This window comes from Hoplias malabaricus, chromosome 4, assembly GCF_029633855.1.
Source record: "Hoplias malabaricus isolate fHopMal1 chromosome 4, fHopMal1.hap1, whole genome shotgun sequence".
Classification (NCBI taxonomy): Eukaryota; Metazoa; Chordata; class Actinopteri; order Characiformes; family Erythrinidae; genus Hoplias; species Hoplias malabaricus.
Genome location: NC_089803.1, coordinates 52,338,684 through 52,472,676, shown reverse-complemented (window position 1 = coordinate 52,472,676; position 133,993 = coordinate 52,338,684). Strand labels below are relative to the sequence as shown.

Here is a 133,993-nt window from a genome sequence, read left to right as displayed (position 1 = left end):
ACATATTTAAGCATCATCATCATCATCATCATTTTCTTCTCCGCTTCTCCATTTCAGGGTTGCGGTGGCAACAGGGCGAGCAAAGAAGCCCAGACGTCTCTGTCCCTTGCAACATCCACCAATTCCTCCTGGGGGATCCCAAGGCGTTCCCAGGACAGCCGGGAGATATAATCTCTCCAGCGTGTCCTGGGTCTACCCCGGGGCCTCCTTCCAGTTGGACGTGCCTGGTATACCTCCAGTGGGAGGCGTCCAGGAGGCATCCTGATCAAATGCCCAAACCACCTCAACTGACTTCTCTCAATGCGAAGGAGCAGCGACTCTACTCCGAGCTCCTCCCTAGTCACTGAGCTCCTCACCCGATCACGGAGAGTACGCCCAGCGACCCGTCGGAGAAAGCTCATTTCGGCCGATTGTATCCGCGATCTTGTTCTTTTGGTCATTACCCAGAGCTCATGACCATAGGTGAGAGTGGGAACGTAGACTGACCGGTAAATTGAGAGCTTTGCTTTATGGCTCAGCTCTCTCTTCACCACAACGGTGTGGTACAGTGACCGCATTACTGCAGACGCTGCACCTATCCTACGGTCAATCTCACCATCCCTCTTCCCATCACTCGTGAACAAGAACCCGAGATACTTGAACTCCTTCACTTGGGGCAGGTTCTCACCCCTTACCTGAAGGGAGCATGCCATCTGTTTCCGGGAGATAACCATGGCCTCAGACTTGGAGGTGCTGATCCGCATACCGACCGCTTCACACTCGGCTGCAAACTGCTCAAGTGAACGCTGGAGGCCTCCGTGCGAAGAAGCCAGAAGAACAACATCGTCCGCAAAAAGCAGAGATGCCACCTCCCGAGATCCTCGACGGAAGCCCTCCTGCCCCAGGCTACGCCGCGCCACCCTGTTCTTGAATATCAGGAACAAAAGTGGAGATAAGGCACAGCCCGGAGTCCAATGCCCACACTGAACAAGCCTGACTTACTACCAAGGATGCGAACACAACTCAAACTCTGAGAGTACAAGGACCGTACGGCTCGCCGGAGCGACCCTGGCACCCCATACTCCTGGAGCACCTCCCACAGAATCTCTCGGGGAACACGGTCATATGCCTTCTCCAAATCGACAAAGCATGTGTAGAGTGGAGTAGCAAATTCCCACGCCCCCTCAATCATCTGTGCAAAAGTAAAGAGTTGGTCCATAGTTCCACGGCCAGGACGAAATCCGCATTGTTCCTCCAATATCCTAGGTTCGACTACCGGACGGATTCTCCTTTCCAGCACCTTGGCATAGACTTTCCCCGGGAGGCTGAGAAGTGTAATGCCACGATAATTGGCACACTTTCTCCGGTCCCCTTTTTTGAAAATAGGAACCACCACCCCGGTTTGCCAATCCAAAGGCACCGTTCCCGAGGTCCATGCAATATTGTATAGGCATGTCATCCAAGACAGCCCCACAGTATCGAGTGCCTTCAGTAACTCTGGGCGAATCTCATCCACTCCTGGAGCTTTGCCACTGCGAAGCTTTTTCACCACCTCATTGACTTCAGTCAAGGAAATGGAATCTGACCCCCCAGACACTTATGGCCCTACCTCCTGCACAGGAGGCATGTCTCTCGGGTTAAGGAGTTCCTCAAAGTGCTCCTTCCAACGCCCAACAATACGCTCAGTCGAGTTCAGAGTTTCCCCTCTCATGGAATCCCCTCTAGAACTCCAGTCACTGCCTCCAAGAAGGCGAAATACTCTGAGCTGCTGTCGGTGCATACGCACACACAACAGTCAAAGTTTTCCTCTCTGCAAGCCGGAGCCGCATTGAGGCGACCCTCTCGTTTACTGGGACAAACTCCAGCTGTACAGGCGCCAGCCGGGGACTTGTGAGTATCCCCACACCCGCCCGGCGACTCTCACCCTGTGCAACTCCTGAGTAAGAGAGAGACCAACCCCTATCGAAGAGTTTGGTTCCAGAGCCTACACTGTGTGTAGAGGTGAGCCCAACTATATCTAGCTGGTATCTCTCAACCTCACGCACCAGCTCTGGCTCTTTCCCCCCCAGTGAGGTTATGTTCCACGTACCAAGAACAAGTTCCACGACGCCAGGGGCCCCCTTGCCCCTGCTCTGTGCCCGATGGGCATTGCACCGCACCCCTACTCTGGATCTTGCGGGTGGTGAGCCTACATGATCCTCCCACGTTGCCATTTCGGGCTGAGCCCGGCCGGGTTACGTGGGCTGCCCAGCCACCAGGCGCTCGCCGTCGGACACTACCCCCAGGCCTGGCTCCAGGGGTAGGTCCCGGTAACCCTTTCCCGGGCAGGGTACACTGAATTTTAATGTGTGTACTCATAGGAATGCTTTTGGATCATGTTTGTCTGGATCTTCACTCCAGACCTGTTCGCCATGGGAGACCCTACTGGGAGCTAACAGCTCCCGACGACATAGCCCTGGAGGTCATGAGACCAAACAAGCCCTTCCGCCACGACAAGGCCCTGATCCAGGAAGGGAACATATTTAATGTAAGTGTCGATTCGTTTATTTATCAAAGTGAAAATACCAATATATATATATATATATATCAGTGGCGGATGCTGGTCTTTCAAGGAGGGGAAGCTCAATTTCGGCCTACATCATAAAATGTGTCGTAATTTATACGTAAATTCTACCCTCCGTTCTTTTTTAAGAAAATGATCTGTGACCCTGTCGTACCAACAAGGCGTCATTTCCAGGGACTTGACTAGTGTCCTCTCAATGGTCAGCAGAGCTAGGCTGCTTAAACGGCCTTGGCCCATGTGAAGTGTGTCCGCCTGTGCTCCCACGGATCTTTACACCAAAGGATCGCTGATTCGCTCATTTCCCTGTCAATCAAAAAGGGATTCAGCCTCAGACAGATCATCCAATCATCATGCAGAAGCTGAGCGTCCGGGCCAGCTGAAGCCAGCCCACTGCCCCATAGACCCCCAGAGACGCTGAGTGTCCGATGGGCGGGACAAAGCCCAGCGTTTATCCAATGAGTCGTCTCGTTTCACTGCACTTCGCTGCTTCGGTATTGAACTCTGTGGACGCTCACTGTGAAGCTGCGGGAATGATTGAGAGGAAAGCCGCATCTTTACCAGTGATAAGAAGCTGATTCTGAGCAAAAGTTGAGCGCGTTGTAGTGCATATTTATTCAATGACACACACAACAGTATATATTTGATCACTTATTTTTTTACATTTTAGGGGAAGCTGAGCTTCCCTTGCAGTCTTATAGCAATCGCCACTGCGCTTGGCCCGGACGCTCAGCTTCTGCATGATGATTAGGTTAAATGCAGAAGACACATTACATTGTATGTTGTATAATGATAAGTAATTGCATATTATATTATTATTTTGAATTAAGAGTGATATTATATAAGAGTGGGCGGCAAGGTGGCGCAGCAGGTAGTGTCGCAGTCACACAGCTTCTGGGGCCTGGAGGTTGTGGGTTCGATTCCTGCTCCGGGTGACTGTCTGTGAGGAGTTGGTGTGTTCTCCCCTGTGTCCGCGTGGGTTTCCTCCGGGTGCTCCGGTTTCCTCCCACAGTCCGAAAACACACGTTGGTAGGTGAATTGGCGACTTAAAAGTGTCCGTAGGTGTGAGTGTGTGAGTGAATGTGTCTGTGTTGCCTTGTGAAGGACTGTCGCCCCCTCCAGGATGTATTCCTGCCTTGCGCCCAATGATTCCAGGTAGGCTCTGGACCTGAATTGGATAAGCGGTTACAGATAATGAATGAAACCTGTCTCATTCAAGAAAAGCTGTACTTTCATGTTAGCTTTCACTCTAGGAACTATTTCAAATGAGTCATTTGATTCAGAATTAGCTGTCACTCAACAAGCCACACTCATACCTGCTGATAGATTTTGCCAATCAGTTTAGCTACTAATATTTGTTAGTCAGTTCACCTAATATACAAGTGTTTTTGGACTGTGGGAGGTAAGCACAGGAGGACACTTAATTGTACCACAATTGTACCGCATTTTATGATTCTCTTTCATCTGAAGTTGTTCTCTTATAAAGGTCATGCTCAATACAGGGTGAGTCAAGTTGCAGGACACACTTTTATGTGAATACCCCAGTATGTAATGGGTGAGGGGGGTTTCTCTTTTAAGCTATGCCTAGAACATGGCCACCATCTTGAAATCCACCATATTGTGTCAAGGCAACCCGGTCTCACACCTATTCGTGATATAGTCACATACAAACCGGATTCCAAAAAAGTTGGGACACTAAACAAATTGTGAATAAAAACTGAATGCAATGATGTGGAGATGGCAAATGTCAACATTTTATTCGTAATAGAACATATATGACAGATCAAAAGTTTAATCTGAGTAAATGTAACATTTTAAAGGAAAAATATGTTGATTCAAAATTTCACAGTGTCAGCAAATCCCAAAAACGTTGGGACAAGTAGCAATAAGTGGCTGGAAATAGGAAATTGAGCATATAACAAACAGCAGGAAGACCAATTAACACTAATTAGGTCAATTGACAACATGATTGGGTATAAAAAGAGCTTCTCAGAGTGTCAGTGTCTCTCTGAAGCCAAGATGGTAAGAGGATCACCAATTCCACCATTGTTGCGCAGAAAGATAGTGCAGCGATACCAGAATGGTGTTACCCAGCATAAAATAGCAAAGACTTTTAAGTTATCATCATCAACCGTGCATAACATCATCAAAAGATTCAGAGAATCTGGAACAATTGCTGTACGTAAGGATCAAGGCCGTAAAACTCTACTAGATGCTCGTGATCTCTGGGCCCTTAAACGTCACTGCACCTCAAACAGGAATGCCACTGTCAGGAAATAACAGAATGGGCTCAGGAATACTTCCAGAAAGCATTGTCAAGGAACACAATCCACCATGCCATCCGCCGTTGCCAGCTTAAACTCTACAGTGCAAAGAGGAAGCCATTTCTAAGCAAGCTCCACAAGCTCAGACATTTGCACTGGGCCAGGGGTCTTTTAAAATGGAGTGTGGCAAAATGGAAGACTGTTCTGTGGTCAGATGAGTCACGATTTGAAGTTCTTTATGGAACACTGGGACGCCATGTCATCCGGACCAGAGAGGACAAGGATAACCCAAGTTTTTATCAACGCTTCGTTCAGAAGCCTGCAACACTGATGGTATGGGGTTGCATGAGTGCTTGTGGCATGGGCAGCTTGCATGTCTGGAGAGGCACCATTAATGCAGAGAACTATGTTCAGTTTCTAGAAAAACATATGCTCCCATCTAGACATCATCTCTTTCAGGGAAGACACTGCATTTTTCAACAAGATAATGTCAGACCACATTCTGCAGCAATCACAACATCATGGCTACGTAGGAGGGATCCGGGGACTGAAATGGCAGCCTGCAGTCCAGATCTTTCACCTATAGAGAACATTTGGCGTATCATAAAGAGGAAGGTGCGACAAAGAAGGCCCAAGACGATTGAACAGTTAGAGGCCTGTATTAGACATGAATGGGAGAGCATTCCTATTTCTAAACTTGAGAAACTGGTCTCCTCTGTCCCCAGACATCTGTTGAGTGTTGTAAGAAGAAGGGGGGATGCCACACAGTGGTAAAAAATGGCCTTGTCCCAACTTTTTTGGGATTTGTTGATGCCGTGAAATTTTGAAACAACATATTTTTCCCTTAAAATGATACATTCTCTCAGTTTAAACTTTTGATCTGTGATTTGTGTTCTATTCTGAATAAAATATTAGATGTTGGCTCCTCCTCCACATCATTGCATTCAGTTTTTATTTACAATTTGTTTAGTGTCGCAACTTTTTTGGAATCCGGTTTGTACATAGGGGACTGCAATTCGTGACAGTCACATATTTTCGACATTGTATGCGACAATATGACGATCATAAGTGAATGGGTAATTACCATACAAACACTATGCGACAGTAACATGAAAACTCCTCCTCATTGCAGGCGTCATTACTCATATAACATAGAAAAGGGCATAATACGAATTACATAACATATGTTCTTATTCCAACAAAGGCATAAAGTATTTTATTATAATACTTATAATACACCTAAGCAATGAGTATTAATGGTGTCCTACTTTAGCTTTAACTCTAACGAGAACATTTATTTCACTTAATGTTATTTTGACTAATTTTCAAAAGATTAATACTGAAAGGGACATTTCTCTAGCCATTGTTTGCTTCGATGTTTTAGCAAATAATGAATTAGTAAAGTTATATTTTACGTAAATAAAAATAAGACTGTGTATTAACAGATGGTAATGAAGCCTTAATGAGGAGTTTTCGTGTTAATGTTGCATAACACGGCGCACAGATATGACGGTTTGTGTGGTAATTGCCCATTCATTTATGATCGTGATATTGTCGCATAAAATGTGGAAAATATGCGACTGTGTAACGAATTACAGTCCCCTATATATGTGACTATATCACGAATAGGTGTGAGACCCGGTTATTAGACAAGACAGATTTACTAAGGACATGTCTTATGCTTTGAATGCACATTTATTTATTTATTTTAAATTTTAACTGTTGCATGACATTCAATCATCTACACCCAGACATATAATCTGAGTAGGGTTGCAAAATGCAAAGATGGGAAATTTGCCATGGGAATTAACAGGTAATTATAGGAATTAACAGGAATTAATGGTAATAAAATGGAAAAGTTTGAACCTAATGGTGAGAAACTTAAAAATAGTTGGTAAAAATATACTGAAGCATAATCTTGGCTAAAATAATTAGATATGATACCAAAATAGCAGAATATCAAAGCTGCTCCTCAGTCCCAGGCACATGGCACATTACACACAGGAGGGCTAGTGACACTAGCCACCACTGAAAGCACACATTTAGGTTAATATTTTTATTGACAGTAACAGTACTGAATCATTTAAGCAACTATTAAATCAAGGTGTAATCTCACAGTTGGCTGCTATCTGGTAAATCAGAAAAGCTTAATGAGTAATTTTATTTAAGAGACTAATTTTCCAAGGCTAACAAGAGGTTAGCTTAGGCAGGCATAGGCTAGCTACCTATATTTTTTGCCTCAATGGGTTTCTGTAACCAAGAATTAATTAATTAAATTAATACTTATTGATCATTTATTTGAACATGGAGGAGGTTCAGGAAGAAGCTTTAAACTATATAAGCGAAAATGCAGAGCATGCAGAGGCCAGGCTTGAGACGATTGTGGGAAGATACCTTTATTTGGTTTGATGTTAAATTTGAACTTTAAAGTTCCTTTGGAAAGTTACTGGTAATTTACTGGAAATTAATTGGAAATTTTCCACCCCTTTGCAACCCTAAATCTTAGTAAAATGTACTCAAATTTTATATCTGAATGTAGATTATATTATTTCCTGCAACCCTTTAACATCATATAGCTGTCTCTCTCCCTCTGAACTGCAGTCTATACAGGTTTCACCTGAGAGAAAGAGAGAGAGAGAGAGAGAGAGAGAGAGAGAGAGACTGGTCTGCACTGGAACATTATATAAATGTCACTTGTCTCACTTTGGACTGAAGGCTTTATTAGTTTATTTTGAACATTATTTTTAATAGTCATTAGCAAATACATTTACATTTACATTTACATTTATGCATTTGGCAGACGCTTTTATCCAAAGCGACTTACAAAAGAGGATCTAACATTCAAACTACAGCACAATTTATACACAAATACCTTACATTGAGTGCAATATGCAGGAAGTAATAAGTGCATTAAAGAAAGACATTCAGTGCAAGAGGTACTCTCGGAAGAGATGGGTCTTCAAGGATTTCTTGAATGCGGAGAGGGTTCCTGTTGCTCTGATGGTGCTTGGAAGCTCGTTCCACCAGCGTGGTAAGTTCATATTTTGTTGATCTCTGTGTTTGTATGTGTGTATGTGTGTTTATCTGAGTTTATCAGTAGTGCACAGATGCAGCAGTAAAGCTCTTCTCCACTGGAGTGTTTCTTCTTTCTGAAATCAGTCTCTTGTTTGTTGATGACTTCACACCAGATAGCGCTGAGCATTTCCCCTCACACACACACACACAGACACACACACACACACACACACACACAGACACACACACACACACACAGACACACACCTCTAGAGATGAAGGTGGTGGTCTGTGTCACACAGTGTTTTTTGATAAATATGGAGAAAGAAAGAAAGTCTTCTCTGATTTGTCACTGAGAATGTTTGATAATTTCCTCTTCTTTTCTAATATGGTAATAGTGAGTGTGATTGGTGGCTGTTGGGAGCATTTTCACTCTCTCTGTCCCTTTCTCTCTCTCAGTTTCTTCAGTCTCTGGAGAAGCAGAGGTGTTCTTCTGCTGCTGAGTTGAATAAACTTTGTGTCAGAGGGAGATGGACAGCTGTGTGACACTCATTCTCTTGTTCTCCACAGTCACACTGGCCACAGCTGGTAAGTCAGTGCAATGTTAAATTTAAAAATTTTGGGCACATTCCATATGATGTTAAATTCAGGTTTTGTGATTACTTGTTACTGAAGTCCTTCTTTTAAAGTCGTGTTTTCATTTTTATCACAGAATATTTTATTTAGATACTATTATTTCTATGAAATATTTAATATTGAGACAAAATGTTTTGCTTTATATTTTTCTTGTCTCTCTCTTGCACCCCCCCTCTCTCTATTGTATAGACAGGGTGAGGTTGGTGGATGGTGGCAGTCCCTGTGCTGGAAGAGTGGAGGTTTATCGTGGTGGAGAATGGGGAACAGTCTGTGATTTTGGTGGCAAATACTGGGATATGACAGATGCTGCTGTGGTGTGTAGAGAGCTGAACTGTGGAGAGGCTCAGGGAGTTCCACAGTTTGGTCCAGGATCAGGACCAGTTTTGATGGGATTAGTGTGGTGTCGAGTATCAGAGACTTCACTGAATGATTGTTATTTTTATTTATTTTATGGTGAGGTATGTAATCAAGATGTTGGAGTCACCTGCTCAGGTAGGCTGCCATTATTTTTCAAATACAAATATCACTTATTGTAAAAAAACAGCAATCTTTCCAGCAATTGTAACTAATAATGAAACATATTTTCACTTCATAAATAAAACAGAACTTGAAATATCCAATTGATATTAATCAAATGGATAAATTCTAAAATATGTTGGATTTTAGTGTAGTTCAGGTTACTGATTCCATGCTTCTTTCCAATTGATTTAATTTTATACTACTGTCTGTCTTGGCCAAGGCAAAACAAACTTAAGTTATAAAATATTACAAATCCCATTTGCAGAAAAGTTGGAACATTTTATAAAATGCAATAAAAACATAAGAATTTTTACTGCTCCTAAAAAAGCAAACTATAAAACTGACAAATCTAAAAAATCTTTGATGTCTTCACTGACCAATTAATTATTTTAATGTATTATGAATTTTAATTAATTAATACCTCCCGCACATCCCCAATAATTTAGACAGGGGCAAAACATCAGTGGAAGTTTATAAAAATTAATGTCATACAGTTCTGAAGCATTACGCTATAAGAAGGTCAATACAAAAGGTATTCATCAAGGCATTCGTCAAAGGCTCCATCTTTCCAAGTATAAACTGACCATTGAATCAGAATCAAAATCATTTTACTTTGCCAAGTATGTTGCACATACAAGGAATTTGACAATATATATTAATGTGCTTGTTAAAGACAGTTAAAGACATTATTGCTTCTACAATCAAATCCCTGCTCAAATCTTTCATTTTTTTTCTTCTTTGGATTCATGGTAACCCACAAATTTCCATTGTATTCTAATGTAAAGCATCCTTGGGTTTGTGAAAGGCTCTATATATGTTGTTATTATTACAGTAGCAGCTCATTCACTGGAACCTTTTCAACAGAAGCTCCACTAATAGCAAACAGTTAATCAGTTTTTCTGTATCAAGCTTTATGACTTTTGAATTAAACTTGGACCTTGGGCTCCTCACAGACACAAGCATCAATATCTCTTTTTAAAAAATCAGGTCATAGTTAGCAGTGCAGTCTAAAATATCAGTCATGTTTACAGTATTTCTCTGACTAACAGTTGGTTACATCATCCCACTCCTCCTTTGAGTTATTTAACAATCATTGTAAGTAGAAGATATGGTTCTAAGTACGCAATGTCCAATAAACCTATTAATAAAAATTAAAATTACAGACAACTAATGATAGGACAAATATTATTAGTTAATTCATGTTATTATTATTAAATTGAACAGCCCATTTATATAATTTAATAAATAAAATAATGTATACCTCCAAAATAGTACTAAAATAGTAATTAAAAATTGAACTAAAATCAAATAAAACATTTGCAGGCTGGAGTGTAGGTGATTACAGAAGTTTAAAATCCTTAAGTAACACCATCAAGTGGAGAAATAGAACCCAGGGTTACATTCACATGTACACGTCGCCACTGTCCACAGAAAAACAGTTCTCAGTTTTTGTGGTTGTTTGATTTTTAGCTACACTGTGTGAACAACAAAAGTCAGTCCTTGCTAGTCACTATTGAGTAGTTATATCAGAGGTGAGCAATGAACAAGAAATCCATTTGATTTTTTTTTTTTTTTTTTATAAAGTGCACACTTTTACTGAAATTTAAATACACAGGTCACAGAAAATCCAGACTCTCTGATGGTCCTCATCTGTGCTCTGGGAGAGTGGAGGTGCTTCATGGAGAGACCTGGTCCACAGTGTGTGATGCTGGATTTGATCAGCAGGATGCAGAGGTTGTGTGTAGAGAGCTGGGCTGTGGGCTTCCTTTGGAGGTGCTGGGAGCAGTTTCTTTTGACAGAGGGGAGGTCCAGATATGGTCAGAGGAGCTTCAGTGTAGAGGAAATGAATCTGACATTACTCTCTGTCCAATATCATCTTCAGTCGATCATAACTGCACTCATGATAATGATGTGGGACTTATTTGTTCTGGTCAGTATACATAAGGTCAAGTATTTAACCATCATATTAAAATGGTTGCATTATATTATGCTGCTGTGACCCAGGTTCAGGGTTCTGGGTTTGTGGATTCAAATCACAACATGGGTCACTGTCTAATAGAAGATCGGTGTGTTCTTCATGTGTTTGCATGGGTTTCCTCCCCAGTCTAAAAAAAACGTGTTAATAGTGAATTGGCTGTTCAGAAGTTCTCATAGCTGTGTGTGTGTGTGAGTGAATGTGTGAGTGACTGATGCCCTGTCATGGACTGGGGCCCCGACCAGGCTTTGTTCTTGACTGGCTCTTAATTCCACACAGGCTCAGGACACAATGCCACCCTGAACAGGAAGCATTAAAGAAAATTATTGACTGAATGTTTTATCTTTATTAGTGGCAGTCTTTAACAGGGATATATTTTATATTTGACTGTTCTCTAATCTGTAATTGTTTGTTCAGTTTAACTAAAATGTCTGTTGTTGTTGTACAGGAGCTCATTTGGTGAACGGTTGGGACTTGTGTTCTGGTCGAGTGGAGATCCAGTACCTCAGTGAGTGGGGCACAGTGTGTGATGGAAGCTGGGATATGAGAGCTGCCATTGTCCTCTGTGGTCAGCTGAAGTGTGGGACTGCTGTGGCTGTGTTGGGGTCAGACTGGTTTGGGGAGGGGAGTGGTCGGATCTGGGCTGACGTGTTTGATTGTCAGGGGAATGAAACACACCTGTCACAATGTCCCATTTCATCATGGAGTCGAACTGAATGCTTCCACAAAGAGGACACTGGAGTCATATGCAATGGTGAGAGGTTAAAATGATGTTATTTATTTCAGCTCACACAGCAAATTCACCAGTGTTAAATCAACACTACTACTGTTAAATTACCACTGTTAGTTTACACACTGGCGTATCATGAGGGGCAGGTCCGTTTGTCTGGAGGGAGGGAATGTGAGGGGAATGTGGAGGTGTACTTCATGCAGGACTGGAAGAGAGTTCTGTTAGACTCCTGCAGTGTGTCTGAGGCCTCTGTGGTCTGCAGACAGCTGGGCTGTGGCTCCGTGCTCAACTTCTCCAGCTCCACTTCATCCAGTCCTGAACACACACACACATGTGTGACAGGTTTCAATTGCTTGGGAAATGAAACACATCTTGGGAACTGCAGCAGTGCAGAAGCAGTAAACTGCAGCTCCGGAGAACAACTCTCCATCACCTGCTCTGGTAAGTGTTAAATCACTGTGCTGATTAATAAAATGCAAATTCTTATGTTATCTAATCTATAGGAAAAAACTATGGGGATATACCTTTAAAAAATCCATTACATAAACATTAACCAAAATTCTCTGATTATGTTCATCATATGTTGTGCTTGCTTACTCTTCACTGTATGTTTTCATTCATGGGTTTGTGTTTTTGTTTGTAATCTAACCATCAGACTGGTTGGTTCTGGAGGAGACTGTGCAGGAAGGCTGGAGGTTTTTCACAGTGGATCATGGGGGGCAGTGTGTGGTGACTTGTGGGATATTGAGGATGCGCAGGTGGTGTGCAGACAGCTGCAGTGTGGAGTGGCCCTCAGTGCCCTGGTACCAGCCCGGTTTGGACCAGGAACTGGACCCATATGGCTGAATGAGGTGCAGTGTGAGGGGAATGAGACGTCCCTGTGGAACTGCAGATATCAGCTGTGTGAAGAGGATGAATGTGGACACAAGGAGGACGTAGGAGTTGTATGTTCAGGTAAAAGGATAAAGAAGCTGAAGTTGACACAGAAAACATATTTTAAGTAATTTCTTCAGACAACATGTTAAATGATACATGTTAATTAAATGATTGAATAATAAAAAAAAAGTTAAACATTTATTTATGGAGTGATATATTAGACTCAAGACAAGTTCTTCTCCCACCAGAGTTTAAAGAGATCAGACTCACTGAGGGCTGTGAGGGGAATCTGGAAGTGTACTACAATGGAACCTGGGGGAGTGTGTGTGAAAATGGGATGGCCAAAGAAACAGTAAGCTTGATCTGTCAGGACCTTAACTGTGGAAAATCTGGAAGTGGGAAATGCACAAACGCAAGAGTGCAATCAGCTCCTAACTGGTTGGATGATGTAAAATGTAGGGAACATGACTCCACTCTGTGGCACTGTCCATCTTCTCCCTTGGGTTTGAATACATGTGATAACCGTAATGAAGTGGCTCACATTACCTGTTCAGGTAGGCAGTTCTACAGTTTATAGTGTCACACACAATAATTCTAAAAGTGTTTAGGGTTAAAGGGTTAGAAATGCATGCTTCACATTTCTACTCCATTACCAGTATATATAATTGGTTATATATACGCATTAAACTAAAAGCTAATGCAAATCATTTAAATATATTTTCTTAAGCAGCCATTGTACTTTACCTGTAACAACTGATTCTGAGTACATTTGAGTATGAAAAGATAATTGTGGGAAATTTAGGTGCAATATTTTCCTAAAGGGATGTAAAATTATCGTTCCAGTAGTCTATGGTTGCGAGATTCTCATGTGTTCTGTGTGTGATGTAGAGCACCTGCCTCTCAGACTGAGGGGAGGAGAGGGAAGCTGCTCTGGGAGACTGGAGGTGTATCATGACTCTCAGTGGGGGACAGTCTGTGATGATCTGTGGGACATCAGGGACGCTCAGGTGGACTGCAGACAGCTGGGCTGTGGTCCGGCGCTGAGGGCTGAGGGGAGTGCTGTCTTTGGCGCTGGTAATGGGATTATCTGGCTGAACAGAGTGAAGTGTAGAGGGAATGAGATTCACCTGTGGGACTGTCCTCATTCCCTGAAGAACCACACTGACTGCTCCCACAGACAGGACGCTGGAGTCACCTGTGCAGGTCAGAGTAGGCAGTCAGATGAGTTTCTGACCAATCAAAATGCTTTTATTTATTCTCAGTGTTAATAATCACCAGAGATGAACTTTTAATATTCTTTCATTTTTGTGCGTTATATAATGACATCTGATATAAATTTGCCGTACTGAGTTTTAAAATTGAGTCAAAACCTTTATTGGCAGTTAGGAATTAACATTTCCAAATTCATGTTTTATTCTTAATTTTATTTATATGTTGTGCTTTATTTCTGTTTTTATAGAGTTATCTAAGTCTACTATTACTGGATTCACCCCAACAATCACCATATCCCCCTCGTCCACCACCACAGGTACTGTTTTATCTTTGTTTGTTTTTTTATTTGTTTTATACCTTGTATTCTAATATGAGTTCAAGTGTCCTGCATGATTCTTGTTTTCTTTTTTTAAATTCCAGTGGGTCGATTAATCAAGAGGACAGTCACTTCTCCACCAAATGTTCCATCCATCCATCCAGTGTCTCTACTGGTGATGGGAATGGTGCTCTTCCTGGCCTTAGTGCTTCTGTTTGTGCTGTTTTATCAGAACAGGGGGCTCAGAAAAGGTAGATATATTCACATAAATCATCTACCGTCTCATTTCTGTACATTCTCTAAACTTCATCAGTCCTTCAATCTGTCACCAGTTTTCTCTTCTGCTGAACTGCCTCCATTTGTCTCTCTGTCTGTCTCACAGTGCTCTCTAAGAGGAGAAATTATACTCAGACTAAGGCAGTCTATGAGGAGATTGACTGCAGATACACCACTAAAAGAACGGACTCCTCTCAAATAGGTCAGTGATTCAAGGTGTGGTCTACTTTAGGTTTATTGTAACAGCTTTACTCATGAATATACTTCTCTTCTCCAATAGGAAGTGTCTTTTCTGAAGCACAACATTCAGGATATGAAAATGTGGACAAGGAGCTTCCCTCATGTAAGAAAACCAATTTCAAACTCTATACCATTAAAAAAACATTAAAATCATGATTTAAAGATTAGATAAATCATTATACATCAATATTATGGAATATTGATATATAATGATTAGAGAAATTATTATAAATCAATAGTTCATCAAATATTTATAGTAAATAAAAAATTATTAAAACCAGAACATGACGTATTTATTATTGGCATTTTCTATCTGGGTTTTGTTTTATATATGTGTATGTGTGTTTTACTTTTTGTGACAACACCCTGATTACACTTAACTAACACATACAGAGTACATATGTGTTGCAGAATATAGAGATATGCCTAACATACTGTATTTACTGCATGTGTAAATGTTTTAATGATAAAATCTTAAATTTAAATATTTAATATTTATTGCAAATCATGCTACAACACAAAAAAGTGGAAAATACAAGTGCCTCTACTATAGCTGTTTCTGTACACCATGGCAGATTTTATAGGAATTAAAAAGAAATCTAAAAATATAAACTATACTGGAAGAGATTGGAATGTGAGGAAGACTTACTTTATATTTTATGGCACAGACGTCAGATAATTTTTTTACTATAATATGAGAAAACCCATTTTGTTTCTGGGTGATTCTGATTGCAAATATGTTTTTTGATTGTACTTGTCTATGACTTGTCTACTTGTCTGTACTTTATCACTTGTCTAACAGGCCTATCTGAAGTTCAGAATTCAAGATATGAGAATGCTGATCTCTCAGGTAAGAGAACCAGAGCATGTGTGTGTCAAAATTCAACTGACATTTACACAGCAAATTCTTCAGTGTTAAATCAACACTATTAGTGTTAAATTAACACTTTTAGTGTAATAATTTTACACTCTCAGTGTTAACACTAATAGTGTTGATTTAACACTAGAGAATTTGCTGTATATAAATGAATAGTAAAAATAAATCCGTGTATGTGGTTAATACGTAGTGTCTCTGATTATTGGTAATTGATAAACATACAAACAAACAAACAAAAAAACCCCACAAAAATAACTTCCAGTACTGACCATTTTTTTACATTTCTATCAACTGTGTTTTGATATTGGAATATTTTATATTTTTCTATCATTTCATATGCTACTAAATAATTGACAAGTTTTTGAGTCTGAATTTTAAAGATTTGAATCATATGTATTATGTACATTTTGTATATTTTTCTTAAAAAAATCTTTTCCTTAAAATGTGTACTTTGAATAACATTGTGCAAGTGTGAGCCCAAGGGGTGCAAATCTTGAAAAGTTCAAGGGATTGGAGTAGTATTGGATCACATTTTGCCTCAATTTAAAAAAAAATAAAAATTGCTTGCATTTGTTAATATTAAAACGTCACTGTTAAAATGTAACTTTGTGAGCTTCTATCAAATGAGTTTTCAAATTTAAACGATTGATGCTTAAATGTCATTTGAGTACAGGGTAGTCTTCAGTTAAATAAACAGAAAATAACATGCTTGATCATACACAGTGCTGAACAGCCAGATGTTTATACAAATACGGCAAGTTAACCAGGACTTTTCCTCTTAATTCAGCATATATAAAAAAGACACAAGTGATATTATATTTAAACGACTCATTTACATTAACTCTATGATCATTACATGAAATGACAACATTACATTTTAACGGTGATATTTTTAATGTTACAATATGTTACCTTTACCAGAAAAATACATACTTGTTAAAGGGACTGCTTTTTGCTGGGAACCATTCATTTATGTAGAAATACTTTACATTTCTATTAACACATCTGAGTGATAAAACAAGCTGTATGTAATGGAAATCCTGTGGCCTTGTTTAAAGTAAAGTGCAAATCACTTGTACTCTGGTGTTGTACTGTTTTGTGTTAGAGAGAAGCTGTGCAGATAAATTAATCTGAAGGTAGTAACAGTCATATTTCTAAGCTACGTTTCATCATTCTATGGAAATGTATTTTTTCTGTGAAGCCTGATGATTGACCTCAGGGTTAGGTCTGAGTTTTGTTGATCTAAATTTCAGAGATTTAAATTTTTTAAATCTGAAGAAGAGCACCCTTTCACAAGTCAGAAACACATAAATATTAAGTGTAGTTTATCTATGAGGAGTTGGTGTGTTCTCCCTGTGTCCACGTGGGTTTCCTCCGGGTGCTCCGGTTTCCTCCCACAGTCCAAAAACACATGGTAGGTGGATTGGCGACTCAAAAGTGTCCATAGGTGTGAGTGTGTGAGTGAATGTGTGAGTGTGTGAGTGTGTGAGTGTGTGAGTGTTGTCCTGTGAAGGACTGGCGCCCCCTCCAGGGTGTATTCCCGCCTTGTGCCCAATGATGCCAGGTAGGCTCTGGACCCACCGCGACCCTGAACTGGATAAGGGTTACAGATAATGAATGAAAGAATATATATTGCTCTTTTTGCAGCAGAATCTCTGACTGGAGTTAAGACAGAATATTATGAGGATGTCATCATCTCCAGTGGACTGATAAGTTAGTTCTGTATTAAAGAATCATCTAATTTTATCTTTTCATTATAACTATGATTGTACTGATGGTAAAATAAGTTTTATTTGATTGTGGTGAAACAGCAAACAAGGACCCAGCAGCGAACTATGATGATGTCTTCACTACTGGACATATTTCTAATTGTGCAGCAGGTGAGTTTATGGTTTTTGTTTAGTTGTTTCTTAATGTATAAACTTAAACAGAAATGATAGGTTAAAGGTTTATAATAACTATAATTAAATGATTATATTTCTGTAGCATCATCCAATTATTGATGTTTTTATATGTAAATAAATGAAGAAACAAACAAAAATTAAATAAATGGATACATTATTCCAGTGGTAGATTGAAAATGTAAAAAAAGTTAAAGGTTCACAATGAGTTTTTATACTCTTTAAATATGTTTGTGTTTTTGTTTAGAGGATTTATCTGAGATTTATGATGTCATCATTGCTGATATGAATTCTGGAGGAGCAGGTAGGACTTGATGACACAGAGACTGATTTAATGACATTTATCTCTACATTTTGATAGAAGACATGGCAGAGAACTATGATGACGCTGTTCCCACTGAACCAAGTAATTTTTCCTTCATGTTCATAAATAATGTTAAAGTGAAGATTCAACACAGCAAAACCTTGTCTCTTAATGTTATCATTGATCTCCATGTTCATGCAGTGGACCCAACTGAGAGCTACGATGATGTGATCACCACTGCACAGAATGTTGGAGGAGTAAAAGGTGTGTGCCTTAAATAAACCCTTCAAACACTGGTTTAACTGCTTAGTTTATAATTAGATTTGAATCCAGAAAAAAAAAACATAATACACATTTCTCATATTTTACAGATAAAAGACATCAAAAATCTGGCCACTGTGGTTGGAGTTTAATATATTTAAATTATTAAATGCCTTGTGATGGACTAGCTGCTTTTCCAGGTTGTGTTCTTGCCTTGTGCCCAATTATTACAAGTAGTTTCTAGACCCACTGATTAGAATAAACAGTTACAAAAGATGAATTAATTAATTAATTCTGATGCACTGGAGTTGCATGCAATTCAGTCTAATAGAGCAAACAATGACTGTTAAAATTAATGGCACATGACACATGAGATTCATGCTAAATTCAATTAAACACGTCAGAATTAAAGTTCTCTAACATCCCAGTGAGTGATGTCTTAACTTGAACTCACATTCCTTTGATTCCTGACTGAATTTAGATTTGTGTCCCAATTAATTTTGACTCAATAGCAGCCCTTTCTATTCATCTGCTTATTTAAGTATGAAAAATAATAGATCTGGTGCCACAACAACACAGACACTTGACTGTGATTGCTATTCACTGCCATGTTTCATTTACAAGCATCTTACACACAACGCATAATGATTGTGTTCAAATAAATATTTTAAACATCTTCAAATAAAAGCATTTTGATCCAGTTTATTTATTTATTCATTTATGAATTTAGTTAGTTAGTTAGTTAACCTGAATTGTCATATATTGCAGTCTGTGCAAACTGAAACCTGTAGCACAAACAGGAGCTTATTTTCATGCTTTATAAGCTTTCAGAACACACTGATAAAGTTACATTTATTCATTGACAGGCTAAGATGAAGACGAAGGAGGAGCCTGAGACAGAGAGGAATCATGGGATTGAGGGACCGCACACATTGGAGGGTTGAAATTGCAATTTATTTTACATTACCTCCTAGGGTACCTGGGATAAATGTCACCACATTTTTTATCATGTCCCTTTTTTAAATGTAATTTATCTTTATTAACTTTTCAGGTGAATAAAAAAAAACAATCTAAATTTTGATGAGTTAATTTAACAATGCACAGGATAAAGGGGGTGGGTGTCTGTGTGTGTGTGTGGGTAGGGGGGGGTATTGTCAACTGTGACAGATAATTAATGCATCTCTTTTCATTATTATATATCAATAGAAAGTTAAAAACATGACTTACTCAAAATCTTTTGTTGTCTTTTCTATATACCAAAACTTTGTCAATGGTTTATGTAAGATTAGTCTTAGAAGACCCCTTATGTAAATTTCCATAAAATGTTTTCATAAGCAGTAAACTGTCAACTTTTATCAGTGAGAAATGTGCTGTAGTGTCATAAAGGTATTTTGTTAAGCCACTGATTGATTTACAGATATATATATTTATATAGCATTGTCATTTAAACCTAAGCAGTACCTTATAAATGTTTCTAAGTTGTATATTACGCCTTTTTCTACTTATGAACTCAGTATATTTTGTTTTTGTACATTATTATACTTCTTTATATACTTTATATACTAATTTTATTTGTGTATGAATCGTTATAAAAACCTTTTTTCCTTCAATATATATGGCAATTAGCATTGTGGATATTAATCACAAAAGATGATTCTACTTAATACTAAGTGTCTCAATTTAATAAAACAATATATAGTGCAACTTTGACACAACATCAGTGATGAACCCAAGGTCGAAGGGTGTCTTGGGTTTTGGATAAACATGCTCACCTGGGTGAGCCAGCCAGGGTTGATCAGCTCGTGAAATGTGTCCAAGTAGCATCCTAGACAAGGCAACTTTATTTATATAGCACATTTAAAAGGCAACATATCTTAACTAAAGCGCTGCACAGTAAAATAACCACATTAAGATATATTTAAAACATGTTAAGACATGACACATTTCCTTTAAAATAGCTTAGAAAATATAACAGAAAAAAGCATCAATAATATGAGCAAAGCCAGTAAAACAAACAAAACCACATAGTGTCTTTAAGAAGTTTCAAATAAGTAAGTTTTTAAGTTTGTCTTAAAAATTTCTAATGTGACAGAGCACTTAATGAAAAATGGAAGGCTATTCCAGACAATGCCAGATCACACTTAAATTTCAGCAGGGAACTTGGAAAACCTAAAAGCAACTGATTTAAGGAACAGAGTGACTGAGAGGACGAGTGAAAACAGAACATGTCAGATACATAGATACTGTGTGTGCCATGTCATGTAAGACCTTCATTCAATTCAATTTTAATCTCACATGTAACCAGTGCAGAGAAGCATGTACAGGAGTGATGCTCTCCATTTTCTTTGTGCCTGTCTGAAGACTGGCAGCAGCATTGGGATTTAGCTGCAGGTGTGCCAAGCAGGACTTACGGAGCTCAAAGTACAGTGAGTTTCAATAATCAGTGAGAGGAAATAAATGCATGACATTTTCCAGATCCAGAACAGTTTTACAAGATTTCTAAGGTGATTAAAAACTGCCACCTAAAGTGCTATTGATCTGCATTTCAAAAATAATATGGGAATCAAAATCAATGATGAGATTTTTTTGCATGCATTTGTATATTTACATACATATAGAGCACTGGTTATAGTATTGGTAAAAGCAAGGTTTCCAAAGTTTTTTTGGTAATTTTGTCTTGATTGAAAATGTTGTTTGACATCAGTCCAGTGACATTACTTAATACCCCAAGTGAAAGATTTATTTGTGTAACATTTGCCTAGCAATCATAGGGATATTATAATTTTGACATATGGAGCCAAGTAAGAGCAGGTACAAGGGAAACAGACTGAGGGGACTCCATATGAAATATTTGCTGTGGGGGATGAAAATTTTCCCTTCTTGATACAGAAGCTTCTGTTTTCCAGAAACGAGGCAAACCATTTCAATGCGATATACTGGAAACCAACACAATACTTTAAACAGTGCCGCAGAACAGTATGACTGGCTGCATTGAGATCTACAAGAGTTAAGGGTACACTTACAAGAATCAATAGCTAAAAATAGATCATTAGACACTTTAAGGAGAGCTGTTTCAGTGCTATAGTGCGTTTGAAAACCTGATTGTTAAACTTTCTCCAGAGTTTAAAACAGGTGCCATTTAAGAAGCTACTGTTTAAGGATAAAATACTAGGACCAACAAACTGCAGCATGCCTCTGAGAAATTTTATGGGAAGTATATTCAAAGGACATATAGTGGCAAAATTAAATCAGTCAAGTTGGTCAGGAACAAAGCTTCAACTGAAAAGCAGCAATGTAAACAGGCATTTCAGATGGACCATGACTAGAGTGCACAGTATATTACTTGTTATATTTTATCCATAAAAACTTCCATGGTAAAAAAAAAGCTCTCCATGGTAGGCACAGGATTGGCCTTGGCAGCAGGGTGCAGTAGAGTATTGTTTGAAAAAAAAAAACATTTGGAGAGTGAGAATTTTTGTGATAGCATCAGCAAAGAAATGACCTAATTTAACATTTTCAAACAATATGGTAAAAGACTGTTGGATTTTTTCTTATTTCCATTTTTTTGCAACCTAGTTCTGCCTAGATTGTTACTGCATGTGTAAATAAAAAGGCTGATCAAGTCATGCATGGTAGTATTTTCATGAGAATTTTCAATAGAAGTAGCACAGTTGCCTGAAAACTGGTGAGTTATAGTATAATTTATGGATGAAGCGAGCTTTGGAAGAGAATGTGTGCTGTTGATATTAAACAAAACAGGCCTGTGGTCAGACAAGCATATACTTTCATCAAAAACACACAATAGTCCATGCTGATTACATTCAGTTTGTTTAATATTATCAGTTTGTAACAGTTAAGAGTAAGTCAATTTGCCCGGAAACTATTTCCCCAAACACTAAGTGATACAGACAAACCACCCCCTACCTGTACACAATTACTTTGTTGGGTACCCTTCCCAACTCACAGGGGTGTGTATGAATGTGTATGGTTTTTGAGGATTGTTCATCAGACCAGAGAGAGTCAACACAAAAATGTGTCAAGAACTGAATATTTTGTTGAAAGTATGCAATTAAAAGCAGTTATGCTGTCTTTTATAAACTGATATTAAGAGTATGCTTCTGTTTATTATTTGTTGTCTACAGACTACTTTGGGCATGGGAAACGGAAACCTTTGCCATTCTACACGCAGTTCTGCAGCCCATTCTTCAAAGTTTATGAAAATGTGTTTGTGTTAATAAGTTAATGAGTGCGTGCATATACATTAGTAAGACTTGAAAATAAAAAAAATGAAACTACTTTATCTGTGTTTTCTTGTCTTCAATTGTACAAACTGTACAAGTGTGACTAAACCACATAAAGGAGCGCCTAGGAGTGCAGGAGTGATTACAACTGAAGGAGCGCTCTGGAGACAATTTAAAACTTACTTTTAAGATTTTTATACATTTTACATTTTTACATTCACTTGTTTTAGTCACAGGAAAAAAAAAAATATATATATATATATATTTTTTTTTATTGTAGTTAAATTTCCTGGGCACTTTTGGGTGCACAAATCCCTCAGAAAAATTGCAACTCCAAAACACTTTAGTGGATTTACTTAAAATCAGATCTTAAAGTCTTATAAGATCTGAAAAAAAAAATGGGGGGGTATCAGGATCTTAGAAGTGAACTTATTGAAGATTCACAGTGAATTTATTAAAAAACATAAATAAAAATGATAAAAAGACAGTAAACATTATGAACTGTAATACTGTCTAATTCTGTTATGACAGAAACAGTAAACTTTGACACACAGAGAGACAGATTAATAGTTATCAGTTGTTCACAGCTGGTCAACACAGAGAAGAGGGAAGCACAGAATTACCTCAAAATGATTATAAATTAAAATCATTTGTTGCAAAAGGTTTGATTGTAATTTCCTGAGGAAACACACTGGGTGTGGTCTCTCAGTCACATGATTCATCTCTGTCTGAGGCTCCTCCTCCACACCTTCATAGTCTGTAAAATGAATAAATTCACATTTCAAGTGTGAGTGTGTTGCACTGTGAAGGACTGGCGCCCCCTCCAGGGTGTGTTCCTGCTCTGGACACACCGAGACCCTGAACTGAATAAGTGGTTTCAGACAATGAATTAATGAATGAGTAAATGAATGAATTAATTATTCATTGTAATCTTCTACATAAAAATAGTGACCTTGGTTCATTAATATTAATCAATAAATACAAACGAAGTTTCTCCTCCCATTCCAAATATTCCACCTACTGAGTGAAAACATTCAGCAGCATTTAACTCAGAATTGCACCATGAAAAAGAAGGAAATGAGCCGATTTCACATTGACATTAAAGTCTCAGTGAACATTTCTGCTGTAAACCACTGTTTATTTCTTGAATGTGTATAAAGCTGTTTAATAAAATGCTACAGTGACAAAGTGAATCCTGAATTAGTTTCACCTAAAAGAGTTTCTACTCACATTCAAGTGCAGAGTTTATAAACTTGTAAACATACTCTGTATTAACCGTTTCACTGATAAATTAATTTTATTGTTTCTTAATCATGTTCATGGTCTCTGAAACCAGACTCATCATGTTTAGAACACAGACAGATGCAGAGAGAATTAATAAATTAGGGTTCTGATTAAATTCTAGAGGCTGCACGGCTCTGTAGATTTTCAGTGTTAGGGGGCTTTCATATGACAAGTGTTCTGCGCGTCGCCGATTTGCGTTCTGCATTCTGCAAGAGGGTCAAAACAGCATCTAAAAGACGTGTTTACTTTATAAAACGGCAAAAACGTTTCTCGTTGATTACGCTGTAAATGTATAAATACTGCACAGTGGCAGAGTAAAGCGGCGCTGCTCTCTCCATAGAAAATCAACAGCATCGACAGCGCAAAGTGGTTTTGCTGCGTATCATGTGCAGAAAAATAAGTAAATAAGACCAGACACTAACCTTTTACATCTACAACATGTCCAGCAGTGATTACATCATCATAACTCTCTTCTGTGTCCACTACAACAACAAAACAGAGATCAATCATAACACAGCTGACAATTTTACTGTGTTCAGTTTAACATTATTTATGGGCATGATGGAAACATTACTTGTCTCGATGCTGGTGCTTGGTTCAGTGAGAACAGCATCATCATAGTTCTCTGTTACATATATCCAAATATAAAAAGTAAATGTGATTAAATCAGTCTCCGTCCCATCAGGGACTGTGTTCATGTTGGAGATTACAGATATGTCCTCTGCACTAAAAGTCATAAGTATGACATAAGTATTTACACAGGAATCACAGGACACAGTATGTTTATGAAATAACGTTGCCAGTATTAGCACTTAGCACCATCATCAATGAACTATGTTGGGTTTCATAATTTAAATTAATTTAAAATCAAAAAGGCTCTGTCTCTCTCTTTATATGTATTCCATAGAAATGTAAAAGTTTCTTGCCACTGGGTCAATCCCTCAATCAATCACTTAATCACACACTCACTTGCCTTGTCACTCACTTGGTCATTCAAACACTTGGTCACACATTCGGTACCTTAATCATTCAGTCACTCGCTCATTATTTGGTCTCTCACGTGGTAATTTTGTCAGTGAGATGTTTGGTTAGTCAACTGGTTATTAATTTATTCGCTCATTCACTCACTCCATTAACTGATCAGTCACTGTCACATATTTCCTTAAGTCACTTACCATTTACTTTGTCACTTGGTTGTTGAGTGGGTCACTGACTGGGCCACTCCTCCATCAAGCAGTCACTCATTCATTCAGCCACATATTAAGTCACTTGTTCTCTCGGTCAGTTATCTGGTCACTTACTAAACACTCTCTTACTGCTTCACTTGCTCATCTGGACAATCACTCATTTACTCACTGTCTGCCTCAGGCACATATTCATTATTTTACTCATTTGTTGTGTCACTTAACTCTCTCTCTTTGTCTCTCACTTGTTTTCTTATTCTATCACTTCACATGCTCACTCAATCACTGGCAAGCTCTCTCTCTCTCTCTCTCTCTCTCTCTCTCACACACACACACACACACACACACACACACACACACACACACACACACACTCACACACACTCAAAAACACCTGCAGCTGTGTGGTTTCTGTTTGAAACGGAAGCTTTACAGGAATTATACAGTTTAACTAAAGCTCTTGTTAGATGCTTATCAGCAGATTTGAGCTGTGTACATCTACTCTAACTGTACATTAACGTCATTTAACTACTTTATTACTAATATTATTTATTATTAATACACTAAGGAAGCTTTAGTGAAGAAAACATTGCTTTAGTCGCTGGGGGAGTTAAGACATTGTGGGGTTTGTTCTCAAATGTAATAAAATGAATGCATATCAAGATAAAACTGACCTCTTTGAGTGGAGTCGATTCTTTTAGTGATGTGTCTGCGGTCGATCTCCTCATACACTGCCTCAGTCAGAGTCTTATGCCTCCTCTTAGAGAGCACTGTGAGAAAGACAGAGAAACATGGAGCTAGTTCAGTAGAAGACTGATGACAAGACAGAGTAATAAAGATATTTGAAGAAAGTACAGAAAGTGGACTGTAGATTATTTCTGAATCTCCTACCTCTCCTGAGCACTCTGTTCTGATAAAACAGCACAAACAGAAGCACTAAGGCCAGGAAGACAATGGCACCCAGCACCAGGAGAGACACTGGATAGATGGACGGAACATCAGGTGAAGAGATTTGTAAATGGCCTCTAGTCCATGACTGAGCAACTGGATATAAACATACACAAAATATACTGTGTAAAGCAATAAACATAAACAGAAACCATTAAAAATGACCTAAGATACAAAAACAGTACCTGTGGTGATGGATTTGTTGATTGTTGTGAATTGAGTGGTGGCAGGCACTGATCTGTCTATAAATATAGAAACAGAATATCAAATACACATTTTTACCATTTAAGCACTGCGTATTATTAGATATTGGTAACTAAAGTGTATTGAATCATTTTAAATACAGATTTATTGAAACAGGGATGAATAAATATTTTTTCCTCTACTTTCCTCTTCTCTCTCCTCCCCTCAGTCTGAGAGGCAGGTGCTCTATTCACACACAGAACACATGAGGAATGTCAGTAAAAACATTAAGTACAATAAATATTTTTCCTCCGTGTAGAACAAAGTGATGCATTTATACATGTGTGAAGTTCTTGCTTGAGCATTTTCTCTGATAGGGAGAAGAGGAACATTTCAAATGGCTTCTCTGCCCAAGAGGCTCCTCATTTTCTATAAGGGAAATTTATTAAACATTTTTATTAATTAATTTTAAATAAAAGCTGGTTCTTCTCTTTTTAAAATAATAATAATAATAATAATAATAATACATTTTATTTGTAATGCACTTTACATTTCAAGGAAATTTCAAAGTGCTACAGGATAATCAGAAGCAATAAAAATCCATTAAGAAACAAGTAAATAAAAATAAGATCAGTAGAGGTGCAAAAAAAAAAAAAAAAAAAACCCACTAAATCCTAGTAAGCCTTTTTGAATAAGAGAGTTTTTAGTTGTTTTTTAAAAGACTCTATGCTCCGTGGTGCCCTCAGAGAATCTGGGAGTGCATTCCAAAGAAATGGGGCGCCAGTTTGAAAAGCCCAGTCTCCAATAGTAGAAAGTTTGGTCCAGGTCTTGAGGTATTGTGCAGGGTAAGGAGCTCTTTGAGGTACAGTGGGGCGTTTCCATAGAGACATTGGTGAGTGAGAGAACAGATTCTGTAGTGGATGGGTAGCCAGGGTAGAGATTTTAGAATCGGTGTAATGTGCTCATATTTGCTCTTCCCCGTAAGGATCCTGGCAGCACAGTTCTGAATCTGCTGGAGCTTCTGCAGGCCCCTGCCAGAGATCCCAATGTGAAGGGCATTGCAATAGTCCAGCCTGGAGGAGACAAAGGCATGGACCAATTTTTCAGCATCCGGTTGGGGGAGGTAAAGATGGAGTTTTGCTGTGTTTTTGAGATGGAGGAAAGTGACTTTGGATAGATGGCGAATGTGTTTGTCAAATGATAAATGTGGGTCCAGTTTGACACCTAGATTTGTAACACAAGGAGTTAGGGGAATGCTATGACCAGAGACAATAATATTACTGATATAAGATGTCTTAATCTGATGTGGAGTACCAATGGGGATGACTTCTGTTTTAGGTTTTACTACTGTTTAATTGAAGAACGTTCTCAGACAACCATGCCTTTGTCTCCTCCAGAAATGCCGTGAGAGCTGGCGGGGTGGCTGAAGTGGAGATGGAATCTGTTTTTAAATAAAGCTGGGTGTCATCTGCATAAGAATGGAATGATATCCCATATTTCCTGATGATGTTGCCCAGAGGGAGCATATAGACAGTAAATAGAGTTGGTCCAAGCAGTGACTCCTGTGGAATCCCACAGGTGACAGCGTGGGGAGATGACCTTGCCTCCCCCAGGGCCACATACTCAACTCTGCTGGTGAGGTATGACTGGAACCATTGGAGGATGATCCCAGAGAGTCCAGCTGTAGTGTGGAGTCGATGCAAGAGGATGTTATGATCCACAGTATCGAAAGCGGCAGAGAGATCTAGGTGTATGAGAAGTGATGGGGAGCCCTGGTCAGCAGCCATCAACAAATAAGTGGTAACTCTGACCAGGGCTGTCTCTGTACTATGCGCAGAGTGGAAACCAGATTGAAAAGTTTCATACAGACTGTGTGTATAGAGGTGGTGATGCTGCAACAAGTTTTTCAAAAACCTTGGAGAGAAATTGTAGATTGGAGATGGGTCTATAATTTCCCAGGGTTTCAGGATCTAATGAGGGTTTTTTCGGGGATGGACGAATAAGAGCAGTTTTTAAGACTGAAGGGACTTGGCCAGTTTGCAGTGACTTATTTACTATTGCAGTGATGAGTGGGCTAATGACTGAATTGCTTGCTTTTATCAGTGATGTTGGAAAAGGATCGAGTGAGCATGTGGAGGGCCTCATTTTCTGAATATATCCCTCCACCTCTCTATGTGTAGTACCAGTGAAGTGAGAGAGTGTGGTCTCTGGCTCTAGAGTCTGTATCACTGATACAGGTGGGGATGGTAATGGAAAGGCAGAACAAATGGATTCAGAGTCAGTAAGTGATGTATAATGTGGAGTACTTGACAGTTCTTTCATATCCTGACTGAGAGAAGCAGAATTTATATTTTTCAGATTTATGAACCGGATTAGGCATTTTGGTTTGGAGTGTAAACGTGTTACAGACAGCTCCATAGTGTTGACCTTATGATCAGAAATGCCCATATCATACACATAGAGATTTGTTATGGATGCAGAATCAGTGATATCCAGGTCAAGTGTATGCCCCTTGGTGTGTGTAGGTACAACAACATGCTGCTTTAGATGGATACACCAGAAACTCTGCAGTGAATTGACTTGTGGGTGAATCCACGTGAATATTAAAATCCCCAAGGATAATTATATTGGATGTTGTTGCACAGAGTGATGTCAACAGGTCCTGTAATTCTGTGATAAAGCCTGGGTTGGATTTGGGGGAATGAAAGACTTTCAAATGTGGATAGCTTGGGCAAGGGGAGCGGGGACAGTTGCAGGTCTGCGTGATAAATAACTGCCAAGCCTCCTCCACGACCGGTGCCCCTGGCCTTTTCCAAATAGGTATAACCTGTGGGACAGGCCTCATTCAATGCAGAAAAGGACTCTGGTATGTGCCAGGTTTCAATGGGAGAACAGACAGTGAGTGTATAAACAAGGAGGTGGTCATAATGTTATTGTTGATTGGTGTATATATATATTATATATATATATATATATTACTCGCTAAAGCAATTCTCAGGGGGGAAATGGGGAAAAGTGGCTAACAAAGTATGCTTAGCAACAGATAGACTAGAGTTTGTAATTGTAGGTGGACCTAATGTTATGGCTGATCGGTGTATACCACATTCATAGTAAAGGTTTATACCACCCACACGGCCCACCTATTATTTTTACGAGCCTACCCTACCCTAATATAACAGGCTAATATAATACTGTACTCTCACTTTACAGAATGGTTTAAAGCTGAAACTGTTTACAATGTCTCAATACTAACAAATATTAACTGAATGTTAGAAACTATGGCAAATCCAGTTTAATGTCTTAATGTAAGAAAAGGCTTCTGGAACAAAATATCTTGTTCCAGTCTGATTACTAATGTAATTACACGTGTTATTACATGTGTGTAATTACATGAGCGAGAATATGCTGTTACAACTAAGACACACTTGTGTAATTACAAAAGTCAAAACTGAAATTGATATACATTTAATTACTTAAACATTAGTACTGTAGTCCATCTCTAACAGATAATAATTCATCAGTAGTTACATTGTTGTTGCATATGTTGTTCATGTGTAACTACAGTTATTAGAGACACTTAATATAAAGTGTCACCCATTATATTATTATTAAAATGTGCTTTCTTTCTATGTTCATACAAGAAAAGCAATATTTTTAAACTTTGTTTATTCATGCATACTGTTTACTAGCTCTGATCAGTTGTATGAAATGTTTATCTTTGTGTGTGTGTGTGTGTGTGTGTGTGTTTCAGGGAGTAAATCAGTTGTGTGCAGGTGCAGCATTAAAGCTTTTCTCCACTGGAGTGATTCCTCTGAAGTCAGTCTCCTACTTGTTGATGACTTTCTTACCAAACTGCTCTGAGCGTCTCTCTACACACACACACAAACAGGCACACACACACACACTCTCCACTAGAGATGGAGTACTGTTTGTCAGCATGACACACTTTTCATAAATATGGAGAAAGAAGAAAATGCCACCTCTGATTTGTCACTGACCGTGTTTGATGATTTCCTCTTCTCTTTCTAATAAGGTCATAGTGAGTGTGATTGGCGGCTGTGAGGAGCACTCTCTCTCTCTCTCTCTCTCCTTCTACCTCTCTCTGATATTCTTCAGTCTCTGGGGGAGAGGAGGTGAAGTTTGTTCTGTTGCTGAGTTGAGTGGACTGTGTGCAGGTCAGAGGGAGATGGACAGCTGTGTGACTCTAATTCTGCTGCTCTCCACATTCACACCCACCACAGCTGGTGAGTACACATCATTAAAGCTGTTACTAGACATTTTGTAGGATTCAAGGAATGAATATTTTTTATTATAGTTTTATGTAATATCTGAGTTTGTCCCTGCAATGGACTTTCTTATTTGTATATCAGTGTTTGTCATATTCCAAAATCTGTTCGCTCATTACTTTGTGTTTAAATTTAATAGTGCCCAGAAAAAAAGGAAACCAAAGACATGTTCTGGACATCCTTAAAACATTCTTTGAATTTGTCAGTTGTTTTGTAGTGTCTCAGAAACCATTCAGTGGACAGCTTTCATTAAAATCCAACCCATGACCACATTTGTGTTGATGTATGTCTACTGAATGTAATTTCTGCAAAAGTCCTTATTTCTTTCATATTAATGTATACAAGAGCAACACAGTGATGCAACAGGTAGTGTCACTATAACAACTCCAGGGTTTTGGGGTTGTGGGTTCAAACTCCAGTTTGGGTCACTGTCCGTGAGGTTTTTGATGTGTTGTCCCTGTGTCTGCATGGGTTTCCTTTGGGTTCTCCAGATTCCCCACACAGTCCAACAAACCCATGCTGGTAAATGTGAACCTTGCAGTTTTTTTTCTTATTGTACAATGTAAAACAAAATGTGCCCCATCCCTCTCAGTGAGCTCAAACACATCCAAGTTGCCAGCAGTCATTCTTGGTGACTGTGCAGTTGGGGTTTAGGTGCTTTGCTCTTCAAGGAGGAGGGCAATGCTGTTCCTTCCTTACCTTAATTCTCCTGCCAGTAGTGGAGATTGAACCAGTCCCTATCCCTTAACAGGACAGTAGGATTTGCTTCATAGCTGAATTGTTGCTTCCTGTCAATACATTTTTTAATTTTTTTTTTTGTAATAGTATTTTTTCATTAAAAAGCAAGACAAATACCTCTAGGCTGCGTAATTGCTAAAGTGGCACAATGACTGAAAACCTGCGAAAAACCTCTGTTATTCATCCTTCGACCAAATGTTTCATTTTGTTTGATATCGATTGCAGTGGTTTAGAACAGCAATGTTGTAGTGAAAACATTTTCTGGACTGATGAATCTTGCTACAACATCTGTAAATATGACAAATAAATTTGGTTCTTTATGACAGTAGGGCATTAAAAGCTGTGGCTATTTTTCATTATTTAGATGGAAAAAATGTAAATGTAAATGTTAAAGCATGTATATTATAGAATACCGTGGCAATATCTATGGATTTTGACAAGGTAAATCATGTTTTCTCTAACCTTAAATCTCTCTCTCTCTCTCTTCTGTGTAGACATGGTAAAGCTAGTGAATGGAAGCAGTCGCTGTGCTGGGAGAGTGGAGGTTTTGATCAAAGAAGTGTGGGGAACAGTGTGTGATGATGACTGGGATATGAGAGACGCTGCAGTGGTGTGTAGAGAGCTGAACTGTGGGGAGGCTGTAGATGCACTGAGTAATGCTTACTTTGGAACAGGATCAGGACCAATCTGGATGGGTGTTGTGGACTGTAGAGGATCAGAATTTACAGTGAGGGCCTGCATAAATGGAGTGTATGGACAGTGGATCTGTGATCATCATAAAGACGCTGGAGTCATTTGTTCAGGTAAACTTCACTACAGTTCTTACAGAAATAATCTATAGTGGCACAGGCCTAATAACTATTTCACATGGCAGAAGGGCTGCCGCAATGTTCCTAAATAGACAAAAGACACACAAAATCCAATCCAATATGCGAGCCGCTTGGCTCCTCGGTACCTGTCAGCTGCCTCCCCGTTCTCCTGGTACTGATTGAGACTACAACTGAATGCACATTTACTCATGTGAAATATTAGAGCAGCGTGGCTATAATGAATCACAATAAGGATTAAATACACTGATTTCGATCAAGTATAGTAACGAGAGACTCTGCTTTTGTTAAGACACTGATTCTTAGTGCCAGTTTTTAGGAGAATACGCTGCATGATTTGGTTATGGGAAGTTGGACGTTGGACGCTCGTTGGAATCCACTAAAAGAAATCAGCATTGTTCAATATTTGCTGTCTACAATACACACAAGTCCATTTTACATGTGAAACTTCTGGACATGTGTCCAAATGAAGATTTTTAATTTCTGATCTGTAATGTGTATAATCACGTTATCTGTGGGTTATTTTTACTGTCACCATCACAGAAATACAGTATTTTCCTGTTGCTGAAAAGGTTAGCTTTTTGGAGATACATGTTTTTAATCAGACAGTGATGATATGTACATTTATTTATCAATTGATTGATTGTTTATGTCATTTTTTGGTCCTCCATTTTCGGCTACACGCTTGTGGTCAAAACTGGTACAGAACGCTAGCCCTTAGGTCCTCAGCAATGTTTTTTTTTTTTTTTTTTCTCTGAAGCTTTGAAGGATAAGACAAATATAAATCTGCTATCCCTTGTTGTCAGCGTTGGTACAAGTTTAAGGTAAATATGTTGTTTTCAAAATATGTGAATGTACCAAAGTGTGTGAGCTATGTCATTACCATGACGTGTTAATCTTATATCTGATCTAACTATACTACTTGAAAGAATAAGTTCAAATAAAAGTGTCTAGTTCTTAAAAAAATACTTGAAAGACGAAGACGACCTCTTGGAAGATCAGCAGTTTCTTTATTTGGAGAGCAATCACAGAAGGCCTCCTGCAGATTCACTCACACTGGCTTACTGAAAACTACAGTTTACATACACTTTTTGGGGTGAGATTATCTCGCCCCTCCTATTAAGTTGCATTCCATAGAACCCCAATTAAAATGGTACCCTCATCTTCTAGGGATGCAGTGTATCATAGGAGCCCAATTAAAAAGGTATCCTTATCTCCTAAGGATGTCTTATCATACTGTACCAAAAACCCTCATGCTACCATTCGCCTTTTTTCCCACAGAGTTCAGGCCTGAGTTTTAAACTCAAGAATCCTTTTGACCATTTTAATATTTTTGCCATAAAACTCATTTGTTTAAAATAATTATCATGTCTTTATATTATTTGTTTATTGCAGTCACATTTTTGCCTCTGGGGAAATGTCCCATGCCTGATCTATGAATAAGTGAATTCTCCATCAGCTACTGAAATTATACATGCTAATGTTTCCTATAAAATAAAAAAATATCAGGATATGTCAAAGAAGTTTAGGTGTTCATAATTAAATTATTATTGTAAAGCAGGTTGTGTTAGGTGCAAATTTACAAAGCATCCATTTTTTTTGATGACACAATATTGTGAATATCAGATACACAAGATATGATTGTGTGTCCACCAGATAATTGTAGGTTCTGCTGCTCACTGAATTTTAGATGGTGTTCTCTTAATTGTAAATGGTGCTAGTTCTTTTTCTTTATATTAACTCTTCCTAAAATTAAAAGATTAAACATGAAATACAGAATGTTCTGAAATCTTTGCTTAGGCTATATGAATAAGTAATTGTTATAATTGCTTTCAATTCTGTAAATAAACAATGATTTTGCATTTAAATATTCAGAGAGTGAAGGTGGTGTGTTTTTTCTTAGAAAGACAACAAAACCTGTAATGTCTTTGGGGTGCACAAACTTCTGGATACTGTATATGCGCTTGTGTTTATTAAAAAGTGCATTTTGTAATCTTTATTGTTGCATACTAAAATTTCAGGAGTCAGAGTGGTTGGTGGCTCTCGCTGCTCTGGGAGAGTGGAGGTGCTTCATGGAGAGACCTGGTCCACAGTGTGTGATGCTGGATTTGATCAGCAGGATGCAGAGGTTGTGTGTAGAGAGCTGGGCTGTGGGCGTCCTGTGGAGGTGCTGGGAGCAGCTGCTTTTGGCAGAGGGGAGGACCAGGTGTGGTCAGAGGAGCTTCAGTGTAGAGGAAATGAATCTCAGATTTCCTTCTGTCCAAGATCATCTTCACTCAAACACAACTGTTCACATGACAGTGATGTTGGAGTGGTGTGTGCTGGTAAGAGGGGTTTCTCTTATCTATTAAACTTTCTCTTGGTGATGTGCAGTAAATTATGTTAAATATCGCCACTGTTCATTTAAACATGTATCTCCATTTTTGTGGATGTTTTTGTTTGCCACATCATTTGAATACAGCAACTGTCCATCGCCCTTCCTGGATTGGGGCCTTGGAGTGGTAGAAGGGCTTATGTGGTCTAATGACTTCCAAGGCTATGTCGTTGGGAGCTGTTAGCTCCCAGTAGGGTCTCCCATGGTGAACAGGTCTGGAGTGAAAATCCAGACAACACAATCCAAGAAGCATCCCTATGAACACAACAATTAGAACTAAGTGTACCCTGCCCAGGTGAGGGATATACACTGTAAAAAATGTGACCCATTAGTTACTTAAAAAAATTATGGCAACAAAGTGACACGTAATATTAATGAGTAGATTCTAATTTTCCAACTTTTAAGTAACATTCATTGAATAAATTAACTATATTTAAGCAAGAAAATTATGTCAAGGTTAATAAAATGCACAGTTAAAATGTGTTGGATTTAGTAATAACATGCCTAAATATGAATTAATATAGCTCAAAAATATTGAGTAAGTTCAACTTAATTTCACAAGGAAAGGACAATTTACCTGAGAAAACTTAATTAATATTTACTAAATATCTTGCAAGTATTGATTTACATTTACTAAATATCTGGCAAAAATTGAGTAGCCTGTACTAGGTTTCTGGAGAAAGCTTGTTTCTTTTTACTAATTATAGTAACTTTACATCTATTCAATAATATCACGTGTCACTTTGTTGCCATAATTTTTTTTATGTTAAATCTACTTAATTTGTCTTTTTTGTGCCATGTTCGAGTCAACAGGTCAATGTGCATAAAAATAATACCAGGTAAACATTTATTCATACAAAAATTGAAAATTGATACAACTACATCAAGGATCACAGGCAGAATATATTTTGGAATGTGATGCAAGGTCAAAACCTGTTGGTGCACTTAAATCTCAACAATGTTTTGAGACTGCATTCATCTTATACCAGATCAATTTAATTAGGATTCAGCGTGCACCTGCACATAGATGAATATTAGCTTTAACTTCATAAGCAAGTGTAATGTTTTAGTGTTGGTCTTTTCTATTCATCTATTTCCAGGTGCATCCTGAGTCCCAATTAGATTGACTGGGTATAATTGTTAACAAAATATGATCTCTTGTATTTGAAATACATTATGTACATAAAATATAAACAGACATAACCTTGCTGTAGTCAAATCATTTAAACCAGACTGTAGACAGTGAGCAAACACAGGTCATAACATTTTATAGAAACTATTGGAATTGGAATTTTTCTTGCTTTTAGTAAGTACTAATTATATTGTTTATAGTAGTGCCCTCAAGTCACGCTCGAATTTTATTTTAGGATTCAGATTTACAGTAAAAAAGTAAACTGCGAGCCATATCGGCTACAGCCTGTTTTCGAACTCTACAAAATGTCCGAAACACGAAATTAAACAATTAAACAGTGAATATAACACCGTTTCTGACACAGAAATAACATCAGCAGTAAAAATTCAGAGTGGACAGAAACCATCGAGTATATGGCGTGAAAAGAGAAAAAGCTATTGGGAAATAGATTTTAAAAAAAAATAAAAGATTAAAAATAAAAACAAATGTAGCTAGGTGTTCCTAAACAATATTATGAAAACATGCATTCTGATGAGTATGGAATGCTAACATATATATATATATATATATACATATAATACGTAAACGCAACTCTATGTATTAAGTGAGAGTGCGCTACTGCTGCAATGGCCGTTTGAAAGTATACTCTTAAGGAGACTGAGCGTCGTGTCATGGCTTCATTATACCGTCAACAGAAAGCACAACATCAGCTTCTTAAAACCGTAATTCAGGATTATAATCACAAAAACACTTTGTTTTTTAATCAAACTTTGTTCCTCACCATCAGCTAACTCTCCAGTCTGTGCTCGAAACCGGTTTTTACGAAGCACCGGTGTTTGTAAATAAACCGCCTCAGTTACCTGCTCGGTCTCTCTCTCACTGCTCATAGCAGAGGCATCTGGTGTTGTTTTAGACAGAGAAAAGAACTCCAAACGTTGAAAACAACGAACAGAAATGAGGTTTACTCTAGTCCTGCTCCATGGTTTTGCGGTTTCAGATCTCTTAAGGTGGAAATGCCTCCAAACTCCGGAGACGGCTAACTGCGTTAGCGACAGTGCTACAAACTAAACACCTCGAGTTACAGATGAGTGTCTCTGGTAATTCAATCAGTGAATTAAAAACTTACACACAAGTTAAACTTCATCCACATACAAACAACTGTCGTCCCCCCCCCCCTCCCCCCCTCAAACACACCGATCCACCTTAAAAATCCGGAGCTTAGAACTGCGTGTCACCACATTTAAGAGCGCCTCAAACAAAATACACAATTTTAGATAAAAACTTTTCTTTTGCTGTTAATAATTTAAAAGCTGTTCACTTTGGGAAGTCCGAGGACGTTCAGAACCCAATAATGCTGGTGTCCACGAGTTTCAAAATGCTTTGGGCGGAAGTGTATGATTAATATTAAAGACCTCCCAATGAGTAAAATCTATTACATTTTCTGGATCTTTGGTGTTACTCATAAAATATGAATAAATTCTATTCAACATATCACAGCTAATTTTATTTAGCCAAAATTGTGTAAATTGCAATTAATACTTTGTTCAAATTTGTTGAATTTAACTCAACTTTATTTCAAACTACATGAAGTCTTTTTATTAAGTGCAAGTTACTATTAGTTTTTAACTAAATATTAATTTACCCCAGTCCCACTTTTTACAGTGTAGGGACCTAGCCCTGGAGCCAGCCCAGTAAACAAAATAGGTCTAAAAGTAGTCATATTTTAAACGTCAATGGACTTCCAAATTCCATCTTAATAAGTTAGTTAAGTTGTGACCAATTGATAACATCAGTGGACGTCCAAAATGCGTTTTATACAAGTAATTCATTTCGGGACCAATTAATAACGTCAATGGACATCTAAAATACGTCTAATAGTCGTCTTTTCAATGTCTGTGTTTGGACGTCTTTTCAACTTTTATTTTCAACCTTAAGAGAATGTTGTTTAGACGGCAGACATTACGCTGTTTCAACTTTGAATCAATGGCTAAATGTTTACTGGGAGGCCTGGGGTTAGTGTCCGACGGCAAGCGCCTGGTGGCCTGGCAGCCCACGTGAACTGGCCGGGCTCATCCTGAAAACACAATGTGGAAAGATCATGTGGGCCCACCACCCACAAGGTCAAGAGTAGAGGTGCAGTGCAATGCTCATTGGCACAGACCGGGGGTGAAGGAGCCCCTGGCATCATGGAGCTTGGCAGCAGAAACTGATTCTTGGCATGTGGAACGTAACAAGCCGGAGGTGGTGTGAGAGGTTGAGAGATACCAGCTAGATGTAGTTGGGTTCACCTCTACATACAGAGTGTGTTCTGGAACCAAACTCCTCGATAGGGGTTGATCTCTCTCCTACTCAGGAATGGTACAGGGTGGTGGCTGTACAGTTGGAGTTGCCTGATCTGAACCCCAGTGGCATGATGTAATTTGACTTTTGTGCTAGTCATGGTTTGTCCCTAACAAACACCATGTTCGAACATAAGGTTGCTCATAAGGGTACCAGAGCACCCTTGGCCAAAGGCCAATAATCGACCTTGTGGTTGTGTTTTCTGATCTGAGACCATATGTTTTGGACACTATGTTTTTTGGTAACGAGAGGGACTGAGTTGTCAAGAGCAACCCAAAGAACCCGTTGGTAAACACCAAGGGTGAAGGAAGCTGTCAAGAGGAAGAAGGAAGCATTTTGAGCTTGGTGGGCTCGGGGAACTCCCGATTCCGCATATGAGTACTGGCCTCCAGCGTGCACTTGAGAAGTTTGCAACCGAATGTGAAGCGGTCAGTATTCGGATCAGCACATCCAAATCTTAGGTGATGGTTATCTCCCAGTAACAGATGGCATGCTCCCTTCAAGTTGGGGGTGAGAACTTACTTCGCATGGGGTTGGGATACTGGGGCCTCACCTTGAAGCCTGGCTTGGGGGAGGTTCTCCTCTAAGAGCTCTGGGTTGCCAGATTTTCACTCATGGGGCCTGGCCGGGCCCAAAGGAGCAACATAGCTCCATGTATGTATGCATGTTTCTATGTATGTATGTATCTCTCTTTTGTTCAGGCAGTGTGAGGTTGGTGAATGGAAGCAGTCGCTGTGCTGGAAGAGTGGAGGTTCTTCACAGAGGACAGTGGGGAACAGTGTGTGATGATGACTGGGATATGAGAGATGCTGCAGTGGTGTGTAGAGAGCTGAACTGTGGGGAGGCTGTAGATGCACTGAGTGATGCTCACTTTGGAGCAGGAGCAGGTTTAACCTGGATGAATAATGTGGACTGTAACGGATCAGAGTCTACACTGAGGAACTGTAAATCACAAGGATGGGGTAAACATAACTGTGGTCATGATAAAGATGCTGGAATTATATGCTCAGGTAGGCTTTGATTTCATTTTTGTATTTTAATCAAAGAATAACCCATTTATTACAGATTCAAAAAATATGAATGAGTTAGTTTTCATTTGTTAGACATTTTATTTTTTTCTCCATAGCCAGATACATGTTCTCATGGTCTAATTTCTACTTGCATATATTTCTGCTAAAAAATAACTTGTAAATTGTAGCAGAACATAACAAATCAATATATGTCAACATTATTTCAGAGGTTCGGCTGGTTGGTGGTTCTCACTGCTCTGGGAGAGTGGAGGTGCTTCATGGAGAGACCTGGTCCACAGTGTGTGATGCTGGATTTGATCAGCAGGATGCAGAGGTTGTGTGTAGAGAGCTGGGCTGTGGACGTCCTGTGGAGGTGCTGAGAGCAGCTGCTTTTGACAGAGGGGAGGACCAGGTGTGGTCAGAGGAGCTTCAGTGTAGAGGAAATGAATCTCAGATTTACTTCTGTCCAACATCATCTTCACTCAAACACAGCTGCTCCCATGACAATGATGTGGGCCTGGTCTGTGCTCGTAAGAACTGATTTCACATATGAAACACATTTTTCTGACTTCAAAACAAGTCATGGTGGTTTTATCTCATCATTTAAACAGTTATTTTTTCACTTCTTTTCATTTTTTTACTTCATTTGTTTTTACTGTTCAGACAGTGTGAGGTTGGTGAATGGAAGCAGTCGCTGTGCTGGGAGAGTGGAGGTTCTTCACAGAGGACAGTGGGGAACAGTGTGTGGTGATGACTGGGATATGAGAGACGCTGCAGTGGTGTGTAGAGAGCTGAAGTGTGGGGAGGCTGTAAATGCTCTAAGTAATGCTCACTTTGGAGCAGGATCAGGACCAATCTGGATGAATTATGTCGATTGTAATGGATCAGAGTCTACACTGAAGAGCTGTAGATCAAAAGGGTGGAGAAAACACAACTGTGATCATAGTTCTGATGCTGGTGTAACCTGCTCAGGTAAGCTTCTAATTTATTGATCACCTTAACATCATATTATTCATGATATGTTAATCATTCATTTTTATCACAAAAATTTGATATAAAAATGTTAAAAATATGGTTTGTCTTTACTTTTATAATGTTTTCAGGAGTGCGGCTGGTTGGTGGTTCTCACTGCTCTGGGAGAATGGAGGTGTTTAATGGAGAAACCTGGTCCACAGTGTGTGATGCTGGATTTGATCAGCAGGATGCAGAGGTTGTGTGTAGAGAGCTGGGCTGTGGGCATCATGTGGAGGTGCTGGGAGCAGCTGCTTTTGGCAGAGGGGAGGACCAGGTGTGGTCAGAGGAGCTTCAGTGTAGAGGAAATGAATCTCAGATTTCCTTCTGTCCAAGATCATCTTCACTCAAACACAGCTGTTCACATGATGGTGAAGTGGGTCTGGTGTGTTCTGGTAAGAGCTGTATCTTGGAATTTAATGTTTTATAGTTAGTCATAGTCATTATGTACTGTAGATTTAAAATACTTAGTGTTGCAAATGATTCTTTTCAGTTTTCAGGCCACAGTCTCAACAACAAAACAACAAGGTTATGGTTCACTCCACATGCTTAACAGGTTAATGGAGTATATTTATTTATTCTGGCGCTTACCTTGCTGCTAGAGATGGTCAGAACTAAATCTTCCTGCTAAACTTTGTACAGTTTCTGGCAGTTTTCTAGAATTTTGCATATGGCAGATGAAACCAACAGCAACATTTGTTCCCTAATAATAATTGTAAGGGTTGTACAGATGTACAGATGTTGCTCCACGTGTTTGTTTATTTCCAGCCCAATGTTTTTTTTTTTGTTTTTTTTTTAATTCCTTTTTATTCCCCATTCAGAAGGAGAATACTTGGGGATGTACTGTAAATAAACATAAGCAGGAGGTCTCATTTTTACATGTAGACCACACTATGTAACATTTGTTGTGTTGTCTGGTTAAATTTTTTCATGAGCATGTTAGTCAGTGGAATGTAAATATATATATGATGTTGCTTATCTGTAGCATCCTACAAATATCTGCCATTATTTGGGACATGAAGAGGAAGCCCTGGTTTGTGAAGATGTGTTTCAGGATGTTGAATTTCCTTAACAGTAAACCAGCTTTCTTACAGTAGCTCAAGAGATGACTCAGGTTTTGTGCAGAGGACTTCCCTGTGATAGCGTGTAGCGTAGTCTACAAATAACTGCTTATGCCTTTGTGACTTCTTGGACTTGGTTCTGAGATGGTGACAATATTTTTCTTTCTCTTTCTTTCTCTCTCTCTCTCTCTCTCTCTCTCTCTCGCTCTCTCTCTCTCTTTCTGACTGTTCTACAGAGAGTGTGAGGTTGGTGAATGGAAGCAGTCGCTGTGCTGGGAGAGTGGAGGTTCTTCAAAGAGGACAGTGGGGAACAGTGTGCAGTAATAACTGGGATATGAGAGACGCTGCAGTGGTGTGTAGAGAGCTGAGGTGTGGTGAGGCTGTAGATGCACTGAGTGATGCTCAGTTTGGAGCAGGATCAGGAACAATCTGGATGGATGGTGTTGACTGTAGAGGATCTGAGTCTACACTGAAGAACTGTAAATCAAAAGGGTGGGGAAAACACAACTGTGATCATAGTTCTGATGCTGGTGTCATTTGCTCAGGTAAAATAAAAAATTTGAAAATTATTGCCGAAATATATATAATGTATAATTTAATTATTAATTAAACTGTATAATTTAAAATTATTTGCATGCGTTCACATTTGATCAGGTTTAACCCGGATCAGTTTTTTGTTTTATTTGAAAAATATTATTATTATTATTATTATTATTATGGCAAGCCAAACAGGAAATATTTAATGAACTTTGATATATATAGAATGAAAGTTGATATATATAGAATGAAAGTTGATATATATAGAATGAACTTTGATATATATAGAATGAAAGTTGATATATATAGAATGAACTTTGATATATATAGAATGAAAGCTGATATATATAGAATGAAAGCTGATATATATAGAATGAACTTTGATATATATAGAATGAAAGTTGATATATATAGAATGAAAGCTGATATATATAGAATGAAAGCTGATATATATAGAATGAACTTTGATATATATAGAATGAAAGTTGATATATATAGAATGAACTTTGATATATATAGAATGAACGCTGATATATATAGAATGAAAGTTGATATATATAGAATGAACTTTGATATATATAGAATGAAAGTTGATATATATAGAATGAAAGTTGATATATATAGAATGAACTTTGATATATATAGAATGAAAGCTGATATATATAGAATGAAAGTTGATATATATAGAATGAAAGCTGATATATATAGAATGAAAGTTGATATATATAGAATGAACGCTGATATATATAGAATGAAAGTTGATATATATAGAATGAAAGCTGATATATATAGAATGAACTTTGATATATATAGAATGAACGCTGATATATATAGAATGAAAGTTGATATATATAGAATGAACTTTGATATATATAGAATGAAAGTTGATATATATAGAATGAAAGCTGATATATATAGAATGAACTTTGATATATATAGAATGAAAGTTGATATATATAGAATGAAAGTTGATATATATAGAATGAACTTTGATATATATAGAATGAACTTTGATATATATAGAATGAACTTTGACTGTCTCGTTTCCGAAGGCTTTACTGCTATCTGTTTATTGTTGCCATGGAGGCAATCACCAGCCTCGCGGTGCGCGATTTCAAAATAAGAGCGGACAGCGCGATTGAAAAAAAAATCATAATAAAAAAAAAACTTTTCAAAACAGCTCTCGTGCCAGAAATAGATGACCAATGGGCCTAAAAAGGCCAGGAGGCCGCTATTTGAGTATGGGGGATATATAATGAACGCTGATATATATAGAATGATCATGGCCAAGGACTTCCGAACCATTCTGGAGGACCATGTGCATTCAATGGTTCAAACATTGTATCCTGAAGGCGATTCCGTGTATCAGGATGACAATGCACAGTCACCAGATCTAAATATTATTGAGCCACTTTGGGGTGTTTTGGAGGAGCGAGTCAGGAAACGTTTTCCTCCACCAGCATCACGTAGTGACCTGGCCACTATCCTGCAAGAAGAATGGCTTAAAATCCATCTGACCACTGTACAGGACTTTCTCAAGACAAATTGCTGCTGTATTGGCCACAAAAGGAGGCCCTACACCACACTAATGCATTATCGTTGTCTAAAACCAGGTGTTTTAGTTTCATTGTCCAACCCCTGTATGTCAGCTTTCATTCTATATATAACAGTGTTCATTCTACATATATCAGCGTTCATTCTATATATATCAAAGTTCATTCTATATAAATCAACTTTCATTCTATATATATCAACTTTCATTCTATATATATCAGCGTTCATTCTATATATATCAGCTTTCATTCTATATATATCAGCGTTCATTCTATATATATCAACTTTCATTCTATATATATCAGCGTTCATTCTATATATATTAACTTTCATTCTATATATATCAACTTTCATTCTATATATATCAGCGTTCATTCTATATATATCAGCTTTCATTCTATATATATCAAAGTTCATTCTATATATATCAGCTTTCATTCTATATATATCAAAGTTCATTCTATATATATCAAAGTTCATTCTATATATATCAACTTTCATTCTATATATATCAAAGTTCATTCTATATATATCAAAGTTCATTCTATATATATCAACTTTCATTCTATATATATCAGCGTTCATTCTATATATATCAAAGTTCATTCTATATATATCAACTTTCATTCTATATATATATCAGCTTTCATTCTATATATATCAAAGTTCATTTTATATATATCAACTTTCATTCTATATATATCAACTTTCATTCTATATATATCAGCGTTCATTCTATATATATTAACTTTCATTCTATATATATCAACTTTCATTCTATATATATCAGCGTTCATTCTATATATATCAGCTTTCATTCTATATATATCAAAGTTCATTCTATATATATCAGCTTTCATTCTATATATATCAAAGTTCATTCTATATATATCAAAGTTCATTCTATATATATCAACTTTCATTCTATATATATCAAAGTTCATTCTATATATATCAAAGTTCATTCTATATATATCAACTTTCATTCTATATATATCAGCTTTCATTCTATATATATCAAAGTTCATTCTATATATATCAATTTTCATTCTATATATATCAGCGTTCATTCTATATATATCAAAGTTCATTCTATATATATCAACTTTCATTCTATATATATCAGCTTTCATTCTATATATATCAAAGTTCATTCTATATATATCAACTTTCATTCTATATATATCAGCGTTCATTCTATATATATATCAAAGTTCATTCTATATATATCAAAGTTCATTCTATATATATCAGCTTTCATTCTATATATATCAAAGTTCATTCTATATATATCAAAGTTCATTCTATATATATCAGCTTTCATTTTATATATATCAAAGTTCATTCTATATATATCAACTTTCATTCTATATATATCAAAATTCATTAAATATTTCCTGTTTGGCTTGCCATATATTATTATTAGAATTTTATATAAAAAAAAATAAAATAAATAAAATTATATATATATATATATATATATATATATATATCCCCATGCAGCCTCAGCCCTCAGATCTGCCTTGGTCTCTGGTGTGCAGTTTCTAGCCTCCCCTTATCTCCATCTCTTGCTAAACTGGTTTTCTTTGAACATAAATGCAGTATGATCCAACATTATATGACATTTTGCTATATGTGTATGTTTCTGAATGGCTGTGTAGTTAGCTCCATATGGTGAAATGTACATTGTATTTGAGCACATTAGAGCTGCAATTTATGTTCATTTTGATAACTATTAGTCTATTGGTATTTTTTTATAGTCACTTAAAAATGGTGTTCTGCAGTATGTGTTAAATTATGTTGGGATGGTTGTTGAAACTGACAGTGTGGCACAAACAGCCCTGAATTACCAGCCACTGCTGATTGCACATTACTTTACATTTATAATAAACACATACCTAAAATATGTAGTTACTGATTATATAAAATGTTTAATCAAACAAAGTATATATATATGGGCAGCATGGTGGCACAGCAGGTACTGTAATATATTATTTCCACTAGGGAGAGTGACATCTTACCTTTATTGGCCAACTGCAACTGATTTTGGTATTGATATTAAAAAAAAAATCCTATGTGTTGACAACCTTAAAACATCTTTCTTTCTTTATGTCTAAACTTCAGGGGTTCGGCTGGTTGGTGGTTCTCGCTGCTCTGGGAGATTGGAGGTGCTTCATGGAGGGACCTGGTCCACAGTGTGTGATGCTGGATTTGATCAGCAGGATGCAGAGGTTGTGTGTAGAGAGCTGGGCTGTGGGCGTCCTGTGGAGGTGCTGAGAGCAGCTGCTTTTAGCAGAGGGGAGGACCAGGTGTGGTCAGAGGAGCTTCAGTGTAGAGGAAATGAATCTCAGATTCACTTCTGTCCAAAATCATCTTCACTCAAACACAACTGCTCCCATGACAATGATGTGGGCCTGGTCTGTGCTCGTAAGAAATTTTTTCAAATTTTAAAGGAACAAAACACAGAATACTGACTTTAAAAGAAGTTATGGTTATTTTATTTATGTGCCAATTACATGTTTTTCACTTCATTTATTTATTTTTTTGGTGTGCAGACAGTGTGAGGTTGGTGGATGGTGGCAGTCGCTGTGGTGGGAGAATGGAAGTTTTTCACAGAGGACAGTGGGGAACAGTCTGTGTTAAGGGTATAAATGACAAAGCTGCTGCAGTGGTGTGTAGAGAGTTGGACTGTGGGGACACACTGATCATAGATGTGGACAAACTAGGATCTGGGTTGATCTGGATGAGTTTTGTGGACTGCAACGGATCAGAATCTACCCTTAAAAACTGTGGATCATTGGGGTGGGGTAAACACAGCTGTACTCATGAAAATGATGCTCAACTGATCTGTTCAGGTATGGGTTTTAACAACATTTAATCTATGAACAATTTTATGAAATTGCCTGTGACACTATAATATGCGTTTAATTTCAGAATATTAATACAGTGTAATTTCTCCATAAGTCTCAATACATATTACTGAGCGGTTCCTACTTGACCAATGTACAGTGACCAACAATAGTGCAACAAGTGACAACTTCTGTTTCATTTGCCAGAACTTACAATGTAACTTCCATATATATTTATATATATATACCTTCCAAAATAGCAACTTTAAAGGAGAAGGAAAAAGTCTCCTTAACTTTCAATGGAGCATTTCTATTGGTCCATTCATCATGAATTTTTACCATATTGTGAAGGACAGCTGCTGTGTTCAAAAGATGTAGTAAACTGAAACATGAATATATATATATATATATACAGGATGAGTCAAAAGCCTAATGGCTTTTATTTCAGAAATGAAAGGGAAAATGACATATCTAAATACTCCATCAAATAATTCTGAGGGGGCGTATCTTTTAAACTATGTCTGGAACATTTCTGCCATCTTGAAAGCTGCCATATTGGATCAAGGACAAGTTTTTCCAATGGGAAGTTGGTCATGTAGCATATCAAAAAGACCAGAACTCACAAATCGATTGGGGCAATCAGAATTGCAATAACAGTCAAATTTCTGTTCCTGCAGTAGTACTTGGTTCTTGGCCACACTAAGTAGCGAATTATGAGAGACTAATATTTCTACCGCATTATTTGGTCACATAGAGCAGAACTTGAGCTGAGAGTGGCAAAGCGTTCCTTGTTTTGTTTTTTTAAACCCTCGAGTGCAAACTTTAACTCTGTGGCCAAGTATGCTGGAGTAGTGAAGTAATTCCTACAATTTGGAGTTTTTTGTCTCAAAAATTTTACGTGTAGTATTACACATAATATTTACAGTATTACTGAAATAAGAATTATTAAACATGAAACAGTCTGCTCAAACAATGATTTTATCCATTTTAAAACATTTTTAATCATCAGACAAAATAGATATTTTCCCATGTCTCTGGTGGACATGATCATAATAGGGTGATGTAATATATCTACTTTGAAGAATCCTATAATAATAGTCCCTTTTCCTTCATAAAAAACATTTCCAGATATTTCAACATACTTGAAAATTTATTCTGAAATGATAAGCAAGTCTGAAACACTTACTCTTTCCTTTCTAAGGTCCATCCATCCATTATCTGTAACCGCTTATCCAATTTAGGGTCGCGGGGGGTCCAGAGCCTACCTGGAATCATCGGGCGCAAGGCGGGAATACACCCTGGAGGGGACGCCAGTCCTTCACAGGGCAACACAGACACACACACATTCACTCACACCTACGGACACTTTCGAGTCGCCAATCCACCTGCAACGTGTGTTTTTGGACTGTGGGAGGAAACCGGAGCACCCGGAGGAAACCCACGCGGACACGGGGAGAACACACCAACTCCTCACAGACAGTCACCCGGAGCGGGAATCGAACCCACAACCTCCAGGCCCCTGGAGCTGTGTGACACTACCTGCTGCGCCACCGTGCCGCCCCCTTTCTAAGGTGACATAGACAATTAATTTCTATGATCCTGTAAATGTTTCACCTCTACATTTCCTCCCAAAGTCTTAATACTATCTCAGTGTCTTATCTTGTATAATGTAGTCTTCATAAAATAAATAATTCACCCAGAAATGCACTCATAGTACAATACAGTGAAGGTGTGGACTGAATGTGAGTTTTGTGAACTGCCATTTCATTTACAGGATCCTAACAAAGTACATTTTAATTAACTTACTATTTTTATACATCTTGGTTTTTGTGACATTTCAGTGGCTATTTCACAGGTCACATAAGGCCCAGACTTGCTAATGGTCCCCATAAGTGCTCTGGGAGAGTGGAGGTACTTCATGGGAAAACCTGGGCCACAGTGTCTGACATTCACCAGCAGGATGCAGAGGTTGTGTGTAGAGAGCTGGGCTGTGGGCGTCCTGTGGAGGTGCTGGGAGCAGCTGCTTTTGGCAGAGGGGAGGACCAGGTGTGGTCAGAGGAGCTTCAGTGCAGAGGAAACGAACCTCAGATTTCCTTTTGTCCGAAATCATCTTCACGGAATTACAACCTCTCCCATGACAGTGACATCGGACTCATATGTTCTGGTTAAGCATATAATCTGAGTCATCCTTTATTAAATATTTTTTAATGATGATTATGTAAAGGTGATCCCTGTGTTTGTATTCTGTTACAGACTGTTTTGATGAACTGTTTTGTGTTCAGGTCACACAGGAGCTCGTCTGGAGAACGGCTCTGACTCATGTTCTGGTCGAGTGGAGATCCAGTACCTCAGTGAGTGGGGCACAGTATGTGATGGAAGCTGGGATATGAGAGCTGCCAGTGTCCTCTGTGGTCAGCTGAAGTGTGGGACTGCTGTGGCTGTGTTGGGGTCAGACTGGTTTGGGGAGGGGAGTGGTCAGATCTGGGCTGATGTGTTTGATTGTCAGGGGAATGAAACACACCTGTCACAATGTCCCATTTCATCATGGAGTCGAACTGCAGTCTCTCACAAACAGGACACTGGAGTCATCTGCAGCAGTGAGTTTTTTGAACCATGTAACGATGTACAGTGTTTTTTATCTAAACACGTGATGCTCTTAAAACTGAAGTGTCTCGTTAAATGTGTAAAAATCTAAATATGATTTTGATCCCCTTCAGATTCTTCTCTGGCGTTGTATGAGGGGCGAGTGCGGTTTTCTGGAGGAAGACAGTGTGAGGGGGAGGTGGAGGTGTACTTCATGCAGGACTGGAGAAGAGTTGTATTTGAGTCCTGGAGTGTGTCTGAGGCCTCTGTGGTCTGCAGACAGCTGGGCTGTGGCTCTGTGCTAAACTTCTCCAGATACTCTCCATCCAGACCACAACAAACAGACATGTGTGTGAGAGGATTTAAATGTTCTGGGAGTGAAACTCATCTGGGGAACTGCAACAGTGCAAAGGCAATAAACTGCAGCTCCAGAGAACAGCTCTCCATCACATGTTTGGATAAGTGTAGGTATAAATAAGTAAACAGATGTGTGTAGTGTAGGTTGTATATACACTGTGATATAAATATATTTTTATATATATTTATATATTGTGTTTGTAGCTGTGACCTTATTCAAGCTCTTATGATTACTGATATTTGACTAATGATAGTAATTAAAATTTTATAATTAGCTTAAGTAATTAAAACGTTAATAATTCATTTGAGAATGAATGATAGCCAAGCTAAGTGAGTTCTTCAGGATCTTCAGACTTCTAATGAACAGACTCCACACACTGTGATTTCAAATAATGGAAATATTTATTAACAAAAAGAAGAAGAATATTTACTTAACATAGCATAATCTTGAAACCTCACGGCATCAACGCAGGTGAAGCCGATTTGAATTGGAAGATAAGCTAGGCAATATGGTATGTGACTAATGTGTTGCTAACTGAGGTTTAATTAACGTATAAATTTATCAAGAGACTTAATTCAATTTTCAGCTCTGGAAGTGCGTAGGTTTATCTTACTTTTTCATCGATTCTCAACTACTCGTCGGGTACAGAGGCTCTTTGAGGTCCTGGAAGTGATGGCGTCTCGCTTGCTTCCGCAGTTCTCCCGCGGAAGTTTCCAGGCTGGGTCAGCGTGGAGTGATTTCCCCGTCGGTCGAGTCACCTCGGGCGTACTCTGAGCGTAATGACAGGCGGCAGGATCCTCTGGCTCAATGTCCTGAGTAGGAGGGTCCACTATGTGGACGTAGAGACGAAAGCTTCGCTGGTTCCTGCAGATCCAGAACTGAAAATTGATTCAATAGGCCTACTTATTAATTCGTTATCTTAGTTAGAGACAGAAACTTACTTTCATGATTGAAAACAGTAATACACATCACTTCATTGGTTGATAGATGTTCATCTGAAGACACAAAGAGTGACATTCATATATATCGCGTACACATATTTATCAGAATTTGATTATTCCCATTATGTATCCCGGCAACCTCAGGCAAGACGTGATTTCGCCAATGTCCACTTGGGGTCGCTGTTGGTCCATGCTGTTCGTCCTGTGCGGATGGTTACCGGGAGGTCAACCCGAGTTCAGTCAGTTTTACCATCTGGGGCCGTCTGTTTGGTAGGCCTGAGATAACGTTTCCGTCATTTAGGCGCCACTCGTCATAAAGAGTCCTTTTAACAAGTGGTTTTCACCACTTTGTTTGTTCTTCTTTTTCTTAAGAGCATCATAAACTTGGTTTGTTATCTGGAGGCGTTAGACAGGCGTTTTTGATGTAGACTTTAAGTGAATTTTTGTGTGTGGGGGAAGAGTGCAGCGTTTTTACACACACGCAGTTCTGTGGAATGTGGGATTCTGTTGCAAACAAAAATCCTTGTTAGGGTGGAGAGTTTTTATTAAGAACTCTCATTTCTTTATTCGGTCCATACTCCACTACATTCCACCCTTTTTTCAGTTTTATGGTCCTGCAGGGAGCATGGAGCAGAAAAGAACTTTTGCTGTGGAGGAAGGTGAGATCAGCAAGCATATCCAAACACATTTCCAGAGCTGATGTCTTCCTATCAGGGTATGGGTGCATATGGAGTGTTGATGTTTGCATGCTGAAGGGATTCTAATTATTTAGGGGTAGGTCTTGTTCAAACGCAACCTCGAGAGCTGGTTCTTCGACATGGCCTTCGGCTTCATATCTAAAACTTGGGGGTTCACCTCTCTGGGCTCTCTTATGTCTAACGAATTTGACCATTTTATTAGACCAAGTTTCTAACCTGCTCTGGAGGGCTCAAGTGCATTTGAAATAGAACCAAGCTATACCAAAGGTCAAAAGATATCCTAATCCTACCAGGGTAACTAGTAAGGTGTCCGGAGTGGACCATGCATAGGTGACAGGCTGAACTGGCCATAGGGGTTGAGACGACAGCTCTCTAAGAGTGTTATCTATGGAGGTTAGATCAATGACTTGGGTTCCCTCATATTCTAGGCGAGTTAGGGTTTTAGTATCTAGCTCGATGGTGTGTTTGGAGAAGAACTCTGAGATTTCTATGTCACTCTCATATTGGTCAGGGTTTAGGTGATACAGGGCCAGGTCTCCTACATGTAGGATTGCGTTTACGGGGACATCTACCCAGAAAGTTTGGCTAGGAAGGAGTACCCTTTCTGAGGTGTCATGTTGATTATAGGTTAGTAGGGCCTCTCTAAAGGGGGTGTTAACCAACCAACGGTTTCCAACAATCTCAGCTTGAGTACTAGTTACCAAACGTCGGGGTGTGATGACTACCGGACATTGAGTATTACTCATCATAGGCTTAAGGCCACAGATCCCGTTTGCGCTGTCACGGATAAAAGGTTTGCTAGGGCACAAGTAGTGGATGTCTTTAGTGAGTGTGCACATAAGCAAATTGGGTACCAGATATAGGTCAGGGTTATCGTTTTGGTATGCTACAAGAGATGTTGTCTTTACACGAACATAGGCAGAATCTTGCCAGAAGCCAACGTTGACAACATCTTTCAAACGGTAGATGTTTTCAGGCGCCATTATGGGAAGGTTAATGATGAATGCTAATTCTCGGCCTTGAGGATTAACATAAATTGGGATGGCGCTACCTAAGATATAGGCTGGAGATCAGTAACTACTTCTCGAGTTGCTGTAGACAAAATCTCCTGTACTAAGGATAGAGGCACCAGGTAGGGAGGAATTCTCCCCATGGCTAGGCTATCAGAGGAGCTGATTTCTTGTAGCATATCAGACAATAGCATATTCACAAGCTGGATATGGGCAAGGTCAAGTTGCACTACTGAAAGCATAGAGTTAACCGTCTGGAGCGTTTTGTTCAAAGCGACACTGTGAGCATTGAGCAATTCCCCTACTTGACGTTTGACAGCGGCTACATTGACGGCGGACATTCCGAGACTCAGTACTGATCCCACAGTTGCAGCTGCCATTAGCAATCCGCCTATGAAGCGTTTAGGTCGTTTTTTTAAACCATTTAGTTCTGATTGCGTTACGGTAAACTTTTGTAGCTGGCGAAGCATATGAGTTACGTCGGCTTCAGCATGGCTGATAGCTTCCTCAGTCCATCTAACTCCATTCCGGCCAGTCTGCAAGGTGGTTATCGGTAGGTTTTTGCTACACGCTTCGGCGGGATTCAACCATATGAATACTCTCTGGGTATGGAGGCGGCAATTAGTGATTAGCAGTCCCGGCTGGTCTTTCAGTATTATTCCTGAGTCAGGACCCGGTTCAATCACTTCAGGGAGCATGGCGGTTCCTAGGGAGCTGACGATCAGGAGAATGAGCAGTGGGGCCCTCCTACCGGGAGAGATGCTCTTGGTTAGATTTAGGATATTAACGGTGAGTCGTTTTAGATAAGTTATAAAAAATTTTCACTATACCCCCCTTTTGATAAAAATTTCCTAGGGTAAACACTCTACAATAATTGATGATGAGGGACTAGGGTCTTGCACCCTGAGTGTCCTCAGTCTGGTTAGAAGCTTGTTGCCTGTTAAAGAGTGAGAGGAAAGGGGAAAAAGGGATAGAAGAACTAAGGTGTGAGTAGAAGGTTGTAGTTGTTTGTTAACCAACACTCTTCCTGCCTTTGGTTCTGTTGTTTATGACCTAACACAAGCGTTAGTATCCCCTACAAGTCCCATGGGGGTTGTGTGTGGTCTGATTTGGTTGCGGTGGACCCACTTGAGTTCAGTACTGCCCTGACCTTTATACAAACATTACGAAAACTAGAGCGGAAATGGCGATCAACCAAGCTTGAAGTGTTCCATTCTGCCTGGAAGGACAGCCTTATAGAGTATAGAAATGCCCTCACTAAAGCTCGCTCAGCATATCTGGCCTCGCTGATCTCCCATAATAAAAATAATCCGAGAGCACTGTTTAGTGTGTTTTCTAGAATTACAAAAAATCAAGCAGGTTCTGAACAACTAATTCCAGCAACTCTCACCAGTAAAGATTTTATGGACTTTTTTAATAATAAAATTGAGAATATTAGACAACAAACTCAAGCCACAGGATCAAATCCATCCTGGCTGCCACCCGATGTGAATGATATAAAACATAATATAACTGTAAAAGAAAGACTTGAAACCTTTTACCCACTCCCACAATTAGAACTAGAGAAGATTATCACCTCCGCAAACTGTACAACTTGCACACTTGATGCAATTCCCACAAAGTTGCTCAAAGATGTACTACCAGCTATTATTGATCCTCTTTTAACTATAGTAAACTCATCCCTTAGTCTGGGCCATGTACCCAAAGCTTTTAAACTAGCAGTTATTAAACCTATGATCAAGAAACCAAATCTTGATGCTAATACACTGTCTAATTACAGGCCTATTTCTAATTTGCCATTTCTGTCCAAGATCTTAGAAAGAGCTGTGGCCCAACAACTTAGTTTATATCTACATAAGAATCATATATATGAAAAATTCCAATCTGGATTCAGGCAACATTATAGTACAGAGACAGCTCTAGTCAAGATAACAAATGATCTTCTTCTTGCCTCTGATCAAGGCCACGTATCCCTGTTGGTGCTTCTTGACCTAAGCGCAGCCTTCGATACAATAGACCACAATATTCTCATAGAAAGGTTAGAAAACATGGTTGGAATCACAGGGACAGCCCTATTATGGTTCAAATCTTACTTAACGTAACGTTATCAATTCGTAAAAGTAAACAATCTAAATTCAAATTATTCTAAAGTAAGATTTGGAATTCCACAAGGCTCTATTTTAGGACCATTATTATTTACATTATACATGTTACCGCTAGGCACAGTTATAAGAAACCATGACATTAACTTTCACTGTTACGCAGACGACACACAATTGTATATTTCAGCCAAGCCCGATGACAAACACAGATTAAAGAAAATAGAGGACTGTGTAAAAGACGTGAAAGGCTGGATGTTGCGTAACTTCCTCCTTCTAAACAGCAACAAAACAGAGGTCCTGCTTTTGGGTCCAAAAGTGGCAAGAAATAAATTATCAGATTTAATTTTAAATCTCGCTGATTTTCCAGTTAAACCTGGTTCAGCAGCAAAAAATCTTGGTGTCATAATTGACCCGGATTTATCATTTGATCAACACATAGGTAGTATCACTAGGACAGCTTTTTTACATCTTCGCAATATCGCTAAGATTAGAAATGCCTTATCTCCTCAGGACGCAGAAACATTAGTACATGCCTTTATTACTTCAAGGCTTGACTACTGTAACGCACTACTGTCAGGATGCACCAGCAGCAATTTAAGAAAACTTCAACTAGTTCAAAATGCTGCAGCTAGGGTCCTCACTAAAACTAGAAAATTTGAACATATCAGCCCAGTTTTATCATCACTTCATTGGCTGCCTGTTAAATTCCGCATTGACTACAAAATTTTGTTATTAACATATAAAGCTCTACATGGGCTTGCTCCTGAATATCTTCAAGATACAATTTCCTATTATGAGCCTCCACGTTCACTCAGATCACAGAATACTGGATTTTTAATTGTTCCCAGAATTCAGAAGGCCTCAGCTGGGGGAAGAGCCTTTTCTTATAAAGCCCCCAGACTCTGGAATGATCTTCCAGAAAATGTTCGGGACTCAGACACAGTCGCAATCTTCAAATCTAGGCTAAAAACTCATTTGTTTAGTTTATCTTTTGGTAGCTAATGCTCCCCCATAGATAAAGGCGGCAGATCCGGGGGGTCCATGGACACAGGGAATTATAGTAAACTGAGATGCTGGTGCTGTCGTCCCGCCACTTCTCGCGATCACTCAGGTTTGTTGACAGTGGAGCGGAGGGATGCCAGTGTTTCAGGATGCTCCCGTGTCTGTGTGTCCTCCTGGTTCTCTCCTTTCAGTTAAAGCTGTCATAGTCAGATCTGCCGGAGTCATTAGCCACACTCTGGAAATTCTCATATTTTCTACTTTACAAACACAAAACAGTTCAAAACTAATTCCATCCCTTTACGTCTTTCCGAGTAAACAACTGCCCACCTGTCTGTCTGGACACTGATGGATGACTGTCGAGATCCTCCTCCACGCTTCAGACCAGCTGCCCACGCTCCAGCAACCACCAAGTGCCTTGAAGCTGTCCCTTCACTGAAGTTCTCATGGACTACTAACTATCATCACCAGTAGATTGACCAGAGGAGGATGGGTCACCCCTTGTGAGCCTTGGTTCATCCCAAGGTTTCTTCCTCAGCTGGGGGAGTTTTTCTTTGCCACTGTCGCCCCTGGCTTGCTCACTTGAGGGTTTTACATTTGTTTTTACATTTCATGTCAAATCTTTGTCTTACTGGAATTCTGTGAAGCTGCTTTGTGACAACATCAGTTGTGAAAAGCGCTATATAAATAAATTTGATTTGATTTGATTTGATATTTATCTTGATCCTGTAAACAACGGGGGACAGTTTGTCTGTGATCTTATAGGGACCGGACCATCGGGGTAGGAATTTGTGGGCCAGATTCCCCCCTGTTTTTCGCGACCTTCCAACAGGTTGGACAAAGATGTAGTACCATACCTTGTCCCCTATTTGGAGTTCGTCGTGGGATGCTTTGTGATCATAGTACGCTTTGCGACCTTCTGCACTTTTTTCCAGTTTCTGCTGGGCAAAGGCGAAAGTGGCTTGGAGGTGTTTCTGCAGATCCTCCATATACTGATGAGTGGTGTAGGCTACTGCTATGCTAGCTTCACCTGGCTGATATAACAGATGTAGAGGCAGAGTCATCTGTCTCCCTGTCATCAACTCAAAGGGTGAGACCCCGACTGAATCGTGTGGGGTCGCCCGTATGGCCATCAGTACAAGGGGTAGCTTGACATCCCAGTCTCGTTGGTTTGCTGCTACGTACTTTTTCAGTATGCTAACAACAGTTCGGTTGGCTCGCTCTACCTGACCTGAGCTTTGAGGATGGTAGCTAATGTGAAGGCTGGCTTTTACTCCTAAAAGTTGCCAGAGCTGCTGCATGACCTCAGCTGTGAAATGTGTCCCTCTGTCGGAGTCGACACGGCTGGGGTTCGTGAGGCCATCCGTTTATTCCGATAATACCCACCCCTGCCATCAGGGTGTGTTCTCGGCGGAACGAACAACCATCTACATACGCAGTGACAAAGTCTTTGCATGTGTTAGGATCGAAATAGTGGTGGTTAGCCACGGTAGGTAAGAGGGTTTCTGGAGCTTGTGGCACTTGGGAAGGAATGTCTCCTTCACATCGCCTGCAGGAAGCAAGGCCTGTGCCTAGGGGGCTCTTGTAGTTTTGTGCATAACGTACCTCCAAATTAAAGCTTTGGAGCGCCATTAGCCAGGAGGCTACTCGAGCGTTGGCTACTACACCCTCTTGAATTCGTTGGCTGTTCAGGAAAGTGACTGGCTGATGATGAGTTTCAACAATCATCTTCTGACCACCTAGGTAGTTGGAGAAATGTTTGACTGCCCACACTGTTGCTAGTAGTGCTTTTTCGCAGTCACTGTATTTGTTTTCAGCAGCCAGCATAGTTTTACTAGCGTAGGCTATGATACGTTTGTCTCAGTCATGTAATTGACACAGACCGGAGCTGAGACAGTGGTCAGAGAACCCTACTTCTAGGTATAATTCTTTGCTACTGTCAGGGTAGGCAAGGCATGGGGCTGTGCACAGTTTCGATTTCAGTGCCTGCATGGCTTGTTCCTGGGCTTCGCCCCAGGTGAATGGAGTATCCTTTTATAGTAGGTCGTAAAGTGGACGAGCTAGGTCCGCATAGTTTTCTATGAACTGGCGTGAGTAGTTGCATACTCCTAAGAAACTGTGGAGTTCCTTAAGATTGGTGGGTGCTGCGAGGTTTGTTACCCCTTGCACTCGACTCACTTGTGGTTCAACACCATCAGTGCTTACGAGCAGACCGACGTAATTCACCTTTGTTCTGCACCACTGACATTTGGAGAGTGATTATTTCGCACCTGCTGTTGTGAGCTGGTCAAGAACATGATCAGTCTCGTCAATATGTGCCTGTAGGGAGTGGTTACGCATGAGTATGTCATCCACATATATGAGGGTGCCTCGGAGGGCATCGGCCTCCTTTAGAACTTGTTCGACTTGGATACGAAATTCGGAGTCAGATAGTTCTTTTGAATTGCGTGAATTTGAAGTGTCTTCTCCCACTTCGGGAAGAAGAGATGGTTCCCAGGAGGATTCCGGGGATGAATCTAAAGAAAGAACCATGACCGTCATTTGATCATCGTCAGGAAGATCTATTCTGCAAATGGCGTCTTTACCCATGTCCAGAGCTGAGAAGAGAGCAATAGCTTGTGTCGGATGAGTATAGAACACCTTTGATTCTGGATGAATTTCGTACTGACCAACCAACCCAAAGGAGATGAATGAGGGATTGTCAAGGGTTGAGTGGTTTCGTTTCATACGAACAGGTAGGTGGATCTTGCTCGTGTTTCCACCAAAGGTGTGGCTTCGAGGGTGAGGGCTAGTTCAAAGAACTGAGGTGACGGTTGGAAAAGTGCATGCGCGTGGCTTAAGTGTTGGCCAGGTCGCATGACCAAGCGGATGGGTACATTTGCGGTGTTCGCAGGTACCACAAGTGAACCTTGATTAGTGACCTGACAGACCTCGGGAATAGTTTGTCCTGAGCCTAGGTTGCTGGGATCTGAGGACCAGGTTTTCATTGAAACATCAGTCAAGGACCACAGCACACTATTGAGGGTGTCTACGTGGACATCAAGGCGCACCAAGAAGTCACTTCCAATGTAAGCGTCATGCGGCAAGTTAGGGACGACCAAGAAATAATGGGTGAGTACCCTTTTATTCCACTGGATGGTTAGAGCGCAAATTCCATCAGTGGGTGACATTACTTTTGATGTCGGGTCGAGAGGAAAGAGACAAGGACTGCTCACCAAAAGAATATTTGGTTGAGTGAGGCACAGGGTGTCAAAGAGGGTTTGGCTTATGGCGGACTTGTCAGTCCACAGAGCCAGAACTACATTGTCCACATGATAGTCCTGCATTGTGAGACCATTCACGATGGGAAGGCCGGGAGTGTCTGTTGTGGACGACTTATTGAAAGTGCACAGGAATGTGTTCCGTTGTTCTAACATGGCATTAGGGGGCCAGGAAGAGACTGCAGTCTCCGGTGTGGCCGCCATGGGCTCAGTTTCCTCTTCCTCAAAGTGAGGGATCTGACTTGGTGGGTCTCCTATTGATTCAGGCCGGATTTCGAGACGGCAACACTGAGCTTCCCGGTGGTGTGGGGTGCAGATGGTCGAAGGCTCATGCACTTGTGCCCAGATCTTTGACCTTCTGAAGTCAATCAGTGGTTCGAAGCGATTAAGGAGATCTTTGCTGATGAGGAAGGGAATTGTTTCGAGAGGAGACACATGAACTGGATGCACTAAAGTCATTGGTCCAATGGCTAAGTGTATTAGTGCCATAGATTGGATTGTGAGGCCTGCATGTGAATACGGCTGAATTTTAAGAGAACAGTTTTGGAGCTGTATCTCGTGATTTTCACGCCGCGCAATGGCTCGAACCTGGTGGAATAAGGCGGAAGACGTGAGGGTGACATCTGATGCAGTGTCCAGTAGAGCCTCATGTACTAGCCTTCTCTCCACAATGGTGGACAAATAGAATTTGCGTGCAACCCCTTTCTCCGTTAAGTGTCCCATGAATTGTTGGACGGGTGTGTCGCCTTCAATGACTGAAGGGTCGTTTGGCATTAAACCTTCCTTACCGTCTAACAGAACAACCAAAACAACACTGGAGGGTGTTTGTGAGTCACCCCCCTGTATCATTTGGTCTTCAGTGTTTGTTTGGGTCACGAGGAGATTGCACGGTGCACTAGAAGACGGAGCTTCGCTTGTCACTTCTCCTACACAACTCTCTAACATTTCTGGGGTGTTAGAGGATGGCTCTGGGTTAGACCGCACAGAAGTGATAGAAAGAACATCAGGTTTTTTCTTTTTCTCTTTACAAATCATTGCAAGCATTCGGCAGATGTCCTCTAACTCCTTAGAGCTGAATTCCTTGCCTTTAAGCTTGTCTTTGGCGTGATTTTCTTTATTTTGATACCAGTATTTCTCTTTCTTTTCTCTGTTAGAATCAGAAAGCTGGTTCTGAGCTGTTCGCTCATATCCCTTATGGGGATGTGCTGGTTTTCCATGGCCCGCACCGCAGTTTTCTGCAGGGTAATAGTCGCGATTTCTGTCTGGCCTGCGAGGAGGGTAGCGCTTGTATTGGTGTGAGGGTTGAGGAGGTTTTGGACCCTCACTGGCCCACGGAGTGGGGGAAGGGTCCAGGGCGGATCTTGGTAGATCGGCCTGGGTGGCACCCTCCAACTCCAAATGTGGGGAGTTGGAGTCGACATTAAAGACTTGGGGTGTTTCGGACCGTCTGTTGGGAATTTATTGGGATTTTAGGAAACCTCTGAGTGCTAAATCACGCAGCTGTCTGCTGGACAGGGTGCGAGGGCAAGCCGAGACTCCCAGCTGATGACTGGTGTGGGGATGGAGGTTTTGGATAAATAGTGATTTGAAATTTAACTCTTCCTCCATTCCGGAGTCATTTCTAGGTCCGAAATACGCCTGTCTGAGTCGGTTATAATATTGTTGAGGGGATTCCTGGCGTTGCTGTTTTATGTTCAAAGCAGCGGCCAGTCTGGTCTGTGACAGGTGATTGGAGAATTCTTCCTCCAATGCTTGGCACAGCACATCATATCGCGCTTTTACATAGTCTGTCTGACGTTCAATGAAGTTACTGACGTCTCAGTTGGAGGTCAGTTTTATCACATATAGTCTGTCATCTATTGCGATCCCGAGGAACCTTTGGAGGTAGAAATCAATAGCTTTTAGGTAAGAAAAGTTATCATTAGAACTGTCAGATTTGGGATCAAAGCGGGTTATATTACGCGCGATTTTATCTAGGTCTTTGTCTGAGGGAAAGGGAGAGGGTAAAGGTTGAGGGGGCCAGGCACTGGGTTGCAGTGCTCTGGGTCTAGCAGGGCGTTGCGAGGTGTAACTTACTTCTATTTAGTTAGGATTAATTCCGTTAATCCCTTTCTAACTAAACCGAATTCACCTGTACCGAGTGCTCTAAGAGTCCGTGCTAGTATGTATGGTGTTGGAGCTCACTTGTGAATCTCTAAAGGAAGTCTGTTAGTAGTAGAGTGTAGAGTGAAAGTTGCTATACGCAAGTGAGCAAAGGAAGAAAAATTTTTTTTTTCAATAATTAAAATTATTGAAAAAAATTTTAATTAAAGAATTGTCGAAAAAGAAAAGATTCGGATTAAAGAATTTAGAAAAGTCTAAGGTAAAATTTATTAAACTAAATATAATTTCTAATTAAAGAATTATGAATGTAAAAGAATTTTCCAAATTGAAGAGTTATTAAGAATAGCGAGATTAAAAGACTTTCTCTTTTAACTGCGTTTATGATCTGGTATCAAGTTAAAGTGTCAATCTCTAATTACTGCACACTGTCTGCTATAGCTGTATCAGCTTACTATGCTTCCAAGCCTTTGATCGTAATTATTCAGATGTGCAGAGTTTAGAGACAGCCACTAGAGCTGTAATACCAGGTCTTGTCAGTGTGAACTGATCAACAATTTTAATTGCGATAGCAAGTTTCTCCACTAGAGGGTACTGAAGGTAAAAAAAAAAAAAAAAAAAAACGTCAAGGGTAGCACCACACTTGACCACAAGGAGGAGCACGGGAGGACACACTTCAATAGACGCTAGTTATGAAGTAGTTTCCCTGCAATTACGCACTTAAGTTTTAGGACTTAAGACCCAGTTTTAAAACAAACTGAGAAATTCGGTTCGGTGGTCTCTCGCCAGAATTCACGGCGGAGGGTCGAATTGACAGCAATGTCCTAAAGCGGAGTCCGCGCAGTGGACGTGCCAAGGCCTCAATTTAATGCATACAAAATGGCGCAGAGCCACGCACTTCAAAAATGACCAAGCTTATTTTTTCAACAGTTTATACCACAGAACAGATTTTCAACAGTAACATACACAACACGAAATTGCCCACATCAAGCTTTGAATCTCAATCGTTATTCAGCAACATAAACAGCGGAAAGCATTTCATAAACCCAAGCTGAGATTATTTATCAGTGCTTAAAGTTTGTTCATTAAAATTTTTTTTCCTGGACCCACGTTGGGCGCCAAAAATAATAAATAATATGTAGTGTAGATTGTATATACACTGTGATATAAATACATTTTTATATATATTTATATATTGTGTTTTCAGCGTTGACCTTATTCAAACTCTTATGATTACTGATAATTGACTAATGATAGTAATTAAAATTTTATAATTGACTTAAGTAATTAAAACGTTAATAATTAGTTTGAGAATGAATGATAGCCAAGCTAAGTGAGTTCTTCACGATCTTCAGACTTCTAATGAACAGACTCCACACACTGTGATTTCAAATAATGGAAATATTTATTAACAAAAAGAAGAAGAATATTTACTTAACATAGCATAATCTTGAAACCTCACGGCATCAACGCAGGTGAATCCGATTTGAATTGGAAGATAAGCTAGGCGATATGGCTTGTGACTAATGTGTTGCTAACTGAGGTTTAATTAACGTATAAATTTATCAAGAGACTTAATTCAATTTTCAGCTCTGGAAGTGCGTAGGTTTATCTTACTTTTTCATCGATTCTCAACTACTCGTCGGGTACAGAGGCTCTTTGAGGTCCTGGAAGTGATGGCGTCTCGCTTGCTTCCGCAGTTCTCCCGCGGAAGTTTCCAGGCTGGGTCAGCGTGGAGTGATTTCCCCGTTGGTCGAGTCACCTCGGGCGTACTCGGAGCGTAATGACGCAGGCGGCAGGATCCTCTGGCTCAATGTCCTGAGTAGGAGGGTCCACTATGTGGACGTAGAGATGAAAGCTTCGCTGGTTCCTGCAGATCCAGAACTGAAAATCGATTCAATAGGCTTACTTATTCTACGACTTTCTTCTATCTCGGCGGTGTTTCTTACTCTGGCCACGAATAAGTTCACCTGCTTTGATCAGTCGTTAGATTAAACTTAGATTGGGCGATAAAACATAAACACAATTAAAAAGAAAAGAAAGTATTAAAATCACTCAACGTGTTCGTAAATTTCTTTCACACTCTGGTTAACTCAAGACGTCTCCTGGGGAGCTGAGTGAGGTCCTTTTAAAGTCTTTTGTTCGTCGGCGTGGAGAAGAGAAAAACATCTCGCTTGGAGAGGTTGAAACTTAGAGAGATAGCGTAAGATAGAGCGTGTGGTAGCGCGTGAAGTAAGAGCGAAGTATCAGCGAAGTAAGAGCCGACAGTAAGAGTGATTCAAAAGAAGAATTCAGAAGTAAGAGTGGAAGTTAAGAGCGTGAGAATGAGCTGACACTCTCTTTTCAAAGGGAGCGCGGTCACGCCCTATTGGGAGGTGTCCTTCCTTTGATTGGATCCGGGGTCCGAGGCTCACGTGACTTGCTTCACGAGAGAGAAAAAGGGGGAGAGAGCTACACACCATTGAATATCATAGAAATTTACTTACACATACTTGTGGTATAGCATAATATGTGTCCTAGATTAGTAATATCAAACATCTACGTATATAAGTATCTTGGGTACGTTATGATTACGTCCCACTACAATATCATGTTAGAAGATATTAATTCGTTTTCTTAGTTAGAGACAGAAACTTACTTTCATGATTGAAAACAGTAATACACATCACTTCATTGGTTGATAGATGTTCATCTGAAGACACAAAGAGTGACATTCATATATATCGCGTACACATATTTATCAGAATTTGATTATTACCATTATGTATCCCGGCAACCTCAGGCGAGACGTGATTTCGCCAATGTCCACTTGGGGTCGCTGTTGGTCCATGCTGTTCGTCCTGTGCGGATAGTTACCGGGAGGTCAACCCGAGTTCAGTCAGTTTTACCATCTGGGGCCGTCTGTTTGGTAGGCCTGAGATAACATTTCCGTCGTTTAGGCGCCACTCGTCATAAAGAGTCCTTTTAACTCTGGTTTTCACCACTTTGTTTGTTCTTCTTTTTCTTAAGAGCATCATAAACTGAGTTTGTTATCTGGAGGCGTTAGACAGGCGCTTTTTATGTAGACTTTAGGTGAATTTTTGTGTGTGGGGGAAGAGTGCAGCGTTTTTACACACGCAGTTCTGTGGAATGTGGGATTCTGTTGCAAACAAAAATCCTTGTTAGGGTGGAGAGTTTTTATTAAGAACTCTCATTTCTTTATTCGGTCCATACTCCACTACATGTGCATGTTCCTTTCCAGTTCTGATACAATTTAAGAAATTTTGAAATGTGAAATATTTTTTAGTAGGATATTTCTCCTTTACACAAAGTATTTGAGTCTTTAGCAGCTCCCTCTAATGCAGCCTTTATATTTTTAATCCTCACTGTTTCACATACTGCCCTCTCTGAAGAACAGGACAGTGTTAAGCAAAATGTGTTTCACATAATGACATAAGTGTGTGTGATTTTATCATGGCCATTTAAGTAATTTCTAATCAGGCTCTAGGGCTGGTGTCCACATAGTGCTTATCTGTGCTGTATACTGTGGTTACACTATTAAAGAATGCTACAATATGGTCACGGTATTACCACATACATACCACCAATGGTGTCTACTAGGGATGCACTGAAATGTTACTTTTTTGGGCTGATGCGATAATTGGAGTAGCTGATACCGATATTAATAACCAATAATTTAATATTTTTGTATTTAAAGCAAATTCACATTAGATTAAAGCAAAACACATTCTATTTAATAAGTATGTTAGTTGTAGTTCAAGTTTTAGTGCTGGTTCCGCGTGGATGTTTTCTAGAGGGGTGCTAGTTAGTGCAGGGTTTGGTTTGCGGAGCTAAGGAGAGAGAGTTTGAGCGAATGTTTGAAATTGTTTAATTAACATGCTGGATGACGTTATATCTATTTTCATGTGTTTTGTATAAGAAGGGCTCCTGAACTAGTGTCTGTGCCCCTGTAGTACACCTTCTTTGACTAAGAGCAGGAATTTACAGCATAAAATATACATGATATATTATTGTACAGAACAGAAATTGACTAAACTACAAGTCAGCCACAGATTAATAATGCTTTAATATTGCACAAAATGAGAAAGGTTTTGGTAAAGAATTTGGGGGAAATCATTTAAAAATGACATAAACCGTACAGATCCTACAGAAACTGTGTTGCAGCAGCTGCAAACTTTTAATGCAAATTGTTACCTGGACACACACCTCAGACAATAACTAAGTTTAGCTAAGGTTAGGTGGTTCTAGATTTAGTTCTACAATTACTCTGTTGATTTACATGTTCATTAGCCCATTTCACTCTGCACTGCTGTGTCTGATCCACTCGTACCACTACAGCACAGGCTAACATCTCACAACCTTACAGTGTCACTGTATTTTGAGAATTGTACACCATGTGCATGTGGTCTTTGTTTTAACTCGGTCCACAACTTAAACAGACTGATTCGTTCTGGAATAATATAACTGTATCAGCCTTTAACAGTTCAGCTTAAAAACTTTCTGTCATTTATATATATATATATATATATATATATATATATATATGTGTGTGTGTGTGTGTGTGTGTTTGTGTTTGCAGGTAACTCAGTCCACAGCTCCATCAGACTGGTTGGTTCTGGAGGAGACTGTGCAGGAAGGCTGGAGGTTTTTCACAGTGGATCATGGGGGACAGTTTGTGGTGACTTATGGGATATTGAGGATGCGCAGGTGGTGTGCAGACAGCTGCAGTGTGGAGTGGCCCTCAGTGCCCCGGTACCAGCCCGGTTTGGACCTGGAACTGGACCCATATGGCTGAATGAGGTGCAGTGTGAGGGGAATGAGACGTCCCTGCGGAACTGCAGATATCAGCTGTGTGAAGAGGATGAATGTGGACACGAGGAGGACGTAGGGGTTATTTGCTCAGGTAAAGTTTCCTGAACTCTGCAAATGTAGAATATTTCATTCCTTAGTATTTGACATTCAATACATTCGCTGTAAAGCCTGAAGTTGCCATTCTTAACCAACCAATATTGGTTAATTAATAGTCAATGAATACTATAGACATGTAATAATTATTATATAACTTTCACTAACAATCAGACACATTTAAAAAATCTCAATGTTATTAACCTTAACAGACTATAAAGAGATCAGACTCACTGAGGGCTGTGAGGGGAATCTGGAAGTGTACTACAATGGAACCTGGGGGAATGTGTGTGTAAATGGGATGGATGAAGAAACAGTGAGTTTGATCTGTCAGGAGCTGAACTGTGGAAGAACTGGCAGTGAGTCCTGGGGCAGAGCAAGAGTGGGATCAGCTCCTAACTGGGTGGATAATCTGAAATGTAGGAAACAAGACTCCACTGTGTGGCACTGTCCATCTTCCCCCTGGGGACAGAACAAATGTGTTAACAGCAATGAGGTGGCTCACATCACCTGCTCAGGTAGTCTGTTCTTTCTACAGTTTGTGGTGCTTATGTTCACTGACAACATCAGGAATATTTCACAGTGAATGGTGTATAATTTTGGTGTATAATTTACAAACTGATGTCTGAGAAATATTTAATGTATTTTCTTATTACAGATGCTCAAAATACACAAAGTATTCAAGGTGGATCTCCAGACCTAACTCGGCGCTCAGGTAAGATCAGTTCAAACACATAAATGACTTTTTGTTTACAGAAGTGCACTGTCACTGTGCTTTTTAAAGCTTGATTAAGAATTCAGTCACTGTATAACTGTCTGTGCTCTGTCTTGTCAAATACTTCTAGAAAAAAAATATGTAAGAGGCAGTAAGTATTTATATAAACCATGGTCTAAAATAGCATCACTTTCCTTTACTTTCAGTCTATGAAAGCCAGACAGGACTCTTATGTAAACTGTTGAAGAGTTTGATAATGACACTATAGAGTAATCAGTTAGAATTATTTATTTGATTAATTGAATTATAATTGATATAATTGACTCTGGAGGTTTTGATTAATTTCATTATAATTGATACTGTGAAGGGTTCTTGGCCCCAGAAAAGAATTTGATCAGAAAGTATGAATTCCATGCAAAACCAGCACACACACAAATAAATAACCAAGACATGGTTTTATTAACACAGCTAGTTAGTCCTTTCTGAGTGGTAGCCTGTTCAGCAGAATTTCTGAAGATTTCTCTTATGAGAGAAATTAAACCCTATTCATCTTTGTTAGGCTTGAGGGTTGGATTGACGGAGGCGGACGCACTCGCTAAAACACAGCAAACTTTAATAACGAAATATAACAAAACAAAGAAGCTTTAACAGAAGGAAAACAAACAGGGAGCCAAGCAGGCTAAACTAGACACGGGGAAACTGCAGAGACAGACAGACTAAATAACACTAGACAAAGTAAGCAAAACGAGACTGGGAACTGGAATCTAAGGAGAACGAGAATGAAACAGAACGACATGACCTGACTAGGAACACGACGAAACAGAGGTGAAATGTTCGACAAGAGGACGTGAGACAAGGGGGCTTAAATACAACAACAAACAAGAAACACCTTAAATGGATAACGAGGGTAAAGAACAAGGAGGCGGAACAAAGGCGGGACTAGAACAACAAAACAAAGCCATGTGCTGAGAAAACAGACCAGACAGGACGAGGGCATGACAACCTTGTGTTACAAGGGAAGCACAAAATGATACAATAAATAAATAAATCCAAAAACTAGTCTAAATTATTTAAATATGTTTTCTTAAGCAGCCAGTGTACTTTATCTGTAAAACTGACTCTGAGCTCATGTGTTCTGTGTGTGAATAGAGCACCTGCCTCTCAGACTGAGGGGAGGAGAGGGAAGCTGCTCTGGGAGACTGGAGATGTATCATAACTCTCAGTGGGGGACAGTCTGTGATGATCTGTGGGACATGAGGGACGCTCAGGTGGTCTGCAGACAGCTGGGCTGTGGTCCGGCACTGAGGGCTGATGGGAGTGCTGTCTTTGGAGCTGGTAAAGGGACTATCTGGCTGAACAGAGTGAAGTGTAGAGGGAATGAGATTCACCTGAGGGACTGTCCTCATTCCCTGAAGAACCACACTGACTGCTCCCACAGACAGGACGCTGGAGTCACCTGTGAAGGTCAGAGGAGGCGACTGGAAATTCTGAATCCATCAAAACAGTTTAATATATCTCAGTGTTTCTAATTCACATGACTGTGTTTATATTGCAAAGTAGAATTGACAGGTAACATTTAAACTTTAGCAACTATATGATTTTGATCTCTATATTTACAGATATAACTGTGCCTTCTACCACTGCAGTCACAACAACATTCACCAACAGAACAGGTACTGTTTTCACCCATTAGGATTTTAATATGAATGAGTCTTGAATATGTGATGCAGTGTTTTATGAAGTTTTTTATTATTGTTGTTATTTTCAGCAAGTCAGACAGAGAACTGGACAGTCTATATTTTATCAGATGTTCCGTCCATCTATCCAGTGTCTCTTCTGGTGCTGGGAGTCATACTCTTCCTGTCCTTAGTGCTTCTGTTTGTGCTGTTTTATCAGAACAGAGTGCTCAGGAAAGGTAGTAATCATCTCCAGTCCCTTTACATTCTCTAAACAAGATTAGTCTTGTAACCCGTCATCTGTCTTCTCTTCTGATGAACTGCCTCCATGTTTCTCTGTCTCACAGTGCTCTCTAAGAGGAGACATAAGACTCAGACTGAGGCAGTGTATGAGGAGATTGACCACAGACACATCACTAAAAGAAATGACTTAACCCAAAATGGTGAGTGATATACAGAGTTTTTCTAACTGTACAGATGTAACACTAATGTCATTCCCAACATTCTAAGTGTATGGGGGCACCAGCCTCAGCCCTTATCTGAGAGTTTTGTGATTTTTTTGTTTGTTTGTTTGTGTGTAGAAGTGATGTGTGGACTAAATGGTGTAAGGAGGGTTTTTTGTCTTTGTTTTATTCTTAATTTTTTCTCTCCACGTCTCCAAGAAGATTGTTTTAACTAATGTATCTTCCCGACCAGTAACTATTTAAAGAATATTTGTGGGTGTGTTTTTTTTTCTCATCACATCTCTATTGACTAAAGTAATATTAATTGTGGGTGCTTTAGATTGGGAGCATGTTTCATAACTGTACTTCTCTCCTCTAAAAGAAAACCTCCTCTCTGAAGCACAACATTCAGGATACGAGGATGTGGATGAGAAGCTTCTCTCAGGTAAAAGGACCAGGTTCAAATTCCCTTTGCAGTCTATATTCAGGAAGAAATAGTGATATTAAACTGAGTTTTCATAAGTCATTATACATTTACCAGAGTTTTTGCCATCGATTCTGTGTGATTTGTGTAGAGAATTGACTCAGGACTGTCTCATTTTTTCAGAAACGTCAGCAACTGATAAAAAAACAGAATATTATGATGATGCTGTCACCAGTGGTCCGACAGGTGTGTTACAGTATTAAATAATAACATGTGTTTTGTCACTTTTACATTAAACCACAAGGTAAAGACATAATTTCACTGTTTATAAATTCAGTTTGTGTTTATTTGATTTTGGTGAAACAGAAGAGAACTATGATGATGTCACCACTGTTGGACTCATCTCTTACAGTGCAGCAGGTGTGTTTGTGTTTTGTTTTTTAGTTTTAAAAGAAAAGCAAGTATGAAAAGTGATCATTGAAAAACAAAGTAACAAGGAGCTAAAATATTGTAATTGTAGAACTACAAAATGCATTCACATTAGGGTGCCGATTACATTAATGGGAAAAATTAGGATACAGCTTCTATGTGCTTTTACCCCCTAAAAGTTTTCCATCTGACCTCAGTGTAATACCCAAAAAATTTAGATGAGTTATTTTAACATTTACTGGTTGCACAAAAGGGCCGCACGGTGGCGCAGCAGGTAGTGTCGCAGTCACACAGCTCCAGGGACCTGGAGGTTGTGGGTTCGATTAGATTCCCACTCTGGGTGACTGTCTGTGAGGAGTTGGTGTGTTCTCCCCGTGTCCATGTGGGTTTCCCTGGTAAGAAAGACTGTCTCTCATGCTTGCTGTCTGAACCTGATGCTCTCAGAAACCGTGACTGGGTTGCCATCAAGTACTATGTGAAGAACAGAATAGTGGCACTCAAAAGAAACCACAGTATCACAGTACCATGTGCATGACAGTGACTATTATTGAGGTAACTTTACACTGTTTAGTGTTACTTAAAAACTGTTACCTTAATCTGTTCTAGCTCACTTTGTTAAAATTTGACAGTTGTTGTGCAATGAGTAAACACTGTTGGATTTGCACAATTTTTGGTGTACACATACTGCATATATAGAAGAACAAATCTGGGCCATGAGACCTAAGATAGTCCATAAGTGATTTTTGATTAGCACCCTAAAACACATGGCAAACATCACTTTTAAAAGCAATTCTGCTTTTATTCACCTTTAATATATCCCAGCAGACACACTGGGCTGTGCAAATATGAAGTGCAACAATTAGAATAAAGTTAATTGTATAAAAAGAATGAGTATTTACATTTTAGTTATAATTTTTCAGATTTTACATTACATTACTAAAATGATTAAATTGGTATCAGTTAGCACAGTAACTTTGTCACCTTTAACTTATTGTCAAATGTATTACCAGAGATCTACCTCAAGGGTTCTGACCTTAGCCAGCGAGCTAACCGCAGCTAACATTTGTTTATTACATCTGCCAATTCCCACACTGGTGGGGACTCACCTGAAATATCTCTGTGCTGATTCACTCCTCTTCAAAAACATTGTCTATATTTACTATCCAACACTGCTTGCTTAAGCTTGTTTACTGAGGTGAATGACTGACAGGGTTTCCAAATCTAGTGTCAGGAGTTCGGCAACAATTAAAAGATCTTCGACGATTGTTTTTAAATCTTTCATTATAGATCTTATGTGTAGCATTACTATATTCTACAACTTTAAAAATAGCCACTATTGTTCTTTAAATGTGTGTGTGTGTTTTGGTGAAGAGGACCTAAGGGAGATGACATATGATGACATCATCAGTGCTGATCTGAACTCTGGAGGAGCAGGTAGGACTTGTAATGGAACAACACTGTAATCTCCAACATGAACACAGTCCCTGATGATACTGAGACTGATTTAATGACATTTATCTCTACATTTGGACAGATGATGTGACAGAGAGCTATGACGACGCTGTTCCCATGGCACCACACTCCAACATTGAGACAAGTAATGTTTCCTTCATGTTCATAAATAATTTTAAACTGAAGATTTAACACAGTTAAAATGTTTCTTATGGTTATCATTGAACTCTGTTGATGCAGTGGACACAGCAGAGAGCTATGATGAGGTGATCATTGATGGACAGGATGTAGGAGAGGAAAAAGGTGAATGTCTGATCTCATTTATGAAGTGTATTGTATTGTACATAACAATTTGCCACATATTTACTTACACACTGTAAATGCACTAAGAAGTAAACACTTAAATAAGTCTTTAGTAGAGTTGTGTTTATTTGTATTTGTTTATTTGATGTATTTACACATCAAAAAGCTTTATATAAATATGTGTAATAAACAAAATTAACAGGAAATATTTAGTGAGACTTTAAAGTCAACGTAAAAAATCAGTTCCTTTCCTTCTGTATCATGGTGTAATTCTGAGGTAAACGCTGTAAAAAAAGTGTTTTTGAGTTGTTGCAGTGGAAGGAGAAACTACATTATTAGTGATTAATTAAAATTATTTTTAAATATAAAATTAATTGTGTCTGATTTGACCAGGAATATAGAATAGCTAGGTTTAAAATTCGATTTCAGAATTTAATGAACATCTTGAGCTGAGCTGCAGGCTGCAGGACTAAACAGAGCCTACAGTGTGCTGTATCACTGGAATAAATTGTTCAATAAAATGATGAGTTATTGGTGATAAATGTGTTGATTTTACAGACTACGAGGATGTGGAAGAGGAGCCTCAGACAGAAATGAATCATGTGACTGAGAGACCACACCCATTGACTTTCCTCAGAACATTACAGTCAAACCTCTTCAGACACAAGAAATAACCATTTTAAAAATATATTTTTTAGATAATTTTGTGCTCTCCTCTCTCCGTGTGCTGACCAGCACTGGACACTAGATAACTGTGAATCTATTTATCTGGCTTTGGGTCTCAGGAAGTATGTGTTACAAAGGATTTATGGATGACACTGAGCTTTAGTTTACGTTACTGTCTCTGTCAGAACAGAATTAGACAAATTCATAATTTCATAGCTTCATAATTTAATGTCCTTTCATTTCATTTCTAAATCCTGACCTATTCTTACTCAACAATATCTTTATATAAATGCATCAAAGACTGTTTGGCATCATTGCTCTTGTTTTATTATAAAAATATTACCATTAAACTTTATGGATTTGTGTTTGTTCATGTGTGTGTTTAGATGTTTATTCACATCCAGGCTTTTATTTCCATCATTTATGAGCGGGTTCTGTGATTTTAAAATAAGTAAATTTAAATTTATTCTAAAATGCTTCCATAGCGCTCCTTCAGCCGTAAACACTCCTGCTCATTAGTGCCCCAGGTGCTCGCTCCCCTGCCCAAGACCAGAGTAATCTTGGCACATTGTCTATATTTGTCTTAGTCTGAGTCAGGGGCGCCAATAGAAATCTTGGGCCCCATGAAAGATTTTGACTGACTCTGAACACTTATACTGACCTTTAAATCTTGATAACAGGGGGGGCACAGGTGAGAGAAGAAAAAAAAAAAAAAATATATATATATATATATATATATATATTATATATATATATAATATGTATATATATATATATATATATATATATATATATATATATATATATTTGTTGTAAGTTGAAGTCATTTAAAAATGTTAATATTTTTCATGGTTAATATATCTCAGTATAATGTCACGATAGTTACATTATAGCCTTACTGTATTATATGAGCATGAACACAATCATTTTAGCAGACCTCAGTGTTACCCATTATGATTAAGTACATGTTTGTTACCATAAAAATAAATGACACCAATATTTAAGCTAATGGCATTGTTCTGTTCTCTCATCTGTTTTCTGTTGGAGGTGGGGCACAAAGCTATGAACTGATTTTGAACTATTACCAATGCATTAATATTGGCACTTTTTTGCACACAGAACAGACTGCGATGTGTAAATACGTGTTGCTTGAGGCTGACAGGTGTTATTCAGATTGAAAGGTACCATTCTGAAGAAGATAAAAGATGTCTTATTTTACTCTGCCACTACAGATATGTGTTCAAGCTCAAATATGACCCCATACACGAGCTTGATCATATATTAAATAACTGCTGACTGGACTCTGCCGAAAAAATGTTTGAGACCAGATATGTACCTCAGACACAGTCTAGAACTTGTGAGCGATAAATAAATTATTGCTAATTGAGTTCACATGCAACACAAAATATTTAAAAAGCCAATTTAAAGTTCATTTAAAAAAGTATGTTGAGTGTATGTTCACCCCAGTGTCTGTCAAATTCATTTTGCTCAGAACATATAATATAAGAAATGTTGCTTTTGATCAGAATAATGGTTTTAAAACCACTGGCATGTCGTGTTACACAAGGCTGAGTGCCATCAAATCTTCACAGAAATGTTTCAGCATTTAGTGTAAAATCTTCCTGCAGGAAGTGTGTGTACAAGCTCCACACTGCCAAATAAAAACCTTAACACTAAAAGAAGTGTAGGATAAGCACGTGTCCACAAAATTATGGCCACATTTTGTATCGTGTTCCTCATTATTAATCCTCTGCTGCCACCTTGTGAAGAAAAATGTACTGCACTGATCAAACACTTTCTGTAAGAGCTGAATTGGGATAATGTTTTAGGAGTAAACAGTTAAAGGGTTGTGATTAAAAAAGATAAATGATTAGAGATTAAAGGTAATTTTTATGAATTTCAGGTATTTTGGATTGATTATGATTTTTTCCACAAGTTTTATTTATTATAAACTTTAATATTGAAATGTGCTTTCTTTCAAGGTTCAAACAATAATTTTTTTAAATGAGTTTTTTCAAACGTTTTCTAATTCATGAATACTGTTTACCTGTTTTCTAACTCGGATCACTTATATGAGTTGTTTGTGTGTGTGTGTGTGTGTGTGTATGTGTGTGCGTGTGTGCGCGTGTGTGTGTGTGCGTGTGTGTGTGTGTGTGCTTATCAGTGAGTAAATCAGTTGTGTGCAGGTGCAGCATTAAAGCTTTTCTCCACTGGAGTGATTCCTCTCTTTGAAGACAGTCTCCTACTTGTTGATTACTTTCTTACCAAACTGCTCTGAGCGTCTCTACACACACACACACACACACACCTCTAGAGATGGAGTCCTGTTCATCAGTGTCGAACACTTTTGATAAATATGGAGAAAGAAGAAAATACCTCCTCTGATTTGTCACTGACCGTGTTTGATGATTTCCTCTTCTCTTTCTAATAAGGTCATAGCGAGTGTGATTGGCGGCTGTGAGGAGTACTCTCTCTCTCTCTCTCTCTCTCTCTCTCTCTCTCTCTCTCTCTCTCTCCTTTTACCTCTCTCTCCTTCTCTCTCTCTCTGAGTTTCTTCAGTCTCTGGGGGAGAGGAGGTGAAGTTTGTTCTGTTGCTGAGTTGAGTGGACTGTGTGCAGGTCAGAGGGAGATGGACCGCTGTGTGACTCTCATTCTGCTGCTCTCCACATTCACACCCACCACAACTGGTGAGTACACATCATTAAATATTAGAAAAGGCATTTTTAAAACTTTTGTTACTAGATTATTATTTTGTAGGATCCAAGAAATTACTGTAATTTCTTATAGTGTCATGTTACATCTGACTTTGTCCCTGCAATGGGCATCCTTAAAAAAAGAAAACCCAGCTAACAACAGACATATTTTGTACATCATTAAAACATTCTTTGAAGTTGTCAGATATTTTGTGGTGTCTCAGAAAACATCCAGTGGACGGCTTTCCTTACAAAGTCATGTTATAACCAATGCATGACCACATTTGTGTTGCTGTGTATCCACTGAATGTAATTTCTGCAAAATCCTTTTTATTAACTGCAATTTAATTTGTACAAGGGCAACATAGTGAAGCAACAGATAGTGCTACTGTCACACAGCTCCAGGGTTCTAACTTGTGGGTTCAAACCCCAGCTTGGGTCACTGTCTGTGAGGAGTTTGATGTGTTCTCTTCATTTCTGCATGGGTTTCCTCTGGGTTCTACAGTTTTCTCACACTGCCCCAGAACCCATGTTTGTAAACGGGACACTTGCATTTACAACCGCTGGCAAAATTGGAATTGGAAAAAATGGAATCACTCTACATGTTTTTATGAACTAAATAAGCATGCTTTTAAAATGTTAAATATAAAAAAATGAATGACTAAAATACATGTTTTATAAATCTAACGGGTAACCGCCTGCTAATTACTGAGATATTTTACACTATTTTGCCTATATGTATTGAGGAATTATATGTACATAGCTGAAACTCTGCTAGTGCCTGTAATTAAAGTAGCAGACCGTGTCCTTTTCTGTATGTGCACTGCACATAAATAAAAAAAACGACAGTAAAAGTATCTTGCATAAACAATCATACATTTAATTAAATTTTGTAATGAATAATTATGCTTAGAAGTACAATGGATTCTGAATGGAGTTGCGTGCCTTATTTGTAATGTGTTGGTAAGATACCCAGTAATAACCACATATATCTAGTATCATTCCCTTTACTTACTTACTTTATATTACAGCTTATTTACTCTGTATTACCAAGAAATTAGCGGGCTGTAATATAAAGTGTTAATGCAAGAATAAGCTAAATGGTCATGTACATGATATTGATCTTGTCTCACCTACAGCACCATGCTTGGTCATGTAAAGATGCTGTCTTAGCCTAAATGGACTGCTTTAACCTCCCACAAAATCCCTGACCACCTTCTGCTTCCTCTCACATCTTCATCACTAATATTTTAACTTCCCATGGCTATAACTCATCATCTGTATCATTTAGGGTGACCAGACGTCCTCTTTTACCCGGCCATGTCCTCTTTTTTAGACTTAAAAAAATGTCCAGGCGGAATTTCACAAACATCCGGGATTTTGTTTTTCTAGAGCTTACATAGAATTTCGAGAAGCCTTTCGTTCACAAACTAGTCCCGTCCTCCCCTACTCTGTTTGGTTCGCTTGAGTGAGAAGGGGGCGTGGTGAAGTAGCCTAAAATCTTCAGATTGCACAGTCTTACTGTAGAGCTACCATTATTGGTCGATAACCTTCTCTGTAAGCATTTAATTGACGTGTCAGCCTGCATGTCAAGTGTCCTCTTTTTCACCATCTCAGATCTGGTCACTCTACTATAATTTCACTTCTACTTCTGTGTTGTTATTGGTTGTGTTCTCTGGTGTCAACCAGAGGAGGATGGGTTCCTCCTTGAGTCTTTGTTGCTTCCAATGTTTCTTCCTCATGCTGTGTGGGAGCTTTTCCTTGCCACTGTTGACCCCGTTGCTTGCTCATAGGAGGCTTGGACCTGAATCTCTGTAAAGCTGCTTTTGTGATGTCTTTCTGTTGTGAAATGTGATTGATTGATTGAATCCACGCGTAAGATAAATGGCTATACATGTTTTTGATAAACTAAATATGCATGCTTTTAAAAAATTAAATACAAAAAAAAAAAAAGAATGAGTAGAATACATATTTTATAGAACTTGTGTTAATGCAAGTGTAAGGTAAATGATTATTCCATGTTTTATAAAATAAATAAGTATGCTTTAAAACATAAAATACAAACCGGATTCCAAAAAAGTTGGGACACTAAACAAATTGTGAATAAAAACTGAATGCAATGATGTGGAGATGGCAAATATCAACATTTTATTCGTAATAGAACATAGATGACAGATCAAAAGTTTAATTTGAGTAAATGTAACATTTTAAAGGAAAAATATGTTGATTCAAAATTTCACAGTGTCAACAAATCCCAAAAAAGTTGGGACAAGTAGCAATAAGTGGCAGCTGGAACAGCTGGAAGACCAATTAACACTAATTAGGTCAATTGACAACATGACTGGGTATAAAAAGAGCTTCTCAGAGTGTCAGAGTCTCTGGGCTTAGGAATACTTCCAGAAAGCATTGTCAGTGAACACAATCCACCGTGCCATCCGCCATTGCCAGCTGAAACTCTACAGTGCAAAGAGGAAGCCATTTCTAAGCAAGCTCCACAAGCTCAGACGTTTGCACTGGGCCAGGGGTCTTTTAAAATGGAGTGTGGCAAAATGGAAGACTGTTCTGTGGTCAGATGAGTCACAATTTGAAGTTCTTTATGGAACACTGGGACGCCATGTCATCCGGACCAGAGAGGACAAGGATAACCCAAGTTGTTATCAACACTCCGTTCAGAAGCCTGCATCACTGATGGTATGGGGTTGCATGAGTGCTTGTGGCATGGGCAGCTTGCACGTCTGGAAAGGCACCATTAATGCAGAGAACTATGTTCAGGTTCTAGAACAACATATGCTCCCATCTAGACGTCATCTCTTTCAGGGAAGACCCTGAATTTTTCAACAAGATAATGCCACACCACATTCTGTAGCAATCACAACATCATGGCTACGTAGGAGAAGGATCCGGGGACTGAAATGGCAGCCTGCAGTTCAGATCTTTCACCTACAGAGAACATTTGGCGCATCATAAAGAGGAAGGTGCGACAAAGAAGGCCCAAGACGATTGAACAGTTAGAGGCCTGTATTAGACATGAATGGGAGAGCATTCCTATTTCTAAACTTGAGAAACTGGTCTCCTCTGTCCCCAGACGTCTGTTGAGTGTTGTAAGAAGAAGGGGGGATGCCACACAGTGGTAAAAAATGGCCTTGTCCCAACTTTTTGGGGATTTGTTGACGCCATGAAATTTTGAAACAACATATTTTTCCCTTAAAATGATACATTCTCTCAGTTCAAACTTTTGATCTGTGATTTGTGTTCTATTCTGAATAAAATATTAGATGTTGGCACCTCCACATCATTGCATTCAGTTTTTATTCACAATTTGTTTAGTGTCCCAACTTTTTTGGAATCCGGTTTGTACAAAAATATTTGAATGACAAAAATACACATTTTATAAAATTACGTATCAATTCAAGGGTAAGATAAATGGTTGTACATGCTTTTTTTATAAATATGCATGCTTTTAAAAATGTAAACTATAACAATACTTGAATGTATAAACTACACATACAAAACTAAATTATTCATGCATGTCTAATATAAATGATTATACATGAATGACTAAATATACTTGATATGGATTCTTTAAAATCAATGAATGACAAAATTCAATGACAAATGACAAAATGAGTCAATTTGTAAGTAAGCAATAATCAAAATTAATTTTTTGTTTTCAGAAAAATCCTCAGAAGTGATTTTTACCTAGAAGAGGCATTTTCACTTACTAATATTGCAATGCGCATGCACAAATGGGAACTGTTAGTTCAGCCATATTTCACAGAGACAACTTAAGGTGGTGCTACTACACCATCTGTTGTTAGTTGAGTTTCCACTACCATAAACTGGTTCGAGGACCAGAAAACACAGTTCCCAACTGGAAACAATGAACAGTAGGTTCTTCAGCACAAACTGTGGCTGAATCATAGGAAATAAGACAGGAACATGCTCTTTGTGTGTGTTTCTGAGGCTGTGTTTGGCGCGGCACCATGCACGCTGACCAGAGCCTCGACTTGGTGTTGGTTAGTTCACAAGCTCAGCCGGACGGCTTGGAACTCGGCAACATTTACACACGTATTATATCACACAGAGAGGAGGACTGCTGAATTTGTCTTTTTCGACATGAGTGTGTGTCTTTGTGGTGGGGAGACATTTTGTGGTGTTCTTAAAACAACAAAATGTTCTTTGTCTTCTTTTTTTTCTTTGGTGGCAGATTATGGAGTGGATTTTGTGTCAAAAGTTCTACAAAAACAAAAATAAATTTGCAAGCAAAATTCCTTCAATTAAGAGCAGAAATATGTTTTGAATGCAAAAATGTTTCAAAAGTATATTGTTAAAAGATACTTGGTTATCTTATTACTCACAAGCCTTCTAAGACCCTTCCACATTCTTTCAAATTCTTTCAAAACTGAGGCAAAAAATGAAGCAGAAACAAAGAGAGATTCCAAGAAGCAAAAGAAAAAAAAACAATGAAAGCAAAGACTGGCAAAATGCAAACAAAAATCAGTATCAAATAACTGCAAAGAGTAATAAGATAACCAAGTATCTTTTAGCAATATACTTTTGATATATCTGTTTTGCATTCACAATATATACTTATCTATTTCTGCTCTTAATTCTATGAATTTCGCTTGCAGACATATTTTTGCTTTTGTAGAACATTTGACACAAAATTCATTCTAGAAAAACTTCTGTGACAATGGCTATATTGCTAATGGCAGTCCGCCAAAACTAGGCTTGTCTAATTTCTCTTTTTTCATCTGTCAGTCTTTCTTCAGTATTTCACAGGCTGCCATGGCAAGCTTTTCACCCCTTTTGACAGACACATCCACACACGATCCTGAAAAATTGATATTCCACACTCTGTTCTTTCTTTTTACTTTGATCAATCGACTTGTCTCAGTCCTCTCAGGACTCACTGTTTTTACATGCTCAGAGAAATCTGTCGAAAAGTGACTCTCAGTGCTATTTTGTATTTCTTCTCAGTGAATTCACCACAGATTAATATTGTTTTGTCTTTGGTAAATTAGTTCCAAGTGAAGAGACTTTCCAATTCTCAGTAAATGTGGGTGCCTGTTCTTCTCCTCTGCATTACAAACTGCATTAAAAAATGGGGGGTTTTAAAGGCAGGATTAGTGGGACTTCCCCCTCCACTCTGTCGGCTGAAAACCTATCCTTAAATTACATTCCTACCAGCATTTTCTTATTTTTCTGATTTTGAATGTGATTCTTTTTCTGCCTTATTTATAAGAAAATCTCTCTCTCTCTCTCTCTCTCTCTCTCTCTCTCTCTCTCTCTCTCTCTCTCTCTCTCTCTCTCTCTCTCTCTCTCTCTCCTGTATAGATATGGTTAGGGTGGTGAATGGAAGCAGTCGCTGTGCTGGGAGAGTGGAGGTTTTGTTCAGAGGACAGTGGGGAACAGTGTGTGATAATAACTGGGATATGAGTGATGCTGCAGTGGTGTGTAGAGAGCTGAACTGTGGGAAGGCTATGGATGCACTGAGTGATGCTGACTTTGGAGCAGGATCAGGTACCATTTGGTTGTCTGATGTGGACTGCAAAGGATCAGAACCCTCAGTGAGGGCCTGCAGAACTGCACGCTTTGTACATCAGAGCTGTGATCATAATAAAGATGCTGGCGTCATTTGTTCAGGTAAACTTCACTACAGTTCTTTGAGAAATCTCTCAATACATAATCTGACTGAATTAAAAATATCAAAACAAACAAACAAAACAAGAAAGTACATAACAAAGTTAAGGTTTGTTTCAGATGCTGCATTCCATTTTACCACTGTAACATTGGATTTTAAATGACTGGGTGTGAGAGGGGCATAACAGACACATATATTTTCTCACACTTGTTCCCAGTTTACTGTAATGAGCTTCTTACAAAACCCTCTTTGTGTCATTTCACTGTGGAGCATTTTCTGTGAAGTAACTACAACTGTAAGCATTCTTCTTTGTGGCATTTCTCAAGAGTACTGTTTACATATATAACAGTACTCTTGAGAAATCCCACAAAGAAAAATGCTTACAATTGTAGTTGTGTGTGTGTGTGTATTTATTTATTTGTCAAATTAATTTCTTCTGTGCTTTTGAAACAGTATTTTTGGACATGTTTGCCTTTGAAAATGTTGACACATTTTTGCTTTAGACCACTCTTTCATGCCCAAGTTTTTTTTTTCCATACATGATGCTGTTTCATGTCTCTAAGTTTATTATGTTGTTAATCAGCCCATTGAATATTTTTTGAGATAATTGTCCAATTACATTTAGTCCCTTGAAAATGAGGCAGCTACATATTAAAAAGCTGTAATTCCTAAACATTTCCTCCAATTAGAATGCGAGTACCCTCAAATTAAAGCTAAGGGTCAGCAAATTAAGTCCATATTGATTATATAACTATATCTTGAATATGTTTTGGTAAACAGCTATGTATAATGTCTCTAAAAAGAGGCTGTTGTTAATGACACAATCTTGTGAAATTCAGATACACTAGATATGATCATGTGCCCACCATATAATTATACATTCTGCTCAGCAAATTGTAGATGGTGCTCTAGTAATAAAATATGGTGCTAGTTATTTTTCTTTCTTATACCTCTTCCTGTAATTACAAAATTTATCATGAAATACAGAATGTTCTGAAATCTTTTCATAGGCTTATATCAGTGTGTCACTGGCCCTGTTTTGTCTGTTGTCTGTGCTTTTGCACATGGCTCTGTTTGTTATGTCAGTGTCTCATTTGAAATCCTGCCCCCTTTTTATCAGTCTCAGGTGTCCTTGTGTGTATATAAGTCCCTTTGTCTCTGTGTATGTTTGTCAGACATTTGTTTCCTCTGTTGTCATGTTGCTCATTCCAGTCTGTCTGTCGCTTGATCCCGTTCCTTGTTTTGTCCTGTCTGGTCCTTGCTTCAGTTTGCTCTCTCCTCGTTTCATTCTCTCTAGTCTGTCTGCCTCGTCTGTTCCTTGAGTCGCTTCTCTTCCCTTTGTTTGTCAGTCTGCTCCTTCCTTGTGCTTCTCTCATTGTCTGTCAGTACGATTTAGTCTGTTTAGCTCTCCAGGTTCAGGTTTAGTCTGTTTAGCTCCATTTGTCTATGTCTCTTATCTTCCTGTGTGTTGCCTTTCTGTTAAAATCTCTTTTTTTGTTATCTTTTGTTTAAATAAAAGTTCACTGTGTTTTAGCAAGTGCGTCCCCCTCCGTCAGTCCGCCACACGATCTTGACACAGTGATTATTGTAACTGCTTTAATTTCTGTAAATAAATATGTATTCTTTCTTTAAAAAGACAACAAAATATGTAATGACATTAGGCATGCTCAAAATTTTGGAAACTGTATATGTATTTGGTAATGTCTATTGTTACATGCTAATATTTCAGGAGTCAGAGTCGTTGGTGGTTCTCTCTGCTCTGGGAGAGTGGAGGTGCTTCATGGAGAGACCTGGTCCACAGTGTGTGATGCTGGATTTGATCAGCAGGATGCAGAGGTTGTGTGTAGAGAGCTGGGCTGTGGGCGTCCTGTGGAGGTGCTGGGAGCAGCTGCTTTTGGCAGAGGGGAGGACCAGGTGTGGTCAGAGGAGCTTCAGTGCAGAGGAAATGAATCTCAGATTTCCTTCTGTCAAACATCATCATCAGTCAAACACAACTGTTCACATGACAATGATGTGGGCCTGGTGTGTGCTGGTAAGAGTGGTATCTCTGTCAATTAAACTTACATTCTCTGTGTTCTATATTATTTCAAATATCAATTTCCAGTTAAAAACATGTATCTCCATTCTTGTGGCTTTTTAGTTCACAACACTTGAACACATCAGCTGTCCTCCATGATGAATGGATCAATAGGAATACTCAAAGTATTTGAAATAAAATCTTTTTACATTGGCTTCTGTCTGTAAAGGGCAGCATAATGGCGCAGCAGGTAGGGTTGCAGTCACACAGCTCCAGGGTTGTGGATTCCAATCCTGCTCCAGGTGACTGTGAGGAGTTTGGTGTGTTCATCCCTGTGTCCGCATGGGTTTCCTCTGGCTGCACCAGTTTCCTCCTACAGTCACACTTTGGTAGGTGGATTGGTGACTCAAAAGTGTGCATAGGTGTGAGTGAATGTGTGAGGGTGTGTCACTCTGTGGGGGACTGGTGCCCCCTCCAGGATGAGTTTCTGCTTTGCTTCCAATGATTCTGGGTTGACTCTGGACCCACGGCGACCCTTAACTGGATAAGCGGTTTTAAACAATGAATGAATGAAATGTTTATTATATATTCCATCCAGCCATTATCTGCTGCTTATTTAGGTCCAGATCACTGGTGCAGCAGCTCAATAAAAAAGGCCCAGAGCCTCCTCTTCTAGCTCCATGAGGGGATGCAGAAGTATTCCCAGGCCAGTTGAGACATATAATTACTCCTGAGTTTTCTGGGTTTTCCCCAAGGTCCCCCATACCCATTGGACATGCCCAGAATACTTCAACAAGGAGGCGTCCAGGAGGCATTTGGACCAGATGCCAGAACCACCTCAACACAACATGTGCGCATGCAGACTCCGTGCATGCAGCCTGTTACAGTATCTCCTGTTCGTGTTTTTCATTTTTCTTTTTAACTCTTATTTATCTTTCTAATATTTTATTAATTTTACAACTTAGAGAGGCAGCTTAGTGAGGCTGTTCCCTCTTGAAACATGCTAGTACAGAGTGTCTTGGTCTGTTTTTCGTTTTGAAAGTGCTTCTTTCACTCTCCTGGTCTGCTGCTGTGCTGAAGCATGGATCCTATGTTTACACTTTGTTTACATCATTGGCGACCAGGACAACTCACATCCCCAAAGAGCTTTAGAGACGGATGCAGAGGAGTAACAAAACAGCGCACGGGGAAAGCGAGGGTGAGACGACGGAGGCTTATGGAGAAGAGTGGATATAAGCCGCGTCTCCCCTTTCTCATCATGGGCAAACGCTGGCTAATAAAATGGACGAGCTAACTGCATTAACTAGGAGTCAGAGGGAGTACCAGGAGTGTTGTTTACTGTGCTTTTTGGAGACATGGCTACACCAGGACATTCCATAGATGGCTTCAGACTGTTCGTGCCGACCGGGACTGCACCAAGAGTGGCAAGCGCAAAGGAGGAGGGCTTGCTGTGCTAGTTAATAATCACTGGTGTAACCCTGGTCACGTTAACATCAAGGAATGTGTCTGTTGCCCGGACATTGAGCTGTTGGCTGTTGGACTCAGGCCATATTATTTACTGCGAGAGTTCTCCCATGTTATTATCGTGGCTGTTTACGTCTTCCCTTCTGCCAACCCATGTAGGCGTGTGACGTCATTCACTCAACAGTAGCCTTCATTGCCATATCAGGTTACTTCAACCACGTCACTATGGCCAAGACACTACCAAACTTCACTCAGTATGTGGACTGTCCCACCAGACAGGACAGAAGACTGGACTTGCTATATGCTAATGTTAAAGATGCATACAGCTGCTCCCCCCTCCCTCCTCTGGGTAGGTCAGACCATGACTTGGTGCACCTCAAGCCCTTGTATGTATCGCTGGTAATGAGTCAGCCTTTAACCACACAAACAGTGAGGAGTTGGTCGGAGGAGACTTATGAGACACTGCAGGACTGCTTTGAAGCTACAGACTGGCCGGCACTCTGTGAGTCGCGCGGAGAAGACATTGATGGGCTCACAGAGTGCATTACACTCTACATCAACTTCTTTGTGGACTACACTGTCCCAACCAGAACTGTGAAGTGATATCCAAACAAGCCACGGGTAACAAAAGACATTAAAGCTCTCCTTAACAAAAAGAAGAGGGCCTTCAGAGCTGGAGACAGGGAGGAGGTGAGAATGATTCAGAGGGAACTGCATACAACCATCAGGGAGGCTAAGAACAAATATAGGAGGAAGCTGGAGTGGAAACTCCAGCAAAACAACATGAGAGAGGTCTGGAATGGAATGAGGACCATCACTGCGTTCAGGTCCAGCAACAACAGAGGAGTAGAGGGCAGTGTGGACAGGGCTAATGAGCTAAATCTGTTCTTTAACAGATTTGATAATGCAGGCTCTGACCTCCCCCATTCTGACTCCTCTGCTGCCAGTCCTCAGCAGCTCACTCCACTCCCCCTCCCTCATTCCCCCTCCCTCCCCCTCCTGAAAGCCCACCTCACACCTCCACCCTTAACACTTAACAGACTTAACAAACTGATCTGTAAGGCTGGTGATGTTGTGGGTGTGGAGCTGGAGCTACAGGCCATTATGAACAATGGCTCTCACCCACTCTACGACACTGATGAAACACAGGAGCATATTCAGTGGAAGACTCATTCCACCGAAATGCACTACAGAGCACCACAGAAGGTCTTACCTACCTTTGGCCATCAAACTCTATAATTCCTCCCTCCAAGTGTGAAAACCATGGTTCTTCCATGCAATAATACCACATTATACTTTTCATATGTACAATAACAATAATAAATAACTGTGATTAATTTTTCTTAATGTGTGCAACATTTCAGAGGTACAATAATCTATACAATATATTTTATATATATTAACATAGCCAGTGCCACTTTACTCGTTTGTTATTTTTATTTCTCTTTTTAAAATTATTATTAGCGTGTTTATTCTTTACATAAACAGCTGCAACTGTAACAACAGCAATTTCCCTCTGGGATCAATAAAGTATTCCTGAATCTGAATCGGCTCCTCTTGATATAGACACTGTGCGACACTCTGGGTCTCTCCCAGATGTCCAACCTCTTCACCCTACCTCTAATGGGAGTCTAGACACCCTGCAGAGAAAACAGCTGCTCAACTTTCTCCTTACCAAAATGGATTGATACAAAGTCTGCATTACTGCAGATGCCACACCAATCTGCCTGTCAATCTCCTGCTCTATCTTTCTCCCACTCATGACCAGGACCCCAGAGGACCTCATTAGATGGGGTGGAGGGTGTTGTGTGCTTGCGTGATCTATGTTGTCAGGGGCAATAGCCTCTGGTAGTGTCTTCCACGGAAGCTGGTCCCAGGTGATAAAGCAAACAAGGAGTGATCCAAGATCCCAAGGAGAAAAAAAAACAAGGATACAGTTTCAATCCGTGTATCATTCGTTTTTTTCATATTTGACTGAGGACCCAAAACAAGAAAATGAAAAATAAACTTATGTTATTTTGTTATTCATTTATGAATTCAACACCAAACACAAATAATGGGTTGTATTTTATAAACGAATGGTTATTTTTTTTTTCATACTCCAAATCCATATAATGTAAAAACTAGCAATATTATTTTTTTTCTTTGAAATCAAAACATAAATTAGCAAATAATAAGAAACAGAAAACGGTCCGTCTTTTTTATTTTTTTCAATCCGAAGTTTAACACCGCCGTCAAGGCAACTCAAGGCACATATATACAAAGCCCTCACTTTAATTTTTTTATGCTTGTAAATTTATTGTTTTCAGAGCTGTTAGTTAGCAAGATGGCTGTAGTACAAATAGTGCTTCACATCCAAATACAGCTATAGATTTTTTATTACAGAGAACACAACATCTGCTTCAGAACAGAAAGAGAAATATTTGAGCACAGTCTCTGTTGCTACATCACTAAATGTATGCAATAAAAAAAAAACCGAATGATTATTTTTTCATTTCAAATGTATTTTTTCAAATGTATTTAATGAAGCAAAATGCACACTGCTTATTTCATATATTTATATATATTGTGCCAATATTTATAAAAACATGTATTATATGAAGATAAAATAAAATAAATACAAACCGGATTCCAAAAAAGTTGGAACACTAAACAAATTGTGAATAAAAACTGAATGCAATGATGTGGAGATGCCAACATCTAATATTTTATTCAGAATAGAACACAAATCACAGATCAAATGTTTAAACTGAGAGAATGTATCATTGTAAGGAAAAAGTGTTGTTTCAAAATTTCATGGCGTCAACAAATCCCAAAAAAGTTGTGACAAGGCCATTTTTTACCACTGTGTGGCATCCCCCCTTCTTCTTACAACACTCAACAGACGTCTGGGAACAGAGGAGACCAGTTTCTCAAGTTTAGAAATAGGAATGCTCTCCCATTCATGTCTAATACAGGCCTCTAACTGTTCAATCGTCTTGGACCTTCTTTGTCGCACCTTCCTCTTTATGATGCGCCAAATGTTCTCTACAGGTGAAAGATCTGGACTGCAGGCTGCCATTTCAGTACCCGGATCCTTCTCCTACGTAGCCATGATGTTGTGATTGCTGCAGAATGTGATCTGGCATTATCTTGTTGAAAAATGCAGGGTCTTCCCTGAAAGAAATGACGTCTAGATGGAAGCATATGTTGTTCTAGAACCTGAACATAGTTCTCTGCATTAATGGTGCCTTTCCAGACATGCAAGCTGCCCATGCCACAAGCACTCATGCAACCCCATACCATCAGTGATGCAGGCTTCTGAACGGAGCGTTGATAACAACTTGGGTTATCCTTGTCCTCTCTGGTCCGGATGACATGGCGTCCCAGTGTTCCATAAAGAACTTCAAATCGTGACTCATCTGACCACAGAACAGTCTTCCATTTTGTCCCACTCGATTTTAAAAGACCCCTGGCCCAATACAAACGTCTGAGCTTGTGGAGCTTGCTTAGAAATGGCTTCCTCTTTGCACTGTAGAGTTTCAGCTGGCAACAGCTGATGGCACGGTGGATTGTGTTCACTGACAATGCTTTCTGGAAGTATTCCTGAGCCAATTCTGTTATTTCCTTGACAGTGGCATTCCAGTTTGAGGTGCAGTGACGTTTAAGGGCCCGGAGATCACAAGCATCCAGTAGAGTTTTACGGCCTTGACCCTTACACACAGCAACTGTTCCAGATTCTCTGAATCTTTTGATGATGTTATGCACGGTTGATGATGATAACTTAAAAGTCTTTGCTATTTTACGCTGGGTAACACCATTCTGGTATCGCTGCACTATCTTTCTGCGCAACAATGGTGGAATTGGTGATCCTCTTACCATCTTGGCTTCAGAGAGACACTGACACTCTGAGAAGCTCTTTTTATACCCAATCATGTTGTCAATTGACCTAATTAGTGTTAATTGGTCTTCCAGCTGTTCGTTATATGCTCAATTTCCTTTTTTCCAGCCACTTATTGCTACTTGTCCCAACTTTTTTGGGATTTGTTGACACTGTGAAATTTTGAATCAACATATATATCCTTTAAAATGTTACATTTACTCAGATTAAACTTTTGATCTGTCGTCTATGTTCTATTACGAATAAAATATTGACATTTGCCATCTCCACATCATTGCATTCAGTTTTTATTCACAATATTGTTTAGTGTCTCAACATTTTTGTAATCCGGTTTGTATATAAATAAACTTAGGTTGCATAACAATGTGAAATAGCCACAGATGCTGTAAAAGATCCCCTCTTGTCATATAATTGCTTTAGAGTATGGTCCTAAGGCCATCTTGCTAATTAACCACTCTAAAACAGTATACTTGCAAACATAAAAACATCAAAGTGAGTGCTTTGTATATATGTGCTTTGAGTTGCCTTGATGACGGTGTTAAATTTCAGTTTGAGAAAAATAAAAAGACGGACTGTTTTTCTGTTTCATATTCTTTGCAAATTTATGTTTTGATTTCAAAGAGGGGAAAAAGAAATATTGGTAGTTTTTACTTTATAAATTTGGAGTATGAAAAGAAAATCATATATCTATCTGCTTTTCATTTTTTAATATCTGTTTTTAAAATGAAAATAAAATGCCCAAAAAGTACACTGACCCCTATGGACCTTTTTTTTTTTTCACTTTAGTGTAAAATCAAATGTATAAAACACAAACAGTTATTTGTTTTTTGATATCGGATTCATAAACAAATAACCATGTTTTTTCATTTTCTGGTTTTGGGTTCTTTCACTCTTTCACTTTCACTCACGGTGCCCAGTCAGGCTTAGCCCAAAGGGGAAACAAAGGTCTACCTTCCTATGGCTCACCACCTGTGAGAGAGATAGCATTCAGGGTCCAGTGCAATATGCATCAGGTACCAGCCAAGCGTAGGGACAATGGGACTCTAGTCATCCGTTACTGAAATTTGCTCTAGGAACATGGACTGTTTAATATATACTTTCTCTTTTTTCTGTATTTGCTATGCACTTATATATATATATATATATATATATATATATATATATATATATATCTGTCTCTTCTTACTGTTGTTCAGGCAGTGTGAGGATGGTGAATGGAAGCAGTCACTGTGCTGGGAGAGTGGAGGTTCTTCACAGAGGACAGTGGGGAACAGTGTGTGGTGATGACTGGGATATGATTGATGCTGCAGTGGTGTGTAGAGAGCTGAACTGTGGGGAGGCTGTAGATGCACTGAGTGATGCTCACTTTGGAGCAGGAGCAGGTTTAATCTGGATGAATAATGTGGACTGTAATGGATCAGAGTCTACACTGAGGAACTGTAAATCACAAGGATGGGGTAAACATAACTGTGGTCATGATAAAGATGCTGGAATTACATGCTCAGGTAAATTCATTTTTGTGTTTAAGACACTGTTTTTCTAAGTTTGATTTTCATCAAAGAATAACACATTTATTACAGATTAAAAAATCAAAAGAAGTCAGTTTGCAGGCGTTTTATTTTTTATTTTTTCTCCATAGAGATACATGTTCTCATGGTCTAATTGCTAGTTACATATATTTCTGCATAACAGATCAATGTATGTCAACAACATTATTTCAGAGGTTCGGCTGGTTGGAGCTTCTCACTGCTCTGGGAGAGTGGAGGTGCTTCATGGAGAGACCTGGTCCACAGTGTGTGATGCTGGATTTGATCAGCAGGATGCAGAGGTTGTGTGTAGAGAGCTGGGCTGTGGGCATCCTGTGGAGGTGCTGGGAGCAGCTGCTTTTGACAGAGGGGAGGACCAGGTGTGGTCAGAGGAGCTTCAGTGTAAGGGACATGAATCTCAGATTTACTTCTGTCCAAAATCATCTTCACTCAAACACAGCTGCTCCCATGACAATGATGTGGGACTGGTGTGTGCTCGTAACAACTGATTTCACATATGAAACACATTTTTCTGTGTCGCAGTCGCTGTGCTGGGAGAGTGGAGGTTCTTCACAGAGGACAGTGGGGAACAGTGTGTGATGATGACTGGGATATGAGAGATGCTGCAGTGGCGTGTAGAGAGCTGAGCTGTGGAGAGGCTGTAAATGCTCTAAGTAATGCTCAGTTTGGGGCAGGATCAGGACCAATCTGGATGAATTATGTCAACTGTAGAGGATCAGAGTCTACACTGAAGAGCTGTAGATCAAAAGGGTGGAGAAAACAACTGTGATCATAGTTCTGATGCTGGTGTAATCTGCTCAGGTAAGCTGCTAATTTATTGATCACCTTTACTTAATATTATTGACTGTCTGTTCTTCATTCATTTTAATTCATTTTACCACAAAATGTTTGATATAAAAATGTTAAATATGTTTTGTCTTAACTTTTATGATATTATTTCAGGAGTGCGGCTGGTTGGAGGTTCTCACTGCTCTGGGAGAGTGGAGGTGTTTCAGGGAGAGACCTGGTCCACAGTGTGTGATGTTGGATTTGATCAGCAGGATGCAGAGGTTGTGTGTAGAGAGCTGGGCTGTGGGCGTCCTGTGGAGGTGCTGGGAGCAGCTGCTTTTGGCCGAGGGGAGGACCAGGTGTGGTCAGAGGAGCTTCAGTGTAGAGGAAATGAATCTCAGATTTACTTCTGTCCAACATCATCTTCACTCAAACAAAACTGCTCCCATGATAATGATGTGGGTCTGGTGTGTTCTGGTAAGAGCTGTATCTTTCATAGTTAATTTTTTTAACTGCAATGATATTCATTCATTCACTCATTCATCATCTGTAATCACTTATGTAGTTCAGGGTCGCAGTGGGTCCTACTCGGAATCACCGGGTGCAAGGCAGGAACACACCTTGGAGGGGGCGGCAGTCATTAATGTATACCACAATATGCAACATTTGTTGTGTTGTCTCGTTAAATATATTCATGAGCATGTTAGTCTGTGGAAAGTAAATATATATATGATGTTGCTTATCTGTAGCATCTTACAAACATCTGCCATTATTTGGGACATGAAGAGGAAGCCCTGGTTTGTGAAGATGTGTTTCAGAATGTTGAATTTCCTTAACAGTAAACCAGCTTTCTTACAGTAGCTCAAGAGATGACTCAGGTTTTGTGCAGAGGACTTCCCTGTGATAGCGTGTAGCGTAGTCTACAAATAACTGCTTATGCCTTTGTGACTTCTTGGACTTGGTTCTGAGATGGTGACAATATTTTTCTTTCTCTTTCTTTCTCTCTCTCTCTCTCTCTCTCTCTCTCTCTCTCTCTCTCGCTCTCTCTCTCTTTCTGACTGTTCTACAGAGAGTGTGAGGTTGGTGAATGGAAGCAGTCGCTGTGCTGGGAGAGTGGAGGTTCTTCAAGAGGACAGTGGGGAACAGTGTGCAGTAATAACTGGGATATGAGAGACGCTGCAGTAGTGTGTAGAGAGCTGAGGTGTGGGCAGGCCGTAGATGCACTGAGTGATGCTCATTTTGGAGCAGGATCAGGAACAATCTGGATGGATAATGTTGACTGTAGAGGATCTGAGTCTACACTGAGAAACTGTACATCAAAATGGTGGGGAAAACACAACTGTGATCATAGTTCTGATGCTGGTGTCATCTGCTCAGGTAAAATAAACAAAAAATTAGAAAATGTATTGACCTGTCATATTATTCAGACATTCGTATTTAATCAGGTTTATTTTCATTATTAATTTTTGATTATATGTGAGTCTTCCAAAACATTACAGTGCATGTGGTATTATTATTACCTTTAGTTATCTGATATATATATTGTGACCATTTTTCTCTGGTTTCCCTTTTTTAATAGAGAGCCTTTGTCACCTGTCATGTCTGTTTTCCCCGCCATGTGCTCTCTCAGAACATGGCTCTGTTTGTTATTGTCATTGTCTCCGCCTAGGTCCCGCCTTCTTTCCGCCTCCTTTTCAGTGTACTCGTCAGTGTTGTTTGTAATCCTGCCCCTTCATTATTAGTCTCAGGTGTCCTTGTGTGTATTTAAGTCCCCTTCTCTCACTTCCTCTTTTTGGACATTTCACCTTTGTAGTGTTTCGTATTCAGTTGTTTCATTTCCAATGTCTTAGTTGTATCGCTCCCTTCAGTCTGTCTGTTCCTCTTTTTGTCCAGTCCATTCCTCGCTTCATTTCCTCTGTGGTTGTTTTGTTTCTTCGTCGTCATTGAGTCTCAAGTCTGTTTCTGCTTTTTCTCGTTTTGGTTTTGCTCAAGTCTCAGTCTCTGTTTCGTTATATTTTGTTAATAAAGTTAGTGTTTTAGAGTGTGCGTCAGTCTCCCTCAGTCCGCTCTCCGCGAGTCCTGACAGCCTAATTGTTAAAAGAAGAAATTAATTGTATATTTTAATCAGTTAAGGCTGGCAGAAAATATTTTAAGTAGGGTGGTATGTGTCACATTGTCAGTTTCCAAAATCATCTCCATACAATTTAACACATACTGCAGGACACTAAAGCTCTCTAACAGTTTTGAATTCACATTTAAAAGAATACTATGTAAGAATTGGGTAGCACACCACTCTGGGTGACTGTCTGTTACAAGTTTGGTGTGTTCTCCCTGTGTCCGTGTAGGTTTCCCCCGGGTGCTCTGGGTTCCTCCCCCTGTCCAAAAACAAATGTTGGTACTCACTAAATACCCATAATTAATCAGCATATACAGACAATAAACATTGTTATTAAGAGTGGCCAATTACATATTGGCTTTGGAAGATATAAATTAAAGTCTTGCCGTGTTCTCTCAGGAAAAATTATGTCCGGGCATGTTTTATTTCATCCACTAATGTCTGCATGTAGAATGGTGAAATGGACACAAGGGGGAGTTCTAACAGTGCTCCATAGCAGCCTGACTGACTGAGCTTCCTGTGGCTGTGCCTGTAGGCATTTTTAGATAAACAGTCTAGCGAGCAGAGGTGTGGCTGATCAATAGAGGGCTCCAGGATGCATCTCTCCCTGGTGGAAGTATATATTCTTTACTTTATAAAATAAACAATTTATTTTTTTAAAATTTATTACAATTTAAAACATGAGTGTTTTACTAATGTAAAATATAATGAAATATATCAAATGAAGTCATTTATGTTGCTACCGGGCAATGTTTAAAATGTCTGTGCAGCCAATTATAAAACTGTTGCTGAGAGAAAACATGCATGCAGCCACATATATTTAGCATCCATTAAGTCAGCATCCTCAAATTCTCTCTCTCTCTCTCTCTCTCTCTCTCTCTCTCTCTCTCTCTCTCTCTCTCTCTTCTCACACACACACACACACACACACACAACCAGACAGTCCAGTTTATTTGAATAAACACAGTATGATCTATCATTATATGACCCTCTAGAAATTACTAAAATAAAATATATCTGCATCTTTCTGGCCCCCTCCAGGGTGTGTTCCCGCCTTGCGCCCAGTGTTTCCGGGTTGGCTCCCAACCAATCGTGACCCTAAAGTGGATAAGCGGTTTCAGACAATAAATGAATTAATTAATGTATCTTTCTGCACTGCTTCTGCAGAGCTGCAATTTATGGTCTGCTGATTTTTTATAATTTTTTAGAGACAATAAAAATTACTGGTATATATATGTCCACCAGGGAAGGTGGCACCTTCTTGACTACACTGGCCAGCTGCATCTTATTTTAATAGTAATATAAAATAATTAATTTCATGTATGTTGACAATATATTTATTTCCTGATGTTTAAACTTCAGGGGTTCGGCTGGTTGGTGGTTCTCACTGCTCTGGGAGAGTGGAGGTGCTTCATGGAGAGACCTGGTCCACAGTGTGTGATGCTGGATTTGATCAGCAGGATGCAGAGGTTGTGTGTAGAGAGCTGGGCTGTGGGCGTCCTGTGGAGGTGCTGGGAGCAGCTGCTTTTGGCAGAGAGGAGGACCTGGTGTGGTCAGAGGAGCTTCAGTGCAGAGGAAATGAATCTCAGATTCTCTTCTGTCCAACATCATCTTCACTCAAACACAACTGCTCCCATGACAATGATGTGGGCCTGGTCTGTGCTCGTAAGAACTGATTTCACATTTTAAAACACATTTTCCTCTGATATGGTGATTTTATTGTATATTGTCACTCATCAAATTGTTTCTTTTCTTACTTCTTTATATTTCTTTATTATAATTTTTTTTGATTCGTACAGACAATGTGAAGTTGGTGGATGGTGACAGTCGCTGTGCTGGGAGAGTGGAGATTCTTCACAGAGGACAGTGGGGAACACTCTGTGCTATGGGTATAAACAAGAAATCTGCTGCAGTGGTGTGTAGAGAGTTGGACTGCGGGGTTCCACTGATTGTAGATCTGGATAAACCAGGGTCTGGGCCAATCTGGATGAGTTATGTGAACTGTGAGGAATCAGCAACCCTTAAAAAATGTGGATCATTGGGGTGGGGTAAACACAGCTGTGTTCATGAACTTGATACTCATATTATCTGTTCAGGTATGTATTTTAACCACAATTCATCTATTAACATTATTATGAAATCTTCAGTAATACCGTTTTTTCCCTGTACTTACAGTGTAACCTGTCACATCTTAACATGTGCTTTCCGGTACTTGCAGTGTAATGATATGAATCTCATATGAATCAGTACATATTACTGAGTAGTTTCTACTTGTACTAAGATTTATTTACAGCGAGCAACAAGAGAGTAACACTTTGGGACTTAGATTTTACCAAATGATTTCCCAGAACTGTTAAAAATTTGGTGAATAAACTACAGGTCAAAGAGCTCAGTCCAATACACACACGCACGCACGTACAAACACACATGTAACCCCTACCCTATTAATTATGGCAAAAATAAGGGCCCTGAATTCCACATCCCTTCTTACTCAATGTAAATTAATAACACCTCAACAACACTTAAGTGACAACTCAAATATGCATGTACGAAAAATTTGATGTTTACTTAATGTTTCAACAATTTATTATTGAGCCTATATATGTACCTTTTGTTATGGATTTTCTAATCTTTTGATAGAAATTTTACATAACACAAATTATCAGATACCAAATTTACAGCTTGTTTTTACACCGTATGCTTTTGAATAAACCCACATAACATACGTGCATAATTTCACTTTACAGACCAATAACGAATTCAAGATTTACATAATCACACCGTTACCCACAACCCTTTGTTTATGTGTACGTTACACGTTATGATACAATACACATTTAAAAGAGCACTTAATGATAGCGATGAAATATAACTTACCTCTTGTGGGCCCACCGACTTAAATACTCAAAACCTAAAATTAAGTAAACATAAAAAACGTTGCAGGCCTGAGACGATGCATGGGAACGTGGAGACCCAAAAAGTGGTCGCTTCTCTCAAAAGAGCAAAAAGAAGTATCAGAACGGTGTACCCTGGTTTTACTATGTAGAAGCACAGTATCCCGGCGACAATGGCGAGGCAGAGCGTGCGGTCATGGTTGACAAATGTAGACCACCCTCTTCAGGCAGTAATGGAGAGGCTGAGCGTGTTCCCTCGAAGCCAGAAGAACTCTTGAGTCACGCCGGGACTCAGAGCGCTATCTGGGGCAGAATTACTAAGTTTCTGTGTACAGCATAATGAAAAGAGTGTAACAATGCTCGTTCTTCGAACACCACAGTCTTTTCAAACAATGGAGAAAGAGCAAATAACCACTAAAAACAAGTAGAGCAGGCTAACACACACTTAGCTTCTTAGCAAGGCTGGCTATTCTATAAACTAATAGATTCTCATTTGGAACTCCTTCACAAACGTTCACAAAAGCCTTCTTCAGTGTTAACTATAATTACCGATTGGGCAATTCGTGTAAGAACTGACAAAGGATCAAAGGATAGCTGTGTTGTTTTTTTTTTTTTGTTTTTTTGTTTGTTTTTTTTTGCTTAACTTTGCTTCTACCGTTTTTTACTGCACCATCTTCATCTTCTCGTCTCTCTCTCTCTCTCTTAGCCCCCCCCCCTCCACTTTTCTAACTCATTGCATATATCCCTTGATATTTTAAGCTACCAAACAAACCAATAAAATATAATCTATATCTTGGATATATATATATATATATATATATATATATATATATATATATATATATATATGAGAGAGAGAGAGAGAGCGCTATAATTTTAACCAGAGCTATACACACAAACAAACAAAAGTGGGAATTAAATGGTAGATTCTAAGTCCCCAATTGTTACTCTTATTAAAATAAATATACAGTACCTCAGGGTGGGTGGCACAGTGGCGCAGCAGGTCGCAGTCACACAGCTCCAGGGACCAGGAGGTTGTGGGTTTGATTGCCGCTCCGGGTGACTGTCTGTGAGGAGTTGGTGTGTTCTCCCCGTGTCCGCATGGGTTTCCTCCGGGCACTCCGGTTTCCTCCCACAGTCCAAAACACACGTTTATAGGTAGATTGGCAACTCAAAAAAGTGTCTGTGACTGTGTGAGTGTGTGTGTAATGCCCTGTGAAGGACTGGCGCCCCCTCCAGGGTGTATTCCTGCATGATTCCAGGAAGGCTCTGGACCCTCCGCGACCCTGAACTGGATAAACGGTTACAGAAAATGAATGAATGTATCTCGGGTTCATGTTGTGGCACAGAGCAAATTCAGGTTCCATTAGAAAGAAAAAAGACATAACAAAAAATGTTTTTTCAAATGTTGTTTTTATCAGTTAGCCCCCTACTAATAAACACCTTGAATAATCTATTTTCCCAGGTCTCTGACAGAGTGTCCTTTTCAGATGTAGGTAGGGCTTTGTGCATCAGGTTTTGTGCCTTACCTCAGTCATTCTGTATCTTGGGTGAACCACTGATGAAGTTTGTGAGCTGCTCAGATATAGAACTGTGTATTAGCAATACCTGAACTAGGGTGACCAGATCTGAGATGGTGAAAAAGAGGACAAGTCACTGGGGGGCTGGAGGGGGGGTGATGAGGTCACGCCCCTCGCTGCCATTGTATGCCTAGCTGAATCTATGTGTGCTTTTAGGTCCTTTACACCTTTATTTGCTACACACAACATGGGAATTTCTTTTTTAATTCATCCGAGAACTTACATTTACGTTTCGGCATAGTTGCTCCAGATGAGGGTAGGTACGTGAGCTTTGCTTGACGTAAACAAGGACTACTGACGTGCAGACTGACCAATTAAATGTTTACAGAGATGGTAGCTCTACAGTCAGACTGTCCAATCCAAAGATTTTAGGCTATTCACCAACGCCCCCTTCTCACTCAAGCGAACTAAACGGAGTAGGGTAGTGCAGGACTAATTTGTGAACGAAACGCTTCTCGTAATTCTATGTAAGCTCTAGGAAAAACAAAATCTGTTTTTTGAAAATGTTTATTAAATTCTGCCTGGACATTTTTTTAAGTCTAAAAAAGAGGACATGTCCAGGTGAAGTCTTGGCGTTGGTGGTATAGCGGTCAGCACAGCTGCCTTCCAAACAGTTGACTCGGGTTCGATTCCCGGCCAACGCATTCACTTTAGGTGTGGCACAGTGGCGCAGCAGGTAGTGTCGCAGTCACACAGCTCCAGGGGCCTGGAGGTTGTGGGTTCGATTCCCACTCCGGGTGACTGTCTGTGAGGAGTTGGTGTGTTCTCCCCGTGTCCGCGTCCCACAGTCCAAAAACACACGTTGCAGGTGGATTGGCGACTCAAAAGTGTCCGTGAATGTGTGTCTGTGTTGCCCTGTGAAGGACTGGCGCCCCCTCCAGGGTGTATTCCTGCTTTGCGCCCAATGATTCCATGTAGGCTCTGGACCCACTGCGAATTGGATAAGCAGTTACAGATAATGACTGAATGAATGTCCAGGTGAAAGAGGATGTCTGGTCACCTGAACCCACTGGAAGCTGCGGTTTCCCTAGTGTGAATCTAGATTTCTTTTTAACTCCATATCCTTCGAACTCATTTTTAGATAAGAATGATAGAATTGTTTGGCACATTATGTTTAATCAAGGTGTCCAGAAAAATAAATGTCCACATGCTAATAAACAATGACACAAAGGGGCTCAACATGAATATTACAATGTTAATTGGATTTCTTACACACTCTGGTTTACTGTGCTACAGAAGAAATTTGATTTGGTCCAGACTGGGCCATACTATTATAGGCCACCATGGGGTTGACTGTGGGAATTAGACTTTTTCTGACTCTTCAGTTTTTGAAATGGGCAATACATCAAAGGGCAGGGGTGGGCAATCTTATCTGCAAAGGGTCAGTGTGGCTGCTGGTTTATGTTTCAGCCAAACAGAAGGTTACACAATCAGTTCTTTTACTGAGACCAGCTAATTAAAGGAGTAAAATTAGGTGTGCTCTGGCCTGAAAGGACTAAAATCCAGCAGTCACAATGGCCCTATGTGGTTAAGATTGCCCATCCCTGCCCTATGATGTATTGCCCATTTCAAAAACTGAAGAGTCAGAAAAAGTCTAATGGACATAGGCCCAGAGTTGACTAAACAATTGTAAGCTACGATCAGTTTGACAATTGGAAGCCCAAGCTCTCACTGCCCCAAGGAAATTCAAAATAGCCCCAAAGGGACATATGACAAAAGATCAGTCCTTCTAAACTGCTTAAAGCAAGTAGAAATTTTAGTAATACTTATGTTATTTATGATAACTTTGTGCACCTTTATATCTTGTCCCTTAAACAATATTTAGTCATTGACAAAAAAGCAATTCTGGTGCCCCTCGGAACTGGGCTGTGTTCCCCATGTGAAGGATTTATGTGGGAATCAGGCTAAAAGAAACCATTTCTCTAAATTCATACTGAGAATACAGCTCACTTTAATCTTTCACAAAACAGAGTGTGTTAAGCTGGCCTTGCTATGAGGATTCTGCCAGTGGCGTTCTGATTGGCTCTGTACACCCTCATGTACACACTTCTGTGTATCATTTTGTACTGGCTATGTTACTGGTTCGACGTGTACACTCCATGCCAAAGTAGCAGACTTGTGTTTCTTTTGTGTGCCAGTCAAATCCTCCATTAATAAGTGGATCTTGGCCACGTTAAGTAGTGAATGGTGTGAGATTAATCATTCAGTAATCATAATCATAATCATGAAGATCAGTCAGATTTTTAAAATGGTGTCAAAGTTTTGCTTAAATCCTCTTTCAAGTATGCATTCATTCCCTCAGTAAGTTTAATTTTATCACAGATTACAATGGCTATTTACACTTCTGTAGTGGAAAGAGTAGGCACACGTTGCGGTGGCATTAGCACTACATAGCAGAGTCAATGATAATTAATTATTATTTTATTAATAACTTATTATTTAATTCATTTTGCTAAGCTCCATGTTTGGGAGCCATTAAATAATATGTAGTGTCTTTACTTATCTAATTTTCAGCTTAGACAAGAAGGCCATCTTCACATATTATACAGCAGAATTAGCTAGAAATAACTATTATTAATGAATTATGCTCATTGAACCGCCATGGGTTCTTGACTCTGAAATGGAATCTGAACTAGAAGTTATAATTCCATACAAGAAAGGTGCACACACAAACAAATAACCAAGGATTGGTTTTATCACACAACTGGTTTATTAATTGTAATATCAAATAATGAATATTAATTAGACATTCATATAATGAAATGGATTACAGTGATATATGAGGGAACAGGGAGATTAATATATGAGGGAATTTCTCTATGATAATTATTACCCTAAGTTCTAAGAAAGGCTATTGTTTTGCCTAGCAAACTTTCAGCACCAACCCATGAGCCATGAGAGACATGAAACCATGTGACCATATGTATCCTAAGATGGACAGGGAGAATGTCGCTGACGGTGCTTTCCGGCATGACTTCCTGGAGGATTGCAGACGCGGGTTTCTTTTTTCCCGAGGCTTTCAGACACAGCCGTCAGAGCTGGTGGTGTTCTGAAGGTCTCTGTGGGGATTCTTCGTCGTTGCTGATCTTCGCCTTGTGAGAGAGAGACACACGTCCATGCAGGTCTCTCCTGGGCAGGTTTCTCCTCATCTCAGAAGGTCATTCTGAGGGTGTGTGTGGCCTTCTTTCATCGTTATTGGTCCGGAGGCGTTGTGTCTCTTTTAGGGTCAGAGGTCTAAGGTTGCCTTCATGCTCTGGGTGTGGAGTTGAAATTTCGCTAGTGTTAAACTATAGTTTTTCTTAATCTAAGGACAACCTTAATATAAAAAGATCGGTTTTCTCTGGACCACGAGGGGCCCAAGACTGTTGAAGAGAGCCATGAGAGAGCTCAGGAGAGCTCTCTGACTACCCTATCAGAGAAGCATTTTCTGCTGGAAGCAGGAGAGAGACGTTCTTCAGGAAAACGTCTTCCTCTCCAAAATTCTCTAAGAGTGGGTTTCAGAGGAGTGTTAAAAAGAGTGTGAGATTGTGGTGTGTGACTGGCTTTTACCAGAGTTTAGAAAATTCGCCCCGAATACCTGATTCATCCTCAATGAGGGAGAATTGAAGCATTTCTTGCTCCTAATTGGCTGTTTCCTGTACCTTGGTAGTGGCATCACATAGAATTTAGGTCCCTGGAGCTGTGTGACTGCGACACTACCTGCTGCGCCACCATGCCGCCCTGACAAAAAGCAATAAGATATAATACTTTTTTCAAATAATCAACTTTAAAAGCATACACTTCTTTGTCTGATTTATTTCTTAAATTAGTCTGTTTTTCTCACACACTTGGGTAAATGTGTGTCAGAATATATTTCTGTGGTGCACCCTGTTATTAACAAAGGTCTAATAGTGTGGACATGAATATAATACGGTGGTATAATATATCCACTTTAAAGCTGAAGATCTAGTTGTTGTACAATCTTAAACTCTCTCTTTATGCTGTTACGATACATTGTATTGGTGTGGACCGAACTTAAGTGTTATTAATTGCCATTTAATTTATAGGACCTTATAACCAGGTAATATTTAATTAGCTTACTATTTTCAGACCTCTTGGTTTTCGTAAAGTTTCAGTGGCTATTTCACAGGTCACATAAAGCCCAGACTTGCTGATGGTCCTCATGAGTGCTCTGGGAGAGTGGAGGTACTTCATGGGAAAACCTGGGCCACAGTGTCTGACCTTCACCAGCAGGATGCAGAAGTTGTGTGTAGAGAGCTGGGCTGTGGGCGTCCTGTGGAGGTGCTGGGAGCAGCTGCTTTTGGCAGAGGGGAGGTCCAGGTGTGGTCAGAGGAGCTTCAGTGTGGAGGAAACGAACCTCAGATTTCACACTGTCCAATATCTTCTTCACTCAATCACAACTATTCCCAGCACAGTGACATCGGACTCATATGTTCTGGTTAAGTATATAATCTGAGCATTTAATTATTCAGTTTTTCTTAATGATCATTATGTAAAGGTGATCCCTGTGTTTGTGTTCTGTTACAGACTGTTTTGATAAACTGTTAGTTTTATGTTCAGGTCACATAGGAGCTGGGATATGAGAGCTGCCAGTGTCCTCTGTGGTCAGCTGAAGTGTGGGACTGCTGTGGCTGTGTTGGGGTCAGACTGGTTTGGGGAGGGGAGTGGTCAGATCTGGGCTGATGTGTTTGATTGTCAGGGGAATGAAACACACCTGTCACAGTGTCCCATTTCATCATGGAGTCAAACTGCAGTCTCTCACAAACAGGACGCTGGAGTCATCTGCAGCAGTGAGTTTTTTTAAACATGTAACATGTTAAACATGTACAGTGTTTTTCATCTAAACTTGTGATGCTCTTAAAACTGAAGTGTGTCATTAAATGTGTAAAAATCGAAATATGAGTTTGATATTGATCCCCTTCAGATTCTTCTCTGGCGTTGTATGAGGGGCGAGTGCGGTTGTCTGGAGGAAGAGAGTGTGAGGGGGAGGTGGAGGTGTACTTCATGCAGGACTGGAGAAGAGTTGTGTTTGACTCCTGGAGTGTGTCTGAGGCCTCTGTGGTCTGCAGACAGCTGGGCTGTGGCTCTGTGCTCAACTTCTCCAGCTCCTCTCCATCCAGTCCACAACACACACACTTGTGTGTGAGAGGATTTAAATGTTCTGGGAGTGAAACTCATCTGGGGAACTGCAGCAGTGCAAAGACAGTAAACTGCAGCTCCAGAGAACAGCTCTCCATCACATGTTTGGGTAAGTGTAGGTATAAATAAGTAAACAAATGTGCATGTTCCTTTCCAGTTCTGATACCATTCTGGAAATTTGTAAATGGGTAATCTATTTTAGAAGCATATTTCTCCTTTACACAAAATATATGAGTCTTTGGCATCACAGTCACTCCTTCTCTGCAGCCTTTATATTTTTAATCCCCACTGTTTCACATACTGACCTCTCTGATGAACAGGACAGTGTGAAGCTGAAGTGTGTTTCACATAATAACATAAGTGTCACTATGTAACAACTAAAGCTCATGTATCAGAGATACATGTGTGATTTTATCATGGCCATTCAAGTCAACCCTATTCAAGCACTAGGGTTGGTGTCCACAAATTGTTTATCTCTGCTGTTTACTGTGGTTACACCATTAAAGACTTACAATATCATTAAAGGGTGGCACGGTGGTGCAGCAGGTAGTGTCTTAGTCAGACAGCTCCAGGGACCCCATGTCCGCATGGGTTTCCTCCGGGTGCTCCGGTTTCCTCCCACTGTCCAAAAACACACGTTGGTAGGTGGACTGGCAACTCAAAAGTTTCCATAGGTGTGAATCAATGTGTGAGTGTGTGTCAACCTGCGAAGGACTGGCGCCCCCTCCAGGGTGTGTTCCCGACTTGCGCCCAGTGATTCCGGGTAGGCTCCGCAACCCACCGTGACCCTGAACTGGATAAGCTGTTTCGGACGATGAATGAATGAATGAATGAATATCATTTAAAAAAGTGTGCAGCTGCAAAATCTTACAACAAATTGTTGTAACACAAAGTCCAGACAATAACTTATAAAAACAATAGAATACCATGCAGACATAAGATCTATGATCTTGCAAGGATAGGTGGTACTACATTTAATGTTCTATTGTGACACTACATTTTCCTGGTACTCTACATTTTGCTAGGCCATTTCACCCAGCACTGCTGTGTCTGATCCACTCGTACCACAGCAACACATGCTAACATGTCACCAACTTAACCTTTTCGGCACTAGTTTCCGAAAATAGCTAATTGCCAAATTTGAATGATTATTATTTTCTAAATACTTGGAATAAATTACAATAGTTGGGTTTTTCTGTAAAAGGACACTTTAAAGCAGAAAAAAAATATATATATATATATATACACAATATATATTTACATATGAAGCAATTAACGCCAAAAAATGTAGATGCTCAGTTTTTTATTGATTTTTTTTCCACCATTAATGACCTTAGAGACATCAACAGTGATCCACATATGTTTATTTATTTATAGAACGTTACCAGAAAACGTTCTGAGTGTTCCAAATATATTTATTTTGATGTTTATTCAAGTCTAAATAGAGGATCACGTGGTATTTCATAGTACTTTTTTTGGGAATCGAAATTGGTTTTTTCATACATGAGCTGTGAACTGTGATCTTTCCATTGAAGTGGTGTAAATATATTTATGTAAATATAAAGACAGATAATGATAAATCTGCCTGAAGCAAACCATGTGCAATCATTATTTAAAAAAATATATTGTATGAAGTATTCATTTTATGTTTTATAATAGAAAATGCACATTTAACATGCAATACCATTAAACGCCTTATTCAAGGTGATTGAGCACGGTTTGACACCATTTTTTCATTTTTGACACCCCGGGTTTCTCAAGGCTCTGGATGTTGGGGGGCTGTCCTGGCTGACACGTTTTGCAACATCGCGTGGACATCAGGGGCAGTGCCTCTGGACTGGCAGACTGGGGTAGTGGTTCCCCTTTTTAAGAAGGGGGATCGGAGGATGTGTTCCAACTATAGGGGGATCATACTCCTCAACCTCCCTGGTAAGGTCTATGCAGGGGTACTACATGTCTCGACTGGCCTGGGAACGCCTCGGTATACCCCCGGAGGAGCTGGCGACGGTGGCTGGGGAGAGGGAGGTCTAGGTTTCTTTGCTCTGACTGCTTCCCCTGCAACCTGGACACGGATAAGCGGTGGATAATGGATACATGGATAAAGTACAATTGAATAGTCAGTATTGCTATTAAAGTGAAGAAAGAGTGTAGAATGTTAATCTGTCTTTTTTTTTTAAAAATTAAAATATCAGCCATTAACAGTTCAGTTTCAAGACTTTCTAACACTGATGTGTGTGTGTGTGTGTGTGTGTGTGTGTTTGCAGGTAACTCAGTCCACAGCTCCATCAGACTGGTTGGTTCTGGAGGAGACTGTGCAGGAAGGCTGGAGGTTTTTCACAGTGGATCATGGGGGACAGTGTGTGGTGACTTGTGGGATATTGAGGATGCGCAGGTGGTGTGCAGACAGCTGCAGTGCCGAGTGGCCCTCAGTGCCCCAGTACCAGCCCGGTTTGGACCTGGAACTGGACCCATATGGCTGAATGAGGTGCAGTGTGAGGGGAATGAGACGTCCCTGTGGAACTGCAGATATCAGCTGTGTGAAGAGGATGAATGTGGACACAAGGAGGATGTAGGGATTGTTTGCTCAGGTAAAGTTTCCTGAACTCTGCAAATGTAGAATATTTCAGTCCTTAGTATTTGACATTCACTATTAAATGTACAAATCACTGAACAGTGAACAGCTGTAAAGCCTTATGTTAACATTCTTAAGTTTAGTGGAAAAACTAAATTGGTTAAATGATAGTCAATGAATACTATAGACATGTAATAGATATTATATAACATTCACTAACAATCAGACACATAAAAAAAATGTTATTAACCTTAACAGACTATAAAGAGATCAGACTCACTGAGGGCTGTGAGGGGAGTCTGGAAGTGTACTACAATGGAACCTGGGGGAATGTGTGTGTAAATGAGATGGATGGAAAAACAGCGAGTTTGATCTGTCAGGAGCTGAACTGTGGAAGAACTGGCAGTGAGTCCTGGGGCAGTGCAAGAGTGGGATCAGCTCCTAACTGGCTGGATAATCTGAAATGTAGGACACATGACTCCGCTCTGTGGAACTGTCCATCTTCCCCCTGGGAACAGAACAAATGTCATAACAGCAAGGAGGTGGCTCACATCACCTGCTCAGGTAGTCTGTCCTTTTTACAGTTTGTGGTGCTTATGTTCACTGACAACATCAGGAATATTTCACAGTGAACAGTGTATGATTTTGCTGAAACTAGTAAGACATCCATTTACATTAATCCAAACTGATGTCTGAGAAATGTTCAATGTATTTTCTTATTACAGATGCTCAAAATACACAAAGTATTCAACGTGCACCTCCAGACCTAACTCAGCACTCATGTAAGATCAGTTCGTACACATAAATGACTTTTTGTTTACAGAAGTCACTGTGCTTTTTAAAGCTTGATTAAGAATTCAATCATGATATAACTGTCTATGCTCTGTCTTGTCAAATACTTCTAGAAAAAATATGTAAGAAACAGTAAGTATTTATATAAAGCATGGTCTAAAATAGCATCACTTTCCTTGGCTTTCAGTCTACGAAGGCCAGGCAGGACTCTTATGTAAACTGTTTGAGAGTTTGATAATGACACTGATAATGGACTACAGCAATACACGAGAGGGAGGAGGGAAGATTCATACATAATAAGTAAAAAATTCTCTATGATAACTATCCTAAATTCTAAACGGGAGCTGTAGTTTATCCCAGAAACACCACCCCCAACCTCTGAGCTATGAAATGAACCATGTAAACCTTATCTCTACCTGGAGATGACGTAGGGATGATGTGAGCAGAAGACATCCCAGCTTTCAGTGAAGGGAAGGACAAATGGATACAAAAGCTAGTATATTATTTAAATATGTTTTCTTAAGGAGCCAGTGTACTTTATCTGTAAAACTGACTCTGAGCTCATGTGTTCTCTGTGTGAATAGAGCACCTGCCTCTCAGACTGAGGGGAGGAGAGGGAATCTGCTCTGGGAGACTGGAGGTGTATCATGACTCTCAGTGGGGAACAGTCTGTGATGATCTGTGGGACATCAGGGACGCTCAGGTGGTCTGCAGACAGCTGGGCTGTGGTCCGGCGCTGAGGGCTGATGGGAGTGCTGTCTTTGGTGCTGGTAATGGGACTATCTGGCTGAACAGAGTGAAGTGTAGAGGGAATGAGATTCACCTGTGGGACTGTCCTCATTACCTGAAGAACCACACTGACTGCTCCCACAGACAGGACGCTGGAGTCATCTGTGCAGGTCAGAAGAGACGACTGGACACTGGAGATTCTGATTCTGATAGTTTAATCTATCTCAGTGTTTATAATACACAGGATAATTTGTAAATTGTAACAGGTAACATTTAAACTTTATCAAATATATGATTTTGTTCTCTGTATTTACAGACATATCTGTGCCTTCTACCACTGCAGTCACAACAGTCACCACCAGAACAGGTACTGTTCTCAACCATTAGGATTTTAGATTGGAATATGAGATGCAGTGTTTTATGCAGTTTCTGTTTTTGTATTGTTATTTTCAGCAAGTCAGACAGAGAACTGGACAGTCTCGACTTTATCAGATGTTCCGTCCATCTATCCAGTGTCTCTCCTGGTGCTGGGAGTCATTCTCTTCCTGTCCTTAGTGCTTCTGTTTGTGCTGTTTTATCAGAACAGAGTGCTCAGGAAAGGTATAACCTTCTGCATTTCCTTTACATTCTCTAAACAAGATTAGTCTTGTAACCCGTCATCTGTCTTCTCTTCTGATGAACTGCCTCCATGTTCCTCTCTGTCACACAGTGCTCTCTAAGAGGAGACATAAGACTCAGACTGAGGCAGTGTATGAGGAGATTGACCACAGACACATCTCTAAAAGAAATGACTTAACCCAAAAAGGTGAGTGACATGCAGAGTTTTTCTAACTGTACAGATGTAACACTAATGTCATTCCCAACATTCTAAGTGCATGGGGGCACCAGCCTCAGCCCTTGTCTAAGAGTTTTGTTTTGTGTTTTTATTATTATTTTTTGTTTGTATGTGTGTAGTAGTGATGTGTGGATTAGATTTTATAAGTTTAATATTTACAGACTTATATCTGTTTTCGTTTATATTTTTTCTATTACTTTTATATCTTTATTTTTATTCAAGAAGATTATTTTAACTAAAGTATCAGCCTGACCGGTAACTATTGTAAGGAAGTCTGTGGGTGTTTTTTTTTTTTTTTTCTCATCACCCCTCTATTGACTAAAGTGATATTAATTGTGGGTGATATTGATTGATTTTTACTTTTATATTATAAAGTCAGTTTGCGTTCATTTCATTTTGTAGAAACAGAAGAAGAGGGCACAGGAGAGAACTATGATGATATCATTACTGCTGTACTCATCTCTTATAGTACACCAAGTGATGGTGAGGTGCAGTTAAATTGTAAAGACAGAATTGTAAAGGCTTCACAAACTTTTTAGTCCAATTGTATAACAAGACAACATAGACTGTAGTTAAAACACTATAACAAACTAAACAAAGAAAACTATTGATAGAAATGATTCAATTAATGTTGAATAGTTCAATAGAGAGTGATCATTACGATTATTATAGATCTTATGTGCTGTCTTCTATAACTTTAAATGTAGCCACCACTGTTCATATATGTAAATATATGTGTAAATATGTGTAATGTTATGTGTAATAAATGTAAATATGTGTAATACATGTAAATATGTGTGTGTTTTGGTGCAGAGGATCTAACAGAGATGATATATGATGACATCATCAGTGCTGATCTGAACTCTGGAGGAGCAGGTAGGACTTGTAATAGAGCAACACTGTAATCTCCAACATGAACACAGTCCCTGATGAAACTGAGACTGATTTAATGACATTTATTTCTACATTTGGACAGAAGATGTAACAGAGAACTATGATGATGCTGTTCCCACTGAACCACACTCCAACATCGTGACAAGTAACGTTTCCTTCATGTTCATAAATAATGTTAAAGTGAAGCTTCAGTAGAGTTAAAATGTCAGCTGAAGCATATTCGGTTTGTAAGGTTAGTTTGTCATGGGGGAGGTATACATGGAGACGTAATCAGGTGCTAAGGGTTTTAGCAGGTTTGTTGAACAGTAAATGCATTGACAAGTGGGTGCAGTAGTAAAGTAATTAGGTTTGTGCTTGAGGGGGGAACGTATTCGACAGCATGTTCAGGCTATAAATATTGGTAGATGGGGTGAAGCACGAGATTGGAAATTGCAAAACGGCAGGTCCCAGAGTGCATTGCATTAACTGCACTGAGGTCAGACATGGGGCTGTACTCTGAAAGTAAACGGATAGGTACACTCTTAGTCATCAGGGAGGCCAGTGTGGATTTACGGTTGTCGAGGCGTGTGGGTAAGATAGGACTGTAAAACTAGCTTGGAGGGGGGTGGGTCTGGGACACCAGACTTCACTGTTGAGCCTTCTGGAGGTTTCTTGGGCTTAATTCAGCAAAAAAAAAAAAAAAAAAAAAAACAGACAACAGGAGGTGCCTACCTGATGACCCATGTAAAGAGCTAGAGATACAGTGGGTAGTTTGAGAACTCATGCCATGGGATCAATGAAGAACTGTAGTTGTTATAGGTAGCTGTTTGCTGATTGAATCATAAATGGCCACAGCAGCCTTAGGTTTTAGGTGTAGGGTTTAAACAACAGAAATTTTGAGGCTGCAGGTAGGAAGAGGGTGGTGTGGACCCTATGTGAAGCTCTAATGGATTGACATAGGATATTTTACATCTTGTCCAGTGTATGATTATAATTACTGATCTCCATGTTGGTGCAGTGTACGCAGCAGAGAGTTACGATGATACTGTATTTCTGTTTGGAGTGGAGTAATGTTTCAATTGCAAAGCAATAAAATGAAATCATTCCATTATCCTCATTATTTTCTTTACAATATGGGAAAATACAACTGCTTCTATTATTGTTTTTTTTAGGTGGTGACAAACAAAAGAAAATTTTGAAAAAGTTAAAGAAGAAAAAAAGAAAACTAGGCAAGCCTAGTTATTCCGGACCACCATTAGCCTTATAGCCACTGTCACAGAGGTGTTTTTGGCATTTCAAAACAGGAAAGCCCAAAATACTTACCCTTGTCATTGGAAGGTCTGAAGAAGCTTTGGCGCTTCACATTGTCCAGAAAATATGGAGGGCAGGACTAATAATCTGAATCTGAATCTGAATCTGAATAAATGCAGAAATGAAAAAAAGAGCAAAAATTGTGTTCATAATATATAAAAGTAGCATCAAGGTTTTTTTTTTTTGTATTATTTTATTCACCCCTCCAGGGTGTATTCCCGCCTTGTGCCCAATGATTCCAGGTAGGCTCTGGACCCACCGCGACCCTGAACTGGTTAAGGGTTACAGATAATGAATGAATAAATGAATAATTAGTTTGTTTCAAAGATTATAGTTATTTAATTTTGGACTAAACCTGTAAATTAAACTCTATATATTTTCAGTATAAAATTTAAACTGACAACTTTCCTCAGTCAGATGCAGTGAGGAATGTGTTGTACTTTTATAAAAGTGTAAGAGCTGCTCAGTGAACCCATTGTTTTAGAGATGCATTTTTGTCATTGGTAATTAAAACTAAGTAGCCACTAATTACTGTTAATGAACCTTTCGTAAACCTGTATTGATAATAAGATTCGCATGTTGATATATTGCTTATTTTTCTTATGAATTAAATTTGTAATGTGTAGATTTCATACTTTAGTTTTAGAGACATTTCTGTTTTTTATTGTTGTTTTTGGTTTTCAAAATTATTATTATTATTTTTTTTCATTTTATTTTAAAATAAATACTACATACATCTACCAGTTAAGAACAAAGACAATCAAAAATGTTTTGTTGACAAGCAAAGGCTCATTTTAAATTTATGACTAAATATAACAAGAATCTCAAACAAGATTAAATAGTTTTACCCATTTAACCCTCTTTAGCTCTGTACAGTTCAGTACAATTCAGCAATGTAGATGTAAATTAAATGTAGATGTCGGAGAGGCTGCAAAACCTAAACTAAACTGACAAACAAATTAAACTTGACTCTACTCATGTTCAAATGCCAGAGTAGTGACATATTAACAAATACAAACAACAACAATGTAACAAGGTACTGGTGATGTATTCACTGTTACAGGTGAATCTACAGGTGAGTCCAACCGTCAGAAGCCTCACCTCAGTAGAGATTTTTAATTTGTTTGATGGGCATATTGTGTAAAAGAAGTTGGGCCTCGTTACAGCAACAAAACAAATACTTACTGCATGTGCTATTCTCTGTCATTAATCATACACAAACATCTTACACCCATTAACATTATTAGTGTTTATATAGTGTTTTTAGATACATATTGAATATATTTTCATTCTGTTCTGGTTTACTTATTTTTATATTTTTTCTGTTTTAAAAGCGAATGTTAATATGTTCAAACATAGCTGAGACTAACTGCAATGGTTATTTTAAAGCTGTTGATATATTTATTATCTTTACAATTATGTTTATTCATTTATAGGTTAAGAGATGACATAGAGGAACAGAGGTGGATCATGTGACTGAATGTCTACACCCAGTGCCTTTCCTCAGGAGATTACATTCAGACTTCTTCAGATTATATTGTTGATCACAGTTCACAGTGGTGTATAGAGCAGAAACATTCATTCATTCTGCCTTTACAGATCAGATACAGTGCGGTTAACACTCCCCAGGGTACCTAACTAGTATGTTTTTATCCCTTTATTTTCTGTGTGTTACCCGACTCAGTCACTAGAAACATACAACTGTTCTAGTTAATCTCCAAAATGGCTATGTTTCAGGAGATATCACCATGTTTTTTATGCAGCATGACTTTTCACATAATTAAAAAAAAAAGATCCTTTCCGTGTGCAAAGTTAAGTTTACTGATTTATCTCCTTTTACTTTTATGTCTTAATGTTTCTCATTATGTGTCATTTATTATTATATCTGTGTTCTTATTATGGCTTACATCATGAAATTTTTTATGTGATTTATTTAAACTTGATGTTTAAGGAAGAATCATCCATTTGTTTCAAAGATTATAGTTATTTAATTTTGGACTAAACCTGTAAATTAAACTCTATATATTTTCAGTATAAAATTTAAACTGACAACTTTCCTCAGTCAGACGCAGTGAGGAATGTGTTGTACTTTTATAAAAGTGTAAGAGCTGCTCAGTGAACCCATTGTTTTAGAGATGCATTTTTGTCATTGGTAATTAAAACTAAGCAGCCACTAATTACTGTTAATGAACCTTTCGTAAACTTGTATTGATAATAAGATTTGCATGTTGATATATTGCTTATTTTTCTTATGAATTCAATTTGTAATGTGTACATTTCATACTTTAGTTTTAGAGACATTTCTGTTTTTTATTGTTGTTTTTGGTTTTCAAAATTATTTTATTTTATTTTTGTTTAATTTCTGTGTCACTTTTTATAAAACCGTTCTTCTTTGATGTGCATTTATTGTGACAATAAATCTTTGCCATTGCGTACATTTAGGAAAAATGCTGCCTCCACTTTATTCTCTAATAACTGTGTTTACACATTAACAATAATTTAACAAAAATGTGGCAACATTCCAGTGATTTATTAACTGTTACAGATGGATTTCTGTCTTCAACTGTGGGAATCTCTGCAGAACAAGCATGTCTCTGTGAGTTTAACACATGAAGAGCTGAGACAACTGTCTTTGTCTGTGTGCTGATTATGACTGTGGAGAACAGAAGAATATGAGTCACATCTTTTCCTCTGAACTGTACACAGTCCACACTGACTTCACCAGAGAGAGAGACAAAAAACAAAAAAGAAATCTGGGAGATACACTTGTCCACTGATTGTGTATTTAAGAGCAGTTCAAGTAATTCAATAAGTTAAAGCAGAAAATCAGACATCTCTGTAACAAAATGAAGATAAAAAGATATATTTTATTTTGTAAAAGTAATATTCATTTTATATTCTTTCTTCAAAATAAGGATCAGTGTAATGAGGAGTAATGTAAAGACAGACTTTACACTGCTGTATATAAAAATATATAAATACACACATTTATCTAGAGCTGTATCTTTATTAAAACCCTCATCTCCCATTCTGACCTGTTCTTGTGTCCACATTCATTCTGAAGCAGATCTGTTTGGATATTGAGATGATTCAGTACCTTGGAGAGTGTCTGTTTTCTGAGTCTGTACAGAATCCACCCACAGCTACATCAGTAGAGGAGACTCCCACAGTTGTAAGACACCTCCATACACTTTGAACCACACTAAACACTCACACAAACACACACAAATGAGAGTTATGAAACGTGAAAACTCAGAGTAAATGAGTCTGATTCGGGTAAATGTAGAAACACTGCACTGATTTGGTCTGAGGAAGATGTTCTGTTCCCTACATTTATTATGGGATACAGAGCACAGTGTGAGAATGAGAAAAGATAAAAGCTTAACACTGTAGGGTAGAGTCAGTGATGAGAGGAGGAAAAACAGCTCATGGCAGTAGATCAGAGAAACTGACCAGAGTCCTGCCCTTCCAAACTTGTCCTGCCCTTGTGGCCCCAGTCTTAGAAGCCTCCAGTGTTTTGAAGCAAGATACACATGCAGGTTAGCCCAGGATTCCCCTCTATTCCGGTAATCGATACGTGAGCCTCTTGTCTGTGCATTTTTTTACCATGTTTGTTTATTTGCTTAAACATCTTAATTTAACAAAATTACAAATAATATCCCAATAAATGTAAAAAATGCAAATGTAAAAACGGGAAAACCCGTGACTTGATCGACAAATGCAAATTCAACAATTACAAATAAATTAGACTTCGACTTTACAAATATATGCTATGTAAATTTAAACAAATGTATTTATTTTTGCATAAATTTATGATATATTTATGAAAACCAAAAATGTATTTTTGAATTTAACTGTATTTGGACAAATTATAGACCGTGTGACACTGATTGGGATCTATTAAATTGTAAATAGATAGGGAAAGATATTTGTGAATTAACATTTACGCATTTGTAAAGTATTGTGGCAGCCAATGGGAGGTGCCACTGGTGCAGAGACTCATGGGACTGTTTTTGTTTATTCTTAGATAGTATAGTTATTAATGGTTTCAGTTAATCAGTGATGTTGTGTTGTTCTTATTGTTGTTTCTGGGTTGTGGTGTCAGTTATGCATTGTTATTTTGGGTGGCCACAATGACCGAGAGGAGTATGGCAATTAATGACCTTGGGCTATTTTCCTGTGTTGTGAGGCTCTGGCTTGTGTCAATAAAGGTGCAGTTTCTGTGGTACACCACCAGGTGGGCACAGGAAACCAGCAGAAAAGCTAAATAAGTCTCTTTCTTCTTCTGGTGCTCGCCACAGTATATTGAGACTAATCTCTCTCCATACTTGTTTGGCTGAGACCATTGGCCGAAACCAATGACTATAGAAACTTTTCCCCGCTGTCATTAGACCAAAACTGTGCATATTTGCAAAGAACCGCTTCTCTAAACATATGAGAAATAGACGTGAGAAGAGGAGAGGCATCACACCAAATGCATGTGTTATGTGTTATGTGTTAGACACTTCAGCATAAAAAACAAAACAAAAAAAACCTTGTAATCAGCATTTTGAACTCCAAAATAGTGACGCCACATTTGCATTACTAGGCTTTGTGAAAGAGTGTATTAATGGTTTGAGTCATACTTGGTAATTTAATTAATGTGTAATTAAAGTTTTCAGGGTTTCCAGGTGAAACATCTTAATTTTAATGTTGAAGGTGTTATGTGTTTAAATGAAGTACAGTGTACAGACTTGTGTACATAAATCAACTGATCTCTCTTCAGACGTTTAGAAATGGGAACGAACTAAATGTGAAAGAGGAGGAGGAGCAAACTACATGGGCACTACCCAGTGGAACAGAGGGGACTGTGAGAGAGAGCGTGTCTCTCTCACGGGCAGATTTAGCCACTCTTTTGGACGGGAAGTAGTTGGGGTTAATGTCCCCTGTTCTCACTATTCTGTTGCTATATTTAATTTCACCGCTCCATAAAAGACGACTCGTGGGCCCAACCAACTTAAACATTCAGGAGGGGAGAATTTGTTTCTAATGAGATGTAGGAGCTGCGCTGTCAGATGAATGGAGAATGGATGCATAGTTGGATGGACAATGAATGCAAGAAGAAGAATTTTTTTCACATCCAACCTGCCCAAACTGGAAATTGACATGAGACGGCCCATCCATCTCCCGATTCGCCACTCCGGATCTGTGTGGCGTGTAGGTATTGTAGGTGGGGTGCAAATGAGTCGGAAGAAATTAGCATTTTCATACTTATCTTTATTAATGCCTTTCTCTTTAGCCAGTGAAATGCACCCATGCACAAAGGATTCTCTAATAGCCCTTAAACATACTAAAAGAACATTTGATAGGAGACCATAAAAATATAGCGTTCCTGGAGCCAAAATACATACATACATACATTTTCTTTTCCACTTTTCCATTTCAGGGTCGCAGTGGAAACAGGGCGAGCAAAGAAGCCCAAACGTCTCTGTCCCTTGCGACATCCACCAATTCCTCCTGGGGGATCCCAAGGCGTTCCCAGGACAGCCGGGAGATATAATCCCTCCAGCGTGTCTTGGGTCTACCCCAGTGGGAGGTGTCCAGGAGGCATCCTGATTGGATGCCCAAACCACCTCAACTGACTTCTCTCAATGCGAAGGAGCAGCGACTCTACTCCGAGCTCCTCCCTAGTCACTGAGCTCCTCACATGATCTCGGAGAGTACGCCCAGCGACCCGTCGAAGAAAGCTCATTTCGGCCGCTTGTATCCGTGATCTTGTTCTTTCGGTCATTACCCAGAGCTCATGACCATAGGTGAGAGTGGGGACGTAGACTGACCGGTAAATTGAGAGCTTTGCTTTATGGCTCAGCTTTCTCTTCACCACAACGATGCGGTACAGTGACCGCATTACTGCAGACGCTGCACCTATCCTATGGTCAATCTCACCATCACTCTTCCCATCACTCATGAACAAGAACCCGAGATACTTGAACTCCTTCACTTGGGGCAGGTTCTCACCCCTTACCTGAAGGGAGCATGCCATCTGTTTCCAGGAGATAACCATGGCCTCAGACTTGGAGGTGCTGATCCGCATACCGACCGCTTCACACTCGGCTGCAAACTGCTCAAGTGAACGCTGGAGGCCTCTGTGCGAAGAAGCCAGAAGAACAACATCGTCTGCAAAAAGAAGAGATGCCACCTCCTGAGCTCCTCGACGGAAGCCTTCCTGCCCCAGGCTACGCCACACCACCCTGTCCATGAATATCAGGAACAGGAGTGGCGATAAGGCACAGCCCTGACGGAGTCCAATGCCCACACTGAACAAGCTTGACTTACTACCAAGGATGCGAACACAACTCAAATTCTGAGAGTACAAGGACCGCACGGCTTGCTGGTGCGACCCTGGCACCCCATACTCCCAGAGCACCTCCCACAGAATCTCTCGGGGAACACAGTCATATGCCTTCTCCAAATCCACAAAGCATGTGTAGAGTGGAGTAGCAAATTCCCACGCCTCCTCAATCATCTTTGAAAAAGTAAAGGGTTGGTCCATAGTTCCACGGCCAGGACGAAATCCGCATTGTTCCTCGAAAATCCTAGGTTCAACTATCGGACGGATTCTCCTTTCCAGCACCTTGGCATAGACTTTCCCCGGGAGGCTGAGAAGTGTAATGCCACGATATTTGGCACACTTTAAATAAAAAATAGGAACCACCATCAGGGTTTGCCAATCCAAAGGCACCGTTCCAGAGGTCCATGCAATATTGTATAGGCGTGTCATCCAAGACAGCCCCACAGTATCGAGTGCCTTCAGTAACTCTGGGCGAATCTCATCCTCTCCTGGAGCTTTGCCACTGCGAAGCTTTTTCACCACCTCAGTGACTTCAGCCAAGGAAATGGAATCTGACCCCCCAGACACTTCTGGCCCTACCTCCTGCACAGGAGGCATGTCTCTCGGGTTAAGGAGTTCCTCAAAGTGCTCCTTCCAATGCCCAACAATACGCTCAGTCGAGTTTAGAGTTTCACCATCCTTGCTGAGCACAGCTTGGACAGTGTCCCCCCTCCCCTTCCTGAGCTGTGTTTTACAGAACCTCTTTGAGGCCTCCCGGAAGTAATTCTCCATGGCCTCTCCAAACTCCTCCCATGCTCTGGATTTTGCTTCAGCAACTGCCACAGCTGCAGCCTTTTTCACCTGCCGGTACCCATCCGCAGAATCGGAAGTTCCCTGACCTAGCCAATCTCGAAAAGCCTCCTTCTTCCGCTTGACAGCTTCCCTCACCCCCGGTGTCCACCAACGGGTTCTTGGGTTGCCGCCATAACAGGCACCGACAAGCTTTTTACCACAGCTACATGCAGCCGCTTCCACAATGGAGGTCCGGAACAGTGTCCATTCAGACTCCATTCCCCCTACCTCCTCCGGAACATGTGAGAAGTTCTCTCGGAGGTGAGAGTTGAAATCCATCCGGACAGAGTCATCTGCCAGCTTTTCCCAGCACACCCTCACTATACGTTTGGGTTTAACAGGTCTGTCCGGCAGCTTTCCCCACCATCGGATCCAACTCACCACCAGGTGGTGATCGGTTGACAGCTCAGCCCCTCTCTTTACCCGAGTGTCCAAAACATATGGCCTCAGGTCAGAAGACACAACCACAAAGTCGATCATTGACTTTTGGCCCAGAGTGCTCTGGCACCAAGTACATTTATGAGCAATCTTATGTTCGAACATGGTGTTCGTTATGGACAAACCATGGCTAGCGCAGAAGTCCAACAACATCACACCACTCGGGTTTAGATCAGGCAGTCCGTTCCTCCCAATCACTCCTCTCCAGGTTTCCCAGTCATTGCCAATGTGAGCATTGAAGTCCCCCAGCAAAACAATAGAGTCAGTGCATGGAATCCCCTCTAGAACTCCACTCACTGCCTCCAAGAAGGCCGAATACTCTGAGCTGCTGTTTGGCGCATACGCACACACAACAGTCAAAGTTTTCCTCTCTGCAAGCTGGAGCCGCATTGAGTCGACCCTCTCGTTTACTGGGACAAACTCCAGCTATACAGGCGCCAGCCGGGGACTTGTGAGTATCCCCACACCCGCCCGGCGCCTCTCACCCTGTGCAACTCCTGAGTAGGAGAGAGACCAACCCCTATCGAGGAGTTTGGTTCCAGAGCCTACACTGTGTGTAGAGGTGAGCCCAACCATATCTAGCTGGTATCTCTCAACCTCACGCACCAGCTCTGGCTCTTTCCTCCAGTATGTAAAGTTCCATTGTGTGTGGTTTAGGACACAGTCTCACTCTCTAACATTAATTTAAGTAAAATGCTGTTCCACATTATTATAAATGCAGTATTTTACTGCCTTATCTACATGGGAATCAGCTTAGAGCTACCTAATATTTTGGGTATGGTGTTTGACTCCGCAAATATGTCCCCACAATATCAAACTCACTCCTACGCCCTTACACCTGTCTGAATGAAAAGTGAGAAACTGAAGCACAGTTTAATTAGTAGGCCAATTTTCTGTATTTTGTATTTTTGAACATTGATGTTAATGTTGTATCTGGTGTTATAGTGTTAAGCTACTGATTAGTGATCGACCAATATGGGTGATTCGATGCTGATTTTTAGACAGCAGTAGTGGCCGATGGCCGATATTCTCGTTCCTCAGGCAGTGAATAAACTAGAGACATTATCATGATTTATTTTTACAGAAAATCCTTCAAATTTGTAAAAGAAACCATTTAGAGGTGCTGAAATATATATATATATATATATATATATGAAGTGGTCAAAAGCTTATGAAAACCACAAAAAAAATGAAGGCGTTTGTCTTATTTTTGAAAAAAAAAAAATTTTAGTCACTAGAGGTGGCACGGTGGCGCAGCTGGTAGTGTCGCAGTCACACAGCTCCAGGGACCTGGAGGTTGTGGGTTCAATTCCCACTCCGGGTGACTGTGAGGAGTTGGTGTGTTCTCCCCGTGTCCGTGTGGGTTTCCTCTGGGTGCTCCGGTTTCCTCCCACAGTCCAAAAACACACATTGGTATGTGGATTGGCGACTCAAAAGTGTCCGTAGGTGTGAGTGTGTATGTTGCCCCGATAATGATAATGGTTGGATGTTAATGACTATAAACTGAAGAGTTCATGAGTCCCATTACTTTTTTCTTTTTAAAATTGTGTCTCCAGGGGTCTACTTTCATCAGGTAAAATTTGGAGTTGATACCTCCTACTGATTTGAAGTTATTGCAGCTGGAGCAGACAGTGGACAGATGACCTCTCCAAGTGTCTCTTTAGACCCCAAGCTCTCCATAAGGAAAATGATTACTTTTACTGCAGAAATACAGTGTATATATCTTGTCAAGACCTAATGTCAACATCTTAGTGTTTTTCTTTACTTTCTATGAGAAACTCGTATAGTGATATATCGGCCGGCGGATTAATCAGCCGATTTTTGGCATTTTTTATATAATTGTCATCTGCCGATATATTAGCGCAAGAGGTTGATATTTTCACAATGCACACAGGTGCACACAATGCTGTGGGCAGCTCCGTCATTCTGGCTGTTAGAGTGCCCCAAGAGCATCCATTTTGCCATCTTACAGACAGACATCATTGAGCACAAGTACAGAAGTACAAGCCTCCAACCTGTAGCTGCATGCCGTCTCATCAGAGAAAACGGTACAAATTTTTTTCTCTTCTTCAGCTCTCACTATTTGTTACTGGCTGCTTTTTGTAATTTACACTAAATAATCTGCATTTTAAACGACTGAGTGGATAGTTGTAACCTAGAAACCCAGCGTTATTTAGCCTCTTATTTCACTCATTGGTCGGCGGTGCCTAAAAAAAATCACTCAGTGTTATATCTGTCAGTATATCTCAAGTACTACAGGTCCAAAGTGGACAGTTAATGTACCAAATTAAAGCTTAAAGTCACTGATTTTCAATGTTTTAATCTTTTTATATATAATCCCACTGATAAATGAGTATTTTATTGTTAAGAAAAAATATTAGTGACAGTATAGGGTGGGCCATTTATATGGATACACCTTAATAAAATGGGAATGGTTGGTGATATTAACTGTCTGTTCATAGAAAGTTAGTATATGGGAGGAGGAAACTTTTCAAGATGGGTGGTGACCATGGTGGCCAGTTTGAAACTTATTCAAACTTATTGGGAATTTCACAAGAAAAACAATGGTGTGCTTTTAACATAACTTTATTCTTTCATGAGTTATTTACAAGTTTCTGACCACTTATAAAATGTGTTCAAAGTGCTGCCCATTGTGTTGCATTATCAATGCAACCCTCTTCTTCCACTCTTCACACACTGATAGCAACACCACAGGAGAAATGCTAGCACAGGATTCGAGTATCACGGGATTCGGGATCACGAATATATACACTAAAATGTAGGACTAAGTAATTAAAGCCAAAAAAAAGAAGAAATTCCAAACTTCAGATTTCTTCCTAATCAATGACAAAACTGCTGCGTCTCGAAGCCTGACAAGCCCACAAGTGGCTCACACACAAAGTTAGCACAGCTGCACTTACCTTAGATAGTCCCCTTCAAGACCAGACTAAAACACCGTTTGTGAGTAATCCTCATGTTTGTGTCAAGAGTACTGGCCGAAATAAAATCCAGAAAAAATAGTTCACATTTTCCAAAAATAATTAAAATATGATACCCGTGTCCCACCTATTGCCACGTAGCTTGGGCTCTCAGCTTTCCAAAAACATGTCAATCAAATCTGTAGACCAATCAGGGGCAGAGTTATGTCGATGTGCACCCAAGGAAGAGGGACAAATACGCATATGTTTTCAGCATCTAACAGACCCAGACCCACGAGAGAGACTCAAACGGTTCTGTTTTACAGCCACAAGCTCCACAAACAATAATCAAGTCAATGAACATGTTTCAAACCTTAGATGTCTTTTACTAGTTACATTTCCTCCACTGAGGGCATTTAAATGCAACAGGGGGTGTGGGGAAGGTTGCCTTGCTCTACAGCCAATCAGAGTGCAGCTCTCGCCCTTTAACACGACAGTAATTTAAAGGAACATTGTACTCGGTGAGTAACAAGTGTAAACATCAGAAATAAACTTAGTATATTAAAATAAAACACACCATACCTAAGGGTTTTTAATGTTTGGTGAGGGTAAATCGCCACTTGTGTATGAGGCTTTGAGAAGCAGTGGTTTTGTTGAGGAAGAAATCTGAAGTGTGGAATATCTTATTTTTTGGCTTTAATTCCATAGTTCTACATTTTAGTGTATATCTTTGTCATCCTGAGAGTCTGACCGTTCGATTTGTGTATGATATGTACACATTACTCAAATGTTGCGTTGTGATAAATCAGAAAATCTGTACTGTCACTAATATTATTTTCATAACAATTTCCAATAACAGCAAAAATACTTATTTTTCGAATGAGATTATACATAAAATGATCAAATCAATGAAAATCAGCGACTTTAAGCTATAATTTGGTACATTAACCGTCGACTTCGGACCTGTAGTACTTGAAACATACTGACGGATATAACAATGAGTGATTTTTTTCATAGGCGCCACCCACCAATGAGCAAAATGAGTTTCTTATGACAGTAAGTTGAGTGTAAGTTACAAAGAGCAGCCAGTAACAAATAGTGAGAGCTGAAGAAAAGAAAATAATTCATACCATTTTCTCTGATGAGACGGCATGCAGCTACAGGTTGGAGGCTTGTACTCCTGTACTTGTGCTCAATGATGTCTGTCTGTAAGATGGCAAAATGGACGCAAGGGGCGCTCTAACAGCCAGAATGATGGAGCTGCCCACAGCATTGCCTGTGTGAATTGTGTAAATATCGGCCTCTTTCGCTAATATATCGGCCAATACCGATTATATAAAAAATGCCTAAGATCGACTGATATATCGGTCGATCACTACTACTGATTTAGAGATGTTGAGAAGTTGATGTTACTTAAATAAATTAGAAAAATGTATGTGTTTTTTATTACCATTTTTAGGGGGCGATATGGTAGAAGGTGGGCGTGGAAATCCCTCTTCGTTTGAGGTGAGGAATGATAGAAAAAGTTTGAAAACCACTGCCCTACATATAAAATTTGAGAATGCGTACGTATTACTCAGATTATATCTCTGGATGTGGATGATTTAATGTCATGCAACCGTTAGTAGATCTGTCTTGTCTAAATAAGGCAAGGATTTTTCACAGTTTTATAGACACAGTGAACACATGAATAACAGTGAATGAATCCCCACTGTTTTGTAACATTGTTGTCACATTATTGTTAATGTGCCAATACAGTTATTAGGGACATTTAGAATAAAGTGGACCACCATTTGTGAAAAATATCCATAATGCTAAATATTTATTGTCATATATATTGAAGTGACATCCAAAAATAATTGTTGTATAACTAGTGATAAGAAATAAGAAACAATAAAAGAGCAAAGTTGTATATATAAACAAAATGACCTGTCTAATTCTAATTCCATACATTTCATACTTAATTCATAAGAAAAATAAGCATAATATAAATATAATCATATCACCAATAAAGGCTAGCAAAGGTACAATTAACAGTAAAGGTGCTACTTAGTTTTAAAGTTTTACAATTAATAATTTTTAAATGGCAACAACAAAAATGAGCATCTCATACATATTTATGAAAGTACAGAATATTCCTCATTGATTGTCACAGAAAGGTAACAATTAAAATTTTAGACATTTGTTACTGTACACTTTTAGATAACGTACAATTAAAATTTATAGTTAATTTACAGTCTTCAGCACAAAAGAAACTCCTTAATTAACTGTAGATTTTGTAATAAACAGCTGCAACTAAATTCAACCAAATCACATAAAAATCTTTTCAAGAAGATTAAAAAAAATAATAAAGTAAAAGATTGTTAAAAGCCATGGTTTGAACACAGACATATATAGCATTATTTCAAAACACCTTATGATAAAATGTCATTAAGAACAGAAAAGAAATGATCCAAAATTACTAATTACTAACTGTTAACTCCCATGACATATTAGAAGATCTCCTGAAACATTATCACTTTGAAAAAAGTGTTCCAACAGAGAAAACATTTTCTAGGTAACCTAGCGGTGTTAATCCCACTGTATCCAATCTGTAAATTATTTTGCTCCATATCCTACTGTAACTGTGAACTGATTTTCAACCTGATTGTGAAGAAATGAATAGTGAGCTACCTGAAGAGGTCAGAAAGAGTTTCCTGAGGAGACACCCTAGGGTGGATATCCATGATTTCTGCTCCTCCTCTATATTATCTTAGCCTGTAAATATAAACAAATAATGTTATTTTATTATACAAAAGGTAAATAATTTTGGAATAATCAATGTACTCCACCAGATTAAAAAAAACATTGCATTATGAAGCTAACATTTGCATTGCAGGCTCAACTCAGCAAAGGTTGTTAAATAAATGACCATTCAGGTTTAAAACAAAATAAATAAATAAATAAACAGACACCACAAAAATACTTTCTTTTATATGAAAATTTGTTCAATATATATCTAAACACTAATATCATGATAATGTATGTAAAATGTTTGTGTATGATTACTGACAGTGACTAGCACATACATTAAGTATTTGTGATATTACTGCAACCAGACCCAGTGTTTTACATCAGATGAATAAAAAGATCTTTTAATGAGAATCTCATCTGTAACAGTGAATACATCACCAGTACATTGTTGTTGTTTGTACGGTTATTGTGTATCTACACTGGTTTGTGAGTCTTGAGTTGAGTTTTGCCATCCTGCTGTAGCTTTTCTATCTGTAGAAAAATGTGAATGTGATTTTCAGATATTCTTTCATTCATTATATGTAACCACTTATCCAATTCAGGGTCGGGGTGGGTCCGGAGCCTACCCTGAATCACTGGGCGCAAGGCAGGAACACACCCTGGAGGGGGCACCAGTCCTTCACAGGTCAACACACACTCACACATTGACTCTCACGCTCACACCTAGGGACACTTTATTTTGAGTCGGCAATCCACCTATCAAGGAAACCGGAGCACCCGGGAAACCCAGGCAGACACAGGCTAAAACTCCTCACCCAGCATGATTGACACTACATGCTGTGCCACCAATTTCAGATATATTTAACCATAAAATAAGAAGCTTAATGACCATTTGTGGTGTGTTCCTCTAAAAATGTTTTGCTATTTGACATGTAGTGAAGTCTTGTTGCTCAACAGAGTGGCTGCAGTCAACATTTGCTGTAGTGGTGTGAAATGTTTCATTCGTAACTCACTCAGGATAAGCTTAATCAAGTGCCCAAATCTAAATGAAGGATGAGGGCACCACATCAGAGTAGTAATGGGAGCAAATATGTTTCCCATATTCTAAAAGAAGTTGTGTATAATGATGTAATGAAAAGCTGAAATGTAGCTGTATTCACAACAGTATCAGACACTCACCTTTATTCCTCCTACATCCCGTCCAGCAGTGTCACATCATCATAGCCCTCTTCATTGTCCACTGCATGGAGATCAATGATAACAAGAATCAAAACTGACATTTAACTGTGTTAAATCTTTAGTTTAGCCATTATTTATGGACACGAAGGAAATATTACTTTTCTCGATGTCGTTGCTTGCTTCAGTGGGAACAGCATCATCATAGTTCTCTGTCATGTCTTCTGTCCAAATGTAGAAATAATATAATTTAATCAATCTCAGTATCATAAGGCACTGTGTTCAGACATGACGTCCAGATTGAGTACCATTACTTTAAATCCTTAAATACTTCATTGTATCTACCTGTTTGTTGTTAAGTTTTAATGATTAAAAATGTAATTGATTTAATTACAACAATATTCCACAATTTAACATGATTAGTCACAAGTTAAACAAGTTCCTTGTTTTTTGGAAGGGAGATAATATAAATGTATAGAGTGGTATACATCACAATAATGACATTTTAGAGTAGTTTTATTATATTTTAATTAGAATCTCTCAATTAGTACAAGTTCCAGGGAGAAATTTAACATCATTTTACAAAACAAAGCTCGGACAAAGGCTTTAATTGAGAAAATTGCAACTGGTAGCTCACAGCTTAGACAATAGAACATCTTTATATTCCAGCTTCAACAAATGTATAAGAGATGAAAGTGTAGATTAAACAAGGTGTGAGAAAAAACAAAAAACAAAAGAACAGCTTTTTGTGCTCCATGTGCACGTGTGTGAGAGCTAGAGAGATGTAAGAGTTATAGTTATGAGATTTAATCCAGATTTCAGCATAAGAATAATGTAGTCTTACCTTCTAACTTCAATAGTAGCGACAGTGTTTGTATCGCTAAATAAAATGGCTAATGTCACTAGGCTCTAATTTGCATTAAAAAATGTACATAAAGTACGTAAGAAAGTTTGTAAAAGTTTCCTGATTAATTGTGTTAACACATTTCTAAAACAGGTAGTGCTGTTAATTGGACCTCAGTAGCAATTTAAAAAAGTTGCTGTATGTATTAAATATTATTCCTTTAAATGTATCTTTCTGAACATGTTTGTTTAGACAGGGTACATGCTGTGTTGTTGGATCCTTGAGGAATTTTGACAAAAGCATATCACAGACATTTTATTCTAGAGATTCTATTCTAGAGAACTGTATCATATTATATAAACACATATAACCCTTTATTGTTTACCTTCTAAAGGTTTTTAATGTTTTAAAAGTTTAAACTTTTAAAAATTGGACTTTTACAAGGTGAGACTAAGCTAATTAATATAAAATGTGAATTTTTTATAATGTTTTTTTTTTCTGATCATTACTGAGATTGGTAATAATTGTGGAGGGACCATATATATATTTTCTTATCATTTTCTTTTTCTTTGCTCTTTTATCATTTCTCAAATGGAAAAAAAAGGTGTATGCAGAATGCAGTTCCCACTACCGAAGTTTTTTTTTATTATTGAAAGTTTGCATTTTATCTGTATCTAAACAGCTCCATTTATTATAAGTATGTCATTTTAAACTGATATAATTTGGGTGACTGAAAATGTGCTGTGATAAAGCCAAGTCACAGAACAAAGAATCCATCTGTAGGAACCATCCTATATCCGCCTGAAACATTAGTTATTACATACAACACAGACATTTAACCTATAAGTTAAACTTGAAAACAGAAACCCACCTGAAACATTATCAGGGAGCTGTCCAGAAGAGATGATATCCTCATAGAACTTTGTGTCCTTTTTCACTGTTTCATCTAAATTAAACATACCAGATTGTTTTTACTAACAGTGCAATTGCATGTCTGCATGGAGGTATAATGTAAAGATAATAAATTCAGGAGATTAATCAGAAAGAACTCACTAATCAGTCCACAGGTAGCAGTGCCATCTGCAGAACACTTAGCCTTTTTATCAGTGATGGATTCTGTTGGAAAAAGCACAATTTTGGTTCATATAAAAATAGTTAATATTCATTCAGAAAGGCTTGAGTATAGATTAGTATTAAAACATTATAACTATAACAGTTTTTTTTATTAAAAACTGTAATAAAAATAAATATAGAGTTTCATTGAACTACTAGGCAGCTTCATTAGGATTACAAAGGAACATCACTTATTGGTTACAGATGAAAACTATTTTTAATGTAATCAGTAGAATAATTTAGCACATGTAGGAATGACTTACTGTAAAGAGAGACCAAATGAATGTCAAATTACGAGTATTATATTTTCTTTTAGTTTTAATATTTTTTCCTGATTATTTAAACAAATCATTGTAGATGATTATTAGTCCATGATGGATTAAGAAATTACTTCTCTTAATTCAAAATAATAATATAATGTGCAATTACTTGTTATTATACAACATACAACATAATGTGTCTTCTGCATTTAACCTATCTCTGGCAGTAAACACACACACACACACACACACACACTAGTGCACAAGGGGCTGTGAACACACACCCAGAGCGCCCGGGGAGGATTTGGGGGTTCAGTGCCTTCCTCAAGAGCACTTCAGTTATGGATGTTCTTGCCAGTCCTGGGGCTTAAACCAGCAACTTTCCGGTACCAAGCCCGGAAGCCCGGTCCAGGATTGTCTCAGAAATCGATTGCCGTAATCAGAATGGCAATATCTCATGTGTTTCAAAAGTTATCAACACAAATTTCAAATTAGAATTAGATATAGCTACTTTTGAAGGATTGTGGCCGGAGTGCTGCATTAACACTTCTTTAACTGAGAAAGTTTGAAATCCCTTATTATTAATAAAATATTCTGACTTGTTGAATAGTCCATAATAATTCATTTGGAAAAGTAAATACTCATGTGGCATGCATAATGATCTCGGGTACAAAATATAAGTACAAATTAAATAGAATATACCTGATTTAGAACACTTCAAATATTACTGAAATCTTTTGTGGTGGGCTACCTTTTTTACTGATGTTTCCACAATCAATGGACTCATAGACTGCTTCAGGTTGAGCTTTACACCTCTTAGAGAGCACTGTAAGACAGACAGAGAGAAATATAAAGACAGTACAGTGGAAGGGAAGGATGATTACACATTAAAGAACAAATGATATTTATACAATGCACAAAAAAAGAAACTGATTGTAGAAGATTTCTGAATCTCCTACCTCTCCTGAGCGCTCTGTTCTGATAAAACAGGACAAACAGAAGCACTAAGGCCAGAAAGAACATCACTCCCAATACCAGGAGAGGCACTGGATAGATCGACAAATCATCTGGTGAAGTACTTTTTGTCCTGGAAACTGGATTAACGAAAAAATGAAAAAGAAGAAGAAACCATGGGAAACATTGAAACACATTCAGAAACAGTTTTTAAAAAGTTTCTTAGAGATAAAAAAAATCATACCTGTGGTGTAAGTAGTCGTTGTGAGTGCAGTAGTAGTGACAGATATGTCTGTAAATACAAAGATACACTTGACAATGTTTTAATGGGCAATTATTTATTCATTCATCTGCCCCTTGTTAATGGGAAATTAGAAAATTTGAATTCCAATGTGAAATTTAAATTCTGAAAATTTTAAAACTTAAAGGCCAAATTGATTAGATGTTAGATGTGTTATATGTTCATACATGCATCTCTGCACTTTTGTGTTGCAGATTAATTTGTTCATTTTCTGTTGCCATTACATTCTGATCTCCTCTGACCTTCACAGGTGACTCCAGCGTCCTGTCTGTGGGAGCAGTCAGTGTGGTTCTTCAGGGAATGAGGACAGTCCCACAGGTGAATCTCATTCCCTCTACACTTCACACTGTTCAGCCAGATAGTCCCTTTACCAGCTCCAAAGACAGCACTCCCATCAGCCCTCAGCACCGGACCACAGCCCAGCTGCCTGCAGACCACCTGAGCGTCCCTGATGTCCCACAGATCATCACAGACTGTCCCCCACTGAGAGTTATGATACACCTCCAGTCTCCCAGAGCAGCTTCTCTCTCCTCCCCTCAGTCTGAGAGGCAGGTGCTCTATTCACACACAGAACACATGAGCTCATAGTAAATCAAGACACTGAACTCCACAATGTCATCACATATTGTACTAACCTACAGGTTTTCACTTCAAAACATTACACCTCATGCGATTAATGCTCTATCCAATACTTACCCAATCTGTTTACATGAACTTACTTGAGCACTGTCGCTGATGGGAAGAAGAAGAACATTTAAGATGACTTCGTAACACACGAACATTTTCCTCTTCTTTAGAGACAAAAAAAGTAATTAATAATTTAGCTGTTACACACAAAACTGCTTAAAAATAGTGTAAATGAAGCCATTTAAATTGATAATTTCTGGTTAATTAAACAAGCAATATGATTTTTTAAAACACTTAAAGGATATTACTATATACAGGATGTGGTAAATTATATGAAGCTCTAAGAGCATACAAAAATAAAACAAAATGTAAGGTAAAATTTCAACGCAAGAGCAAATAATAAAATAAATATATAAGGGAAACTACTGAAACAAGGGCAAAGAATAGTAGCAATGCTACAGCTACAACTGTGCAAGAAGGTGCAACAAAAAACAAGATGCTGAAATAAAGTGCTAAAATTTGCAGTGTAAACACAGTGAACAATGTGCATTGTAAACTGGATAATACAGCCATTTATATCCATATGATGCTATATATAGATCTTACTGATGGGAATATAGTGTGAAGAATCTCTGAATGAGTCCTTAAGGCAAAAACATTAGAAGTGTACATGAAAATTGCAGACAATAACTGAATAGACTTATGCATAGTGTATGTGACTTAATCAGTCCTCTAGCATCTTCTGAACCCACTGGAAAATTTTGACCTGATGGCTCCAGGGAAGAAGGATTTCCTAAGTCTCTCCGTAGAGCAGTTCTTTGAGAACAACCTGCCATTAAACTTGCTCCTGGATTAAATTATTGGACTAAATTATTTCATTTTCAAATAGAATCTTATATATGTCAGTTCTTTTTATTTGTTGTTTAATCATGTGTATTAAATATTCATTTAAAATGTTTTTATATAACGAATGAATTAATAATTTATTTAATTTTAATTGATTGCCGCTATAACTCTAAAATCCAGCATTCTTACTGAGCAAAAAAATTACAGCCTTTATATCATATCTTGTATTACATTCTGTTGTGGACTTCATTATATTTTGTAACTAATGCTGGTTTGTTCTATTTAGCATATAACCTTCTATTTGTGGTTATCTGTTTGTAAGCTGCTGTAACACACTAACTTTCCTGCAGGGATCAATTATTTGTTTTGATCCAGCATCAACAAGAGGAGGAGGGGAACCCTGTTGAGCCTTGGTTCTTATTAACGTTTCTTCCTCATACTCTGGGGAATTCTGTAAATGTGCTTTGTTAAATCATCAACTGTCAAAAACATTCTTATAATACTAAAGCTATATATTAACATTTTTGGCCATCTAATGTATTAATATACAAAACCACTACAAGCTGCCTACCTGAGCAGGTGATGTGAGCCACCTCATTGCTGTTATCACATTTGTTCTGTCCCCAGGGGGAAGATGGACAGTTCCACAGAGTGGAGTCATGTTTCCTACAGTTCAGATTGTCCAGCCAGTTAGGAGCTGATCCCACTCTTGCACTGCCCCAGGACTCACTGCCAGTTCTTCCACAGTTCAGCTCCTGACAGATCAAACTCGCTGTTTCTTCATCCATCTCATTTACACACACATTCCCCCAGGTTCCATTGTAGTACACTTCCAGACTCCCCTCACAGCCCTCAGTGAGTCTGATCTCTTTGTACGCTGGTGGGAGAAGGACTTATAATGAGTTTAACATAACTCCATAATGAAATGTTTAAGGAACAGTTTATTCACTCATTCATAAAAAATATAACATGCTGCTGTGTCAGTTCCAACGTCTTTATCCTGTTACCTGAACACACAACTCCTACGTCCTTCTTGTGTCCACATTCATCCTCTTCACACAGTTGATATCTGCAGTTCCACAGGGACGTCTCATTCCCCTCACACTGCACCTCATTCAGCCATATGGGTCCAGTTCCAGGTCCAAACCGGGCTGGTACCGGGGCACTGAGGGCCACTCCACACTGCAGCTGTCTGCACACCACCTGCGCATCCTCAATATCCCACAAGTCACCACACACTGTCCCCCATGATCCACTGTGAAAAACCTCCAGCCTTCCTGCACAGTCTCCTCCAGAACCAACCAGTCTGATGGAGCTGTGGACTGAGTTAAACTTACCTGCACACGGACATACAGACACCCACACCCACACACATATTCGTGTTAGTGTTGTTAAAAGATGATAACATTTGTCAATGTGTTGAATAATTAATATTTTTTCTTGAAAAGTACATTGATTATAATAATAATAATAATAATTTGCATTTATATAGAGCATTTCTAATATTCAGAGAGAGAGAGAGAGAGAGAGAGAGAGAGAGAGAGAGAGAGAGAGAGAGAGAGAAAGAGAGCAAACAGTTATGACAGCAGAGGAGTACTGATTACATTAACATTTAAATCTCAACAATTTACCAGAGCAGGTGATTGAGAGCTGTTCTCTGGAGCTGCAGTTTACTGCTTGTGCACCACTGCAGTTGCTCAGATGAGCTTCACTTCCCGAACAATAGAAACCTGTTACACACATGGGTGAATGTTCAGATCTGAATAAAGAGGAGCTGGAGAAGTTGAGCACAGAGCCACAGCCCAGCTGTCTGCAGACCACAGAGGCCTCAGACACACTCCAGGACTCAAACACAACTCTTCTCCAGTCCTGCATGAAGTACACCTCCACCTCCCCCTCACACTCTCTTCCTCCAGACAACCGCACTCGCCCCTCATACAATGCCAGAGAAGAATCTGAAGGAGATCAATATCAAAACTCTTTTAGATTTTTTCAAACTTAATGAGATTTGAGCTTCAATTTTAAGAGCGTCACATGTTCAGATGTACATTCTGTACACGATTCAGAGAACTCACTGCTGCAGATGACTCCAGCGTCCTGTTTGTGAGAGACTGCAGTTCGACCCCATGATGAAATGGGACACTGTGACAGGTGTGTTTCATTCCCCTGACAATCAAACACATCAGCCCAGATCTGACCACTCCCCTCCCCAAACCAGTCTGACCCCAACACAGCCACAGCAGTCCCACACTTCAGCTGACCACAGAGGACACTGGCAGCTCTCATATCCCAGCTTCCATCACACACTGTGCCCCACTCACTGAGGTACTGGATCTCCACTCGACCAGAACATGAGTCAGGGCCATTCACCAGACGAGCTCCTGTGTGACCTGAATGAACGTTATATTAAAGCAATTAGCACAGATACAGATCCCTGTACATACAGCATGACAAGCAGTGGCAAATGTAACTTGTTTAAGGTGATGTTAAACCGTTATACATTACCAGCACACACCAGTCCAACATCATTGCCATGTGAACAGTTGTGTTTGACTGAAGATGATGTTGGACAGAAGTAAATCTGAGATTCGTTTCCTCCACACTGAAACTCCTCTGACCACACCTGGTCCTCCCCTCTGCCAAAAACAGCTGCTCCCAGCACCTTCAGAGCACGCCCACAGCCCAGCTCTCTACACACAACTTCTGCATCCTGCTGATCAAATCCAGCATCACACACTGTGCCCCATATTTTCCCACGAAGCATTTCCACTCTGCCAGAGCACAGGTGGGAACCATCAGTGAGTCTGGTTATGCGACCTGTGTGTATAGCAGTTTTATTAGGATTGTGTACAGTATGCATGATATAGTTCATTTATTCTTCTACATTCTATCTATTCTTTTGCTTATTGTATTAATGTTGTTTAATTAAAAGAATCAGAACATGTTTATTTCAAGAAGTTTGTTACATATAGTTGCTGTCCAATTAAAAACACGTATCTGTCAAAATAGTAATTTTACAGAAGAAGGAAAAAACCTTCTACTTTCAATGGAAATTGATGTAAAAAACATTTCATTCCAAGTAATTTTGGAGTATTTCTATTGGTTCGATCATTATGAAAATATTCACAATCTGAAGGACTGCCTCTGTTGAAATGATTAAATTAAAATCCACCAAAATGTAGCTATTTGTTTTTAATTGGACAGCAATGATATAAAAAGACTTTGTCTTGGTTCACGCAAACATATGAACATTGAAGAGAAAATAAGACGGAATTCATGACTCAAACCAGGGACCGGATTCAGCACAGTGTCTTATAAAAGACGTTCTTCTTAAATGTGATTTTTAACTTCATACTTAAGATGAAAGTTATGAAAAATACTTCAAACATCATTTGTTTTATCTTAACTTTTCTCTTCAGAAATATTCTTAGAACAATTAGTATTATTTAAATATATATGTTTGTGACTTTTTTCTTAACATTACAGAAACCTCACACTTGTTTTAGAGTTGAGTTTGAGTTCAGATACACTCCTAAAATGATTAATTACTTATGAAATTTATTTTAAATAAAATTACAAAATAAATTGATGTTTTTTTTCTTTTGGCTACTTTCTCCATTGTCACTTCTAATTCCTGTTTACTTATCCATTTGAATGCTTAATTAGATTTTTATTTTCATTCAGTTTGCTACCAGCTGCACAGATTTAACTGAATACTGTTAATTATGCTCGATATTTTTATTTTAAAATTTTTGACCCATAGCATTTCTCAACTGTATAATGCAGCAGAAAATGTTGCATTATCAGTTGCCTGCGGAAGAAAAAATATGATGGCGCTGGTCTCTGGGCAGTCTAGATACTGTGGCTTGAAGTGCAGTGTAAATTCCATAGCACCTTTAATAGATATTTTATTTTAAAATGTAATATGGCTTTAATTATTTTCTTGATTGTTTGTTGTAATTTGCTATGGTTTTTATTTTATGATTTTATTGTATGATTTCTTTCCATTTTACTCATTTTCTCTGTCTATTTATCATTACCTTTAGTCTTTTTACCTTTATATTTTTTTTTTATTTTTAAATATTAGTCTTATTAATAGTTTTGATTAATTAGATTTTTTTTATTTGCTATAATTGTATTAATAAGTATACATTTTATTATTTGCTATCATTTTATTTATAAGTATACATTTTATTATTTGCTATAATAAAATGTATACTTTTCAAGTCTTTTTTTTATCATTATTATAATGGGCTACACTAAACCTTAATATATTCCAAGTTGGCTGATTGACTGACTAGTTAAATCAATAAAAATGAAGTATCAATAAAAGGAAGTAATTTATTAGTAGTAAACATTTTTTGAAAGTTAGTTATGTAGTAATCTAAATGATGATAGTGATGACAACCTACCTGTGCAGGTGACTCCAGCATCATAATCATGAGAAGTGCAGTATTTACCGTATTCTGTATCAAAAAAACAGTTATTCAGTGAAGACTCTGTTCCTCGACATAACACATATCCCATTGATATTGGTCCTGATCCTGGAGCAACCTGAAGAAGACCCTCAGCCTCTCCACAGTTCAGCTCTCTACACACCACAGTGGCATCACTCATGTCCCAGTTAATACCACACACTGTTCCCCACTGTCCACTACGATATACTTCCACTCTTCCAGCACAGCGACTGCCACCATCCACCAACCTCACCCTTTCTGTATGGGAGAGAGAGAGAGAGAGAGAGAGAGAGAGAGAGAGAGAGAGAGAGAGAGAGAGAGAGAGAGTTATTTGGCCCCAAAATTACAAAGCATTGTTAGTATCTAGTTGTCCAAAAACACAGACTCACCAGGGATAGAGTGGCTGAAAATTTGATCAACAAAATGTAAAAATAAACCTACTGTACCTAAGGAGAAATATATAAAAGAAATATTGATGAATAACAAATAAATAATTTTTAAAAACAACATAAATTGAGCCACAAGACTTTTACTGAAATGTTCTGGCCATTATATAAAAGCATATGGTATTGACTATGCACTAAAATATGCTGTTTACATATTGTGACTTAATGCTGGCATACAATGCATCTTCACACTAAATAAACCTTTATGTACATTAATATACATTGCCAAATATAATAATGTGACCTGTCATCAAAATAGTGAGGTATACTTACCAGCTGTGGTGAGTGTGACTGCAGAGAGCAGAAAAATGAGAGACATACACCTGTCCATCTTCTTCTGACCTGCACACAGAGCACTCAACTCAGCAGAACAATCTTCACCTCCTCTCACTCAGAGATTTAAGAAACAGTGAGAGATAGAGGGAGAGAAGAAGAAGGTAAAAGCTCCCCCCAGCCGCCAATCATTCTCACGCTGACCTTATTAGAAAGAGAAGGGGAAATCATCAAACATCTTCAGTGACAAATCAGAAGTGGCGATTTTATCTTTCTCCATATTTATCAAAAGTGTGTGACACTGACAAACAGAACTCCACCTCTGTGTGTGTGTGTGTGTGTGTGTGTGTGTCTGTGTGTGTCTGTGTGTGTGAGCAGAGATGCACACGGGTGAGTTGAGACAACCAATAGGAGACTGACTTCAGAGAGAGGAAACACTCTAGTGGAGAAGAGTTCAAAGATGCACCTGCACAGAGCTGATGGTTACACTGATAAATGTACATTCACCCATTTATTAAAACAAACAAAAATGTACACATTTTAAAAAACAACTTGTATATTTAAAAATTATAGGTGATAGAATACAAATCAACAAAGCAATAATAGGTCATGGAGCACAGTGCAAAGATAATGATTGTTATACAAATACAGGAAAATACATAGAAGAAAATCCATCCATCCATCCATTATCTGTAACCGCTTATCCAATTTTAGGGTCGCGGGGGGTCCAGAACCTACCTGGAATCATCGGGCGCAAGGCGGGAATACACCCTGGAGGGGACGCCAGTCCTTCACAGGGCAACACAGACACACACACATTCACTTACACACTCACACCTACGGACACTTTTTTTTTTGAGTCGCCAATCCACCTGCAACGTGTGTTTTTGGACTGTGGGAGGAAACCGGAGCACCCGGAGGAAACCCACGCAGACACGGGGAGAACACACCAACTCCTCACAGACAGTCACCTGGAGCGGGAATCGAACCCACAACCTCCAGGTCCCTGGAGCTGTGTGACTGCGACACTACCTGCTGCGCCACCGTGCCGCCCATATAGAAGAAAATTTCTTTTCTTACTGAAGTAGTGTATAAATCTCTGTATGTGTAAGTTTGTGGACACTTGTTCTTCTATCATTTCTTTAGAAATAAAGTATTTATAGAGAATTAATTCCACCATTGCTGTAGCCATAACTTCTATTTGAATGGGAAGGCTTTACACTAAATGTAAGAACATGACTGTAAGGATTTAATTGCACGCAGCCACAACAGCATTAGTTTAAGTGCTGCATTATTAGGTCTGGGGTAGGTAGTGTCGCAGTCACACAGCTCCAGAAGGTTGTGGGGTCAAGTCCCGCTGCGGGTGACTGTCTGTGAGGAGTTTGGTGTGTTCTCCCCGTGTCTGTGTGGGTTTCCTCTGGGTGCCACAGGTTCAAAAACACACATTGGTAGGTGGACTGGTGACTCAAAAGTGTCCGTAGGTGTGTGTGTGTGTGTGTGTGTGTGTGTATGTGTGTGTGTGTGTGTGTGTGTTGCCCTGCGAAGGACTGGCAACCCCCTCCAGGGTGTGTTCCTGCCTTGCGCCCAGTGATTCCAAGCGGTTACAGATAATGAATGAATTAATTAATTAATATAGCTGTGGTGAGCTGTCCCGAAGATAAAGCTCGAGCTAACTGATATAGATTTACATGTCCCAGCTGCGATTATAATACAGTAATACACTGCAGACTGTATTTAACAGAAACACTAGTTTAGGTTTAGACATTAAGTTAGACATTAAGGCCAAAATGTCTGATACACACTGAGGTGTCAGTAGCGCAGCTAAAGTACTTTTATTCTTAAAATGCCACATGTACTGATTATCATTAGATTAATAATGTATCAGTGAAAAATTATTTCTCAGCAACACTAGTTTTAGTATATACCCTGGAAATTTCAGAAAGAAATTTATTTTTCCTGTTTGCTCAATACAGAATGTAGTGCCAGAATTTCAAAAGCGTACATTTCACTTTTAAAATGGCAGATGA

At 39.2% G+C, this 133,993-nt stretch overlaps 2 protein-coding genes and 3 pseudogenes across 2 annotated transcripts; 4 read left to right on the top strand and 1 right to left on the bottom strand.

The window, feature by feature from the left end:
• Window positions 1–8,348: 8,348 nt before the first annotated feature.
• LOC136694737 (antigen WC1.1-like) lies at window positions 8,349–18,939 on the top strand (annotated as a pseudogene).
• Window positions 18,940–29,912: 10,973 nt separating this feature from the next.
• On the top strand, window positions 29,913–71,124 carry LOC136694731 (scavenger receptor cysteine-rich type 1 protein M130-like; annotated as a pseudogene).
• LOC136694041 (uncharacterized) lies at window positions 51,787–54,220 on the top strand. Its single transcript, XM_066667386.1, has 2 exons — window positions 51,787–51,858; window positions 53,295–54,220. Exons 1-2 carry the CDS (start codon window positions 51,787–51,789, stop codon window positions 54,192–54,194), a joined length of 972 nt encoding a protein of 323 aa, XP_066523483.1. The 3' UTR covers window positions 54,195–54,220.
• Window positions 71,125–73,193: 2,069 nt separating the features above from the next.
• LOC136695042 (scavenger receptor cysteine-rich type 1 protein M130-like) lies at window positions 73,194–109,709 on the top strand (annotated as a pseudogene).
• A 10,715-nt stretch (window positions 109,710–120,424) lies between these two features.
• LOC136694736 (scavenger receptor cysteine-rich type 1 protein M130-like) lies at window positions 120,425–132,024 on the bottom strand. Its single transcript, XM_066668512.1, has 17 exons — window positions 131,967–132,024; window positions 131,203–131,505; window positions 129,296–129,607; window positions 128,866–129,180; window positions 128,422–128,745; window positions 127,798–128,127; window positions 127,362–127,667; window positions 126,037–126,105; window positions 125,560–125,874; window positions 125,261–125,308; window positions 125,022–125,156; window positions 124,814–124,888; window positions 123,743–123,805; window positions 123,561–123,635; window positions 122,007–122,069; window positions 121,849–121,909; window positions 120,425–120,693 (listed from the first exon to the last, which is right to left on the bottom strand). Exons 1-16 carry the CDS (start codon window positions 132,022–132,024, stop codon window positions 121,860–121,862), a joined length of 2,841 nt encoding a protein of 946 aa, XP_066524609.1. The 3' UTR covers window positions 120,425–120,693; window positions 121,849–121,859.
• Between the last annotated feature and the right edge of the window lie 1,969 nt (window positions 132,025–133,993).

Coding starts and splice junctions, on each gene's coding strand:
- LOC136694736 (XM_066668512.1), bottom strand. CDS start 132,024: ATGGACAGGTGTATGTCTCTCATTTTTCTGCTCTCTGCAGTCACACTC. Junction 128,128..128,421: donor GCTCTCAATCACCTGCTCTG/GTAAATTGTTGA, acceptor GTCCGTGTGCAG/GTAAGTTTAACTCAGTCCAC. Junction 124,889..125,021: donor GAACAGAGCGCTCAGGAGAG/GTAGGAGATTCA, acceptor TCTGTCTTACAG/TGCTCTCTAAGAGGTGTAAA.
- LOC136694041 (XM_066667386.1), top strand. CDS start 51,787: ATGGCGGTTCCTAGGGAGCTGACGATCAGGAGAATGAGCAGTGGGGCC. Junction 51,859..53,294: donor TACCGGGAGAGATGCTCTTG/GTTAGATTTAGG, acceptor TTATTTACATTA/TACATGTTACCGCTAGGCAC.